Source organism: Phyllobates terribilis, unplaced genomic scaffold (genome assembly GCF_046119375.1).
Source record: "Phyllobates terribilis strain yellow unplaced genomic scaffold, ASM4611937v1 Scaffold_4__5_contigs__length_816908805, whole genome shotgun sequence".
In the NCBI taxonomy this organism is placed as follows: Eukaryota; Metazoa; Chordata; class Amphibia; order Anura; family Dendrobatidae; genus Phyllobates; species Phyllobates terribilis.
This window is the reverse complement of record NW_027362764.1, coordinates 654,278,117-654,422,295: the sequence shown is the minus strand read 5'-3', so window position 1 is coordinate 654,422,295 and position 144,179 is coordinate 654,278,117. Positions and strand designations below refer to the sequence as shown.

The 144,179-nt window shown below is 44.2% G+C and overlaps 1 protein-coding gene across 1 annotated transcript; it reads right to left on the bottom strand.

Annotated features, from left to right (window-relative positions):
- Nucleotides 1-61,473: 61,473 nt before the first annotated feature.
- PI15 (peptidase inhibitor 15) lies at nucleotides 61,474-139,899 on the bottom strand. The gene is made up of 6 exons (XM_073679456.1): nucleotides 139,726-139,899; nucleotides 139,113-139,443; nucleotides 75,313-75,431; nucleotides 71,366-71,498; nucleotides 69,690-69,805; nucleotides 61,474-67,981 (listed from the first exon to the last, which is right to left on the bottom strand). The coding sequence occupies exons 2-6, from the start codon at nucleotides 139,383-139,385 to the stop codon at nucleotides 67,846-67,848; spliced, it is 777 nt and encodes a 258-aa protein (XP_073535557.1). The 5' UTR covers nucleotides 139,386-139,443; nucleotides 139,726-139,899; the 3' UTR covers nucleotides 61,474-67,845.
- Between the last annotated feature and the right edge of the window lie 4,280 nt (nucleotides 139,900-144,179).

Below are 144,179 nucleotides of genomic sequence, written 5' to 3'. Positions count from 1 at the left end.
AAAAATGCAGCCAACGCCACACAGGCCACACTACTAAATTCTCACATTTTACGATTGCTTGCACTCGAAATGTTGCCTTTTAGGCTCGTGGAGACGAAAGCATTCAGCAACCTGATGGCGGCAGCCATCCCATAGTACTCGGTCCCCAGCCGCCACTATTTCTCCCGGTGTGCCGTCCCTGCATTACACAAGCATGTGTCCCAAAACATTAGCCGTGCTCTCAACAAAGCAGTTACCTGTAAAGTCCACCTAACCACGGACACGTGGACAAGTGCTTGTGGGCAGGGACGGTACATCTTGCTGACAGCACACTGGGTTAACATAGTGGAAGCCAGGACCCAGTCGGACCTTGGGACAGAACACGTCCTCCCGACGCCAAGGATTGCGGACCCTAGGTCAGTCAGGGTTGCTCCCACGGTCTATAGCTCCTGCACCTCATCCTCCTCAGCCTCCTCCTCCTCTTCAGCCTCCATCTCCGAAATGACCACATCAGTCACAAGCTGGAAGCACTGCAGCACTGCCTCGGCCAAGCGGCAACAGGCTGTGCTGAAGCTAATATGCTTAGCTGAAAAACCGCACGATGCTGAAGAGTTGTGGACAGCTCTGAAAGAGCAGGCAGGTCTGTGGCTCACACCGCTGAACCTACAGCCAGGCATGGTCGTGTGTGACAATGGCCGCAATGTGGTGGTGGCTTTGAGGTGAGTCGAGCTCACACACTTACCATGCTTGGCCCATGTGCTTAACCTCATAGTTCAGCGGTTTCTCAAATCCTACCCAGAGCTTCTGGATCTGCTTGTTAAAGTACGCCACCTGTGTGCCCATTTTAGAAAGTCAGCTACAGCTTCCGCCACCCTTCCCGTGCTTCAGCAGCGTTTGCAGCTTCCGGCTCACAGACTGATGTGTGATGTCCCCACGCGTTGGAACACTACACTGCAGATGTTGGGAAGGATTTGTGAGCAAAAGAGGGCAGTTGTTGAGTACCAGCATCAACAAGGCCGTCGGTATTCAGTTCAGACTCCACACATAAGACCTCAGGAGTGGACATGGATGTCAGACATATGTACCATCCTCCAAAACATTGAGAACTCCACCAAGATGGTGAGTGGCGATGACACCATAATTAGCATCACCATCCCGCTTCTCTGTCTTCTGAAATGCTCTCTGCTCACAATCAAAGAGGATGCATTGCAGGCGGAGCACGATGAGATGGAGCAAGGAACCATACAGGGTGATTACACACAGCCAAGTCTCATCTCATCCTAACGGGGATTGGGTGACAATGAGGAAGAGGAGGAGGAGGAGGAATGATAGGAGCTAGTTTCACGCACTATAGACGGTACTACCTGCACAGCTGCCATACCGTCTGCTCAGCGTGGATGGGCACAGGACAGAGAGGAGGAGGAGGAGAGCATGGTCAGTCATCCTCTTGGTGAGGACATGGATGTCTTGCCTGTTAGTAGCTTGGCACGCGTGGCTGAGTTTATGTTACGCTGTCTTTCCCATGACCCTCGCGTTCTCAAAATATTGGGTGACAGTCATTACTGGCTGGTGACACTTCTAGAGCCATGCTGCAAGGAGAACTTTATATCTCTTGTTCCTGAGGCGGAAAGGTGTACAAAAATGGGGCACTACCAGAAGGCCCTTGTTGTGGAACTATTAAAAAAATTCCCATCTGAAAACGCTGGCGGCAGAGGGCACACTTCATTGCACAACCAAGGAGTACAGGCGAGAAAGACATAAATTCAATCCAGCAGAGGCAGGGGAACACTGTCAAAGTTCTGGGAGAGTTTTCTCAGACCCTCCCATCGCACAGGCCCTGAGGTGCGTTGTACTCTCACAAGAAGTGCAAAGTTTGGGAAGATGCTGAGGAAGTAGCTTGCCAACCATACCAACGTCCTCCGTGATTCCGCTGTGCCTCATAATTATTGGGTATCCAAGCTGGATGCGTGGAATGAACTGGCTCACTATGACTTGGAGGTCCTGGCCTGCCCTGACGACAGCGTTTTATCAGAGCGGGTTTTTAGTGCCGCTGGTGGAATTATAACTGATAAGCGCATCCGCCTGTCAACTGAAAATGCTGACAGGCTGACTCTTATAAAAATGAAAAAGGGCTAGATTGGGCCAGACTTCTCAACACCACTGAATGATAGCAGTGTAACATAAACTCAAATCCAGTGTCTTTTCTTGGGAGGTGTATTCCCATGCACCTTTTCACACCCACACATGGGTATACGCTTCCTGATTTTGGCTATTTGCTCTTGTCCTCCTCCTTCTCCTCATCCTCCACCACCATATCACAAGGGTGACCATGGTCCGTCATGCAGCACCCACATAATTTTTTTAAAGGGTGTTTATGATGCCCGTAAAAAAAATTTTTTATACAGTATGTTCATGTATACCCCCAGGGGTAAATGTTTGTCAGCCCATACACTTAGTACATGGGCATTACAAGTATAGGAGGCCCGCTCCTTTCTAATGGGAACATTTTTTATGAAGCTCTCCTCCACATCTCTTCTAAGGGTCATTGAAGTGCCTCCAAATTTTTGGAAGCCCTTGCATTAACTGCATAGGCCAACACTATGGGAGACTCTCTCCTTTCTAATGGGAATTTGTCATTACTGTGGTCCTGCTCTGTGTGTCTTTAAATTCTTAGTGGGGTTTTTCCTAAAATTGGTCAGCCGTTAGACTTACTGCATACCCTATAACTGTATAGCAGACCCTCTCCTTTCTAATGGGAAAATGTCGTACCTTATTACTGTGGCCATGCTCCGTGTGTCTTTAAATTCTTAGTGGGGTTTTTCCTAAAATTGGTCAGCCATTGGACTCACTGCATACCCTATAACTGTATAGCAGATTCTCTCCTTTCTAATGGGAACATGTCGTACCTTGTTACTGTGGCCCTTCTCTATGTGTCTTTAAATTCTTAGTGGGGTTTTTCCCCAATTTTGGCAGCCCTTGCAGTCACAGCATGGGCATTACCACTATAGGAGACCCGCTCATTTATAATGGGAACATTTTTTTTACTGAGACCCTCCTCTATATCTCTTCAAAGGGGTATTGGGTTGCGTCCAAATTTTTGGCAGCCCTTGCAGTCACTGGATACGCAATAACAGTATAGGAGACCCACTTGTTAATAATGGGAAGAACAAAGCATAGCCGGCTGATGGCTCTCTAACAATATCTAGGGCCGACTGCTGGCCTTTTAGGAATAGTAAGGGCTGTCTGATGTCCCTATAAAAATAGGCTTTATTTACAGAGTCCCTCCATCATAAATAAAACAGTATGTGTCTGATGATGTGTCTCACACCACATTGCCAGATAAGGTTGTAAAGTGTTAAAATGACATTTCCCGGTGAATGCATTTGTCTTAAAAAATAACGTAAAAAAAAGCAAAGCAATATGATCTTTCTTTAGTATAAAAAACAGCGTCACCAATTTAACCTCAATGTAATCACATTGTTCAGCTCATGCACCTCCTCCTCCATCTCCGAAATGACCACATCAGTCACAAGCTGACAGCACTGCAGCACTGCCTTGGCCAAGCGGCAACAGGCTGTGCTGAAGATAACATGCTTAATGCTTAATTGACAAACCGCCCAGCGCTGCAGAGTTGTTGAAAGCTGTAACACAGCAGCCTGATCTGTGGCTCTCACCGCTGAACATACAGCCAGGCATGGTCATGTGTGACAATGGGCGGAACCTGGTGACGGAGAAATGACAGCCGGGGTAAATATGGTTTCCCTCTATGCCAGTCCTTTCACCGAGCTAAAGAATATGGCTGTGGTGAAATATAACTCCCAATGAGAAGCTGTTTCAGATTGAAAAACATTGTGCCCACCAGAGGATTTGATTCTGAGGGCTAACCTTTCTCACCCGCTCAAGAGCCCCATAGCAGCTGCAAAGTTAGCGCTATCATGAACTCTCCTGAGGTAGAAGCCAAGGCACACCATAGGATTCTTTGGTGGGACCGTCCAACCCTGCCGAGAAGCAGTCTTGGCTAAGAAAAGTGTGTGGGAAGGTTCCTGGACACTCTATGGCTGCTTTTTTACTGAGGAGGAAACACACGCAAACACGGGGAGAACATACAAAGTTCTTGCAGATGTTGTCCTTGCTGGGATTTGAACCCAGGATCCCAGCGCTACAAGGCTTTGGTGCTAACCACTGATCCAATGTGCTGCCGTTCACCCTCTAATATCTAACAGGCTGGAGAAACTTGCACCTACTGCCACTCTGTCTTCAGCTCCTTTGTGAGAAAATGTATTTGGGCAGCCAGTCTACCAAATAAAATTCCTGAGAAGGAAATTGGAGATGGCTTCGCTACTGGTACAGGGGGCAGTGCTAATACCATGGCGTCGTACCATAGTTTGCTGGAAATATTCCAGGCCGGTAGGAGGCAAGCAAATTCCCACAGAAAAGTACCAGCAGTAATGTTCAGGCCACATTTCAAGTGCAAGAAGCTTTAGAGGACTTCCTGGGAGAAATGACACGGAGGGTAGATACGATTTCCCTCTATGCCAGTCCTTTCACCGAGCTAAATACAACGCTCAGCAAAAAAAGCTGTGGACTGGCTCCGTACCATCCCTGGCCACATTCACCTGTCCATGTGTTTGTGGTTAGGCAGTCCTTCCCAGTAAGTGCACTAGGGAGGGCCCCGGTAATGTTGTGGGACCCATGCTTGTTGAAGGTGGAGATGATACCGGGAGAATTAGTGGCGGATGGGGACAGAGTATGGACATGGACACCCGGCCGCTGCCGGCATGAGATTGTGAAAAGCTTCCGCCTCCACGAGCCTAAAAGGCCACATTTCAAGTGCAAGCAGCTGTCAAAAATTTGTCAGTATAGTATTGCAGTTTGTGGGTGGGTGGGTGGTTGGCTGGCTGCATACTTGCGCTTGCATCCAAGGAATGGGGTAGGGACAACTGAACGCTGCACTGGGACAAAGACGTGGACGGTGATTGTTGCAAGTCTGCAGCGACAGGTGCATGGCGGGAGGCATCTTCACATGCGCCTAGGATCCCTTATGATGGGCACACTTTTAGGCAGTGACCTGGGAGTCAGAAATGCTTCCAGAGGTCTTCCCCATGCTGTTCCCATGTCTTTTCAGCACTGTATGCATGTGTCTGATGATGTGTCACACACCACATGGCCAGATAAGTTTGTAAAATCTTAAAATGACGTTTCCCAGTGAATGCATTTGTCTTTGTTGAAAGCAATGCAAAAGTGCAAAAACGCATCAAAAATGCTACGTGTGAACATAGTCCAAGGTGTGGAGGAGTATTTTTGGTTTTGGTTATTTATTTTGCTTTATATACAAGTCATTACCCTGGAAAGGATGTTCCTTAATATATTTCCCAGGAAAATCCATTTTGGTTTTGTTTTTGTATGTTTTATTGTGAGTCCATAAAAGTGTCGTAATACTCTGACAACGTTGTTGACAGCAGTGACCTGGGAGTCAGAAATGCTTCCAGGGGTCTTCCCCATGCTGTTCCCATGTCATTTGAGCACTGTTCCCATCAATTTGGGCAATTTTTAGGCCCTCTGCAGACCGCTGGGGGAGCCGCCTGAAAAATGCTCGAGTTTCCCATAGACTTACATTGGGCTCGTTGCTCGGGTTGAGCACCCGAGTATTCCAATTTGCTCGACCCGAGCATTGAGTACCTGAGCATTTTAGTGCTCGCTCATCACTAGATAGTAATCATTTCCTTAAAATAATTTAAACCAAGCTAAAATCTCTCCAGAGAACATACTAGTCACCCTATATCTTATACACATCCATCAAACACAAGCAGGGCTTGAAACAGTTAAAACTTGATAGAAACGGTACACCTTATCCCAAACTCAATCGCATTTAGCTTGAATTTACTTTATAGCATTCTATTTGATTTTTTTCCTCTGGGTGATGAGTTCAATGTATAGACATGGGGTACAACTGTGGGGCAAATGTGCCCCCTCTCCCTTTCAAACACATATCTATACCAGAAATCTGTACAAACATCATGCCACTTGCTGGTATAGATACATTGAAAACATCTTCTCCATTTGGCACTTACCTTTCCCTCCGTCTACATCAGGGGTAGGAAACCTCAGACGCACAGGCCGTTTATGGCCCTAGATGACCTATCTGGCCCACGGGCAGATTCCTTGTGACCACAGTACTTGTGCCGGCAGCTGTATTTTGACGTCCGTCAGCCCATTCATTTCTTCTTGCTTTGTGAGCATGCGCACACAATGTTCACTACTAAACGCTGAGGCACATGCAATGAAATATTACGTACTGACACCAGTGCCAGTGTCAGGCGGTTCTTTGTGGGTTGAGATAGTGCACCATTTGTACGGCCCTCAAAGGAATAAATATCCAAATGGCCCTTGGCAGAAAAGAAATTCCCTACCCCTAGTCTACATAGAATTTTATCAGTAAAAACTGTCATCTGTCTATGGCCAGAGAGCACTGAGGTGGATCCGCTAATACTCTAGATAGGGGATAACTTTCTGATTGCTTGTGGTCCCAGGGTCAGGGGAAAGGGATGAGTCCCACCCTGGATTAATCTGAGCAGCAGTGACAGGAGGCTGCCCTGTCAAAGATTAGAATCCATGATAAGGTGACCTTGTGCTTGGAGGTCTTTGCTGGTCGGGCTGTGCGTGGCTGAGAAAACTGATTCTGCACCGACCAGCATGGAGCTCCGAACGTAGAAAGTCATTAAATCACACAAATCTCAGACCAGGGCCCGGCTGGGTCAAAAAAGCATCCCTGCCACACAAACCCCACAAGCCCACATACTATAAGGGTATGAGCACACGGTCGGCATTGGCAGCGCTTTGAACGCAGTACACGTTATGCTGTGTCCAAAGCGCTGAATGCAGGTGAATCCGCATGTGTTCATTGAACCATGTGTATTTACCGCATCCTATACATTGAACTGATATAACGTCTCCGCAAGAGAAATTGATATGCTGCGGTCTGGAAAGAAACGCCACATATCTGTGTCCGTAGGTGATCCGCTGGTGCACGGAGACGCATAGTGGACATGGGATTTCTACAAATTCCATCCACTATGCTGTAACATCCGGTCGCTGCGGATTGCATGCAGCACAAGTGCGCTGCGTGCAGGGGTGGATTAAGAGTAGCAAGGGCCCTGGACAGTTTGGAAAGCGCGGGCCCACACCCCCCTCCCAACACACACACACGCACACCTGATGTATCACATGTCACATGATCCCCAGTGATAGATCATATGATAGTTCACGTGAAATTAATTTGGCACAATATTAATATATTAATTATAATAATTTTTTTTAGGCTGTGTGCCCACGATGCGTTTTTTAGGCAATTCCGCTGCAGAAATGCTTAAAAAATGCTTGGTAGAAGCGTTCCCCGGGGGGGTCCATGGCAATCTGGCCATGGACCCCCCGGAGCCCAGGGCCCCCTGGAGTCCCGGGGCCCCGGGCGGTAGCCCAGATTGCCCTCATTATAATCTGCCTATGGCTGCGTGCAATCCGCAGCAATTACTGATCGTGTGCACATACCCTAACACTCATTACCCTCAATCAGTGAATTTTGCTTTACCTTGTCCGGCCCCTCACTGTCCAAAAAGGAGTTATTTGAAGAGCCGCATATGAATGGCGCCACAGTGCGTATGAACGGCCACAGTTCTATTTACATGGTGATCTACAGAGCTCCGATTCTCGTGATCATGGGGGTCCCAACAGTCAGATCTCCAGCAATTGGACAGTTATCCCCTATCCAGATGAGAGGGGATTACTTGGAATAATCAATTTAAACAGGTTTTCCAATATTTATTTTTATTTGCCCATAGTAATATTGAAAATACTAAACCAATATTGACGCCTCTCCGACAACAGGACTGGGGAAGTGGTACTGTGCAGTGTATATACAGGACAGGAGGAGTGGTAACATGCAGTGTATATATACAGGACAGGAGAAGTGGTACTGTGCAGTGTATATATACAGGACAGGAGGAGTGGTACTGTGAGGTGTATATATACAGGACAAGATAAGTGGTACTGTGCAGTGTATATATACAGGACAGGAGAAGTGGTACTGTGCAGTGTATATTTACAGGGCAGGAGAAGTGGCACTGTGCAGTGTATATATACAGGGCAGGAGAAGTGGTACTATGCAGTTTATATACACAGGACAGGAGAAGTGGTACTGTGCAGTGTATATATACAGGGCAGGAGAAGTGGTACTGTATAGTGTATATATACAGGACAGGAGAAGTCATACTGTGCAGTTTATACACAGGATAGGAGTAGTGGTACTGTGCAGTGTATATATACAGGGCAGGAGAAGTGGTAATGTGCAGTGTATATATACAGGACAGGAGAAGTGGTACTGTATAGTGTATATATATACAGGGCAGGAGAAGTGGTACTATGCAGTTTATATACACAGGACAGGAGAAGTGGTACTGTGCAGTGTATATATACAGGGCAGGAGAAGTGGTACTGTATAGTGTATATATACAGGACAGGAGAAGTCATACTGTGCAGTTTATACACAGGATAGGAGGAGTGGTACTGTGCAGTGTATATATACAGGGCAGGAGAAGTGGTAATGTGCAGTGTATATATACAGGACAGGAGAAGTGGTACTGTATAGTGTATATATACAGGACAGGAGAAGTCGTACTGTGCAGTTTATACACAGGATAGGAGGAGTGGTACAGTGCAGTGTATATATACAGGGCAGGAGAAGTGGTAATGTGCAGTGTATATACACAGGACAGGAGAAGTGGTACTGTGCAGTGTATATACACAGGACAGGAGAAGTGGTACTGTGCAGTGTATATATACAGGGCAGGAGAAATGGTACTGTGCAGTGTGTGTATATACAGATACTTAGATTTGCATGGTCTCAGCCCGGCACCTTGTTACTTCTGGAACCCTTGCCACCTTAACATAGCCCAGCACTCATTCATGAACACTGTCATTTTGTAATAACATTAGTATTTTCCCAGTGAATACTGGAGGAATGATACCTGTGTGGATGACTGTTCTGACAATGACAAACTCTTCAGAGCAAACTCTGCAGTCAGAGGCATTAGAAGCTATTAATTAGTGCACAATATAAAAGACCAGCTTTTCAAAGTCAAATCTGTGTCTGGATTGCCCATCCTAAACTCTTAGAACTCTGGGTTGTCCAGTCATTTGTGTATTTACCTACCATAAAGATAAGTAGATAAGCAGATAACCTCAGACTCCACAAAGAATGCATGACTCACTGATACACAATGGTACACTGACAACAGTAGCCAGGCAGCCCATTTTATGACCTAACAGACCAGCCCACCGGGCATCTGCCCGATAAGGCAGATTAGCAGTCTGGCCCTGTCTCAGACTCTGCGACCATTACTGATGTAAAAAAGCTGGCAGGCAGAAGGAAGCATCTTACCTCCATCAGTAGAAGAGTCCTTCGATGAGTGAGCTAGTGAGAACATGCCATTCTGCACAGGCTGAAGGCTGAGAGGAGGCTCTATGGTTACAGGCTGAGGAGAGCAGGAGCTGGGAAGAGGGTCAGCCTGCGTGCATGGACTGAGACGCCAGCGTGTGAGCTCTGCTGAGCTACGCAACATTGCTGTAGCTTTTATTTGAATCAAGTGAACTTTATTTAAAATTGAATTGCACAGCCCAAGAGATCCAGGGCTTTGCACTAATAAATTTGGGGTGTGGGCTAGAATTTGACATGTATGTTCTAGAACATTATTCTTAACTATACCTAATGGCATTTGATTCCTTGTATCTATTACTGTACACACTGTATCTAAAACACATACAGAAATTAATTAAATAAACTCATTAATAAGCATTGCCATACCGAATTCTCCTCCAATTAGCTCTGCGCCTGTTATCAATAGCAGATCACAGAGTACGTTAGACGAAGCTAATGTCATCTGTGCACAGGAGAGCAGGGAGCCTGGAGGAGAAGCAGAGGCTTGTGGGAGATGTAGCCTATGAAGGACCCGCAGTCCAAAATGCGCGTTGGGGCGTGAATCGCACTTCTTCACGTGGATCACTCAGGGACGCATTGAGCAGCTTCTCTGTACTTTGTTATGACATCTTGTATTGGACACATGTGACTGATTGCTAGCATTTTGGGATGAGATATTATCAGATACTCATTAGCCGCACATGTACAGTTGAGCTTCACTGATTGTATTTATGCCTTCAATTATTCAGGATTTATATGTACATTGTGATCTGTATTTGGTATGTGCAGTTTGGGGCTTATGTACATATTAGGGGCGTCAACCAGTGCACATTTGTGTTGATAACTCTCTGGTCCATTGTGTCCAGAGCATCTTTATCCCATGCCATAGTTGTCTTTGATACTCTAATTTAGGTCCACATCTCCAATATTGCTTTTATACAAAATATCTACATCGACTTTATATTTTGTGCGAGCACCCTTGTCTACAGTGCTATGTAACCATTCACTTAATAAAGGTTTTTCATATATTCTAATACATTGTCTTGCCACCATTTGGACCTTAGGTTCGAAATTCCTTTTGTTTCTTCATGTCTAAAAGTTAGTTTTATTCACCAAAAATCATAAAAAACCCTGCAAAAACACAGTACAAAACGCTGTTGTGGTGTTTTTGCAGAATTTTTTCACTTTCTCATTACTTTCTATAGGTGAAAAAAACACTGAAAAATGCTGCAAGAATTGACATGCTGCAGATTTCAAAAAATGTTGCAGTTTTCTTGTTCAGTCGGGAAAAGAACACACAAGCATGAGATTTCTAAAATCTCGTAGCTTTTGCTAATACTGTAAAAAGCAGCTTTTAATTTACATGAAAAAAGCTGGAAAAAAGAATGCTTAAAAAACTTGTGTGAACATAGCCTTAGAATGTTGCCAATGAGTATCTGAAGGCTTGGTTAGGTTACTTCCTGAAGGCTATTTGGCTTCAGGAAGTTTGAAAAACAAAAAAAAATGTTTTTTATGTATAACCTCCTTACATAAAACTCCTTTTAGAATCAATTGTATGTACAATATAAAGTTATATTGTGGTACCGTGTTAGCTAGAAAAATCGATGTAAATACTTCTATGCCCAAAAATGACAAAAGTATTCTCGGAGTGATACCTTTATTGGCTAACCAGAAAAATATATATATATATGCAAGCTTTCAAAGCACAAAGGCCTGTTGTCAAGGAATTGAACATTATTATCAATTTGGGAATTCAAATTGATAAGAATGTTCAATTCCTTGGCATCAGGACTCAATCTAGCACCTAGATTTATGACTCACTATATGGATTCCATTCACACCTCCACCAGACGGTCTGCAGATAATTAAACATTCCCACAGACTTGCCATTAGCAACTAAAAATCCTAAATTTAATCTTTTTGACTTATCATTAGGAGGCATCATCCCTTAAGGCCCCGTCACACATAACGAGATCGCTAGCGAGATCGTTTCGCGATCGCTGGGGAGCTGTCAAACATTCCCAACGATTTTGGCCGCCCCAGCGATCCAACTAACGATCTCGGCGGTCGTTGGGACGATTTCACACAGCAGCTATTTCAACGATCCACACCTTGATGGGGACTGTACTGTGTCACAAAGGCGTGCATAAAATTACTTTTCCGCGCCCCCTCATCTCCTACTGGTGGATGCTACTGCGTTCTGATTGGGCGGCCTTGGTTTAAAAGAAGGCCACGTTGTAGCAATTCTGTCCCTTTGTTCCTGACTGCGTTCTGGTTTCAGCCGGAGAACGCTACAACGATCCGCAAAATCAGGACTCAGTCAAATGAACGGATATCAACAGCCCGGAGAATTCTGCTAGGATCTGCAATCCAGCATGAGGTCAGAAACAAAGGATGGAATCGCTATTCTGTTGCCTTCTTAATGCACGGCGGAAAATGAGAACGCTGTAGCCACCACCAATCGGGGACGAGGGGCGCGGAAAAGTCCAATTTATGCACGCCTACCTGTCTCAGCTCTGAATCGCTAACGAGGTCGTTGATAAGGTGTCAAATACAGCGATGCACACTGCCCAGCGGGAGCGCAACGACCCAGGAATGGTCCAGAAACTTTGTAACGATCAGCGATCTCACAGCAGGGGCCTGATCGTTGCTACCTGTCAGACATAACGAGATCGCTAGCGAGATCGCTATTGCGTCACAAAAACCGTGACGTATCAACGATCTCACTAGCAATCTCGTTATGTGTGATGGGGCCTTTACACCTCATGAACAAATGTCTTCCGGTAACATCTCTTAAATGTTGTGCCTTTTGTCTTATCAATTAATTTGTAATATGCCTGCAGAAGGAGCCTCTGTGCTCTGAAAGCTTGCATATATATATATTTTTTCTGTTTAGCCATTAAAGGTATCATTCCGAGAATACTTTTGACATTTTTGAGCATAAAAGTATTTACACAGAATCAATTGTATAAATAGTAAAACAGATCATATAATGCAGGGACAGTGCAGCATTTCACCAGCAGATGGCAGCAAAGGACAGATATTCAAGGCAATGAGACTACACAATTTCAGATTTATATAAAGCAAAACATCAGCCAGTATTGTAGTAATGCAGTAAAAATGGCAAAATAAAATATAACTTTTAATTTAATCATTAAAAAAGGGTAAGTACACATACAAATATACACAGACAAACGTATATTGCAACGGCCCTGGCCCAATGGGGTAAAATACTACTGTTATTCATACAGTTCAAGGGCAACAATAATATCATAATTTACTTTTCCTAAATCACAAAATACTCCTGTTGAGAGATAATATTGTGCATATATAGAAAACAAAGGCAAAAGTGAAGAAAAAGGAACAATCTCACCGGTCCCGCGGCACGGGTCTCCCTCATTAAAAGATGCCGAAGCTCTCTCGATGGCCATATAAAACTGACCCTATTATGCCCTGATTTCAGGCTGCCCCTAGGACCGCAAGACTCCCACCCTTAAAAGGGCAGTCCACAGCTGACCCTCAATCACTAGTCAGCCCTACAGTAACCCTAAATATGCCTCCCGACGTGTTTCCTCAACATCGGGTGATTCATCAGGGGAATAGCATATATAATCTCAGTTATGTGGGGTATGGTGTCCCTCCATCAGGGTAAAGAAAAAGGCAATGGCACCAGACCTTAGCTGTGCTGCCTTAAATATGTTCACATACAATCAATCAAAACGCCTGCCATGTGTGTAATTCCAGGTGCCTGTGGTCCCATTGGACATTGCCACAGGTGGGAGTGAACGCCGGCCAATCACGGCAAGTATGTAAATCCCCTCTATTTAACCAAAAAATGGTGTAAGAGTGCTATACGAGCAGTAACCCCATCAGTGCTGGTTCCAGCATATGTCAGACACCCCACTCTCCCACCTCCTCCCCGCATGCACAGCGCGATCTGGACGCAAACCGCATCAATTGGTCACAAAATGCCAACCCTCTCCATCGTAGCCCTCCCCCCTAGTATTCCATCCCCATAGTTAGGGAGCGCGCGCCCCCAAAGTGTACAGATCACCAAGTCTCCACCTCCATTAGATCCGATCACCGTGGCTGTGGAACGCACAATGCATTCCACTGACGTCACTTCCAGTCAACTGATCCAGGAGCGGAACGTCATTTCCGGTCTCCGTGGAGCGCAAGCCTGCGCTCCATTCACTGCAGGAGTTTGGCGATAGATTTAACCCCTTATGTCTTGGATGCAGCAGGGACATGAGTATAGGAATAAATAAAGGGTTCCCACATGAAACATTAAGACCAGTGGGATCGGAATATAAGTGGAAGAATTGAGGACAAGATACCGTGATATCCATGATCCTAGTTGTTATGTAAATACTTCTTCATATTATTTATTTTCTAGTTCACAAGGGGGTCCAGTGGGACCTAGCCCTCATCTCCAAAGGTAGAGGGAAGGGGGAAAGAGGGGGGGGGGCAAACGTATCGATGTTTGCGAATTAAGCGTGAACTGTAGTACGATGCTCCCAATTACTCCGTTAATCCAAAACCCTGGGCTGGTGGGAGGAAACAATGGTCTTTGGTTAGGGGTCCACCCAAATGTTGAGAAGATAGACATGTGGGCCCGGTATATAGATGACGTATTTGTCACCTGGAGGGGCACTGTTGAGGAATTTCAAATTTTTGCAAAGGGGCTTAATGATAATCCTATTGGCCTTAAATTTACCTGTGAAGCGGACCCCACATGCCTACCTTTCCTTGACGTTCTGATCCGTAAAGGCAGGGATGGCCTTGTGGAGACAGATACCTACCACAAACCTACGGCGACCAACTCTTTACTCCGTTGGGGAAGTGATCACCCGGTCCCTCTAAAAAAAGGCATCCCTATGGGCCAATATCTGCGGGCTCGCAGAAACTGCTCTACCAGTCAGGCTTTTGAGGAACAGGCCACTGACTTTCGCAATAGGTTCCATGAAAGGGGGTATCCCAAGAAAATAGATCAGGCCTATAAGAAAATTAAATCTAGAAGAAGATCTAGCTTGTTGACACCTTGGGTTAAGAATGGTTATGGAGTTGTGGTGAGATTTATTGCGAACTTTGGAAATGGAGCGAGGGAGGCAAAGGAGATCCTCCGGAAATATTGGCCCATCCTGGAAATGGATGGGGAAATTTCCCCGTTTCTAGGAGGGTACCCTCATATTACCTATAAAAAGGGCCGTTCTCTTCAAGACTGACTGGTACACAGTCATTATTCTGCCCCTAGGCAGGAGTCATGGCTGGGTTCACAGATTGAGGGATGCTATAAGTGTGGCAAGTGTGTTGCATGTGTGGCGCCCCTGAGGGTTCAGTCGCCACAGAGGTACTGCACCTCATCCAGAGGTGTGGTGTCTCCTTCTCTCAGCTAAGGAGGGAGTGCTGCCCTGATCCCCAACACCCGCATTCAACACTACACTACTCCAGGCCGGCTGGAAGGGCAAGATGCATTATGTTTCCTGCTGAGCCCTGTCCCTGGATGGAGTGGGGGGAACCAAAGAGAGGGGGAACCAGTAGTGGGTGTGGGTGGAGGATGTAGAGTAGGGGAGCACCATAATAGGTGGTATAAAAAGGGAAGCCATCTTAGGGTGGCAGCTCAGTTAGTCAGTCAGTGAAAGGAGAGGAGGGGAGCAGAGTCTCTTCAGGAGCTCTGCTCCATAAGTGGGGCCTAGTAATAGAGGCCCAGGAGGGGAGCAGAGGAGAAAGGCTCCGTTTTACAGAAAGTATCCCAAGGGGTATGTTGAGTGCAGGACGGCACCCGTACGCCCCGAATCTGCCAGGTGTCAGAGGGATCAGGCTGCAAGAAGGGAACCGGTCCCTGGCCCAGCCGTGTTACTCCAGGTCTCGGCTGGAAAACTGGAGGCTTCTGCACTTCCATGGTGCAGTTGCCACAGTCTCTCCCTAGTCACCGTGAAGGTCAAGTAGGTCGGGGGACTCCAGGTTGCCCAGAGGGACTTCAGAGCACCCGATGTGGGAAGCGCAGGGCAGGAGGGAGAAGACCCAGCGCGTGAAGTCGGTCTAGTAAGGAACATAAAGAAAGCGGGGTTCCATCAAGCGCTCCTGATATATTTGAGAAAGTGCTGAACCCCTTGGCTGGTAGACGCAGTGCGACGCGAGAGGCTGACACCCGTACAGTGTACCTGAGGAACTTGATCAAGAACTGTGAGTAAAACTCGGATGACTGCACTGCACTGCCTCCATCAGTTATTTCTTCTGAGCCATCTCGCCTGCACTACAAGCCCCAGCATCACCACCATTTGCACCTACACTGCCCCGGGGGCCCGCTCTGCCTGTGGGGAGCAGAAAAATCCCAGCTGCCATCCCATCGCCCCCCCCGGAGGTCTGCAGCAGTGTGGGTAACCATTACCGGAAACCACAGGTGGCGTCACGAGAAAAACTGTATACTAAAACCCCTTTTTAAAGAGAGACCCAGAGTACGGGCCCGGGAGTCGACTGCCGTGACCTCCTAAACAAGGTAAAAGGCCCGGGTACCGAGTCCCTATATTCCCCCTGGGTGACACACATGCTCATCCATCCAATGCGGTAAAACATTCAGGGGCATGAATATCGACAGAGTATTCCGGCTGCTGGACTTAATCAATTGTCGCACACAGGGGGTGGTCTATAAGGGTACATGCCAATGTGGTCTTGAGTACATTGGCAAGACTAAACGAGAGCTCAGACAGAGGGTAGGCGAGCACTTGGCTGATATAGAACATAAAAGAGAGACCCCAATTGCAAGACACATCAATGAAGCTCATGGCGGCGACAAAAAGGCCATTCTTTTTATGGTGATTGAAAAGGTTCCCAGACCCCAGAGGGGAGGTGACTGGGATCGCCTAATCCAACAAAAAGAAGCAAGATGGATATTTCGACTTAAAACAATGGCCCCCAATGGCCTCAATGAACAACTCACATTTGGTTGTTTTATTTAAAGCTTATATATTGTATTCATAAATCCTACCCTGGTAAGACAATTGTTTCATCTCTTATAATTATTTTTCTTTTGTATTTGGTAAGATACAGGCATATGCCCCCTCCTTGATCCTATATACGCCTGCCTAGATACTAATTAAAATGATACGCCGTATATGCATTTCAATCAAGTGAACATGAGTCTGACAAGAACCCTTTAAACATAAATTTATATGTCTATTCCCCTCTACTAAGGGTGTGTTTTCCCCCCTCCCCCACCCTTACCCCTATTCATACTCCATCTTCCTAACCAAAACTAAATGGTATGGATACACAACGATCTTTCCTGATTTAGGACTATCTTGCTTCCCTACTTCTTCCTCTCCCCTCTGTATAGGTAAACCCTCCCCCCCCCCTCCCTGAACCCAACCTATAACTATGGGACTTGGTTTTGGATTAATGGAGTAATTGGGAGCAACGTACTACAGTTCACGCTTAATTCGCAAACATCGATACGTTTGCCCCCCCCCCTCTTTCCCCCTTCCCTCTACCTTTGGAGATGAGGGCTAGGTCCCACTGGACCCCTTTGTGAACTAGAAAATAAATAATATGAAGAAGTATTTACATAACAACTAGGATCATGGATATCACTGTATCTTGTCCTCAATTCTTCCACTTATATTCCGATCCCACTGGTCTTAATGTTTCATGTGGGAACCCTTTATTTATACCTATACTCATGTCCCTGCTGCATCCAAGACATAAGGGGTTAAATCTATCGCCAGACTCCTGCAGTGAATGGAGCGCAGGCTTGCGCTCCACGGAGACCGGAAATGACGTTCCGCTCCTGGATCAGTTGACTGGAAGTGACGTCAGTGGAATGCATTATGCGTTCCACAGCCACGGTGATCGGATCTAATGGAGGTGGAGACTTGGTGATCTGTACACTTTGGGGGCGCGCGCTCCCTAACTATGGTGATGGGATACTAGGGGGGGAGGGCTATGATGGAGAGGGTTGGCACTTTGTGACCAATTGATGCGGTTTGCGTCCGGATCGCGCTGTGCATGCGGGGAGGAGGTGGGAGAGTGGGGTGTCTGACATATGCTGGGACCAGCACTGATGGGGTTACTGCTCGTATAGCACTCTTACACCATTTTTTGGTTAAATAGGGGGATTTACATACTTGCCGTGATTGGCCGGCGTTCACTCCCACCTGTGGCAATGTCCAATGGGACCACAGGCACCTGGAATTACACACAAGGCAGGCGTTTTAATTGATTGTATGTGAACATATTTAAGGCAGCACAGCTAAGGTCTGGTGCCATTGCCTTTTTCTTTACCCTGATGGAGGGACACCATACCCCACATAACTGAGATTATATATGCTATTCCCCTGATGAATCACCCGATGTTGAGGAAACACGTCGGGAGGCATATTTAGGGTTACTGTAGGGCTGACTAGTGATTGAGGGTCAGCTGTGGACTGCCCTTGTAAGGGCGGGAGTCTTGGGGTCTTAGGGGCAGCCTGGAATCAGGGCATAATAGGGTCAGTTTTATATGACCATCGAGAGAGCTTCGGCATCTTTGGATGAGGGAGATCCGTGCTGCGGTACCGGTGAGATTGTTCCTTTTTCTTCACTTTTGCCTTTGTTTTCTATATATGCACAATATTATCTCTCAACAGGAGTATTTTGTGATTTAGGAAGTGAATTATGATATTATTGTTGCCCTTGAACTGTATGATTAACAGTAGTATTTTACCCCATTGGGCCAGGGCCATTGCAATATACGTTTGTCTGTGTATATTTGTATGTGTACTTACCCTTTTTTAATGATTAAATTAAAAGTTATATTTTATTCTGTCATTTTTACTGCATTACTATAATTAACTGGCAGTTTGCTGAGCCTTGGGGCTTCTATTTTGATATCAGAGTGTATCTGTTGCTTTTTTCTCAAAACATCAGCCACCAAAAGGATTCACACGAGGTATATATAACTAGTATATTAATAAATTGTAAGTATTTTTATAAAGTATATATATATTAAATGTAATCACTCGTGGTCAGGTCACCTAAATGACAATAAAAGTGTGGTCATACAAAGAAATAATAGCTAATTCACAAGAAAGGTATAACTACAAGATTGTTTAAGAAAATATATAAATCTTTATTACTTAATAAATATAAAGGATTAAAAAAGCACAATGGATACACACAAGGGGCGACACAAAACAACAAGAGATAGGATATGTAAGCTAGCAGTCATATGATGTGAACAAATTCATATTGTAAATAAAGGACTAAATATAATATACAGTATAACTAGTAACAATGACTGCCAAGATGAACAAAATATATTGTACCAGGGTGGTATATAAAGTTTATAAGTGCACAAACCTTAGTTTATCTCCTCCTGCTGGAATAGCACCAGGTCAACTTCAACTGGGAAGGAAGGAAAAATGTATATTCTGCAACCCTTAGGAATTATTAGTTTTTGGAGATAATTTTGTAGATATGCATCATTCCACCATAATCTAGTCCATTTGTGTAATAGTTGTTTTATACATTTGGAAAGCAATTTAAATGATCTATTGGTCTCCAGTCACTACCAACCTACAAGAAAAACTCTTAGGGCAGGGACACACAGCCGTATAACTCATCTGATAATCGCATCGCACTGAACGGGCTGGCCGGCACCTCTCCTGACCTGAGCATGACAGCATGATGGATTTCTATGCAGCTGTCAAGCTCAAGTCAGGAGAGGTGCCGGCCAGTACGAGGTTTACCATGCGATCCTCGTGTCCCTGCCCTTACCCTCTCCAGCCCTCATCCCAGTTGGGGATGCACACCATGTGGTAATACTGTAGCATGCCCCAACATTGAAAGAGCAACACACTTTACCAATTCAGAGGGTACCAAAACATACACTATCACACATAGCATTTCATGCTCAACTCGTGCAGTAGTCTATTATGCTGTTTGCCCGTGCCCTAAAATATTTGAAGTCCTCGCTTCAAAAGAATTTAAGGTTAGAGTATGGGAACATGCCTGTGATATTACAGAAGCCAAGAACGTAGCTGACATTGAGTCTCTCAAAACTATTCCCAGGCATTTAAAAAGTCATCACCAATGTGACCCCACATTTTTACACATAAAGGTCATTGATCGTATCCTTGTGGGTACTCATGGAGGTAATATTGCAAAAAGGCTTTCTCGGCGTGAATGCAAATGGATTTGGACTCTCAAAACTGTATAGCCAATGGGGTTTGACCCTAGAATGCGTGACGTCTGAAATATACACTTTCACGTAACGCGGGCCTTTTAGGCCCCTGTGCAAATCATATGGCGGAAATCAAATAAATAACTTTTACAATTTTATTTCAAAATTGCAAAGTAAGATATGAAAAATTCCCAACATTGTAATTATAATTGTTTGCAGAAAACACCAAAAAAGTAAGTACATGGGCCTAAAAGGCCCAGGTTACGCATTCTATGTGATTAATCCTTTTTATCGTTTAACGATTTTTTTTTTCAAATTTCAAACAAAGACATGAAAAACACACAAACAAGGGTATATAAATGTTGAAGTAAACTAGCCGTAGCTACATTTCTTTTCCAACTTTTCCTTTTCAATTTTATGGATCTTCCGCACAATTTACACGTTATCTTTTCTGAAGAATGTTCATTACAGATATTTTCTCCACAAATTGTACGGTAACACTCAGTTTTCCTGTCTTTATTTGTTGGACAAACCACGCTTTTGTTTTCTTTCTCCTGGCTCTGAAATTGCCTGAAAATGGAATACACCACACCGTTTCATAGCTTCTCTAGTTTGCTTTGGCAAGCATTTTATGTTGCTTCTCTGCATCATGTGAGGCATTACCAGTTCATGGCAAAGGTCCTTCAAGAATAGGCTTCTCCTGTCCTTCCTCCTAGCATGGAAATCGAGATGAGTTTCAGTATAAATAATGTAGGAATTAAGGGCTGATACATCAAGCATATTTGAAAAAATGACTACAGGCCAATGTTTTGTTTACCTCTTGCATGAATATTCTCTAACCATTTCATCCATCTTGTTCACACCTCCTTTAGTTTTATTATAGTGCAGGATGATTTCTGGTTTCTGTTTCCTGGCAATAATGGAATCATGATGCATGGTGCTGAGTAATATAGCGGATTTTTCCTTCTTCACTTTGTAAGACACCATTGTTGCTTTGTTGCTGAAACCAAAGACACTATCATAAAGTGATCACTGTGGAATGTAATTCATCACCGGAGAAATATCTTGTCAATTTGGCTTCATAGTACCAACAACTGTAAGATCTTTTTCAAGCAAAAAATTGCTTAGTTCAGCATTAGTGAAGTAATTGTCCATTGCAATGTTTCTACCAGAATTGTAAATTGGTACAGCAAGATGTCAGAACCTAAGTCTTTCTGCACTGGAGCGCCAACTTCTTTGCGACAGTAGATAAGCCCATTCATTCCATAATGATTTGCAGAATCACACATCCAGAATATTTTTATTCCATACTTGTCTGGTTTACTTGACATATATTGAATGAACTTGCAACGTGCTCTGTAGGCTACAAGTTTCTCATCCACTGTTACATTAGCACTAGGATTGTAGAGCTTGGTACAATTCTTGAGTAAAATATTCCAGATGTAACTGATAGGTGCTAATTGATCCGTTTCCATCCTCGAAGGACGAGTTCGCTTATCATCAAATCAAAGGCTTCTCCGAATTTCCTCATATCTATCCACTGACATTGTTGCTTTGTAGTGTGGATCAGAAAGTGGGTCCAGAAATAATTCTCTGAAAGGAGCATCACAAGGTTTTTTACACCCTGCCTCAAGTGTTAGTCCAATATAAGCAAATCTTTCCTCTTTTGAGATATTTTGCCATGTTTTTTTTCCAGAAGCAATGTCATGGCCTTAAGACGTTGGGAATGAGGAGTCAGTCACCCTCCCAAGATCACATGGCCATTACATCATCACAGGTCTTTCAACAGACAGGCATGATCCACCTCCCTCCCCAGCAACCCTGACTACAATAACACAGTAACTTGAGACACAAACACTGATTGATGAGTACAAGATAAACATAGTACAGGCCTATAAGGCCCGGCTTCTGTAAATATGGGGTTTCCCCAAAAAAAGCATTCTTATAAAAAAATGCCTATCACATTAAATTATATGAACAACTGGATATTACCAACAATGACATACTTGAGGAATACCTAGAGTTTAAAAATTTTAACTAAAGTAATTTTGCAGAATATAGCAGAAAAGTAAGCATTCTAGGGTTAATCAAGTCTTGAATTTTGAGCGATTCCTATAAACTTCTCCCTTATTATTTTTTCTTATAATTTCCCTGACCGTGACCACCTACTTATTATGTATTATAGACCAGCCTTCTATAATTGCAATTATTTTATTCTTTTAATCTGCTTTTATTTTTTTATGCACTGTCTACTAATGTTCGGAGCATATACTTTGTCCTTACCTATGTACATTTAGCTTTTTTTATTTTTATTTTTTAGTGGTCCTCATTTATGTTTTATGCCATCATGTCTCCTCAACGTACTACCCTCTATGGGCAAACATTTATTTTGTTCAACTCTATGCTATTATTATGTATTGTTTTTTTTGTATTTATTTACCCTCACCCATTCATTCATTTTTCTAATTATCACTCTGTCTTTTTCATATTGCCTTTGTTTATATTGTAAGGTTGCAGCTGGACAGGTTGTGGATGGGAGGTATATGTCCCAGAGGTACGAAGCCTTGGTGATATAGGACCCGGAGAGAAGGCTCCAGCACACATAGTGCTGAGAGGTATTTAATGGGGCCGTTTTTTTCGAGCAGCTGAAAGAGTTGGGTGGGATCGGCTGCTCACTTACCTCTAGTCCAGGTCTTGAAATGTCCTGATTTAAGACAGCTGGGTCTGTCCCAGTGTGGCGGTGTTTTGTGCAAGGTGAGCAAGCCTTGCATGTGCTGCTCAGACTCTGCTGAAGGGAAGGAAAAGCACTTCATTTAAACGGCTGAGGCCTTGCTGTATGGACTTGTTATTTTGAGTTTTGTTCTGTTATACCTTTTTGAGCCTAAAAGAGGCTGTTATATTTTGTTTCCTGACTGGTTTATGGTCACTTAATAAACCACCAGTTTGTTTAAACCTGCGAACTGCATCCCTGTGTGAACCTGCGTCTACCCAAAACTTGATCCTTCACAATATCACATTTTATTCACTTTCATTCTATTCTGGTATAATTTTTATTGCAAATAAAGGACTAAATATAATATATAACTAGTAACAATATGACTGCCAAGATGAACAAAATATATTGTACCAGGGTGGTATATAAAGTTTATAAGTGCACAAACCTTAGTTTATCTCCTCCTGCTGGAATGGCACCAGGTCAACTTTAATTGGGAAGGAAGGTAAAATGTATATTCTGCAACCCTTAGGAATTATCTGTTTTTGGAGATAATTTTGTAGATATGCATCATTCCACCATAATCTGGTCCATTTGTGTAATAGTTGTTTTATACATTTGGAAAGCAATTTAAATGATCTATTGGTCTCCAGTCACTACCAACCTACAAGAAAAACTCTTAGGGCAGGGACACACAGCCGTATAACTCATCTGATAATCGCATCGCACTGAACGGGCTGGCTGGCACCTCTCCTGACCTGAGGGTGGCAGCATGATGGATTTCTGTGCAGCTGTCAAGCTCAAGTCAGGAGAGGTGCCGGCCAGTACGTGGTTTACCATGCGATCCTCGGACAAGAAATACGGCAGTGTGTCCCTGCCCTTACTCTCTCTAACCCTCATCCCAGTTGGGGATGCACACCATGTGGTAATAGTGTAGCATGCCCCAACATTGAAAGAGCAACACACTTTACCAATTCAGAGGGTACCAAAAATACACTATCACACATAGCATTTCATGCTCGACTCGTGCAGTAGTCTATTATGCTGTTTACCCGTGCCCTAAAATATATGAAGCCCTCACTTCAAAAGAATTTAAGGTTAGAGTATGGGAACATGCCTGTGATATTACAGGAGCCAAGAACGTAGCTGACATTGAGTCTCTCAAAACTATTCCCAGGCATTTAAAAAGTCATCACCAATGTGACCCCACATTTTTACACGTAAAGGTCATTGATCGTATCCTTGTGGGTACTCATGGAGGTAATATTGCAAAAAGGCTTTCTCGGCGTGAATGCAAATGGATTTGGACTCTCAAAACTGTATAGCCAATGGGGTTTGACCCTAGAATGCGTGACGTCTGAAATATACACTTTCACGTAACGCGGGCCTTTTAGGCCCCTGTGCAAATCATATGGCGGAAATCAAATAAATAACTTTTACAATTTTATTTCAAAATTGCAAAGTAAGATATGAAAAATTCCCAACATTGTAATTATAATTGTTTGCAGAAAACACCAAAAAAGTAAGTACATGGGCCTAAAAGGCCCAGGTTACGCATTCTATGTGATTAATCCTTTTTATCGTTTAACGATTATTTTTTTCAAATTTCTAAGAAAGACATGAAAAACACACAAACAAGGGTGTATAAATGTTGAAGTAAACTAGCCGTAGCTACATTTCTTTTCCAACTTTTACTTTTCAATTTTATTAATCTTCCGCACAATTTACACGTTATCTTTTCTGAAGAATGTTCATTACAGATATTTTCTCCACAAATGGTACAGTAACGCTCAGTTTTCCTGTCTTTGTTTGTTGGACAAGCCACGCTTTTGTTTTCTTTCTCCTGGCTCTGAAATTGCCTGAAAATGGAATACACCACATTGTTTCATAGCTTCTCTAATTTGTTTTGGCAAGCATTTTATGTTGCTTCTCTGCATCATGTGAGGCATTACCAGTTCATGGCAAAGGTCCTTCAAGAATAGGCTTCTCCTGTCCTTCCTCCTAGCATGGAAATCCTCCTAGCATGGAAATCGAGATGAGTCTCAGTATAAATAATGTAGGAATTAAGGGCTGATACATCAAGCATATTTGAAAAAATGACTACAGGCCAATGTTTTGTTTGCCTCTTGCATGAATATTCTCCAACCATTTCATCCATCTTGTTCACACCTCCTTTAGTTTTATTATAGTGCAGGATGATTTCTGGTTTCTGTTTCCTGGCAATAATGGAATCATGATGCATGGTGCTGAGTAATATAACGGATTTTTTCTTCTTCACTTTGTTAGACACCATTGTTGCTTTGTTGCTGAAACCAAAGACACTATCATAAAGTGATCACTGTGGAATGTGCTTCATCACCGGAGAAATATCTCGCCAATTTGGCTTCATAGTACCAACAACTGTAAGATCTTTTTCAAGCAAAAAATTGCCCAGTTCAACATTAGTGAAGTAATTGTCCATTGTAATGTTTCTACCAGAATTGTAAATTGGTACAGCAAGATGTCAGAACCTAAGTCTTTCTGCACTGGAGCGCCAACTTCTTTGCAACAGTAGATAAGCCCATTCATTCCATAATGATTTGCATAATCACACATACAGAATATTTTTATTCCATACTTGTCTGGTTTACTTGACACATATTGAATGAACTTGCAACGTGCTCTGTAGGCTACAAGTTTCTCATCCACTGTTACATTAGCACTAGGATTGTAGAGCTTGGTACAATTCTTGAGTAAAATATTCCAGATGTAACTGATAGGTGCTAATTGATCCGTTTCCATCCTCGAAGGACGAGTTCGCTTATCATCAAATCAAAGGCTTCTCCGAATTTCCTCATATCTATCCACTGACATTGTTGCTTTGTAGTGTGGATCAGAAAGTGGGTCCAGAAATAATTCTCTGAAAGGAGCATCACAAGGTTTTTTACACCCTGCCTCAAGTGTTAGTCCAATATAAGCAAATCTTTCCTCTTTTGAGATATTTTGCCATGTTTTTTTTCCAGAAGCAATGTCATGGCCTTAAGACGTTGGGAATGAGGAGTCAGTCACCCTCCCAAGATCACATGGCCATTACATCATCACAGGTCTTTCAACAGACAGGCATGATCCACCTCCCTCCCCAGCAACCCTGACTACAATAACACAGTAACTTGAGACACAAACACTGATTGATGAGTACAAGATAAACATAGTACAGGCCTATAAGGCCTGGCTTCTGTAAGTATGGGGTTTCCCCAAAAAAGCATTCTTATAAAAAAATGCCTATCACATTAAATTATATGAACAACTGGATATTACCAACAATGACATACTTGAGGAATACCTAGAGTTTAAAAATTTTAACTAAAGTAATTTTGCAGAATATAGCAGAAAAGTAAGCATTCTAGGGTTAATCAAGTCTTGAATTTTGAGCGATTCCTATAAACTTCTCCCTTATTATTTTTTCTTATAATTTCCCTGACCGTGACCACCTACTTATTATGTATTATAGACCAGCCTTCTATAATTGCAATTATTTTATTCTTTTAATCTGCTTTTATTTTTTTATGCACGGTCTACTAATGTTGGGAGCATATACTTTGTCCTTACCTATGTACATTTAGCTTTTTTTATTTTTATTTTTTAGTGGTCCTCATTTATATTTTATGCCATCATGTCTCCTCAACGTGCTACCCTCTATGGGCAAACATTTATTTTGTTCAACTCTATGCTATTATTATGTATTGTTTTTTTTGTATTTATTTACCCTCACCCATTCATTCATTTTTCTAATTATCACTCTGTCTTTTTCATATTGCCTTTGTTTATATTGTAAGGTTGCAGATGAACAGGTTGTGGATGGGAGGTATATGTCCCAGAGGTACCAAGCCTTGGTGATATAGGACCCGGAGAGAAGGCTCCAGCACACATAGTGCTGAGAGGTATTTAATGGGGCCGTTTTTTTCGAGCAGCTGAAAGAGTTAGGTGGGATCGGCTGCTCACTTACCTCTAGTCCAGGTCTTGAAATGTCCTGATTTAAGACAGCTGGGTCTGTCCCAGTGTTGCGGTGTGTTGTGCAAGGTGAGCAAGCCTTGCATGTGCTGCTCAGACTCTGCTGAAGGGAAGGAAAAGCACTTCATTTAAACGGCTGAGGCCTTGCTGTATAGACTGGTTATTTTGAGTTTTGTTCTGTTATACCTTTTTGAGCCTAAAAGAGGCTGTTATATTTTGTTTCCTGACTGGTTTATGGTCACTTAGTAAACCACCAGTTTGTTTAAACCTGCGAACTGCATCCCTGTGTGAACCTGCGTCTACCCAAAACTTGATCCTTCACAATATCACATTTTATTCACTTTCATTCTATTCTAGTATATTTTTTTCTGTTTTTTTCTGGTAGTTTTTTTCTTCTTGTATTCATCCACTGTTGCATTGTAATCATCTAATCCATTTCACATATTTATTTTATTGTCATCATTATTATAGTGAATATGTGGCTATCCATCTGTGTCAATCTAATTTCTTATATTGATGTGTATCGAGGCTGCGCCACTCTCTTGCCGTTTCCTTTTATTTTCTGTGGACCATCTATTATTTTCCATTATACTATCTTGCCTTTGGACATCTTCTCAACACCTGTGATCCGATTCTCTCGCATGAGAGAATCGGATCACAGTAAAATGACACTCGGCTCATGCTCGCAGCAGAGTCTGAGCCGAGGGTCATTTACAAATGTGGCGCCCCTGAGGGTTCAGTCGCCATAGGGGTACTACAACTGGTAGTGCCTCACTCTCTGGCAAGTAAAGGAGTACAGCCCGGGACCCCAACACCTGCATCCAACACTACACTGCTCCAGGCCGGCTGGAAGAGCAAGATGCGCTGTGTTCTGCTGAGCCCTGTCCTTGGCTGGAGTGGGGGGAACCAGAGTGAGGGGGAACCAAGTAGTGGGTGTGGGTGGAGGAAGCAGTTTAGGGGAGCATTTTGTTAGGAGTATAAAAAGAGGGAACCATCTTAGTTAAGTGAGTAGTAGTGTAGTGAGAAAGAGAAAGCAAGCAAGAAGGAGAGGAGCAGGTGCTCTACAGGAGCTCTGCTCCAGAGCGGGCCTAGTAAATGAGGCCCAGTAGAGGAGAGAAGAGGAGGGGAGCAGAGGAGGAAGGCTCTGGTAACTGAAGGGGTCCCAGAGGTACGGAAGGAGCAGGAAGCCACCTGTACACTCTAATCTGTCAAGTGTCAGATGGACCAGGCCGCAAAAAGGGAACCGGTCCCTGGGCTAGTCGTGTCACTTCAAGTCTCGGCTAGGAAACTGGAGGCTTCTGACTTTTATGGTGCAGTTGACATACTCGCATTCTAGCAGCCAAGAAAGGTAGCCAAGTAGGACCAGGGAACTCCTGGTGTCCCTGAAGGATCCGTGGACGCCATCTTGGGGCTCAGTTTGTGAGGCGCAGGGCAGGTGGGAGAGACCCAGCGCGGAAAGTCGGCTGAGGAAAGGAACATATAGAAAGGGGGTCCCGATAAGTACTCTCGAATTGCCGGAGGGACTTCTGAACCCCTGCTTGGTGAACGCAGCGCGATGCAGGAAGCGGTAACCTGTACAGTGTACCTGAGGAATCTAAAAGGAACTGTGAGTAAAATCGGACGACTGCACTCCACTGTCTCTGTCGGTTATTGCCTCCGCGCCATCTCTCACCTGCATCCCATCCATCAACCCTGCCCTGGGGGGCCCGCTCTGCGTGTGGGGAGCAGAAACATCCCAGCTGTCATCCCATCAGCCCCGGAGGTCTGCAGCAGCGCCGGTAATCATTACCAGAAACCACAGGTGGCATCACGAGACAAACTAAAAACATTAAAAACCCTTTTAAAGAGTGACCACAGAGGATGGGCCCGGGAGCCAACTGCCGTGACACCCCACAGAAGGTCAAGGCCTGGGTACCGAGTCTCCCCCAAATATCCCCCTGGGTGAGTCACAAATAGCATCCAATTCTCTCGTATGAGAGAATCATCGGATGCTATACGCTAGTGTGAGAAAACCCTCAATGGGCGAGTCTCATCTGATTTTTGGAGGAAAATAGTAAATGCTGTGATTTTTTTCAGTGAGTGAAAAAATCGCTCATCTGCTCTGCCCCATTGAATAACATTGGTCTGAGTGCAATCAGCTTTTTTCAACAGATTTCACTCTGCCCAAAAATATGGTCTTGTGCACAAGCGCTTATAGCCATAATTTAAATGAATATAGCTAATATATACATTTAATCACTACTTAAACACTATGCTGTATATTTCAGTTCACCAAGTCCATAGCTGAAAATCCTAAAATACAAAACAAGACAAATACATAAAAGCCTGCATTCACACCAAAGTCAAATTCTAAAAGATTAAAGGGAACCTGTAACCTGAAACATGCTGCCCAAACCAAGGCTATCACATATCAGCCACTGGCTGTGCGATCACAGCCATGTAGGTTTGTCTCTAAAATGCTGCTGCGTTTCAAAGAAAAACATGCCCGGCGGCTTCTCCCTACCCGCTGATAGTGACTGACAAGACTCTGCCTACATGCGCGAATAAGCCAAATATCAGGTAGTATTAAAAATAAAACAGCTATGTTTAAAACATGACATACAAACAAGAGACAGAAAACACGATAAAAACGCATGTAAAAAATATACAATGAAAAACAATGAAAAAATGCAAATCATCTAATTTAATTATAACATCTAATAGGTGAAGAAAATCTGCAATATGGAAAACTCACCAAAACCTGATTGTGGGAACATAGCCTTAGATAAATTTTGTTACTTGCAATTTTTCATTTTGTTTGAATGCATTTTTTAAATGAGTTTTTATCATATTTTTGACGCTGCAGTTTTTGTTTATCTTTGATACGTCATGTTTTCCTTAAAGCAGCTTTGTTTTGATACTTCCTGGTACTTAACATTGTCAAAACTTTATTCATGCGGATTACATGCATTTTTAGTGCGTTTTCACTGTGAAAACGCACTAAAAACACAGGCAATTTTTACCTGCACACTTTCATCTAATCTAATTCTATGGGAAAATCCACACACAAACCTCAGCGTACCTGTAAGAGAAATTAACATGTTGCGGATTTCAAGCACGCACCGCAGGTCACTTTATGCAGCTTAAAAAATGTACAGAGAGCATGAGATTTCTATAAATTCCATCCACTAAGACACAGCAATGTTTGTGCAGTGAAAATACGGTGTCAATTACTCATTGTGGAAACTTAACCTAGAATTTAAAGGATCTTTAATAACAAGTAACTTGCAAAGTTGCTTATTTTTACAAGCAGTTGGTAATTTTAACCACTTCAGCTGATGATAATGATATTCTACACCTCATGCTGACAATCTATCTCCTACTCTAAGAAGCCTCTCAGCATTCAAACGACCAGGGTGGACAGCAGTGTGAGCAGATCTTCTTACTTCAGCACCACTTCTATCTGCAGTATTATATCAGATAGATATGGTGGACAGCAGTGTGAACAGCCTCCTCTTACCTCATCATTACTGGTATCTCCAGTATTAGATCAGATAGTCAGAGTGCACAGCAGTGTGAGCAGTCCCTTCTTACCTCAGAACTCCTGGTTGTAACATCCGTGTCTGAACGTATTGCTGCAACTCTTGCCCAGGTTGTTAGGCAGCACTGCACTTACACTACTGTTACTGCAGCTACTGCAGCAGGTGGGTGTTCAGCTTGTAGATGAGACTTTTTTCTCCCTTTCCTAGATACCTATGTTTTGTAGCAATGAGCTAGTACATAGTTAACTCCTTACTGGGAGACATGGACAGGACTCCCTTCTATATAAACCTCAGCAGACAGTCTCTAGCTGCTAGTTATTAGTTAAATTTGAGCTAGACCTGGTCTCTAACACCTGTGTGATTTTGTGTATCCTGTTGTCTGTAGAGATATTTAGCTGTTATTGTGGCGCCCCTGAGGGTTCGACCGCCACAGGGATGCTGCACCTCTTTAATGGGGTGTAGTGTTCCTCCTTTGAGGTAAGAATAGTGCGATGGTCAGGACCCTACCTCCACATCCAACACCACACTTCTCCCACCAGAGGGGGCTAGTAGGCACTAGGTGCTGCCCCTACTGGAAGTTGGGAGACTGGGGAACCAAGAGATAGGGGAACTAACTAGTGGGTGAGGGCGGAGGATTCACATTTTTGTGACACTTAATATTTCATATTTAATACACTGCCATCTTGGTTCTGGGTCTTTGATCATGACTAGTGTTGAGCATTCCGATACTGAAATATCGGGTATCGGCCGATATTCGCGGTATCGGAATTCCGATACTTAATTCCGATACTTTTGCAATATCGTATACCGGAATCGGAAGTTCCCATAATGGAATGAGCCATTTTCATTTTATTCAGCCAATGAGGATCCTAAGAAGTGTGGGCACATCCTGTTAGGCATGTAGGCATCTTAACTAATGGCATGGCTGTGATTGGCTGCTGAAATGATGTCATGATGCACTATAAAAGCCGCCGCCGCCATTTTGAGCTCACTCTGCTGTGAATTCAGTTAGGGATAGGATGCTGTTGTTCTGAGGGACAGTTTTAGCTACCTATTTGGTCTATTCTGCTTTACCCAAGCTACTTTATAAATTGCTGTGCCTTGCAGTGCTAGTGCACAGTTCTCTGTGCTGTTCACCGCTTTCTGCAAGGTCTCTGTGTGTGAGTGCAGCTCACCCTGTAGTGTGTGCTTCAGCCACGTCTGGTTATAGTGCACTCAGTGTGTGTCACTGCCTCATACATTGTCCTTTTTTGCCAATTCATAATTTTTCCTGATATCTCCTATTAGTGTGGTGGTTCCATCCGTATTCAGCTAAATTTGTTCCAAACACACTATATAGGAGTAGATAGAGATATTTTTTTGGTCTTGCAGCGCTAGTGCACAGTGCTCTGCATCTGTACTGTTCACCGCTGTCTGCAAGGTCTGGTGTGTGAGTGCAGCTCACCCTGTAGTGTGTGCTTCAACCACGTCTGGTTGTAGTGCACTCAGTGTGTGTCACTGCCTCATACATTGTCCTTTTTTGCCAATTCATAATTTTTCCTGATATCTCCTATTAGTGTGGTGGTTCCATCCGTATTCAGCTAAATTGGTTCCAAACACACTATATAGGAGTAGATAGAGAAATTGTTTTGGTCTTGCAGCGCTAGTGCACAGTGCTCTGCATCTGTACTGTTCACCGCTGTCTGCAAAGTCTGGTGTGTGAGTGCAGCTCACCATGTAGTGTGTGCTTCAACCACGTCTGGTTGTAGTGCACTCAGTGTGTGTCACTGCCTCATACATTGTCCTTTTTTGCCAATTCATAATTTTTCCTGATTTCTCCTATTAGTGTGGTGGTTCCATCCGTATTCAGCTAAATTGGTTCCAAACACACTATATAGGAGTAGTTAGAGGAGCCTTTCTGCAGCATTGGGCCCTGCAGCCCCAGCCAGATTAGTATTAGCCTATTTTTTGCAGCCTCATCTATTGCATTGTAGGTTACCTTCCTACATTGTAATAGCTACAAAAAGTTTGTGATACTATCGTTATTACATCTTTAGGCACATCCAGTGTCTTTTTGTGACAAAAAAAAACCTAAATAAAGTTCACCAAGCACTCCACTTTACAGTTGTGTAGGCCACATTAGCTCATATTAAAGTCTAGTCCACACTTTATAAAATTAGTGTTTCTTATACCTGTTAGCAGCTGTTCAGGAATAAGCACACTAAGCCCTTAGTACTTTTCTGCCTATCTTTATCAGTCTACCAAGATGAAGAAGGCAGGGAGTAAGGCATGTGGTCGTGGGCGTGGGCGTGAAGTTTCTGCAGGGAGAGGACGTGAGGATTCTGTGCCTGCAGGGAGAGGACGTCGGGATTCTGAGCCTGCTGCGGGCACCAGTGACTCAGCATCCCCCAGTTTTACCAGGGAACAGTCCTTTATGCGCAGCTTTGTAGGAGCTAGCCGTACCCCACTACTGCGGGAGGACCAAATTGAAGCCGTTGTCGGATGGATGGCAGCTAATTCATCGACTTCAATTAGTTCCAGATCCTCTCAGGTCCTGAGCACTGAAGAGCACCCATCTGTCTCTTCATCACCTGCCAAATTGCCCAGGCAGTCAGAGAGCCCTGGACAGGAGCCATCTCTACTTCTGTTCTCTGAATCTCTTGGCTTGGAAAGAGGGGGCCAGCCAAGCAGAATTCGAGAATTTGAAGAAGAGGTAGTATGCAGTGATGCGCAACCGTTTTGTCTCTCTGAATCTGAAGAGGCGGGTGGGCCAGTGCCTATGGTCAGCAGCACACCTCAGTACGCATCTGATGATGAGACTCAGGTGCCACTTTCTGGTGCGTACTGTGCTGTCGAGACTACCCAGGAGAAGCAGTTGTTTGAAGAGGGTGGTGTAGATGATGAGGTCCTTGACCCATCATGGCGTGAGGGACAGGAAGGTGGTGGGAGCAGCTCTGAGGAAGAGATTCCCCGAACAGCCCAAAAAGGAGGGAGAGGGAGGGGGCAGACTTGGTTGCCTGTAGCCTCCACTTCGGCACCCATTAGGAGCATGGCTCTTCCAAAATCCAAAGCGGGCGCTCCCAAGACTTGCAGTGCCTGGTCCTTTTTTGACACAGTTGCAGATGACATTTGCTTTGTCAAATGCAAGCTGTGTAATCAGAAGGTGAAAAGAGGGAAAAGTGTCAGCAACCTCAATACCACAAATATGTGGAAACATGTGCGGACCAAGCACGTGGTGGAGTTACAAAAACACACTGAAGACCTAGGCCAACCTACAGCGCCACCTACCACCTCTTCAGCTCGTGTTGTAGCCTCTTCCTCCAGCTCACACACAGCTGGTTCGGCTTCCTCACAGGATCGCCATGGAAGAATCTCTGGCACTGTTGTACAGAGACACAGTGTAATTCCACCCACAGCACCACTTTCCCAGTCATCCTCACACTCCCAGGCCAGTCTACAGCCATCGTTAGCACAGGCATGGGAGAAAAGGCGCCCATACTCGGCAAACCACCCCCGAGCACAGGCTCTGAATGCTGGCATTGCTAAACTACTGGCCCTTGAATTGCTATCATTCAGGCTGGTGGAGACTGACACATTCCGTAACTTTATGGCATTGGCAGTCCCACAATACAACGTGCCCAGCCGATTTTATTTCAGCAGGCAAGCCGTCCCTGCCCTGCAACATCATGTGGAGGGAAAAATTAAACATGCGCTACAAAACGCCGTCAGTAGCAAGGTCCACCTGACCACCGATGCGTGGACCAGTAAGCATGGACAGGGACGATACCTTTCCCTCACTGCCCATTGGGTAAATGTTGTTGAGCCGGGTACAGATCTTGAGAGTGGCGCTGTACGTGTTCTGCCAACTCCAAGGATTGCAGGAATCCAGTCTGTACACATTGACTCCTCCTCATACTCCAGTTCCTCTGAATCAGCGCTGCAGGAGCCGTCACGGTCTACCTCCACATCGACCCGTGAACGGTTACCTGTTATGGTGACCAATATGAGCACAGCCGTGGCCAAACGTCAACAGGCCGTATTAAAATTAATTTCTTTGGGGAATCGAAGCCACACAGCGCAGGAGCTCTGGAATGCCATCAAGCAGCAGAGCGACGTGTGGTTTGTGCCAGCGAATCTCCAGCCAGGCATGGTAGTGTTTGACAATGGCCGAAATTTGGTGGCAGCTCTGGGCGTAGGCAACCTCACTCACATCCCATGTCTGGCACATGTGCTCAACTTGGTCGTGCAGAGTTTTTTGAGGGACTATCCGGATCTTGATGCACTGCTTCACAAGGTCCGCATAGAGTGCGCTCACTTGCGGTGTTCCAGCAATGCAAGATCACGCATTGCAGCTCTGCAGCGCCGATTACGTCTTCCGGAACATCGCATCATATGTGACCTACCCACCAGGTGGAATTCAACGTTACATATGTTGGAGAGGTTGTGTGAGCAGCAGGCAGCAGTAATGGAGTACCAGCTGCAGCAGGTGCAAAGAAGTCGCAGTGCGCGCCGTTCACACTTCACCACCACTGAGTGGGCCTCTATGAAGGACATTTGCCACGTTTTGCGTGCCTTCGATTATTCTACGCGGATGGCGAGTGCAGATGATGCACTAGTCAGCATGACTATCCCCCTTATCTGCCTGCTTGAAAAAACACTGCAAGCACTAAGGGATGAGGTTTTGGAAGAGGTGGAGGATGAGGAGTCACAAATGCCATCTGCTTCTCTACAGTCTGCGCAACGTGGTTCCTCACAAAGGCCTAGGCAGGGGACACTTTGTGAGGAGGATGAGGAGGAGTCAATGGGTGAGGAAGACATCTGTCCAGAGGAGGGAGGTACACAATGCTCTAGTAGTCAGTATCTAGAGCGAGGGTGGGGTGATGCAGAGCAGGCAGAGATCACGCCTCAAGCAGGGGACAGCGTTTCTTGGCCAGTTGGCAGTCTGCAGCACATGGTTGATTTCATGCTGCAGTGCCTGAGAAACGACCGCCGCATCGCCCACATTCTCAACACGGCTGATTATTGGATGTCCACCCTCCTAGATCCTCGCTACCGGGACAACTTACAAAGCCTCATAACACCGTTGAACCGGGAGCGTAAAATGCGGGAGAACCAAGATGCACTGGTGCATTCCATCATGTTCTCCATTCCAACCGAGAGCAGTGCTGCTAGTGCTTTACAAAGCAGCTCAGTGCGTCGAGGCAGTGGAGGAAGCTCTGCACAAAGAGGGAGCAGAAGCAGCGCCTCAGCACAAGGCAAGACCAGTATGGCCGAAATGTGGCAAAGTTTTGTGTCCCCGCCGCCACAAATGTCTACACCATCACAGACGGCTCCAGTCAGCAGGAGGCAACGTTTCCGTCAGATGGTGACAGACTACATGTCTTGCCCTCTTAGTGTACTCCCAGACGGCTCTTCTCCCTTCAAGTTTTGGGTCTGTAAGCTAGATACATGGCCAGAGCTAAGTCAGTATGCATTGGAGGTGCTAGCTTGCCCTGCTGCTAGTGTATTATCGGAACGCATCTTTAGTGCCGCAGGTGGTGTACTAACAGACCGTCGCATGCGACTATCCTCCGATAACGTTGACCGGCTTACTTTTCTCAAAATGAACAAGGCCTGGATCTCTCATGAATTTGCCAGTCCTCTTCCAGAATAAATAATTGTTGGCAAAAGTATCCAGGTCTCCTGTTCTGTTCATGTTTCTACCACCTGAACTGTAATCCCTGAGCTCCAACACCGCCAGTTGGCGCTCGGAAGTGCCGTCTGCACAGTCAACACTTGCTGCCGTGTCATTGGGGTTCAGTAACGTCAGCTGTTCCCCGGCTGTGCGGACGGCAATTTCTCCTGCTCTGTCCACATTCTCACTACTACAGATTTTAAAGTTGCTCCAATTACACCTCTGGCTCCTCTGTTTTCAGTATTATCCCTGAGCTCCAACACCGCCAGTTGGCGCTCGGAAGTGCCGTCTGCACAGTCAACACTTGCTGCCATGTTATTGGGGTTCAGTAACGTCAGCTGTTCCCCTGCTGTGCGGACGGCAATTTCTCCTGCTCTGTCCACATCCACTGTACTACTGATTTAAAACCTCCTCCAAATACACCTCTGGCTCCTCTGTTTTCAGTATTATCCCTGAGCTCCAACATCGCCAGTTGGCGCTCGGAAGTGCCGTCTGCACAGTCAACACTTGCTGCCATGTTATTGGGGTTCAGTAACGTCAGCTGTTCCCCTGCTGTGCGGACGGCAATTTCTCCTGCTCTGTCCACATTCTCACTACTACAGATTTTAAAGTTGCTCCAATTACACCTCTGGCTCCTCTGTTTTCAGTATTATCCCTGAGCTCCAACACCGCCAGTTGGCGCTCGGAAGTGCCGTCTGCACAGTCAACACTTGCTGCCGTGTCATTGGGGTTCAGTAACGTCAGCTGTTCCCCTGCTGTGCGGATGGCAATTTCTCCTGCTCTGTCCACATTCTCACTACTACAGATTTTAGAGTTGCTCCAATTACACCTCTGGCTCCTCTGTTTTCAGTATTATCCCTGAGCTCCAACACCGCCAGTTGGCGCTCGGAAGTGCCGTCTGCACAGTCAACACTTGCTGCCGTGTCATTGGAGTTCAGTAACGTCAGCTGTTCCCCTGCTGTGCGGACGGCAATTTGTCCTGCTCTGTCCACATTCTCACTACTACAGATTTTAAAGTTGCTCCAATTACACCTCTGGCTCCTCTGTTTTCAGTATTATCCCTGAGCTCCAACACCGCCAGTTGGCGCTCGGAAGTGCCGTCTGCACAGTCAACACTTGCTGCCGTGTTATTGGGGTTCAGTAACGTCAGCTGTTCCCCTGCTGTGCGGACGGCAATTTCTCCTGCTCTGTCCACATCCACTGTACTACTGATTTAAAACCTCCTCCAAATACACCTCTGGCTCCTCTGTTTTCAGTATTATCCCTGAGCTCCAACACTGCCAGTTGGCGCTCGGAAGTGCCGTCTGCACAGTCAACACTTGCTGCCATGTTATTGGGGTTCGGTAATGTCAGCTGTTCCCCTGCTGTGCGGACGGCAATTTCTCCTGCTCTGTCCACATTCTCACTACTACAGATTTTAAAGTTGCTCCAATTACACCTCTGGCTCCTCTGTTTTCAGTATTATCCCTGAGCTCCAACACCGCCAGTTGGCGCTTGGAAGTGCCGTCTGCACAGTCAACACTTGCTGCCGTGTTATTGGGGTTCGGTAACTTCAGCTGTTCCCCTGCTGTGCGGACGGCAATTTCTCCTGCTTTGTCCACATCCACTGTACTACTGATTTAAAACCTCCTCCAAATACACCTTTGGCTCCTCTGTTTTTAGTATTTACCCTGGGCTCCAATACCGCTAGTTGCTGCTCAGAAGTGCCGTCTGCACAGTCAACGCTTGCTCCAGTGTTATTGGGGTTCAGTAACGTCAGCTGTTCCCCTGCTGTGTGTCCGGCAAATTCTCCTGCTTTGTTCACATCCACTGTACTACTGTTTTAAAACTTGCTCCAATTACACCTCTGGCTCCACTCTGTTTTTAGTATTTACCCTGGGTTCCAGCACCGCCAGCTGGTTCTCGGTAGTTCCATTTGCTCTTGTACCTTCTACTACCCATCCGGGTTCCAGTACCGTCAGCTGGTTCTCGGCAGTGCCTTTGGATTAGGTGCCTCCTTCTCGGTATCCAAGTTCCACCAACGTCTGCTGGTTCTTGGTAGTGCTTTCTGGCACAGGTACCTCCTGCTTAGTAACCGAGTTCCAGTACCGTCAGCTGGTCTTCGGCAGTTCCATTGGCTCTTGTACCTTCTGCTACCCATCCGGGTTCCAGTACTGTCAGCTGGTCCTCGGTAGTTCAATTTGCTCTTGTACCTTCTACTACCCATCCGGGTTCCAGTACCGTCAGATGGTTCTCGGCAGTGACTTTGGCACGGGTACTCCCTCCTGCCCAGCCTGGTTCCTGCACGCCAGCTGTTTCCGGGTAGTGTCAACGTCACTTTGCCTCCAATGCGTTGTCCTGTCGTGTTGCGGTCGGGTTAGCCGACTCTATGGTGCCTTCAGTTTAGGTGACTCCTATGTGGGCTGCGGGATCTGGCAATGAAGGCTGGTTCCATAGTGCCAATAGGACAAGCACCCCCTGTAGGACTGTTGGTTTTGGTAACTGCGGCCGGCTCGCGGCCTTGAACTTTTTTTTACATGGGTACCTTCTGCTACCCATCCGGGTTCCAGTACCGTCAGCTGGTTCTCGGCAGTGCCTTTGGATTAGGTGCCTCCTTCTCAGTATCCAAGTTCCACCAACGTCTGCTGGTCCTTGGTAGTGCTTTCTGGCACAGGTACCTCCTGCTTAGTAACCGAGTTCCAGTACCGTCAGCTGGTCTTCGGCAGTTCCATTGGCTCTTGTACCTTCTACTACCCATCCGGGTTCCAGTACCGTCAGCTGGTTCTCGGCAGTGTCTTTGGCACGGGTACTCCCTCCTGCCCAGCCTGGTTCCAGCACGCCAGCTGTTTCCGGGTAGTGTCAACGTCACTTTGCCTCCAATGCGTTGTCCTGTCGTGTTGCGGTCGGGTTTGCCGACTCTATGGTGCCTGCAGTTTAGGTGACTCCTATGTGGGCTGCGGGATCTGGCAATGAAGGCTGGTTCCATAGTGCCAATAGGACAAGCACCCCCTGTAGGACTGTTGGTTTTGGTAACTGCTGCCGGCTCGCGGCCTTGAACTTTTTTTTACATGGGTACCTTCTGCTACCCATCCAGGTTCCAGTACCGTCAGCTGGTTCTCGGCAGTGCCTTTGGATTAGGTGCCTCCTTCTCGGTATCCAAGTTCCACCAATGTCTGCTGGTCCTTGGTAGTGCTTTCTGGCACAGGTACCTTCTGCTTAGTAACCGAGTTCCAGTACTGTCAGCTGGTCTTCGGCAGTTCCATTGGCTCTTGTACCTTCTGCTACCCATCCGGGTTTCAGTACCGTCAGCTGGTTCTCGGTAGTTCCTCAGCTTTCTTGTACCTTCTGCTACATTTCCAAGTTCAAGCTTTTTGAAATGGTTCTTGGTAATCACTCTGGATCTCCCTGACGAGGACCCTGAAGACGAGGACCCTGAAGACCAACCCTAAGAAGACGAGGACCCCAAAGACAACGACCCTGAAGACGAGGACCCTGAAGACCACCCCGAAGAAGACGAGGACCCTGAAGACCACCCCGAAGAAGACGAGGACCCTGAAGACCACCCCGAAGAAGACGAGGACCCTGAAGACCACCCCGAAGAAGACGAGGACCCCGAAGACGAGGACCCAGAAGACCAACCCGAAGAAGACGAGGACCCCGAAGACGAGGACCCCCGAAGACGACGACCCTGAAGACCACCCCGAAGAAGACCAAGAAGATGACCCTGAAGAAGTTGACCAAGAGGACAAAGAAGAGAAGACAAGCACCAAGATACAGAAGAACAAGAGACAGAAAACCAAGAAGCAGAAATACAAGAAGCTGCAGAACAAAACGCGGAAGAACATTAAGCATAAGACTAAAAATCAGAGCAAAAGATAATATCTAAATTATAAGCAGAAGATGACTAAGCAGTGTATGGGGGTGAGTCCGTTCCTCCTCGTGGTGCCCCTGGAAAAGACCTGCTGCTGCAGGCCAAACTGAACGCGGACAAATCCTGTTGTAAATCTTTTGTGACGGGCAGAACGAAAGGTGTAATGTCCAACCTTTTATAGATAACAACTACAGGAATGCCTGTCACAAATAAGAATATGATGAAGAAGAAGAATATGAAGAAGATGAAAAAGTAGAATATGAAGAATGTAAAAAAAAGAATAATACGAAGAAGGTGAAGAAGAAGAAGATGAAGAAGGTGAAGAAGAAGAGGATAAAAAAGATGCTGAGGATGATGAAGGAGAAAGTGTGGGAGAAGTAAAAAAGAAGGTGAAGAGCATGGAAGTAGTGAAACATAAATATCTGACAAAATATAAAAATACTTAACATAGTCAATATTTCCGTAACTCAGAACGTCTTAAAAAAAATATTAATTCCTGCTATTCCATTTGATTGGGCTAAACCTCTATGCCTTTATTGTCTCCCCCACCTCCCCCAATACATTCTACATTATTCTTAGTTGTTTTCCTTCATGTAGAATTAACCTACAAGGAAAGAAAGGGTTTATTTTCATTCCGATATTTCTGTCCCATTGACTTGCATTGGTTTCCGGTATTGGAATCGGCGATATCCGATACTTTTTCGGTATCGGTCCGATCCAATCCGATCCAATATTTCCCGATATCGGAAGGTATCGCTCAACACTAATCATGACCTTCCTCCCTGAGTGTGGATCCTGTGTGGACATGCAGAGGATGGAGGCACGGCCCTCGTACCCTGGCCTTGGGTCGAGGGGCAGGTTGCAGATAATGGATGTCTCAGCCCGGTTAGGGACCATGACCAAGAAGGCCCGGAGCTTAGGAGTGTAGCTCCACCACAAATGGATCCCGGGGGGGATGCAGACGGAGCGGTATACGCCACCTGTCCTTGCCAACCTGATCTATTCAGATGGATTCCGGCTGCACCGACACCTGACCTTGCTACTCTATGTCCTGGTCAGGGAAGTCCGGTAGGCCCTGAGGATCCCACCGGGTAACGGAAGGAGCAGAGCTGCCACCCGTACCCTTTTTCTGAGTGAAGTTCAGAGGGAGACCCGGCCTATCCACACACACACAGACAGGAAAGGACCCGGTCTGAAGTCTAGGAACACTCTGGTGCGGGGTCCTGATTGAGCACTTGACTTACTCGGAGGTTGTCGGACCCCCGTTCCTGGTGATCGCAGAACTCCGCGAGGAGCAGGGAGAAGCCTTGCAGCTGTACTCTTCACCGTGAGTAAAAACCCTGGAAGTCAACCCCTATGGCCTCCGGACTCTTTATTTCTGCACTGCACCGCACCACGTCGCACCAGACCTCCTACACTACGACTCCCTCCATCCTTGTCTCTGCCCTGAGGCCCTGCTCCGCCTGTGGCGAGTAGAATCAACGATGGCTGCTACAAATCCCGCCTCAGAGGACTGCAGCAGCTCTGGTGGTCTTCACCAGGTACCACAGGTGGCGTAGTCGATAGCAACCACTCAACCCTGATAGCCCATTACATCCTTTTTAATGTGACGGCCCTGGGCACGGAACGGGTCCAGGCCACGACTGCTTCCCCCAACATCTGACCCGGCTCCGAGTTCCCCCATCTCCCAGGGAGGGCTGTGAGCGTCACATTATCACAGGAGCTCAGCTGTCAGCTGAGCCGAGCTCCCAGTGGTGATTGTGTGGGGAAGTGCTGATATTTCCACACTTTCCGTTGATCACCTGCTGTGATCAGTTAGTCATACTGGCAAATTTTGAATTATCACTTAGCAACATCCATTGTTGCTCTTTTCTGGAAAACACCCATGGAGTCAAAATCATCACTACACCTGTATATAAATTCCCAGAGAGGTGTAATTTCCAAAATGGGATCATTTGAGGGGGGAGATTATGCTCTTGTGGCATTTATGGGCTCTGTATAAGGACTCCGCAAACTATTCTACGAATATTTGTTCTCCAAAAGTCAAAGAGTGCTCCTTCCCTCCCAAGTTTCACCATGTGGCCAAACAGTACTATACAGCAACAAATTATGTGTTCATGCTTATCTATTTTCACGTATGAAAGCTAAAACAACATTATAGTGGTAAAAATGTTTTTTTTTTCTTCCCTGCTCAATGGTATAACATTTTGTGAAACAAACGGGGTGTCAATATGCTCACTGCACCTCTAGATTTCATTCAGAGGTGTAGTTTGTAAAATGGGGTCACTTACGGGGAGTATTGCTGTCCTGACAGCTCAAAAGCTCTGCCAATGTGACTTGGTACCAACAAACCATTCCAGACAAATCTGCACTCGTTACCATCTGAGCTTTCCACTGTAACAAAAAAGTAATTTTTGACCATATATGGGGCATTTCCGTACTCAGGAGACATTGCAAAACAAAGTTTGTGGTCCATTTCCTCCTATTATCCCTTTTGAAAATTAAAAACTTGGGGTTAAAACAAAATTTTATTGGAAAAAAATTACTTTTTGATTTTCACAGCCCAATGTTATACAATTCTGTGAAATACCTGTGGGTTTAAAATGCTCTCCACACCCCATAGAGAAATTATTTGGGAGATGTACTTTCCAAAATGGAGTCACTTATGTGGATTTCTGCTGTTCTGGAGCCTTGGCGGCCTTCCAAATGCAACATGGCATCCACAATCTATTCCAGACAATTTTGCACTCCATACATTAAATGGCGCTCCTTCCCTTCCAAGCCGTGCCATTTTCCAAAACAAGAGATTCTGAGCACATATGGGGTATCCCTGTATTCAGAAGAAATTGCACAACAAATTATGTGGTCCAGGTTCTCCTTTTACCTTTGTGAAAATTAAAAATGTGAGGCTAAACAACATTTTTGGGGATAAAATGTCATTTTTTATTTTCACAGTCCATTGTTTTAAAATTCTGTGAAGCACCTGTGGTTTCAACATGTTCACCACACCTCTAGATTAAATTCCATGTGGGGTGTAGTTTCAAAAATGAGGTCACTTGTGGGGGTTTCTACTGTCTAGGCGCATAAGAGACTCTGCAAACGCGACATGGCATCCACTATCTATTTTAGACAATTTTGCACTCCAAAAGTCAAATGGTGCTCTTTCCCTTCCTAGCCCTGCCGTGTGCCCAACTAGAATCTTTCCTCCACATATGGGGTACTGGAGTACTTAAGAGAAATTTTACAACAAATTGTACAGTCTATTAACCTTGTAGAAATGAAAAAAATTAAGCCAAAGCAACATTTTTAAAATGTTACATTTTTCCTTCCATATTGCTTTAATTCCAGTGAAGCACCTGAAGGGTTAATAAACTTCTAGAATGTGGTTTTGAGCACGTTCAGGGTGCACTTTTTAATATAGTGTTATTTTGGGGTATTTTCTGTCATATAGGCCCCTCAAACTCTCTTAAAATGTGATGTGGTCCCTAAAAAATTGGTTTTGTAAATTTTGTTTGAAAAATTAGAAATTGCTGATAAATCTTAACCCTCATAACTTCGTAACAAAAACATTTTGTTTAAAAAATCATGCTGATGTAAAGTAGATATGTGTTTAAATGTTATTAATTAACTATTTTGTGTGATTTAACTAACTGGTTTAACCCCTTCACACCAAAGCCTGTTTTTACCTTTCTGACCAGGCCAATTTTTTAAATTCTTACCAGTGTCACTTTATGAGATAATAATTTTGAATCGCTTCAACAGATCCCAGTGATTCTGTGAATTTTTTTTCGTGACATATTGTACTTCATAATAGTCGTAAAATTTCTTTGATATGACTTGTGCTTATTTGTGAAAAAATTGGAAATTTGGCAAAAATTTGGAAAATGTTGCAATTTTCAAATTTTAATTTTTATTCCCTTAAATCAGAGCGTTATGTCACACAAAATAATTAATAAATAACTTTTCCCACTTACCTACTTTACATCAGCACAATTTTTGAAACATAATTTTTGTTTTAGGAAGTTAGAATGGTTAAAATTGACCAGCGATTTCTCATTTTTACAACAAAATTTACAAAAACATTTTTTAGGGATCACATCACATTTGAAGTGACTTTGAGGGGTCTATTTGAAATATACTTAAAAGTGACACCATTCTAAAAACTGCACCCCTCAAGGTGCTGATAACCACATTCAAGAAGTCTATTAACCCTTCCCCTTCAGGTGCTTCACAGAAATTAGTAGAATGTGGAAAGAAAAAATAAACATTTAACTTTTTTCAAGAAAAATTTCCTTTAAACTCTGTTTTTTCTTTACTTTCACAAGAGTAACAGGAGAAAATGAACCCCAAAATTTGTTTTGCAATTTCTCCTGAGCACACCGATACATAATATGTGGGGGAAAACCACTATTTAGGCATACAGCAGGGCTCGGAAGGGAAGGTGTGCCATTTGACTTTTTGAATGTAAAATTTACTGGCATAATTAGCGGACACTATATCACGTTTTGAGAGCCCCTGATGTGCCTAAACAGAGGAAAGCCCACACAAGTGACCCTATTCTGGAAACTAGACCCGTCAGGGAACATATCTAGATATGTGGTGAGCATCTTGAACCCCCAGATACTTCACAGAAGTTTAGAACATTGAATCGTGAAAATAAAAAAATCACATTTTTCCCACAAAAATGTTTTTTGAGCCCCAAATTTTGCATTTTCATAAGGGTAACAGGAGAAATTTCACCATACAATTTGTTGTGCAATTTCTCCTGAGTACACTTATGCCTAATATGTGGAGGAAAACTACTGTTTGGAAGGGAAGGAACATCAATTGACTGTTTGAATGCAAAATTTACTAGAATAATTAGTGGATGCCATGTCGCATTTGGAGAGCCCCTGATGTGCCTACACAGTGGAAACTCCACACAAACAGAGAGATATGTCACACAAAATAGTTAATAAATAACATTTCCTACATGTCTACTTTACATCAGCACAATTTTGGAACCAACATTTTTTTTTGTTAGGAAGTTCTAAGGGTTAAAAGTTGACCAGCAATTTCTCATTTTTCCAACAAAATTTACCAAAATATTTTTTAGGGACCACATCACATTTGAAGTGACTTTGAGGGGCCTTTATGACAGAAAATACCCAAAAGTGACACCAGTCTAAAAACTGCACCCCTCAAGGTGCTCAAAACCACATTCCAGAAGTTTACTAACCCTTCAGGTGCTTCACGGGAATTTTTGGAATGTGGAAGAAAACAATGAACATTTAACTTATTTTCACAAAAATATTACTTTAGACCCAATTTTTTTATTTTCACAATGGTAACAGGAAAAAATGGACTACACAATTTTTAGTGCAATTTCTCCTGAGCACGCTGATACCCCATATGTGGGGGAAAACCACTGTTTGGGCGCACTGCAGGGTTCGGAAGAGAAGGAGTGCCATTAGACTTTTTGAATGTAAAATTTGTTTGAATAATTAGCAGACGCCATGTCGCATTTGGGGAGCTCCTGATGTGCCTAAACAGTGTAAACCCCCCACAAGTAGCACCATTTTGGAAACTAGACCCCTTAGGGAACTTGTCTAGATGTGTGGTGAGCACCTTGCACCCACAGGTGCTTCACGGAAGTTTATAATAAAAGGCTTAAAAATAAAATTTTCACATTTTTCCCACAAAAATGTTTTTCATCCCCTAATTTTGCATTATCATAAGGGTAACAGGAGAAATTGCCCCATGAAATTTGTTGTGCAATTTCTCATGAGTACGCCGATACTCCATATGTGGGAGAAAACCACTGCTTTGGTGTACGGCAGGGTTCGGAAGAGAAAGGAGCGCTATGTTGGCTGGGATAGGTTGCAGACACCATATCACATTTGAAGAGTCGAAACAGCAGAAGCCCCCACAACTGACCCCATTTTGTAAACTACACCTCTCAAGGAATTCATCTAGGGAAGTAGTGAGTATTTTTTAATTTTTAAATTTATACCATTGGGCAGTGAAGAAAACATAATTATATTTTTACCACGAAAAAAATGTTTTACCCTTAGATTTTACATTTTCACACAGGACAATGAGTAAAAATGGTGCCGAAATGTGTCACACAATTTCTTTTAAACGTGGAAATACCCTATATGTGGCTGTACCGTACTGCTTAGCCATACAGCGAGATCCGGGAGGGACAGAGCGCTATTTGACTCTTGGAGTACAAATTATTGTTGAATAGTTTGCGGACTCCATATAAACAGCCCCTATGTGCTAGAAGAGCAGAATCCCCACTCAAGTGACCCCATTTTGGAAATTATACCCCTTTGGGAATTTACCTACAGGTGTAGTGATGATTTTGACTCCATGGGTCTTTTCCAGAAACAAGCAGCAGTGGATGTTGCTGAGTGAAAATTTCAAACTGCCGTTGAAGTGACCAGTACTGTCTCAGAGTCACTGAGATGTAAAGAAGCGTTCCAAAGTTATTACCACAAAAATTGATGCTGGCCAGAATTATAAAATGAGGCTTGGTCATTAACGTACATAACGTACAAAGTGGCTTGGCCCTTAAGGGGTTACATTTTCCATCTAGACTAAGGGTCTCAAACACGTGACCCAGGGGCTGCATTTTGCCCTTGGCATCTGCTGTCTACAGGGCACTGGAGCTTCCTAGACATCCTTGAAACAGCAGAGAGCAGGCCAAAGGAATAGTGTGCTGGCACCCTTCAATGAGATGATGCAATGTGCCAGAGTGAAGGCGTCTCTTTCCCACGCTGCTGGATCACTGATGGTAGATGAATATGGAGAGGTGTATTTTTTTTAACCTCTTCCCAACATCCGCTGTACATGTTCGGTGCAATGATGGCGTCGACATGCAAGCAGTACCGGCACCCATTATCAGCAGGTGTCAGCGGTATATCATCCCTTTGACCCTGTTGCAACAGCCACGATTTGTATTAAAACAGATGGTGACCGTTTAACCACTTGACAGTGGTATTTAGATGATTATTTGAACAAAGGGGTTATTTTTTAAGTCTGTTAGCAATCCTGTGGTGTCAGTAGGTGCTATGGCAACCTGAGGCCAAGTAATGACGTTCGTGTCGGCTAGCTACAATGGGCTGTAAAACTGTATCATAACCAATATGCTGAGCACTGTAAAAAAATAAAAAAAACATTCGAAAAAGGTAGCTTTTTCATTATACTGACAACACAAAAAAATGAAACAAAAGTAATCAAAAAGTCACAAAGAGAAAAATAAAACAGTATCACTGAAAACATCATCTCGTTCCTCAATGAATGCAGCCAGTCAACTTAAATTTACTCCTATTGTGTAGCCCATTTACCCTGCTTATTTTAAGACCCAAGATTTAGATAATAAATAATATCATCTAGAATCATCTGAAATATCCAATTCTGGGCTATTGTAGATATACAGTATATATATATATATATATATAAATATATATATATATATATACAGTACAGACCAAAAGTTTGGACACACCTTCTCATTTAAAGATTTTTCTGTATTTTCATGACTATGAAAATCGTTCATTCACACTGAAGGCATCAAAACTATGAATTAACACATGTGGAATTATATACTTAACAAAAAAGTGTGAAACAACTGAAAATATGTCTTATATTCTAGGTTCTTCAAAGTAGCCACCTTTTGCTTTGATGACTGCTTTGCACACTCTTGGCATTCTCTTGATGAGCTTCAAGAGCTAGTCACCGGAAATGGTTTTCACTTCACAGGAGTGCCCTGTCAGGTGTAATAAGTGGGATTTCTTGCCTTATAAATGGGGTTGGGATCATCAGTTGTGTTGTGCAGAAGTCTGGTGGATACACAGCTGATAGTCCTACTGAATAGTCTGTTAGAATTTGTATTATGGCAAGAAAAAAGCAGCTAAGTAAAGAAAAACGAGTGGCCATCATTACTTTAAGAAATGAAGGTCAGTTAGTCTGAAAAATTGGGTAAACTTTGAAAGTGTCCCCAAGTGCAGTTGCAAAAACCATCAAGCGCTACAAAGAAACTAGCTCACATGAGGACCGCCCCAGGAAAGGAAGACCAAGAGTCACCTCTGCTTCTGAGGATAAGTTTATCCGAGTCACCAGCCTCAGAAATCGCAGGTTAACAGCAGCTCAGATTGGAGACCAGGTCAATGCCACACAGAGTTCTAGCAGCAGACGCATCTCTTCAACAGCTTTTAGGAGGAGACTTTGTGCAGCAGGCCTTCATGGTAAAATATCTGCTAGGAAACCACTGCTAAGGACAGGCAACAAGCAGAAGAGACTTGTTTGGGCTAAAGAACACAAGGAATGGACATTAGACCAGTGGAAATCTGTGCTTTGGTCTGATTCCAAATTTGAGATCTTTGGTTCCAACCACCGTATCTTTGTGCGGCGCAGAAAAGGTGAACGGATGGACTCTACATGCCTGGTTCCCACCGTGAAGCATGGAGGAGGAGGTGTGATGGTGTGGGGGTGCTTTGCTGATGACACTGTTGGGGATTTATTCAAAATTGAAGGCATACTGAACCAGCATGGCTACCACAGCATCTTGCAGCGGCATGCTATTCCATCCGGTTTGCGTTTAGTTGGACCATCACTTATTTTTCAACAGGACAATGACCCCAAACACACCTCCAGGCTGTGTAAGGGCTATTTGACCAAGAACGAGAGTGATGGGGTGCTACGCCAGATGACCTGGCCTCCACAGTCACCAGACCTGAACCCAATCGAGATGGTTTGGGGTGAGCTGGACCGCAGAGTGAAGGCAAAAGGGCCAACAAGTGCTAAGCATCTCTGGGAACTCCTTCAAGATTGTTGGAAGATCATTTCTGGTGACTACCTCTTGAAGCTCATGAAGAGAATGCCAAGAGTGTGCAAAGCAGTCATCAAAGCAAAAGGTGGCTACTTTGAAGAACCTAGAATATAAGACATATTTTCAGTTGTTTCACACTTTTTTGTTAAGTATATAATTCCACATGTGTTAATTAATAGTTTTGATGCCTTCAGTGTAAATGTACAATTTTCATAGTCATGAAAATACAGAAAAATCTTTAAATGAGAAGGTGTGTCCAAACTTTTGGTCTGTACTGTATATATATATATATATATATATATATATATATATATATATATATTAAGTATCTTATGACACTGTTTTCTTGACATTATATGGTAATATAAGCATATCAAAATGCATTGTAATGTAGTATTGTGCTAGATTTGTGTATTATATTTGAAAAAAAAAAGTTCCTGGGATAACGATGCATTGTATTACCAAGCATATTGCAGATCTGTTAAAGAATACATCAAACTCAACTAAAGAACACCAAATCAAGTGTAAATTTCATTAAATTAGACCAGAAAATTGATATTGTTTCTTTGACGCAAGACAATAACTCACTAAAATTGAGTACATATCTACCAATCATTAACTTAACACGTAACCAATTATGAGATTAAACATTTTCAATGGCTTTTACTGTGTTAAAGAAGCACTGCTCTCATCAAGGTATTTATCCTCTTAATATATTGCAGTCATCATATTATATGGCACTGTGTACTTACAATTGCTCATTTTGCCTTTCTACCCAGCCAACTCTTCTCTATGTAGAAACAGGAAGTCACTTTTCCTGCATTTATCACTCCCCTCTTCAACTCCTGACCCAGTTGCACTCTCCTCCCCTCTGCCTGAGACTTTTGCAGTGACTTATGACTCATGCAGGGAAAATTGACCTCCTGTTTCTACATAGCGCTTAGAAGGATTAAGCTAGTCTTAGCTACTTTTTAATCATGTGATGTCATAGACCTAATGTAAGATGAAGAATTATCGGGGTAGAAAAGGGCAAAATGAGCAATTGTAATTACACAGTGCTATGTAATATGATGATTGCAATGTATTAAGAGGATAAAAATTTTGATGGGAGGAGGAGTGCTTCTTTAAATGTCTGGCATAATTAAAAACATTACTTGGTCTATGGACAGGATAAAATGAAAATAACAAAATTGTTTATATATTTTATATATACCTCTGTGGATAGAGCATAGGCTGCGTAAGTAATAATGCCATTATTCTGCTTTCACAGGACCACGGTAATTGTCTGCTTCCGTCAGGTGACTAGACCAGTATGTCTAGATAGTTTTCTGATGATGCACGTTTCTAATTACCTAGCTTTGGCAGCCAATCACTGGCTTTAAAGATCCAGTGACAGAGAAACAGTGACCCCAACGCTATCGGCTCTGGAGTAGCTCTCGTGGCTTGTGCTAGAGTCACAGGCGTGACAACAGGTGAGTATGTCAGATTTTGTTATTTTCACATGATTCAGTCACCCAGTGTAACTTTTAGTTTGGTCAAACAAGCGCTTTAAGGTTTGTTGCATCATAGTATTTACTAGCATTATAGCTGGCACATAGTGGGGGCCCTATTAGAGATTCTGCATTGGGACCCAATAGAGACAAGTTACGTATCTGGTTGCTGCTATTTGCTAACATCATTTAGACTAGTTACATATTACAGTCTGTGCTGGAAACATCTGAATAAGAGGATCGTCTTGTACAATCAGTAGACTGGATGTGCTCTTCATTCTGATTATAAATGTAACTAGTCCAGAACACTATATTCTTAAACTACATACTATCAAAACTGATGTCAAACTATTGCACTTCTCTAAACACCATATAATTGAGATGGCTCTGCTGCAATATTCAGTAGACTGTTTGACTTGTCCTTCATTGGAAATCTAATTTAGGAGCTGATAAATGACTTTATTGGGAATGCAAGGTACAAGAATGGAATATGGTGGAAGGCACAAAGTACATTACCCTGTAGTTGTTAATGCAAATCATTGGTGACATTGTGTATGGCACAGTTTCCAAGACCCATAAACAGAACATTTTGTACAGTTGCTGGTTTACTCTGTTAAGAAGCCATAATATAAATCATTGTGATATGTTTGCTAAACTTGTAAAAATTAGCATTTTCAAAATCCATTTTTCATATTTAATCTTTAAAATATCAGTTGGTCATTTGTTCAACGAGGATTCTAACTACTATGATAGAACAATATTTTTTTAGCAGAAGAGACTCTAAGGAAAGGAATAATGAATTGCAAAATTGAGTCAGTGTCCATGCTAGAATTTTGCTATTTCTTATCCAGTTTGGTCCTGTATTCCATGCCAATTCATTTCCTAATATACATTAATAGCACCAAGAGCTCCATATTTCTATTCTAGTTCCCCTACATAGACATTAAGTTGAAAGATACGACTCGTTCTAGCTACAAATGCCACTAAGTATCTGACAGATAAGTCCTTTGTTACCTTTTGTCCTTTCTCGACATATTCCAAGATGAGTGGATTTAAAATAAAATGTAATTTTGGGAGCTGTTTATGCTACAACCCCTGGCAAAAATTATGGAATCACATGGCTCGGAAGATGTTCATTCAGTTGTTTAATGTTGTTGAAAAAAAGCAGATCACAGACATGGCACAAAACTAAAGTTATTTCAAATGGCAACTTTAGGGCTTTAAGAAGCACTAAAAGAAATCAAGATAAAAAATGTGGTACTCAGTAAGGGTCATTTTTTTCAGACCAGCAGAGGGAATAAATTATGGAATCACTCAATTCTGAGGAAAAAATTATGGAATCATGAAAAACAAATACACAAAAGAACACTCCAATACATCACTAGTATTTTGTTGCACTACCTCTGGCTTTAATAACAACTTGCAGTCTCTGAAGCATGGACTTAATGAGTGACAAACAGTACTCTTCATCAATCTGGCTCCAACTTTCTCTGATTGCTGATACCAGATCAGCTTTGCAGGTTGGAGCCTTGTCAAGGACCATTTTCTTCAACTTGCACCAAAGATTTTCAATTGGATTGAGATCTGGACTATTTGCAGGCCATGACATTGACCTTAAGTGTCTTCTTTCAAGGAATGTTTTCACAGTTCTTGCTCTATGGCAGGATGCATTATCATCTTGAAAAATGATTTCATCATCCCCAAATATCCTTTCAATTGATGGGATAAAAAACTGTCCAAAATATCAATGTAAACTTGGTCATTTATTGAAGATGTAATGACAGCCATCTCCCCAGTGCCTTTACCTGACGTAGCCCCATATCATCAATGACTGTGGAAATTTGCATGTTCTCTTCATGCAGTCATCTTTATAAATCTCATTGGAACGGCACCAAACAAAGTTCCAGCATCATCACCTTGCCCAATGCAGATTCGCGATTCATCACTGAATATGACTTTCATCCAGTCATCCACAGTCCACGATTGCTTTTCCTTAGCCCATTGTAACCTTGTTTTTTTCTGTTTAGGTGTTAATGATGGCTTATGTTTAGCTTTTCTGTATGTAAATCCCATTTCCTTTAAGCGGTTTCTTACAGTTCGGTCACAGATATTGACTCCAGTTTCCTCCCATTCGTTCCTCATTTGTTTTGTTGTGCATTTCCTGTTTTGGAGACATATTGCTTTAAGTTTCCGGTCTTGACGCTTTGATGTCTTCCTTGGTCTACCAGTATGTTTGTCTTTAACAACCTTTCCATGTTGTTTGTATTTGGTCCAGATTTTAGACACAGCTGACTGTGAACAACTGTTACGGATCCGGGTGGTGGAACCTCTGTGCTGCGGTGCAAGGAGGGACCAGAGGGGCGTGACTAAGTACCTACTTGGCCTGACCAAGGTCGCACGGTGGCTCAATCGACTCCGTGAACCAGGGAGGGACCGAGCAGGGGGACCAGGTGCCACTCTGGGATCGACCTTCTATGAGAGTAGGTGACTCCCACGGGTCAGATGGCAGGAATTGACCGGTACAGCGGATGAGCACGGCAGGCAGGCTGACGGGTGGTCCGGGTAGACGAGCAGGCTGATTCGGCTGATAGCCAGACGGGTGCTCCGGGTAGACAGGCTGGCGAGCACAACGGGTAACTGGCAGGTGCTTCCAGGTAAGCAGGCTGGCGGGCACGGCAGGTATCAGACAGGTGCTTCCAGGTAAGCAGGCTGGTGGGAACGGCAGGTAGCAGGCAGGTGCTTCCAGGTAAGCAGGCTGGCGGGCACGGCAGGTAGCAGGCAGGTGCTTCCAAAATTTACAGGGTGATTCCATAATTTTTTCCTTAGAATTGAGTGTTTCCATAATTTTTTCCCTCTGCTTGGTCTGAAAAAAATTACCCTTACTGAGTACCACATTTTTAATCTTGATTTCTTTTAGTGTTTCTTAAAGCCCTAAAGTTGCCATTTGAATTGACTTTAGTTTTGTGCCATGTCTGTGATCTGCTTTTTTTCAACAACAATAAACAACTGAATGAACATCCTCCAAGCCCAGTGATTCCATCATTTTTGCCAGGGGTTGTATATGTCTTTATTAGTGATGAGCGAGCATGCTCGCCACTATTCGGTACTCGCCCGAGCATCACAGTGCTTGAGATGCTCGGTGCTTGGTGGGTAATTTTGAAATGCTCGGACGGGAGGGAGCTTGAGTCCTGACCCCGCTTGTTTGGCGATGTTTAGACAGCGAATTAAAATGCGGGGATTGCCTTCCAGTCACTGTAATGCCGTAGCCATGTTGGTTGTGGCATTACAGTGATTGGCTGGCCGCATAGCATCATCAGGTCTATATATGACCCGGGACCCTATGCTCGTCACAGTCTACCGGTCAAGCAGGCAGAGTAGGGAGAGGTGCTGCTGAGTGACGGAGAGAATTGACGGTTGTTTTAGTGAAGTATTCCACAGCATTACAAATCTACACCAACAGTCCTTCTAAGGACTAATTCTGATGCATATCAATCCTGGTGATAGCAGGAGTTAGGCAGGCAGAGTTTGTGGAGAGCGTATACAACAGAATAGGATCCATTGTACATTTTTTCTGCTGCTGTTACTCATATCCATAGCCTTAGATATCAGGCTAATAATCTTTTTGCTCTTAATCCTGATTATTTTGTTGTAAAGCAACATAATACACAATTTTTACTGCTCCATTTGCTTGTTAGCAGCATACAGCCAGATTTGGTTTATTTTAATGGCATTGCAGTATTGTGGAAGCAGAGAAACTTGTCCATTGTCAGACATGATTCTATATTACTGCCTTAATAATCCTGACATTTTTGGAAACGTGACAGATATTATACTCTATTTAAAGTCTGCCAGTTGTGTGTTGAAAGCTATTCACACTTGGTCGCTGACCAATACCATATCTATTAGGCCACTGCCCAAAACTGTGGTCATCAGACTTGATCCTATATTACTGGGGTAATAATCCTGACATTTTTGGAAACGGGACAAATACTATACTCCATTTAAAGTCTGCCAGTTGTGTGTTGAACCCTATTCACATTTGGTCGCTGACCAATACCATATCTATTAGAACACTGCCTAAAACCATGGTCATCAGATGTGATCCTATATTACTGCGGTAATAATCCTGACTTTTTTGGGAACATGACAAATATTATACTCCATTTAAAATGGGCAAGGTGAGTGGCAAGGGACGGGAAAGTGGACGTGATGGTGATGGTGCACGCCGAGGCCAAGGCTGTGGGCAAGCTGAAATTGTGCCTGCTGAGGGAGCACAGCAAGCACCCACATCATGTCGCCCTACCTTCCTCTCCAACTTTCTAGGGGGCCGTGGAACACCACTCTTGAAGTCAGAGCAGTGTGAAAAGTTTGTTGGTTGGATAGCAGATAATGCTTCCAGTCAGTTTTCCACCACCACCACCACCCTGTCTTCCACACGGTCCAGTCTCAGTAGCCATGAGTCTGAACCAGATATTCCTCACCCTGATTCCCATTCCTCCCACTATGCCGAGTGCCTGCAGACAACTGATCCCACACTTAGACACTCTGAAGAGCTGTTCACTTTTCCATTTATAGATTAGGGCCTCTCGTCAAGCTCGCTTGAAGCGGGGCATGAGAAGATCGCATTTAGCAATTCAACAGGCGGGCAACTGTTCCCCAGAACACCAACACGAGGGAAGTTGCCAGTCCCACTGTTAGGTCTTCCAGAGTCTGGCTCTTTTTTAAAGACTGTCCAGTTAACCCCAAAATGGCCATTTGAAACATCTGCCATGTCAGCATCAGCAGGGGCAGCAAAACTACCAGTCTGTCCACCACCAGCATGCTCAGGCACATCACAGCAAAGCACCCGACTAGTTGGGCCAAACGCCAGGGTCCAGAAACTGTGTCTGTGGGTTACACCACTGCCTGTTATGCTGTTGTGCGTGCACGCCAATTCCCTGTCCATGGTGCAGGTGAAGATGCCTCCCACCCTGCACCTGTCCTTGCACACTTGCAACCACCACCATCAGCAACCACGTCCATGTTCTTGTCCCAGCACATATGTCAGTTGTCCCTACCCCAGTCCTTTGAACACAAGTGCAAATATGCAGCCAACCACCTACAGTCCACAATACTAAACGGACACATTTCTTGACTGCTTACACTACCTTTTAGGCTCATGGAGATGGAAGCTTTCGGCAACCTCGAGGCTACGGCCGTCCCTTGGTACTCTGTTCCCAGCCGCCACTATTTCTCCCGGTGTACCGTCCCCGCCTTACATAAGCTTGTGTTCTAGAACATTAGCCGTGCCCTCACCAACGCAGTTACTGGGAACGTCCACATAACCAAGGGTAAGTGGACAAGTGTTTGTGGCCAGGGGCAGTACACCTCACTGTCGGCACACTGGGATAATATTGTGGCAGCCAGGACCCAGTCGGACCCTGTGACAGAACACGTCCTCCCGATTTCGAGGATTGTGGGCCCTGGGTCAATCAGGGTTTCCCCCACATTCTACAGCTCCTGCACCTTGTAATCTTCCTCCTCTTCAGCCTCCATCTCCGAAATGGCCACATCAGTCGGAAGCTGGAAACACTGCAGCACTGCCTCGGCCAGGTGGCAACAGGCTCTGCAGAAGCTAATATGCTTAGGTGACAAGTTGCACACTGCCGTTTTGTTGAAAGCTGTAACAGAGCAGGTAGATCTGTGGCTGTCACTGCCATAATTAGCATCACCATCACGCTTCTCTGTTTACTGAAACCCTCGTTGCTGACTGAATATTCATGCTCTTTAATGAGCGGGTACAGGAGATAGCCGGCAGCAGCAGCAGCTGCAGCGTGGCTCCACTGTGTGCCGGCTATGAAGGAGAGTGAAGTCACTGCTCCCCGCGCACACAGTCCCGGCGTGGGGAGCAGTGACTTCCGGCAGCTGATCTCTCCTTGTGAGCTGCGCATGGCAGTGACGTCATGCGCGGCTCACATGGAGAGATCAGTGCAGGCAGACAGGACGCAGGGCTGGAGGAGAGAAGAAAGGTGAGTAGGAGTGTTTATTTTTTTTTAAAGAGGAGGCATTTCAGGTGGAGCACGATGAGACGGAGCAAGGAACTATACAGGGTGATGCTACACAGCCCAGCTTCATCTCATCTCAATACGGATTGGCTGATAATGAGGAGGAGGAGGAACAGGAACTGGCTTCCTGCACTACAGATGGTACTACCCACACAACATTCATAGTGTCTGCTCAGCGTGGATGGCCTGAGGAGAGGGAGAACGAGGAGGAGGACCAGGAGGAGGATGAGGAGGAGAGCATGGACAGTCGTCCTCTTAGTCAGGACAGGGAAGTCTTGGCTGTTGGCAGTCTAGCACACATCGCTGACTTTATGTTCCGCTGCCTTTCCCTTGACACTTCTAGACCCACGCTATAAGGAGAACTTTCTATCTCTCCTTCCCGTGGCAGAGAAGTCTATTGAAATGTTCCTGTACCAGAAGGCCCTTGTTGAAGAATTATTATATAAATTCCCATCTGAAAATGCTGGCAGCAGAGGTCACAGTTTGTGGGACAACCAAGGAGTACAGGCAAGGGAGACACAAATACGATGCAGCAGAGGCAGAGGAACACTGTCAAAGGTCTGGGACAGTTTTCTCAGACCCTCCCAGCAACCATGTCCTGATGCGTGGGGTACTCTGACAAGGAGGGAAAAGTTTTGGAAGATGCTGAAGGAGTACCTTGCTGACCGTACCAGCGTCCTCCGTGATTTCTCTGTGCAGTATAACTATTGGGTATGCAAGCTGGACACGTGGTATGAACTGGCTATCTACGCCTTGGAGGTCCTGACCTGCCCTGCCGCTAGCGTTTTATCATAGCGGGTTTTGTGTGGTGCCAGGATAATTGTAACTGATAAGAGTCAGCCTGTTAACAGGCGGATGTGCCTATCAAAATGAACAAGGGCTGGATTGAGCCAGACTTCTCAACACCATCAGGTGATAGTAGCGGAACATAAAGTCAAATCCAGTGTTTTTTTGGGGGGGGTCTATTCCCATGCACCTCTTTACACCCAGACATGGGTATATGCTTCCTAATTTTGTCTATTTTATGTCACCCTCCTCCATTTCCTTCTCCTCATCCTCAACCACCATAGCAACAGGGTGACCATCATGTAAAACCACATAATTTTTTTAAGAGTGTTTATGATTCCCGTAGGAAATATTTTTAGAGGCCTACCTCTAACATTCTGTATGTTATACAGTATGTTCATCTATACCCCCAGGGGTAAATGTTTTTCAGCCCATGCACTTAGTGCATGGGCATTACCAGTATAGAAGACCCACTCCTTTATAATGGGAACATTTTTTTTAATGAGGCCCTCCACTATATCTCTTCAAAGAAGTACTGGAGCGCGTCCTAATTTTTGGCATCCCTTGAACTTGCAGCATACGCATTAGCAGTATAGTAGACCCACTCCTTAATAATTGAAAATACATTTTTAACTGAGGCCCTACACTATGTCTCTTCAAATTGGTATGGGAGCACATCCTAATTTTTGGCAGCCTTTGAACTTGCTGCATATAACAGTATAGGAGACCCACTCCATAAGAAGGGAAAAAAAAGTACTGAGGCCCTTCACTACGTCTATTCAAAGTGGTATTGGAGTGCGTCCTTATTTCGAGCAGCCCTTGAACTTGCTGCAAATGCAATAACAGTATAGGAGACCCACTCCTTTATAATGGGAAGGCTAATGCAAATCGATTCTATGTTCTACAATATTACCCCTCTTATATGAAATTCATTTACAGGTGAGCTATCACAGTATGGATAGAGTATTTCACAAATTCAGCCAGGTATTATTGCCTTCTACTACGTACTACTACTGCAAAAAATATAGTAAAAATCTATTCTATTCCCTATTGATACCGCTGTTAGCTGCATTTACAATGAGGACAGGTGCAAGGTATCATCAGCTGGAGATGAGTGTTGTTAATTGTCGTCGAATACATCTCTTTCACAGTGCATTACTTGATTGATATTTTCCATGTGCTCGTTGACCGATTCATAATTTGTATCGCTGTTCTTTACTCACAAATTCATGAAAGCAGGCAGGGTTGCATGCATCCCTTCACAGTTTGTTGCTTCCACGTCCAAAAAAAACTTTTTGGGGCTGGTTAAAATCTATTTTTATTGTACAATATTACCTCTCGTATCTGAGATTCGTGTACGGGTGACCTATAGCAGTATGGATAGTGTCTTACAGGCATCTAGACAAGGATTATTGTATCATACTCAGTGCTGAAAGAAAAATCTATTCCCTATTAAGTAAAAGTGGCATAATACTCTGATGACATTGCTCACAGCCGTGACCTGGGAGTCAGAAATGCTTCCAGGGGTCTTCCCTATGCTGTTCCCATATTATTTGAGCACTGTTTCTATTGATTTGACCAATTTTTAGGCCCTTTCCAGAACTCCGGGGGGGGGGGGGGGGCGCCGAAAAAATTCTCGAGTTTCCCATTGACTTACATTGGGCTCGTTACTCGGATTGCGCACCCGAGCATTACGATTTGCTCGACCCGAGCATTTTAGTGATCGCTCATCACTACTCTTTATATATGGCCACCCGGTGGAGGATACATCTGTAAATGCTGCCATGTACATTCTGCCTTATTGACTTCTGATTTTGAGCTGTTTCCAGTAAGCTTGTGAGTTTCATCTACTGATGGTTGTAGGCACCAAAGGTTTTGTCTTAAAAATGTAATACTTATTCAGGGGATATGGCAGCATGTATTAGAAAAAAAATAGAGCTCCAACTAGTTCAATATAAAGATACATTAGACTTAATATAATATTAATAGGTATACCTCCACATTAAATCAGAAAGCAGTCTCATTTCTGGTGAAATATTTAACCAAAATTGCCATAATTCATAGAATTCGGGACATTGTAAGCTTTTAGCTATGAGGTAGCTGTCGTAAAGCATGAGGAATAATGATTCATTATAGTTAGACTTTGATCATTATTGGTTAATCAACCTTATGGACTATTCTAAAAGATCTCAACATGTCTTGGACCAATGTAATGCCTCTCCCCTTGCATATATACATTGGCCAAAGGCCATAATATGTTTAGATTGTAGTTTCCATTGATGAAATTATTTTTTTGCATTGGCAGCCATATTTCTAAGTAGTTAAGATGAGCAAAAATATTTGCCCCACCATGGCCCTGTCAATACGTGCTGAGATCTTTAGTATACTCCATTAGTTGATTAACCAATAATGACCAAAGTTTAACTTTGATGAACCATTATTCATGATTGATTATCGCTACCTCATGATTGAAAGCAGAGTCCTGCAAAATTCCTCAGCCAGCACCTGAATCCTGGGTGATTATAAGGTTGTGAAAATCTTTTTGCTCATCTCTAATAAGTAGATAAGGTAAAATGTATGTAAAATTATAAGTTGCTCTTCCTTTGATAGGACATTAAAGGGATATTCCCGGAATTAAAAGTTTGGATAATATGTGGTTCTTCTGCGCTGCTGAAAAAGATCCAATTGAAAATTCCAGGAGACACAATATGACTTGATGCGATTTTATCATCAACGGGTTTCCAAGTCATCTGACTTCATCAGGATATAACCATAGTCAGCTATATCTTGACGAAGAAATCAGATAACGTCGAAACGTGTTGATAGTAAAAACATCAAGTCTTATATTGTCTGATGGAATTTTCCTTTTAGATCTTCTTCAGCAGAGCAACTGCATATTATCCATACTTCTGTCCCTTTATAGTTTGTTTACCTGTGAATCTGCAGCAGCTGATTTACCCAAGCTCCTTTCTTGTTGTGTGGCACACAACTGTACCACGTGAGCAATTTCCCAGCTTTTACACCTTTTTTATCGGATAAGACCCTAATGCACTTTTTGTCCCCCATCTATCTCCTGCAGAATTAAAATTAAGCACCCTGTCCATATAGATCTCAAGAACAGGGTCCTGAATCTCAAAAACACAATGGGCTGTCTCCGGCAGTCTCATAAACGTTTAATGGTGTAAAGCGAGCATTTGTAAACTGGCCCCCAGTGGTAGCCATGTGAGTGAGCCAACATTTCCATGTCAGGGCCAGCTACAGAGAATTTTGTGTTGCTGGCGGCTGTATGCGACATTGTACCTGGATCTGCTGCTTCCATCATCTGTCCCATTGCATTTGGTGCAGTCCTGCTCCCGTTAACAATTTCATTCAATAAGCCAGACTAGTCATTATAAACAATGTTCACTTTAAGTAAGGGCAATTTGGTGCACAGGGGATTACAGGTTAAACATTCTCCTTCTCCATCTTCCATACAATACGCCGGCTCCATTCTCAAAGTTACAGTTTGCATTTTGTTCCTGGTAACAGGTACCTCAGGGGGCATGGGGAGATGTTGGATTAGCCTGTGCTTTCTTAAGAGTAGGGTCATACAGGTCCTTTTGTATCGCTATGATCCCAACACCCAGAGTCTTTAGCTATGTCAGTCCCAGGGGCCGCTCGTTGAGACAATGCTCCCCTGTTTAGTACTCACAGGAGGGCGCAACCTTTTCCTAAGGTCATCCATTTCTGCTGGACCGTACATTTTCCGGATCTGTAAGCTTTTCCTCACTGCAGGGGTCCCCACATAACTGAGATGTCCTGCCACCTCTGTAACTAGCTTTTTTCTGATAATCCTGATAATCCTGTCTTCCTTGTTTCACCTCCTTTGCAACACAGTCTACTCAATACTCTACACTCACTAACTACCTCCTATATCCCTATAGCCTTCCCACTGCTACGCCCCTCCTACACTCCCTGGGTACGGCCTTGCAGTTTAACTCTACAGGAAGCTGACAGACACAGACCGGTCATAGGGAGAAAATACTTTATAATATGCAGAAACTTTAACCACACAACGTAACAATTTTAGCACACTTGCCACGACGTCTTCTTGAGGGGGACAGGACTCATGTCCATACTCTCACACATGCACAACTCTGTTGTATTCAAGATGCAGAGCCCATTCTAGGGGATCCTTCAATGGATAGGGAATAACTTTCATTTCCGGGAATACACCTTAGATTTTAATTCAGTGTTAACATTTTTTAAGGCAGATACCAGTTATAACATTTATGATGTATCTGTATGAAGCGTTATACATTTATAGGAGATTATTGGACATGCTTGACCTATATCTCCGTCTTATCTACCCTCTTTTGGCCACTAATGGCCACTTTGAATTGTCAAATGAGTTATTCTCTGAAGGAATAAAAGGTGCTCCATTCTTTTTTGTTATTTATAGTGTATTTTACAGATGCTTTATAAATAGCTATGGTCGGAATTCCCCTGTAATCATTGACTTTATCCGGTTTCTATTTGTTTCCCTGCTAACTCTTTACTAAGATATACAATGATCATTTCCAGTGGCAGAAACTTACAGTTTAACAAAAAAATAAGGGTCTGTTTACAACAACCGATTAGCGGCACCATATGATCACCGTTCAGTAAACCTTTACCGATCGGCTGTTGTTTAATAGCCTGTTTACACAGGCAGATCAAAGTAAATGATGCGCCCTGAGCGATTTATAATAGATCACTCAGTTAGCATAGACTACAATCACTCTCAACAGTGCGACTCCTATCTACACAGGACGTTGCACTGCCGAGAGCGATGATCTGTTGCTCTGCGCAAAAGAACATTTCACCCGATGGACAAGAGTTCATTCCGTGATTGAAAGTCTTTTCACTGCAAGATAATTGTGAACCGAGCGTTTTTATGATAGTTTACGATTATCTTTCAGTATAAATGCATTTTTAGTGCAAACATAAGATCAGAGATAGTCCAAAGTGGCAAATCAAAAGAAATTATTTTGCCATTTGTTTTATTGAATTTAGCAAATTACAATTTATATAAGCATGACAATAGACTTATAGTTTGTATTTTTTATATTCAGTTTATTTTGATACATTAAAATCACAGTTGTCAGAACTGAAAAGTGCTTTCACTATAATGGTGGGTTATATTCTTGTGTAGTCTATCTATTGTCTACATATGACATGGAAAGATTACAATGCTAATAAGTACAGTAGGTTTATATGGTTTTTATGTCTTTACCTGAAGCATAGTACGATATAAGTAGAAAAAAAATCAATTTAAAAAATACAATTTGTAATTTAAAAAAACATTACAGAAACAAATATACAAGTATTTTATGTTTAACGTATGCCTCCGGTTACAAATAACCTCTACAAATGTTATGGGCTGTGGAGCTTACTAAGAAAAAGTCTCATTGCAATACACAGCGTTAGAGGTCCATGCCTCCATTCCTATTGAGCAGCACCAGAAATACCTGTGTATACCCCTCCGTCTCTGCAAATATCCTTATCCGAGTAAATGCCACAACACAGTTTAAGCTGGCAGTAATTGAAAGTACAAATTTAATATACACCCAACTATGTAATATAAAGCCTAAGGGAAACATACCTAATTCTAATAAATATCTGCAACATTTTATATAAAACACCACATGGTTATCACATAAATACATTTTGCAGCATTAAAATTTCAATTAGTTTTATATCTTTGAGTCCCTACATTTTAAGACTTTATTTTATGCACCTTTCTACAGCAGCTCAGAGAGATTCTAGAGTGTTCTGGTCTTCATTGATAAAGGGGCAGATATATCAAAACTGAATCTAATAATGTTTTTTTGTTGCCATTACTAATCATATATTAGCTTTCATTTTACCTGAGCCATTAAAGTCTACTGTATCCATAATTTAACTTTCTATTAAAATGGGAAGGGTGAGGGTCGGGACCCTAACAAGCATTTGATAGACTTATCATAAGTGCACTGTTCAAAAGGCAAAAGTACTCAGCTCTTTTCTGAGCATGTACGGAAAGTGTATGAGCCTGTACACTACTCTGTACATACACTTAGGTTAGGATTTCTTTTTCCCTTAATAATAAGACCTTCATTTAGAAACTGCATTCTGTATTTACTTGTGTTCTCTTTGTCTAATATTTAAATTTGTTTTGTGATCTGAAACATTTACATGTGACAAACATGCAAAAGAATAAGAAATCAGGAAGGGAGCAAAGACTTTCACACAACTGTATGTTATGACTAAGAACCTTGGAGTTGGGGGGTTGAAATGTAAAACTTCTCCAGAAAGCTTGTTTTTTGCCTTAACTTGAATTACAGTATGTACTAAAGAATTATTTTTACGTTTCTTGAATAAATTATTTTTTTTACGTGGATAGTCTGTTAAGTGCTGGATAATCCCTTCTCTCCACATTTTTTAATGGCATCCAACTTTCTTGCCCTGCCCTCATGCACCGCCAGCTAAACACAGCATGGACAGTACAATACCTGAGAAGGTAAATTAAACTACCGTATTTTCTCTTATTTGTATGCTTTTATTTTAGATAGTTTTTATAACTCTGCCCCATTGAGTTTTCAGAAAACATTTGGTTTTTCTGGTCCACAAGGAAATGAACATCTTGCCCAAGCAGTACAAAAAGTCCGCTCTGGCGATATTTGGTACCTTTGGGGTACAGAATTTCTCCTTTCTTCCTTTACCACAATTTATTTCGGTATACTAGACTGCCAGAGCCTGATACCTCCATAAACAGCTATTATAATTTACAATCAGCTTTGTTACAGTAGAATCTACAGTATAGTATCTGGTCTCTGCTAACACTACTCCAGAAAGAAGTGAATAAATAAAGTGTACAGACATTTTGCACATTTGTAATACAATGACTTTATCCCTCTGTTACAGTATATAGAGGTATTCATGCACCAAGTTTTCTATTAAATGAATTGTAGAACAGAAGTTGTGCTTAACCAAAAATTGGACCCATATAACGTTATACATCAAAAAGAGGTTTGAACAATAAAAGTGCTTACGATTGTGTATATAAAGAAAAACACTGCTTACAATAAGACAATCATAATACGATAATAAAGATTACATCATAATATAAAATTAGTATTGGCCAAAAAAATAGTCAAGATACCTTGTGTGACTTTTGCTAAACTACCTTTCTGCAACTCATCAACCCAGCACTGATCAATTTTGGACAGACATGTTGAAAATGACATTCTTAAATTGGTTGTCTGGGCATCTAATATTGACAACTGATCAGCTATTAATTGTGTGGGTGGCAGCCAACAGTGAACGGAGCTGGTCAGCACAGCTCCATATAATATGTAGAGGCCGCTGCTGGGTCCTGCAGTTCAGCTCCTATTATCTTGAATAGAAGCTCAAGTGCAGTTCTCCTGTGGCCACCCTTCTTAAATAACTGGTGTCTATGAACTGCAATAATACAATACACTACATTCAGTAGTTGGAGCATTCTAATGAAAAAAAAATAAGCATAAAGAAAGCGTAGTGAAAAAATTAAAAACAATATTTCTATCTAAGCTGTTATGTTTTGAAGGCTGAAGTATAGATGTTAGCATTCATGCTTGTATTATACCAATATATAATCATGCTAGCTTTCCTTAAAAAAAATCTAAATTCTATTCTAATTTCTAAACAATCAATTGCAATCACTAAGAATATAAATAAGTGAATAATGCCCACAATGCATTTGTAAACATGAATTGAGTTTACCAGATTTCCATTTCAATTATTTCTGGAACTGGAGTATGAAAATCATCTCTAACTATCAATTAAACTCTATTTTCTCAACCCTACGACTGAGATGAATAGATACAATCCCAATTTTTGGGTGTTGTAACTGGTAGACAGAAAATTATTTTTTACAGTAGATGGGTAGATTTTCTGCCTAAAATGATCAATATTATAGCAAGTCGCTCATTCAGCTCCATTTACGGGAGCAATCATCTGCACTGTGCAAACTGTATGTGGACAGCTGATCATTACTACAATTGTCCATTCCCATACAGTTTACACTGTTCATACAAGGGAATGTGCTGCCAAAAAGGGATCATTTTTATGTCTACATAAAAAGTGTGATTAGCTGACAAATATTTGCTATTCTGTCAGCTAATCGCTGCGCAGGTTTACAGGAACAATGAACAGAAATGAGGATTCCTATGAACTTTCATTTAGTCAGTCACTGACCTGTGTAAGAGGGCCTTTAGGCTCTGTTCACCCTGGAGGCTTACACTTAGTATGCCCAGTTTCACCAAATGTATGTCCCAGATTTATACAATTGTACGCCTTTGAATTTGCAAACGTGTGAAATATTCAACTGTGTTTTGAAAGAAACTCTCAATTAATTAATTGCTTAGTGAGTGCTTCATTAATGAATAACTTCTATGGAGTTAATACTTTCTAAGCAACATTCAAATACACTATATGCAAAAAAGTATTGAGACACATGTCTTAATCATTGCATTCAGGTCTTTTGGTCCCATTGTTGCAGGTATATAAAATCTAGCCCCTCGCTACACAGACCTTACGAACTTTTATGAAGGAATAGTTTATTCTAAAGAGCTCAATGAATTCAAGTAAACTAACTTGCTCTGGCTACAGCACTTAAGTTCCTGAAGAGTCATCAATGCTCCATTCAGTCAATAACTGCAGAATCTAAACTTCCTCTGGCATTAACATGAGCACAGAAACAGTACGTCGGGGGGTTCATGGCATTGATTTCCGTGGTCCAGCAGCTAAATGCAAGCATTAGCACAATGCCAAGCATCAGATGGAGTGGTGTAAAGCTGCCACTGGTTTCTGGGGTAGTGGAAACATGTTCTGTGACTGACAAATGACACTTTTCTGTCTGACAGTCGAATGAATGAATCTGGGTTTTGGGAATGCTGGGAGAACGTTACCTGCCTGACTGTGCCAATTGTAAATTTTGGTGGAACAAGGTCAATGCTATAAGGTTGTTATTTAGGGATCAGCCTTAGCCTTTTAGTTACAGTGGAGGGAAATCATAATGCTTCAGTATACCATATCATTTTGGCAACTTTGTGGTAACAGTTTGGGGAAGGTCCTTTTCTGCTCCAGCATGACTGAGCCCCAGTGCACAAAGCAAGTTCCATAAAGGCCTGGTTTGGCCATTAGGTGGAAGAACTTCACTAGCCACAAAGAGCCCTGATCTCACCCTCATCAAACACTTTTGGAATGAACTAGAAGGGAGATAATGACCCTGGCCTTCTACCCCAACTTCAGTATCTGACCTCACTCATGCTCTTCTGAATGAATTGGCAAAAATTCCCTCAGACACCTGAAAAATCTTGTAAGAATCTTTTCCAGAAGAGTGGACCAGCTGCAAAGAGAACAACTCCATATTAATGTCTATGGATTTAGAAGCGAAAGTCATAAAAGTTCCAGTTCGTGTAATGTGTAGGTGTCCCAATACTTCTGTCCATCTAGTATATGTTCACATGGTACACAAAACCCTGCACAAACTCATTGCCTCTGTTCAGACTCTGTGCTGCCTTTGGTGACAGATAAATACCACCGCCTCTTTTAACTCGACATATCACATCGAGAAGGGATCTGCCAGTTCTCAGTGTTGGTGTTTAATTTTTTATCTACCATTTTTTATTTTGCAGTAGTTTATTACAAGACTTTTTACTTTAATTTTAGATAATCAGCAAGCTTCTTTATTTGATCTACAGGCTGAAGTGTTCCAGCCATCAAAAATGCAAGGACTCATAATTCAAGGCAAAACAATGGACATGTGAACAGAGCCTAATTCCCTAAAGAGCTAAGAAAATTGTACAAAATTAGTAAACTGCACTTTTACTAATTTAAGCACTTTTAGCAACATATTTTTAAATGGACAACCCCTTTAAAGCATGAAAGGTTTATTCTAAATCACTCACGTCAGCTTTTGTGCATTTAGATTAAACATATAACATTTCTGATCCAACAGAATTCTGCACTTAGCACCAAAAGGATCATTGAGCACCTATTGTAGCTGAATTGTATCAAATTAAAAACAAAGTGAGTAGAAGAGGTTGTACTGTATGTAACATAACACTTTAAATAATAAAAAAAATCTAGACATATGTAAAACCTACATATTGGAAAATGTTATAAGAATTAATTTAGTAAAGCACCATAGGTCCCCTAATTGTAATCGTCAACACTTTCAATTGATAGATTTATTGAGAACCAAATTAATCATTTCTATTCAACTACAGATTTTTACGAAAGAAAGGAAAAGATAATTGACTAAAATTCTTTGGACGTAATACAGTATATCTTCTGGGGAAAGTTGTTTTATCCAGGGCTGATATTTGGTGAATTTGCATGTTCTGACCGGAGACATTGAATGATCATCATAAAGCTAAACAGTTGTATAGCTGTTTTATTTTTGTTGCAATAGTATGGAAGTGTTATTCTGACAAAATAACATTCATGAGAGGTAAAGTTTCTCATTGGGAAAAGTGCCATATTGGCACAGGGAAAGGACTTATGGGCCTTGCACTGCACCACTGGGGATTTAAACGGCAAGGTCCTTTAAAGGGTTGCTATTAACTTTTAGGATTGCTATTTCCAATAAACAGCGCTACAGTTATGGTCCTCTCCCTTTCTGAAGAGGCTATTTGCATCTGCCAAAATATGCCACTATTGTTTGGTACCATATGGAATGACACTCAGTATTAGGCACTGTATGGTATATTTATTTGTGCATGGTATAGCTGTACTATATAGGTGACGGAGAGCACCAACAGAATGTAATGCACAGGAAATGTAAGGCCAGCCCTGTTTTTCTATGGTCATGCTAAAAACAAAATGTTATAAAGATGTAGAAAATATTTTTTTTTTATTTGGCCTCTAGGATCGCACCTCTTAATGGAAAACTTACAATGAGTTTTTCATGGAGGGTTGCATGGAGTATTTGATGCAACTCATGACCATAATATCGCTGTGTGTGGGAATAAATGGAACTAGTGCATAGATGAATGCAATAGATTTTGAGGCTTACATTGTGATAAAGCTGTTCTATTAGCTGCTTTCTAATGGTGGCAAGGCAGCAAACATTTGTCTGTTCTATAAGAGCCATGCTACATTTAAATTAGGTCTCATAGATGACTTCATATCTACCAATAATGCACTGGCTTTTAATATAATACATTAGTGTCAATGTTGCTATCGATAAATGTATCTGAATAAGCTTGTTTGCTGATGTTGTGCTCTACAACTAGTCATCGCACTACAATTCCCATATCTCACTGTAAAAATGTACAACATTGTCAAAAGAATATTGTATTCTTAGGAAACAATATCCTACATGAAATCACCTCACTTAAACCAATACAAGTAGTTTGATGTTACTCCTGGAAAGCACTGATTATCTGTACAAGAGCCTCCGTAACTAGGTGGACATGCAGAACATGGGACCCCAACTTTATAAGGTGCTTCTCCGATCCAGTTTCCCCTATAACAAAATATATATAATAATTACACATATGTAGAAAATATATACATATTCATAAGGGTAGATTGATAGATATAGTTGAAACCAGAAGTTTACATACACTATATAAAAAGACACATATGCATGTTTTTCTCAATATCTGACATGGAATCAGAATAAGCCTTTCCCGTTTTAGGTAAATTAGGATTACCATCATTTTTAATATATGCTAAATGCCAGAATAATGAGAGAGAGAATGTTTTATGGCATTTTTTATTAATTACTGCAAGGACAAAGTTTACATACATTTCATTAGTATTTGGTACCATTGCCCTTAAACTCAATGACTTGGGTCAAACGTTTGGGATATCCTTCCACAAGCTTCTCACAATAATTGGTTGGAATTTGGGCCCATTCCTCCTGACAAAACGGGTTTAACTGATCCAGGCTTGTAGGTCGCCTTGCTCGCACCTGCCTTTTCAACTTCGCCCATACATTTTCAATAGGATTGAGATCAGGGCTTTGTGATGGCCACTCCAAAACATTGACTTTGTTATCCTTAAGGCACTTTGTTACCATTTTGGCAGTATTCTTTGAGTCATTCTCCATTTGGAAGACCCATTTCCACCCAAGCTTTAACTTCCTGGCTGATGTCTTGAGATGTTGTTTCAGTATTGCCACATAATCTTCTTTTCTCATGATGCCATCTATTTTGTGAAGTGCACCAGTCCCTCCTGCTGCAAAACAACCCCACAGCATGATGCTTCCACCCCCATGTTTCACAGTAGGAATGGTGTTCTTAGGCTTCCAAGCTTCTCCCTTTTTCTTCCAAATGTAACGATGGTTATTATGCCCAAAATGTTAAATTTTAGTTTTAGCAGACCACAGGACATGTCTCCAAAAATGAAGGTCTTTGTTCCTGTGTGCATTTGCACACAAAGTTTTGGAGTAATGGCTTCTTTCTGGCATTGTGGCATTTCATCCCATGTTGATACAGTACTCGTTTCACTGTGGATATTTACACAATTTTACCAGCTTCCCTCATCATCTTCACAAGGCCTTTTGCTTTTGTCCTTGGGTTGATATGCACATGTCGGACCAAAGCAAGTTCATCTCTGGGACACAGAACCCGTCTCCTTCCTGAGCAGTATAATGGCTGGACATTCCCATCTTGTTTGTACTTATGCGTATAATTGTTTGTACAGATGAATGAGGCACCTTCAGGTATCTTGAAATTGTACCAAAGGATGAACCAGGCTTGTGTAAGTCCAGAATTCTCTTCCTAATATCTTGGCTTATTTCTTTAGACTTTCCCATAATGCTACACAAAGAAGCAGTGTGTCTCAGGTGTGCATTAAAATACAGCCACAGGTGTGTCTCTAATTAACTCAGATGTTGCAAAAAAAAACTATCCGAAGCTCCCAAATACATGACATCACCATATGGGCAGCCCAGAATTGTTTAAAGGCATAGTAATCTTAGTGTATGTAAACTTTTGACTTTGCAGTAAGTAATAAAAATGCCTTAAATCATTCTCTCTCTCATTATTCTGGCATTTGGCAAATATTAAAAGTTATTGTAATCCTAATTGACCTAAAACGGGAAAGGTTTATTCTGATTTCATGTCAGATATTGAGAAAAACATCCATATGTGTCTTTTTATATAGTGTATGTAAACTTTTGGTTTCAACTGTAGATAGATAGAAAGATAGATAGATAGATAACTTACTTGGGTGAATAGTTGCAGACTAAGTAAACAGCTCTTCTCCATACAGAGCCCCATACATTCATGTTGTGACAAGTATTGATTGCACAGCCCACTCTGTTAGTTGTTGCCCAAACCATCTATGAAAAACATAAAATAGTTTGTCATAGATGCAAAGGAAAAATGAAGCCAAAATCCATAGAACCATCTCTTAAGAGAGGACATATCACCCTCATATTGAAGCATGACTTTAATCATCATAAACTGAAGGAAACAAGAGCTAGCACTCAGAAAAGACTCCATATGACCCCTATTCAACTGGAACCTCCCTAACTCTTCTGGTCTTCATTGGAATTTTATATCAGACCCTATGGTACCATAGACCAGTTATGAACTGCGCATCAGTCTCAAATTAATATCAGACAGATGGATAACAATATATAGGTCATGTTTCCTGTCTATGAAAAGCTAAAATCATGGTAGGAAATATGGCATTAATATCTCCTGCCTGGGACATCCAGGTGAGTAAATATCATGAAAATTAGGGATCTCATACAATTTTGGGACTTAACTAGTGATGAGCGAGTATGTTTTGTTAACCCTTTCGCCGAGTATACTCGGCCGAGCACCGAGTATACTTGGCCGAGCACCGAGTATTTATAGCGTGCTCGGGCTTTAAGTTTTCGTCACTCCGGGAACATGATTTGCGACTGTTTGACAGATTTAATACATGTGAGGAATGCCTGTTTTTCCAGCATTCCTCAGATGTACTAAATCTGTCAAACAGTTGCAAATCATGTTCCCCGAGCGACGAAAACTTAAAGCCCGAGCACGCTATAAATACTCGGTGCTCGGCCGAGTATACTCAGCGAAAGGGTTAACAAAACATACTCTCTCATCACTAGACTTAACCACATCCCATTGACCAGCCCCCACGTGAGCACACCAAGGGGAGGTATGTGGGAGTGACTGTCTGTTATCTAATAAATACAGATTCTGAATTATAACCAATGTCAGACCTGGAAGACACAGTTCGCTGTAGTTCTGTACCATTTTCAAAGGAGAGCTTCACTCCATAAAGATCAGAGACATTCCTGGGACCACAGGTTTAGTAATTTTCTTTTATTATGCCTATTTTATGTAATTGTATATACTGTATTGTTTTGTTCCCTTTTGTAACATCTCTTGTATGTTTTTATAAACACTGCCTAAACTAAAATGTATAAAATTTAATTGCTTCATTCCTCTTGTACTATAAACCGGAACCCTGAAGATATACGCTACCAGTAATAGGTGTCCAATTCGTCAGTATAAACAATTGGTGATATCAGCTAGTTTTCTTAGGTTATTGCGGAGCTTGGTAGTGACCATACTGGAGTATATTATGGATATATGTATATATTCCATGCATAGGAATAGAATGTATATATAGTATACGTGCACTGTGAGTTCCGCAATAACTGGCCTAGTAGTGAGAGCAGCCATGGCCTCATCCATCAATCGTCAGTCAACTGTATAATTGTCCTGATAATTGGAGGCAGCGGAGTGCTGGTTCGTGACAAATTGGTGTCAGCGGAGGGATATCTGCGAGATTCCCTGGCTGGCTGTTGACATGGTTTAATATCAAAACACCAGCTGACATGGTTTAATATCAAAACACCAAAATATCGTAAAATTGTTAATATAAGAAATCATATTACCTGTGTATAATGTGTGCACATTGGACCAAAGCATCTTAAAGGACATCTGGGATTGCAGTCTTGAGGATATGGAAATGCATAGTCCTTCACTTCATCATACCATGGTTTCACTAGTTGTAATATCGATTGATATCTAAAACAAAAGTTTATACCAAGATGAATATTTAGAGGTGCATCAGATAACAGTGAAAATTATTGTCCATTCTACTCAGGCAAGTTCCATTCTGTATATATTTATGTACTCAAAAAGGAGAACAACCCAAACATGCGGTCCATAGGACAGTATATAGCGACAAGAAATAACTGAAATTGGTAATGGTTAAAATGCCTTTATTATTGTCAGGACAGTGGTCCGAAATGCGCGTCGGGGTGTACACTGCGCAGTGGGTGATCACTACACAGGTATGTGTTATCTTGCATCTAGAGTTATGATCTGGCAGCACTTGCCCCTCCCCCTTTTTCCTCCCCTATCCTAGGTATGTCTGCCTCAGCACAGACAGACTCGGTGTGACATGATATAATGCACTCAATAGATGGTCATAATTGACAACGCTGATATAGACCAGTATTTACATTGGATATACGTGTATATATATATATTATATATATATATATATATGTATATATATATATATATATATATACATACATACAGTACAGACCAAAAGTTTGGACACACCTTCTCATTTAACGTTTTTTCATGACTATGAAAATTGTACATTCACACTGAAGGCATCAAAATTATAAATTAACACATGTGGAATTATATACTTAACAAAAAAGTGTGAAACAACTGAAAATATGTCTTATATTCTAGGTTCTTCAAAGTAGCCACCTTTTGCTTTGATGACTGCTTTGCACACTCTTGGCATTCTCTTGATGAGCTTCAAGAGGTAGTCACCGGAAATGGTCTTCCAACAATCTTGAAGGAGTTCCCAAAGATGCTTAGCACTTGTTGGCCCTTTTCTTTCACTCTGCGGTCCAGCTCACCCCAAACCATCTCGATTGGGTTCAGGTCTGGTGACTGTGGAGGCCAGGTCATCTGGCGTAGCACCCCATCACTCTCCCTCTTGGTCATATAGCCCTTACACAGCCTGGAGGTGTGTTTGGGGTCATTGTCCTGTTGAAAAATAAATGATGGTCCAACTAAACGCAAACCGGATGGAATAGCATGCAGCTGCAAGATGCTGTGGAAGCCATGCTGGTTCAGTATGCCCTCAATTTTGAATAAATCCCCAACAGTGTCACCAGCAAAGCACCCCCACACCATCACACCTCCTCTTCCATGCTTCACGGTGGGAACCGGGCATGTAGAGTCCATCCGTTCACCTTTTCTGCGTCGCACAAAGACACGGTGGTTGGAACCAAAGATCTCAAATTTGGAGTCATCAAACCAAATCACAGATTTCCACTAGTCTAATGTCCATTCCTTGTGTTCTTTAGCCCAAACAAGTCTCTTCTGCTTGTTGCCTGTCCTTAGCAGTGGTTTCCTAGCAGCTATTTTACCAGGAAGGCCTGCTTTCAAAGTTTTCCCAATTTTTCGTACTGACTGACCTTCATTTCTTAAAGTAATGATGGCCACTCGTTTTTCTTTACTTAGCTGCTTTTTTTCTTGCCATAATACAAATTCTAACAGTCTATTCAGTAGGACTATCAGCTGTGTTTTCACCAGACTTCTGCACAACACAACTGATGGTTCCAACCCCATTTATAAGGCAATAAATCCCACTTATTAAACCTGACAGGGCACACCTGTGAAGTGACAACCATTTCCGGTGACTACCTCTTGAAGCTTATCGAGAGAATGCCAAGAGTGTGCAAAGCAGTCATCAAAGCAAAAGGTGGCTACTTTGAAGAACCTAGAATATAAGACATATTTTCAGTTGTTTCACACTTTTTTGTTAAGTATATAATTCCACATGTGTTAATTCATAGTTTTGATGCCTTCAGTGTGAATGTACAATTTCCATAGTCATAAAAATACAGAAAAAATTTTAAATGAGAAGGTGTGTCCAAACTTTTGGTCTGTACTGTAACATATATATATATATATATATAACACTATCAAGCTATATGTTTATGTTGATGGGCTATACCCATCCCCCAGCAATGTGTTGAGTGTTAGATGAGGTTTTTTCTTGAGTATTGATATACGGGTTCCAGGTTGGTTATATGTATTTACATCTATTCTCATCAATATTTTCTATATATTATATCCACGTATTGATGAACTATTGGATCTGGATGACAATGGGGTTGTAGGATTATTCCATGATAGCACAGATTGTTCTATTCTAGTTTGTCCTCCTGTGTAACAACATCATGCAACAACAATAAGTCTAGTATTGAGTACATGATTCGTGCTGCCCACATACTTTTCCTTTTGTATGTAGTACCATTTTTACCTAATGTTTAATAAAGGTATTTTAACCATTACCAATTTCAGTTATTTCTCGTCGCTATATACTGTCCTATGGACCGCATGTTCTGGTTGTTCTCCTTTTTGTATGCATCTTTACCGAATGGTCTGCCATTCTATGATCCTTGTGCTGACTTCCATATATTGGATTTCATGCCAGAGACTGGATTCCAATACATCTCAGTGTTCATATAGTTTTCCAGTGGTTACACTTTCTATATATTTATGTACTGAATATGACTGTTATACACCATGTAGGTTGTCAGCTACTCTCACTATGCTCCCTATTCACTAAGTCGGATGAAGGGTTACTTGCCACCTAATCTGAGAGGGGCAAAATGTAGAAACAAAGACCCTGATTCCAGCAATATATCACTTATTGGGTTACATAGTGTAGTTTTGCTAAAATCAGTGTTTTATCAGCATGAGATTCTCACTAGAGGACTAGTAAACCTGCTGCCAAATAGTCAAGCATACTAATGAGCTTTATATAACTACATCACTGATTGGCAGCTTTGTGCCTATGCACAGCGTACACAAAAAGCTGTCAATCAGTGGTGTCGGTGGCATTATACAGAACTCAGCATTCAGAGAACTGCTAGATCTGCAGCAGAGAAAACAATGATTTTATCAAAATGACAGCAAGCAGCCCAGTAAATGACACATCACTTGAATCAGGGTCTCTGTCTCTACATTATGCTGGTCTCAGATGTGGTAGCAAAAACCTGGTGGCAGATTCCCATTAATTATATGCACAATCATTCATGATGCAATATCAATTGTTGATAAAGCACAGGGTTGCCAACTGGATTTTTTTCTGCACAGGTTTTAAAAAAGTCATAAACAGCCCAACTTTTTTTTTATGGAGCCATTATAAAACTATAATAAATCATTACGAATTTAAAGGTACAGTATGTGGCTGCAGTTCATAATTCTGATATGAAGACTTTAGCTGCATTTTTTTTATAGGACAGAGCAAAAAAGCGTCCGATTTTTACTGACTAATAGACAGAAATTTGGCACTCCAGATAGGTGCAATGATGAAGTTTATAATAAAGAGCAATCCAGAATGGGAGAGCGCTCTCCTGCATTTTACTAGAGGTGGACCTCACAGCGTTGAGCTCCTAGCAGCCTCAACATAGCAATCTGTACTGACGAAAGTCGATTGTTGACCGAAATGTTTATTACCATTCTGGATTGCTCTTTATAATAAACCTCACCTTGGCACGTATCTGGAGTGCCGAATTTATGTCTATTTATCTACTGGACAGGATCCTCTTTTTTCACCCATCCACTGAAGTACCGTGGCTACCTTCTATTTTTACTGACTGTCTAGGAATTTCTAGATGGTTGTCGACTCTGGAAGAGCTCTTCTGTTCTTCTATATTTACATACTATCAGTGGGAAAGTTGTCATCCCTCTTGAGGAAGTGCTCCTAGATACACTAAGTCTGAACCAGACTTTTGTTGTGTATGTCATGTTCTAAATCTGCAGAAATATATTGTAAAAATATAACTTGCTTTCATACCTTCCTGTCCTCACTGAGAGGTTTTGACCAAGGAATCTCATTAAGTAGGGTGGTCCATGGTCCCAAATACATGCGGCAGCCCAGGCTTCAGCTGACTTTGCCAAGTTCTCATCCCACACCTGTTACAAAAAAGATTTGCAAATTGTAGTTAACTTGATACAAAGTTTGCCAGTTTATGCTCACATGTAAAATGATGAATAGTAATAAATATATTTTTAAATGATTAACCCCTTTACCCCTGAGGGTGGTTTGCACGTTAATGACCAGGCCAATTTTTACAATTCTGACCACTGTCACTTTATGTGGTATTTACTCTGGAACGCTTCAACGGATCCCGCTGATTCTGAGACTGTTTTTTCGTGACATATTGTACTTCATGATAGTGGTAAAATTTATTCGATATCACTTGCGTTTATTTGTGAAAAAAATCGGAAATTAGGCAAAAATTTTGAAAATTTCGCAATTTTCAACATTTTAATTTTTATGCCCTTAAATCAGAGAGATATGTTACACAAAATAGTTTATAAATAACATTTCCCACATGTCTACTTTACATCAGTACAATTTTAGAACCAAATTTTTTTTTAGTAGGGAGCTATAAGGGTTAAAAGTTTACCAGCGATTTCTCATTTTTACAACACCATTTTTTTAGGGACCACATCACATTTGAAGTCACTTTGAGGGGCCTTTATGACAGAAAATACCCAAAAGTGACACCATTCTAAAAACTGCACCCCTCAAGGTGATCAAAACCACATTCAAGAAGTCTATTAACCCTTCAGGTTCTTCACAGGAATTTTTGGAATGTGGAAGAAAAAAATGAACATTTAACTTTTTTCACAAAAATGTTACTTTAAACCCAAATTTTTTTATTTTCGCAGGGGTAACAGGAAAAAATGGACCCCAAAATTTGTTGTACAATTTCTCCTGAGCATGCAGATACCCCATACATCAGGAAAAAGCACTGCTTGGGCGCACGGCAGGGCTCGGAAGGGAAGGAGCGCCATTTGACTTTTTGAATGTAAAATTTGCTTGAATAATTAGCAGACACCATGATGCGTTTGGGGAGACCCTAATGTGCCTAAACAGTGGAAACCCCACACAAGTGACACCATTTTGGAAACTAGACCCCTCAGGGAACTTATCTAGATGTGTGATGAGCACCTTGAACCCCCAGGTGCTTCACAGAAGTTTATAACATTGAGCCATAAAAATAAAATTTTCACATTTTTCCAACAAAAATGTTTTTTTAGCCCCCAATTTTGCATTTTCACAAAGGTAACAGGAGAAATTGCACCATGCAATTTGTTGTGCAATTTCTCCTGAGTAAGCCGAAACCCCATATGTGTGGGAGAACCACTGTTTGGTCGCACGGCAGGGTTCGGAAGGGAAGGAGCGCCATTTGACCTTTTAAATGTAAAATTTGCTTGAATAATTAGCGCTATTTTGCGTTTGGGGAGTCACTGATGTGCCTAAATAGTGGAAACCACACCTCCTCCTCCCAGTGACTCAATTTTGGAACTAGACCCCTCAAGGATTTTATCAAGGGGTATAGTGAACATTTTGAACCTAGAGGTACGACACAGAATTTAATAACATTAGGTCATCATATTGAATAAGTTGTCATTAGTCTTGAGTGCAAGTGCTCGCTATTTGAGTTTGCATCGGGTGCTCGGGTATTCACCAAGTATCGTGGGTACTCAAGTGATATGCTCGAGTCCCTGCCCCGCATGTTTCACGGTTATTAGACACCCAAAAAAAAACATGCGGGGATCGCTCGTGCATGGCAGGCAATCCCCACAAGGTTTTTTTGGCTGTATAACAGCTGCAAAACATTTGGGGCGGAGACTCGAGCATGTCACTCGGTGCATACCCGAGCACCCGATGCAAACTCAAGTAGCAAGCACTTGCGCTCAACATTAGTCGCCATATCATCGTCATTTTTTTCCTTTACTTCTGAAAAAATCCCAACCCCAACCCTAGGCCTAGCCCAACCCTAACTCTAGCCCAACCCTAGCCCATCTGTGACACCCCAGGGGTCTGGTTGCCACAGTGATAGAGATATTACGTCTGAGAGCAGGTGGGAGGTCTCTTGGTCAGGGATCCTATGCATGCCACACCTCCTGCCCAGTCCTGGGAGGGGAAGAACTTCCCCTATAAAAACCTAGGGCTGAGGCAGGGTTAGTGAGTAGAGAAGAAGTAGAGACAGAGAAGAGAAGCAGATATAGGAAAAGAACATCAGGAGCTCTGTGGGAGCAGTGCTATAAAGAGTCAGGGGCTGGCAGCTGCAGAGCTCGCCCTGACTGAGAAGCTATCACCGGACCCGGAGTCCGAGGCTGTGGGGACTAATCTTTACCCAGCAGCAGAAACCGCCCGGCAGGGGATTTCAGGTCCTCTGGCCAAGAAACCCGAAGGCACGGTCACACGCGTGGGACCAGCACCGCCGTCGTGGAGCGGACGCCACTAGAAGGCCCCGAGTCACCGGCCATACGGGTGAGCACCACACGGTACACTCAGGGACGTGGGCTACTTTTACCCGCCTCTAGCAAGGTAGCCAGAAGAGTACAATTAGTTGGGGAGGCCTACAACTCCGCCTGGCCAGGGGAAATCCCATCTGCTCAAAGACTGACCAGGCCCCGATCGCTAGCCAGTACTCCGGGAGGGTCTATCTTTATCACCAGTAAAGACCCTGAACTACACCGCATCGTCTCTGAGTGATTCCTGCTTCCCCCATCATCCACGTCGGCTGCCCTGAGGCCATACCCCTCCCGTTGGGGGTGATACTATCACGCTGCACAATCCTACCACCGGCCTCAGCGGTCTGCCCTGCAGCGGCAGCTCCTTCGCTGCATTCAACGGGTGGCACATCTACCGCTAATACAACGCCACTTAGTCTGACTCCCTGGGCACGGACCGGGTCACCGCCACGAGACTACAACCCTCAACAGATCCGGCTCCGGGTAAGCTCCTGCATGCGCAACGCTGTGCGACACAGGCCCAGGGGTGCGTCAACTTTTGGCGTAGTCGGCAGGATTTCGTGCCCGCAACCACCGGGTACTGCGTGCCTGAAAAAGACTGTTCAAACTTACCAGTGGTGAAGATTCCCGCCATCCGTGGAGGTTTCCCGCCATCCGGCGCCATCTTCTGCCTTCTTCCCGCCATCCGTGGAGTTTTCCCGCCGTTGGACGCCATCTTGAAGACGCCGCGCGGGAAGAAGAGGGGCGTGGACTCCGAAAGCGCGCGAGAACTGAAGCCCCGCCTCACGTCCGGACGTTGCGTAAGGTCCTGGAAGGAGCCCAGCAGACGCCGACGTCACAGGAGCGCGACGGAAGGTCCTCAACCCTGACGATCCACTGCGGAGCCGTGGCCTACGGAAGAGGATCATCGCAAGGTAGGCCACGGTCCACTAGGGGGGAGGAAGATGTCGGATACGGAGGAGAGCTTCACTGCCTCAACCCCCGCCAGCGCCAGCGCTGCTGCAGTCATGCCTTTCACCATGCCCTATATCCCGGGAGCGGCCTGGCTACCCCAGTACTCAGGGGAGTCACATACCCTGCATGACTTTAGAGAAAAGCTGGATAGCCTCTTCCAGGTGTATCCCCTCACAGAAGAGCAAAAAGTGAGCATCCTGGTTGGCCCAATTAACCGGGGCAGCCCAAAGGGAGGTAAAGTCCTGGCCACCTGGGGGGAGGACTGTTGCAGGGATACTAACCCGGCTGAGGGACACCTTTGATACCCGCACCTCAGCCGAGATCAAGCTTAGATTCTACGGGTGCAAGCAGCGAGCACAAGAGAGTATAAGGGACTATGCCCTGAACCTACAAGAGGCCCTGAGAGCCATTAAGCAGACCGACCCTGACGGCGTGGGAGACGAGGACAGGCTGTTGACTGAACAATTTATAGAGGGTTTATATTGCAATGCCCACCGAACCCAGTTGCGGGCAATGGCCTTACAGGACCCTCATCTGGGATTTGCACAGTTCAAGGACAGAGCCATCCGGGTGCTCCGAGAACCGGCACCAGGTGGCGTTGTGACCCACAGACGCCCCACTACCACTTACCACCAGGAGGCGGCACCCTTGTCGGCAGGGCCTGTGGGAGCTGATGCGCAGGCTTTGAACAATGACCCGGCTCCAGACCTGCACCATCAGGTCCAAGAGCTAGCTAAAAGCGTTGCCGTGCTAACCCGAACTGTGCAGTCTTTACAGGTTTCCACTCCAGGGAAGATCCAGCTGGCATCCGGACCGGAGGACATCCCGTGGCGTCGACCAAGGAGGACCCCACCGGCCAGAGGAAGACCCAGCGACCGATACAACGAGGACGGACAACCCATCTGCCGCCGCTGCAATCAACCCGGACATATGGCAAGGTACTGTCCTTTAAACTGGCACAACCTGGGGTAGAGGGCCAAACCCCAGGAAAAAGATCATCAGGCCCATCGAACTGGCGCGACAAATATGTGGGAGGACGTCCAGTCTTGCCTGTGGTACTGGATGGCATCCCCATGAGTGCCCTACTGGACACCGGGTCACAGGTTACCACTATCCCGTACGTGCTCTTCAAGCAGTACTGGAATGACTCGGATATCACCCGCTACCCTGACGACGACTTGAGTATCATCGCCAGCAATGGTCAGCCCGTGCCACAGATTGGATTTAAAGAGGTGACCATTAAAATCGGTATAGTCGAATTGGCGGCACAGGGACTGATCATTGTAGACATTGACAAGCACGAGAGTCACCCAAAGATAACTCTAGGAACTAATGTAATTGAAAATTGTCTTGCAGAGGTGATTTTCCTTTTACAGCAGGTTGCCAAGAACGCCAGCTCCGGCCAGCAGCGAGTGCTCCAGAAAAAGATCCGGGCACTGATGCGACGGCAACAGATAGAACTCTCCGGTGGTGAGATTGGTAGCGTAAGAATGTGTGACCCTTTTCCTATTGCCATGCCCCCAAAAAGTGAAATGATGATTTGGTGCCGGGCAGCTATTGGTCTGAGAGGTAGAGATTACCAGGCAATGGTAGAACCAGTTTACTCAGACAGTAGGCCCACCATTTTGACAGCACGGGGGGTGGTCAATGTACGCCATGGGAGGGTGCCCATTCGCATAATAAATATCGGGAAGAGGGAAGTGTACCTGCCCCGGTATGCCACGCTAGCCAAATTGTATACCATCAATCAAAATTCCATACAGTCCGTAGAACCCTTGCCTCCATCTTCCCCGGAGGAAGGTAACGGCTCTAAGGAAACAATGGAGGACTGGTGTCAGCAACTACATTTGGGTACTGACTCCACTCCCTCACACCAGAGACAGGGAGTCTATCGGGTGGTTCAAGAGTAAGAGAGAGTGTTTAGTAAAGACCCGTTAGACTTCGGGCGAGTCAAGGGGGTAGAACACCACATCCCCACGGGAGACCATCTTCCCATAAAAGAGAGGTATCGACCCGTACCCCCTGCACACTACCAACACGCCAAGGGGATGCTTAGGGACATGAAGGAGGCTGGGGTGATCAGGGATAGCTGTAGCCCCTGGGCAGCTCCACTAGTCTTAGTCAAAAAGAAAGACAACACCATGAGGATGTGTGTAGATTACCGGAAAATCAACCGTATCACACACAAGGATGCGTACCCCTTACCAAGGATAGAGGAGTCTTTGGCTGCTTTAAGATCTGCTAACTTCTTCTCTACCTTGGATCTCACTAGCGGGTACTGGCATGTTCCTGTAGCAGAGGCGGACCGGGAGAAGACCGCATTCACCACCCCGATGGGACTTAGCGAGTTTACCTGCATGCCGTTCGGACTCTGTAACGCACCAGGAACCTTTCAATGTTTAATGGAGTGCTGTCTGGGCCACAGAAACTTCGAGACGGTCCTGTTGTACCTGGACGATGTCATCGTATATTCCAAGACTTATGAGGACCACCTGAAACACCTGGCGGAAGTGTTCGAAGCTCTGGCAAACTACGGCCTAAAGGTAAAACCCTCCAAGTGTCACCTCCTAAAACCAAAGGTGCAGTACCTGGGACACGTGGTGAGCGCTGACGGAGTGGCTCCCGACCCTGATAAGATCACCGCAATTAAGGAATGGCCAAGTCCCTCCAGTGTAAAGGAAGTGCGGCAGTTCCTCGGGTTGGTAGGCTATTACCGCAGATTCATCCCCGGTTTCACCAAAAAGGCAGCTCCTATGCAGGACCTCCTGATAGGCCAGTCCCGGAAGGCCAAGAACCAGAAGCCGCCCTTCAAATGGGAGAAGTTAGAAGAAGAGTACTTCCGCCAGCTGAAGATGGCCCTCACGGGGGATGAAATCCTGGCGTACCCTGATTACAGCCAGCCCTTTATCCTCTACACCGACGCAAGTAACATCGGGCTAGGAGCCGTACTGTCCCAGATCCAGCAGGGGAAAGAACGAGTAATCGCTTACGCCAGTCGAAAACTGCGACCCACCGAAAGAAACCCTGAGAATTACAGCTCATTTAAGCTAGAGTTCCTGGCAGTGGTGTGGGCAGTCACCGAACGCTTTAAGCACTACCTCGCTTCTTCCCGGTTCACCGTGTACACGGATAACAACCCGTTGACACACCTGGACACGGCAAGACTCGGTGTCCTAGAGCAGAGATGGATGGCCCGTCTGTCCAACTACGAGTTCACAATCAAATACCGGGCAGGACGCTCCAATACCAACGCGGACGCCCTGTCCAGGATGCCAAACCTACCGGACGTAGGAGAAGATCCAGAGGGACTGGAAGAAGTCGAACTCCCCGTGTTCCACCGTCATGGGACTATCCAGTATTCCCATCGGGTAAGGAGTAAGCAAGCCGCTACGGTTAACCCCTTGCCTCACTACAACTTTGAGGAAACGCAAGACAGTGACCCTGCCGTCCGACTGGTGAAGGAGATGCTGACTCGGCCAGAGGCTCGCCTTGACCCAGACGCTCTGGAAGAAGCCAAACAACTGTGGGCTGAGAAGAGTCGACTGTTCCTTTACAAGGGGAAGTTGTGCCGCAGAATGGTTAACTCCCGGACGCATGAACTAATCTGGCAAGTAGTGGTGCCACGAAGAGACGCAGCCATGGTGATGGAGGCATACCACGACGGGGCTGGACACTTCGGATGGAAGAAGCTGGAGTTCCTGCTGCGCGGGCGGTTCCACTGGGTAGGCATGAGGGGAACCATCGAGAGGTGGTGCAGAGACTGTGGCCCGTGCAACCTAAGAAGGAAGGACCGTGCCAGCCAGAAGACCCCCCTTCAGTCCATCGTCACCAAGCAGCGTTGGAACTGGTAGCCTTGGATCATGTAAAACTGACCCCAAGCAGAAGTGGCTACGTCTACGCGCTAACCATTGTGGATCATTACTCCCGGTTCTTGGTTGTCGTCCCCGTTAAGGACTTAACAGCTCAAACAGCAGCTAGAGCCTTCCAGCAGCACTTCTGCCGTCCACACGGGTACCCGGACCAAGTGCTGATGGACCAGGGACCTGCCTTTGAAGCGGAGGTCTTCCAGGAATTCTGCAATCTGTATGGCTGCCGGAAGATAAGGACGACACCCTATCATCCGCAAACTAATGGACTCTGTGAGAAAATGAACCAGGTGGTAATGGATCTTCTGAAAACGTTGCCCCTGGAAGAACGCAGTCTGTGGCCTGAGAAGCTGCCCGACCTGGTGGACCTGTACAACTACATCCCTGTAGGTTCCACCAACTGTACCCCGGCTTACCTAATGAGGGCAAGGCCTGGTAAGCTACCTGTTGACCTGGAGATGGGAGTCCTGACACCTGAGGACACTTCACCGGAAGCAGACTGGGACACAGAGAGGCAGCAGCAGTACCGGAAAGTACAGGAGAGCGTGGAGCGAAGTCTCTGTCTCGCTAGGGAAAGACAAGAGAAAACTTACAACCAGCATGCTCCCGCTGTTCCCCTGGTACTAGAGATGAGCGTTGTTCTACTCGAACTGTTCGCCAATCTCAAATTCGAGCTGTTTTGGGCGGTGTTCGAGCCGTTCGGCGAACACGAACAATTTGAGAAAAATTCGGCTGTTCGAGGTTATGTTCGATAACTGTTCGTGCACCAAAATCATAACTGGATTTTTTCTCAGTAATGATGAAAATTAATGTTAATACGCAGTTTGAGTGTACAGCGGGGTGGGGGGAGGGGCAGGGGATGGATCTCTGCAGGAACAATGAAGATCTCCATTTTTTTTTCTCTTTCCCGCATTTACAGTGGGGAGGTGCAATCTGTCAGCCTATCAGCAGCGCACACACGGAGCGAAGTGCTTTTTTTCACACAAGCAAGGGCATGTGTCATTGGCAGTGTATGTCACATGTCCTTGCCCTATAAGACCAAGTCATTTTCCCCGTCGCCACCATTTTCTCACTGCTGCAGCTGCGTGTTAGACGGCACCGCTGTTGCTGTGTGCGCTATACCTTGTTAATTTCAAGCCAATTTTCGCACAAATATACAGATAGCTTGGGAGTAGGGAATAGTTGTGATTGCAGTCCTTTTAAGGACTAGGTTACAGCATTTCCTACGACTTTTATCAGGGAGGTCTGTGCTCTTAAATAGATCGGTTGTGGGAGTAAAGACTAATTGTAATTGCAGTCCTTTTCAGGACTAGGTTACATGAGTTCCTATCAGTTTTTGCCAGGCAGGTCTGTGCCAGTGCTGTGCAAGTTTTTTTCACAGCATTTGGCTGAATCTAGCAAAGCTAATCCTTTTTGGCCTATTGCAGAGTGTGTTAGTCAGTGGAGTAGCCTATCTGTGTTGCAAGATATACCACCTGTGTATAGAATACCAATTTTTTTACTGCACCTAGTGAAGTAAAATCTTTTGGGCATAGCATCATTCTATTAGTCCATCTATACTGACCTCCATCAGGTTGCAAATTAAAACTAATTTTTATCTGCATCTACAGTACCTCTGAAAAAATATTTGGGCTTCTAGCAGTGTGTGGGACTTGTTCTATTAGTCCATCTATACTGACCTCCATCAGGTTGCAAACTGAATATATTTTTTTCTGCATCTACCTCTGAAAAAATATTGGGCTTCTAGCTGTGTGTGGGTCTTGTTCTATTAATCCATCTATACTGACCTCCATCAGGTTGCAAACTGAATATATTTTTTTCTGCATCTACCTCTGAAAAAATATTTGGCCTTCTAGTAGTGTGTCGGACTTTCTCTATTAGTCCATCTATACTGACCTCCATCAGGTTGCAAATTAAAACTAATTTTTATCTGCATCTACAGTACCTCTGAAAAAATATTTGGGCTTCTAGCAGTGTGTGGGACTTGTTCTATTAGTCCATCTATACTGATCTCCATCAGGTTGCAAACTGAATATATTTTTTTCTGCATCTACCTCTGAAAAAATATTGGGCTTCTAGCTGTGTGTGGGTCTTGTTCTATTAATCCATCTATACTGACCACCATCAGGTTGCAAACTGAATATATTTTTTTCTGCATCTACCTCTGAAAAAATATTTGGCCTTCTAGTAGTGTGTCGGACTTTCTCTATTAGTCCATCTATACTGACCTCCATCAGGTTGCAAATTAAAACTAATTTTTATCTGCATCTACAGTACCTCTGAAAAAATATTTGGGCTTCTAGCAGTGTGTGGGACTTGTTCTATTAGTCCATCTATACTGACCTCCATCAGGTTGCAAACTGAATATAGTTTTTTCTGCATCTACCTCTGAAAAAATATTGGGCTTCTAGCTGTGTGTGGGTCTTGTTCTATTAATCCATCTATACTGACCTCCATCAGGTTGCAAACTGAATATATTTTTTTCTGCATCTACCTCTGAAAAAATATTTGGCCTTCTAGTAGTGTGTCGGACTTTCTCTATTAGTCCATCTATACTGACCTCCATCAGGTTGCAAATTAAAACTAATTTTTATCTGCATCTACAGTACCTCTGAAAAAATATTTGGGCTTCTAGCAGTGTGTGGGACTTGTTCTATTAGTCCATCTATACTGACCTCCATTAGGTTGCAAACTGAATATATTTTTTTCTGCATCTACCTCTGAAAAAATATTGGGCTTCTAGCTGTGTGTGGGTCTTGTTCTATTAATCCATCTATACTGACCTCCATCAGGTTGCAAACTGAATATATTTTTTTCTGCATCTACCTCTGAAAAAATATTTGGCCTTCTAGTAGTGTGTCGGACTTTCTCTATTAGTCCATCTATACTGACCTCCATCAGGTTGCAAATTAAAACTAATTTTTATCTGCATCTACAGTACCTCTGAAAAAAATATTTGGGCTTCTAGCTGTGTGTGGGACTTGTTGTATTAGTCCATCTATACTGACCTCCATCAGGTTGCAAACTGAATATATTTTTTTCTGCATCTACCTCTGAAAAAATATTTGGCCTTCTAGTAGTGTGTCGGACTTTCTCTATTAGTCCATCTATACTGACCTCCATCAGGTTGCAAATTAAAAATAATTTTTATCTGCATCTACAGTACCTCTGAAAAAATATTTGGGCTTCTAGCTGTGTGCGGGACTTGTTGTATTAGTCCATCTATACTGACCTCCATCAGGTTGCAAACTGAATATATTTTTTTCTGCATCTACCTCTGAAAAAATATTTGGCCTTCTAGTAGTGTGTCGGACTTTCTCTATTAGTCCATCTATACTGACCTCCATCAGGTTGCATATTAAAACTAATTTTTATCTGCATCTACAGTACCTCTGAAAAATTATTTGGGCTTCTAGCAGTGTGTGGGACTTGTTCTATTAGTCCATATATACTGACCTCCATCAGGTTGCAAACTGAATATATTTTTTTCTGCATCTACCTCTGATAAAATATTGGGCTTCTAGCTGTGTGTGGGTCTTGTTCTATTAATCCATCTATACTGACCTCCATCAGGTTGCAAACTGAATATAATTTTTTTCTGCATCTAGCTCTGAAAAAATATTTGGCCTTCTAGTAGTGTGTCGGACTTTCTCTATTAGTCCATCTATACTGACCTCCATCAGGTTGCAAATTCAAAATAATTTTTTTCTGCATCTAACCCAGCCAATAGTTTTGGCCTAATACCACAGTTTGGCCACTCAGCTCTGCTCGGTTACCATCCATTGTTTTTTTGTGCAAACAACTCCAGAGTTGTGAATTAGTTAACCACCAAAATGAGTGGAAAAAGGCCTGCTGCTGGTGGAAAGGGGAATAGGCGTGTTGGGAAGGGGAAAAAAGGTTGTGTCCGTGGGGTAGGTGTTAAAGCAACAGTAACATCTGCAGAAGAAAGACCATCTTCCAGCCAAACTAAAATGTCTACTTCTTTTAGCGGACAATGTGATAAGATCCCTTTCTTACGGCCACGCCAATCGCTACAAATTCCAGATGAGGCACAAGAACAGCAGGTGCTTCAACGGATATCAAGTGCTCCTTTAAGTGGGCTCTCCTCCACATCAACTTCAACATCACAAATACTCCAGTCCTCAAAGGTGTCACCCAAATCGCACTTGCTTCCTCACAGCTCCCAAATCTCCAGATGCCCGTCTGAGTATGAGGTAGAACAGATGGTTGAGTCTGCAGAGCTGTTTACTCATACTATAGCCTGGGAATCAGAGGTCGACTCCAGCGCTTCTGTGAATCCAGACGAGGAAATGATCTGCACTGATGCCCAGAATCTTTATGAGTCGGATCCAGGACCAGACGCAGAAGGTTCTGACCATAATGTAGACCCTCATTCCCAAACTGTAACTCCTGTTGGTGGAGACAATGAGGAAGACGATGATAAGACTCAAATACCTGATTGGAGCGACAACTTTAGTTTTTTGTCAGGGCAGGAACAGGTTGGCTCTGAGGACGACGGGAGTGATAACGCACAGGGTGATGATGATGAGGTCGGAGATCCCACTTACTATCAACCCACTGTCAGCCAAGAGATGAGGTCAGCAGAGGAGGTGGAGGAAGATGCTAGTGACGACGAGGTCAGGTTGCGCCTTCCTGGACAGAGACGTAGTACTGGAAGCACGTCAACAACTGCATCCTCAAACACAACTCTGCCTCTCACCACAAGTCGTGGTGGCTCTTCAGGTCGCATGGGTGCTAAGCCTTGCATAGCCTGGGCATTTTTTCAGATCGATAAAGATGACCCAACTCGTGTTATCTGTAACATTTGTCAGCAAAAGCTAAGTAGAGGCCAAAAAATACATAGTTTGAGTACTTCATGCATGAACCGGCACATGGACATGAAGCATAAGTTGCAGTGGGAAGCTCAGTGTGCTACAATGCGGCCTAGCCGGCCGGGCCAACCACCGTCTGCCATATCTTGTGCATCCGCGGGCCTCTTCATCCTCTGTGACTGGGGGGACAGCAGTCACACCTGTTTTGGGGCGCAGACCTGCCACCTCTTTACCCACAACAGCCAGCGTGATAGGCAGGTCATCATTTTCTTTGGAGGTGGTAACACCAGCTGGTGTTGAGCGCTGTCCGACATCGATAGCACCACCTTTGGATGAAGGCAACCTAACATGTCCGCCTGCATCTTCCTCACAGACCGGCAGTTTGCCGGGGACACCCTTATCAACCCCGTCTAAGCACAATAGCCAGCCCTCGGTCCCTCAGATGTGGACAAGTAAAAGACCATTTCCTCCTAGCCATGAGAAAGCTAAGAGGTTGAATTTCACCATCTGCAAGCTCTTGGCTACAGAAATGCTGCCTTTCCGCCTGGTGGACACAGAGGATTTTCGAGACCTTATGTCCGTCGCAGTGCCCCAGTACCAGATGCCCAGTCGGCACTACTTCTCAAAGAAAGGTGTGTCTGCGCTCCACCAGCATGTCGCACACAACATCACCGCTTCTTTGAGAAACTCTGTGTGTGACAGGGTGCATTTCACCACAGACACTTGGACGAGTAGGCATGGACAGGGGCGTTACATGTCGCTGACTGGGCACTGGGTAACTATGGTGACAGCAGGACAAGGGGCTGCTGTCCAAGTCTTGCCGTCCCCACGAGTTGTGCGTCAATCCTCTTTATGTCAAAGTTCCTCCACTGCTTCTGCCTCCTCAACCTCCTCTCGGTCTTCCACCTGCACCCAAAGCCTGTCTGGTCATGCCACAAGCTTTCTAACTGCGCAGAAGGGATCCTGCACACCTCCTTACTATGCTGGCAGTAGGGCTCAACGTCATCAGGCGGTTTTTACATTGAAATGTCTGGGAAATGTGAGTCACACAGCTGAGGAGTTGTGGTCAGCTCTGGAGAACCAATTTCATGAATGGTTGTCTCCACTGGACCTGAAACCAGGGAAGGCCATGTGCGACAATGCTGCAAACCTGGGTGCGGCCCTTCGCCGGGGCAATGTCACACACGTGCCTTGTATGGCTCACGTGTTGAACCTGGTTGTCCAGCAATTTTTAGCCCACTATCCCAGACTAGATGGCCTTCTGCAGAGGGCACGGTCGCTGTGTGCTCACTTCCGCCATTCGCATCCCGCAGCTCAGCGACTTACATCTCTACAGAAGTCGTTGGGCCTGCCATTTCACCGGCTAAAATGCGATGTGCCTACCCGGTGGAATTCAACTCTGCACATGTTGCAGCGACTGTGGCAGCACCGACAAGCCCTGGTGCAATACGTTCTGACGTATAGCCTGGGCCAACGAGATTCAGAGGTGGGGCAAATCACGCTGGAGGAGTGGTCTCAGATCAGGGACCTATGCACCCTTCGCACAGTTTTGAAATGGCGACGAAGATGTTTAGTGCTGACGATGCCATTATCAGCATGACTATTCCGGTGATTTACATGCTGGAGCACATGTTAAACAGAATTCGGAGTCAGGTGGTGGCACAAGAGGAGGTGGAGGAAGTAGAGGAGGAGGAGTTGTATGCGGAAGGGCTAACATCTGCAAGGTCCAGAAGGTCGGCAGCACCAAGGCGGCAGGCATGTGAGGGTGGGGGAGATGGTTTTACCAGGGCGCATGGTAGCAGCCAAACTAGTGAGGAAGGTGCAGGAGCCCAGGAAGAAGTGGAGGACGAACTGATGGAAGACTCATCAGATGAGGGAGACCTTGATCACATTTCTGTTGTGCGAGGTTGGGGGGAGAGGACAGAGGAAGGAAGCATGATTGTTACCTCGCCACCAACACAACAGGGACTTGGTGCTCCTGGATGCGCAACACACATGAGTGCCTTCTTGCTTCACTACCTGCAACATGACCCTCGAATTGTGAGAATTAGAAATAATCCTGACTACTGGGTTGCCACACTGTTAGATCCCCGGTACAAAAGTAAATTTGCAGAAATTATTCCTGCCATAGAAAGGGATGCACGCATGCAGGAGTATCAGCAGAGACTGTTGCAGAATCTTACATGTGCTTTTCCACAAAATACCAGTGGTGCACGTAGTGAATCTCACAGTTCCAACTTGCCAACCGTGGGACCGTCAAGTGTTCAGCACTCAAACCGTAACAGAACCACAGTATCTGCTGGTAACATCAATTTTGCGGAATCATTTCACCACTTTTTTAGCCCATCCTTTGCAAGGCCACAGGAGACAAGAAGTCTGACACATAGTCAACGCCTAGAGACGATGGTACAGGAGTATCTCCAAGTAAACATTGAAGCCACGACTGTGTCACTGGACCCTTGCTCTTTTTGGGCTTCCAATCTGGATAAATGGCCGGAGCTAGCCACTTACGCCTTGGAGATCTTGTCATGCCCCGCAGCCAGCGTTCTGTCTGAACGTGTGTTCAGCGCTGCTGGTGGTGTGCTGACAGATAAGCGCACGCGGCTCTCCACTGATAATGTAGACAGACTCACGTTCATAAAGATGAACAAATCATGGATCCGAAACGACTTTTCTACCCCTGTGTCATCCTGGGGAGAGTAAATGCTTGATGATTGGTTAAAATCACCCTACCAAACGTTTTAAGCTTTCAAATTACTAATCATGTTTATCTGTATCTTGACTGGAAAATAATTTGGGCTTTGTAGCAGTGTGCAGCACTGATCCTATTAGGCCATCTATAATAAGCTCCACCAGATTTAAAATTAAAAATAATTTTTAGCTGCATCTAGCCCGGAAAATAATTTTGGGGCTCCGAGATGCGCAAGACACATAAGTGCCTTCTTGCTGCACTACCTGCAGCATGACCCTCATATTGTCAGAATTCGAAGTAATCATGACTACTGGGTTGCCACACTCTTAGATCCCCCAAACATTTCGATCAACCTTTTCATTTTAATAAAGACCAAAAAAATGGTCATTTTTGAAATTATAAGCATTAGCAGGTTGTTAGAAACTGAAATCAAACAGTTTTCAACTCAAAACTTTATTCTAGGTGATGTTACATTTTCACATAGGACCCCTTGTTCGAAAGGAGCTTCTGAACTCTCTCGTCCATTGAATTTGTCAGGTTTTGGATGGTTTCTGCTTCAATTGTTTTGCATGAGGACAGAATACCCTCCCAGAGCTGTTGCTTAGATGTGAACTGCCTCCCGCCATCATAGACACTCCTTTTAATGATGCTCCAAAGGTTCTGAATGGGGTAGAGGTCAGGGGAGCATGGGGGTCACACCATAAGTTTGTCCCCTTTTATGCCCATATCAGCCAGAGATGCAGATGTTTTATGTGCAGCATGAGATGGTGCATTATCATGCAGAAAAATGATCTTGCTGTGAAATACACGGTTCTTCTTCTTGAACCATGGCAGGAAGTGCTGTTTGAGAAAATCCACATACATTATGGAGTTCATCTTTAGCGCCTTCAGGGATCCTAAAGGGGCCGACAATCTCTCTCCCCATGATTCCAGCCCAAAACATTACTCCACCTCCTCCTTGTTGGCGCTGTAGCCGTGTTTGCGTGGGGTGTCCATCAACCAGCCATCCTCCACTCCATCCATCTGGACCATCGAGCGCTGCACGGCACTCATCCGTGAACAAAACAGTTTTGAAATCAGTCTTCATGTAATGTTTGGCCCACTGGAGCCGTTTCTGCTTGTGTGAAGTGGATAGAGGAGGTCGACAGGATGGCGTATGCACAGCTGCAAACCTCTGAAGGACCCTGCATCTTGTTGTTCGGGGGACGTTGGAGGCACAAGCAGCTTCAAAAACTTGTCTGCTGCTATGACAAGGCTTTTTTGCCGCTGCTCTTTCAACCTGACGTAATTGCCTGTAGGAAAGAGTCCTCAATTTGCCCTTATCAGCACGCACACGTGTGTACTGTGAATCAGCTACATACTTCTTGATTGCCAAGACACTTCATCCTGATCATCGCACAATGTTGATTGTAGTCATGCCTTGACCTAAACACTCCACAATCTGTTGCTTCTCAGCAGCCGACACATCCTTTTTCTTTCCCATTTTGGCAGAAAATGTAGGCTGCTTAATAATGTGAGAGAGCCTTCTTAAGTAGTCTTGCCTTTCATTGGACACACCTGCCAAACTAATTAGCACAGGTGTCTGCAATTGCTTACAGTGATATAAAGAGCCCTGACACACATCACCATCAATGAGTTTAACTGACAAACAAACAAATTCTTCCCTTATCACTCCTAAAACTTTTTGCATAATAATTTGGAACGCGGTGTACATGTGCTTTTCCACAAAACACCAGCGGTTCACGTAGTGAATCTTACAGTTCTAACTTGCCAACCGTGGTCTGTATGGAATTGTTCAATAAAGGGCCCAAAATTAAGATAACATAGATGGGAGAGGTCTCTATGAATAGGAATTCCTAAGTATTTGATACCCTGTGAGGGCCAGGCAAAGGGAAAGTTGGACTGGATGGAATCCTATATGGATTTGGGGAGGGAGACATCGAGGGCCTCAGACTTCGCTGCATTGATTTTAAAATTTTACCATGTAACAAAGTGATCTATTTCAGCCATAACAGCAGGGATGGATATATGTGATTGAGTGATATATACTAGGACATCATCAGCAAATAGAGAGCACTTGTACTCGGTGCCTCCCACCTCAATCCACCTAATATTGGGGTTATGGCGAATTGATGAGAGCAGGTGCTCCGTCACTAGGATGTATAAGAGAGGGGACAGAGGACATCCCTGCCTTGTCCCATTGGTGATTGTGAAAGGTGATGAAAATGTTCTGACGCACCCCCTGGGCCTTGGGACACCCGGAGCCGGACCCCTTTTGGTGGATGCTGGTGGTTGTAGTCTTCGTGGCGGCGACCCGGTTCCGTGGCTCAGGGCGGTCAAACCAGTGGCGGAACTATTTATGTGGTTTTGATGTTTAAATGTCCGACTACGCCACCCGTGGATTGCGGTCAGAGTGAACCGCCGCTACAGGGCAGACCGCTGAGGCTGGTGTTGTGGGTGCAGCAGAGCGTAGCATAACTCCCCACGGGAGGAGTATAGCCTCAGGGCAGTGTATGCGGAGGATGGGGGTGATGGTGCAGGGCAGCAGCAGTAACGACACGGAGTCAGTGATGCAGTCCAGGGCCTTTACTCACAGTTCTTATTATCCAGACCACGTCTGCAGGTAACGGCTGCCCACGTCGTACTGTGCTCACCAGGTGAGGGGCTCAGACAACTCCCAGATAACTTTGGAGCACTTCACAGGACCCCCTTTGTGTGTCCTTTGTCTGGCCTTTCTTACCAACACTTCTGTCCGGCTGCCTTGGGCCTCCTCTTGGTAAACTTGGCGCCAGTTTCCCTGACCCTATGTGGTGCCTTCCTAGCGGGTGTAGTGAGGGGCTGCGCCACATAAAATGTCAGAGCCTCCGGTTTCTAGCTGAGGGTCATTTCCTGCCTCCACTAGTTCGGGGACCGGTCTCCCCCTTTGGCCTGACCCCTCCACGCAGGTGGATTCGGGCGTGCGGTGGCGACTCGCCCGTCCGCACCCCTGGGATCCCTTCATTCCTCGTTCCTGGAGCCTTCTCCACTCCTCTTCCTTCCTTCTCCCTCTTCCAGGCCTGGGCCTCTGTTACTAGGCCCGCCTCCGGAGCAGAGCTCATGCAGAGCCCCTGCTCCCTGCCACTTCTGCTCAGACTTCTCTGCACTGAACTAAGATGGTGCCCACCTTTTATACTCCCTTCTCAATGCACCCAGGAACTGCTTCCTCCCTGCTCCTGCACTACAGGGTTCCCCTTCCTCAGTGTTCCCTCCCCCCACTCCAGCCAGGGACAGGGACTGTCGTGCCCATCTCAGGGGCATATTGGTCGCCCTGCCCCACGGCAATGTGGTGTAATGCATGCAGGTGTCGGGTCCTGATCCACACTCCATCCTTACCTGAGAGTGAGATATCACACCTCTGGGTGAGGTGCAATACGTCTGTAGCAACCGAGCCCTCAGGGTGCTACAGTTCCATTTATCTTCAGCCTAGGTGACGTATTGCGATACAGGGCCATGATTTTGGCTATAAAAGGGTCCCCTAGACCCCTACCCCAAGCTTTTTAAGAGAATCATATATGGCGTGCCAGGAGACTCTATGGAATGCTTTCTCAGCATCCAACGAGAGTATCTAATTACAAATTTTTAACTGCATCTAGCCCAGGAAATACTTTGTGCCTAGTAGCAGTGTCTGCTAGTCAGCGGATTATCCCGGCTGTTAAGCAAGCTACACCACCTGTAGTTTAGACACTTAATTTTTTCAAAGGAAATGCTTTGGGACCATGGGATACTCAGTGAAGAGCATCAGGAGGCACCCCAAGGCATAGGGGCTGGGACTGGCAGTAGGATGCCTTGCGGTGGACAGCCGAGCTCGATCCTTATAAAAGCTTTTTAACTGCAGCAGCTTTAGTGGACGCTATTGGAGCTGGAATTACGCGGCTGCTGGCATGAGACTTGCCCTCCAATAGATCCTTGTAAATGGATTTAAAGTGTATTCATTCAAATTAGAGAGACAATTTAAATTAAAAAGCTTAGAGCTGCCTCCACCACAGGGGGGCTCGCTCGACCCACCAGCGGACAGGCACCAGTATTGGGAGAGGGGGGCTGGCCATCAGGGTTCACCGCGGCTCTGGCACAAACCCGGCGACACGGAGGTGGCACGGGCAGGAGCGGACTGGCCGTGTCGGCTTCTCACTTTTTGGATTTTAGAAGGGCATGACATGCCTATATCTGTGTCTCCCCCTCATTTTACTCCTCCACCTCTTTTATTTTCGCATGACTATATGTACTTGTCACTTTTCCATGTGTTAGTTGTGTCTTCTGAGCAGTTTGTCAGCTTTTGGACACCTTTGAAGGTGTTTTCTATGTGTTTCTATGTGTTTTTGTTTGCCTGCCATTGGTTTTAACGGTGTTCGAAGGTGTTCGACGAACAGTTCGACGAACAGTTCGGCGAACACACGGGTGTTCGACGAACCAAACCGAACTCGAACACTACGGGGGTGGCTCAACACTACCTGGTACCCGGAGAGCAGGTCTTGAAGAGGAAGAGACGGCTCCACAAGTTGGACGACCAGTGGGAGAAGGACCCGTACACCGTACTGCCCTCAAGCCACGACAACCCAAAGGTTTGTACCATCAGTAAAGACGGAGGGGAAACCACAGCCATTGTATCCCGGGATCACCTGAAGAAGTGTCCCGAACAGCTACGGAACCCAGAAGGAGAGCAAGAAGACCCTCGACCCGTAGAGGAAAGGGAAGATATGGTTAGTACTGTGCTCGGAGACTTCCCTCGGTCCTGGACTCAAGTCAATGGTGCAGTTGTGGTACCCGTCCTCACGTTCCTCCAACCAGCATCCCAAGTGCCTACGGAGCAACAGGTAGAGCTGGAAGAGCAGCCGGTCCAGGAGGCAGCAGACTCCACACAAGCAGAACAGGAGGATCAACCCTCTGCTCATAGTGAGCCTGCCGTACCCCTAGTGAGCCAAGGAGCCCGTAGACAGCTGCCCAGTTTACCCTTGACAGCTCCTACACCCTGTAGTTCAGGGCCAGACAGTCAGCTCCGTAGGTCCACTAGGGCCACTAGAGGCCAGTTGCCCATACGGTGGAGGATCTAAATGTTCAAGCTATTTTTATTAATGTTTACCTGTTTATTGTTGCTTGTGTATAATTTTGTGTTTCTAGTTGTTTGTAGGAGTCTTTGGTGGATTTACCGGGAATCCTTTGTACATATGTTGGAGCGTAACCCAGGAATGGACTAAAGACTGATAAGGACTCGGGGCAGGACAGACCCCTACCTGGTTACGTCTCCCTGTTTTGGTGAAATGGACACCCTTGTTTTCTTGAAAAACTGCACCCGGTTGCGGACACGCCGTGACCATCCTAATGTTTTTCTTTATTGCGTTGTTTCTGTTTGTAATTTGTTATGTTAAAAAAAAAATATGTTTAGTCCCGGAGTACTAAATTTCACTAGGGGGGAATGTGACACCCCAGGGGTCTGGTTGCCACAGTGATAGAGATATTACGTCTGAGAGCAGGTGGGAGGTCTCTTGGTCAGGGATCCTATGCATGCCACACCTCCTGCCCAGTCCTGGGAGGGGAAGAACTTCCCCTATAAAAACCTAGGGCTGAGGCAGGGTTAGTGAGTAGAGAAGAAGTAGAGACAGAGAAGAGAAGCAGATATAGGAAAAGAACATCAGGAGCGCTGTGGGAGCAGTGCTATAAAGAGTCAGGGGCTGGCAGCTGCAGAGCTCGCCCTGACTGAGAAGCTATCACCGGACCCGGAGTCCGAGGCTGTGGGGACTAATCTTTACCCAGCAGCAGAAACCGCCCGGCAGGGGATTTCAGGTCCTCTGGCCAAGAAACCCGAAGGCACGGTCACATGCGTGGGACCAGCACCGCCGTCGTGGAGCGGACGCCACTAGAAGGCCCCGAGTCACCGGCCATACGGGTGAGCACCACACGGTACACTCAGGGACGTGGGCTACTTTTACCCGCCTCTAGCAAGGTAGCCAGAAGAGTACAATTAGTTGGGGAGGCCTACAACTCCGCCTGGCCAGGGGAAATCCCATCTGCTCAAAGACTGACCAGGCCCCGATCGCTAGCCAGTACTCCGGGAGGGTCTATCTTTATCACCAGTAAAGACCCTGAACTACACCGCATCGTCTCTGAGTGATTCCTGCTTCCCCCATCATCCACGTCGGCTGCCCTGAGGCCATACCCCTCCCGTTGGGGGTGATACTATCACGCTGCACAATCCTACCACCGGCCTCAGCGGTCTGCCCTGCAGCGGCAGCTCCTTCGCTGCATTCAACGGGTGGCGTAGTCGTCCAACATCTACCGCTAATACAACGCCACTTAGTCTGACTCCCTGGGCACGGACCGGGTCACCGCCACGAGACTACAACCCTCAACAGATCCGGCTCCGGGTAAGCTCCTGCATGCGCAACGCTGTGCGACACAGGCCCAGGGGTGCGTCACATCCCTAACCCTAGCCCATCCCTAGACCAACCCCAACCCTAACCCTAGCCCAACCCTAACCCTAGCCCAACCCTAACCCTAGCCCCACCCTAACCCAACACTAGACCAACCCCAACCCTAACCATAGCCCAATCCTAACCCTAGCCCAACCCTAGCCCAACCCTAACCCTAGCCCATCTCTAACCCTAGCCCATCCATAGACCAACCCTAACCCTAGCCCAACCCTAACCCTAGCCCAACCCTAACACTAGCCCAACCCTAGACCAACCCCAACCCTAACCCCAGTACAACCCTAGACCAACCCCAACCCTAACCCCAGCACAACCCTAACCCCAGCACAACCCTAACCCCAGCACAACCCTAACCCTAGCACAACCCTAACCCTAACCCTAGCACAACCCTAACCCTAACACAACCCTAACCCTAACACAACCCTAACCCTACCACAACCCTAACCCTACCACAACCCTAACCCTAAAGTTTATTTTTTACGCCGTTCCTTTTGCGGTATAAGTGATTAGACATTTTCATTCTTCGGGTTGGTGCAGTTACAGCGATGCCAGATTCATATCGGGTTTTTATGATTGACAGCTGTCACACACTAAAATACGCATTTTTTTGCAAAGACTAGTTTTTACATCGCCATATTTTGAGAGCTATAATTTTTCCATATTTCGGCCGACAGAGTCATGTGATGGCTTGTTTTTTGCGGGACAAGTAGACGTTTTTATTGGTACCATTTTCGGGCCTGTGACATTTTTTGATCGCTTTCTATTCTGATTTTTAGAAGGCAGAATAAACAAAAACCAACAATTCAGGAATTGTTTTTTTTTTTTTTTATGCCATTCTGCGTGTGGTAAAATTGATAAGGCAGCTTTATTCTTTGGGTCAGTACGTTTACAGTGGTACTACATTTATATACTTTTTTTATATTTTGGCGCTTTTACACAAAAACTATTTAATAGAAAAAAGAATTTTTTTTGCATCGCTTTATTCTGAGAGCTATAACTTTTTTATTTTTAGGCCGGTGGAGCCGTATGGCAGCTTATTTTTTGCGGGACAAGATTACATTTTCAGTGGTACCATTTTAATTCACATTCGTCTTTTTGATCGCGTATTATTCCATTTTTTGTTTGGCGGTATGATGATAAAACATCGTTTTATGTGTTTTTGGTTTTTGTTTTATTTTACTGTGTTCACTAAAGGGGTTAACTAGTGGGACAGTTTTATAGGTCAGGTCGTTCCGGGTGTGTGATACCAAATATGTGTACTTTTATTAGTTTATTTTATTTTTTTCATAAGATTATTTATTTATGGGTACAATATATATATATATATTTTTTTATCATTTTCATTTTTTTTTTATATTTTTACAATTTTTTTTTATATTTTTTTCACTTTCTGACACTTTTATTTCTTTTTCACATTGTCCTACTATGGGACTTTCACTTTTTGCAGCCTGATCGGATGCATGGCATAGAGAGTAGCAGCTCCCTATGCAATGCAGCCTGTCAGCGCTGCACAGGGAGAAGTTACTTTGGTCGTGCACTGCGCATGACCAAAGCAACTTCCTGCCTCCTGGTGTCCTGGATGTTGTCTTGATGACATCGGGTCACCATGGCAACATCCGGGACGGACTCAGACGCCGCGAGAATCCGGCAGAGAAGGTAAGTATATCGCTTACCCCCTCTTGCCACCGGAATGCTGCGATCGATTTCGATCGCAGCATTTCGGGGGTTAATGTGCCGGGAGCAGTGCGGGACAACTCCCTGCACATAGCACCGGGTGTCAGCTGTAACAATCAGCTGACACCCGGCGGCGATCTCGCTCGCACAGCTTGTGTGCGTGCGAAATCGCCAGGGCGTACTAATACGTATCAGGCACATAAGTCCCAGGGCACAGATACGTATTAATACGCCCTGGGCCAGTAAGGGGTTAAAATTTTATTATTTTTGTCTACGCTACATTTTTATTTTTTATTATTATTTTATACAGTTAGGTCCAGAAATATTTGGACAGTGACTGAATCCTCGTGATTTGGGCTCTGCCTGCCAATATTTTGGATATAAAATAAAACAACTGAAATGCAACTGAAGTGTAGACTTTCAGTCTTAATTAAAGGGGTTGAACAAAAATATTCTGTGAATCGTTTTAGGAACTCCAACTATTTTTCTACAAAGCCTCCTCATTTCAGGGGCTCAAAAGTAATTGGAGAAATTAACTTTACCACAAATAAAAGGTTCATTTTTAATACTTTGTAGAGAATCCTTTGCAGGAAATGACTGACTGAAGTCTGGAAGCCATGGACGTCACCAAACTCTGGGTCTCCTCCTTTGTGATGCTTTGCCAGGCCTTTTCTGCAGCCAACTTCAGTTATTGCTTGTTCCTGGGTCTTTCTGCCTTAAGTCTTGACTTAAGCATGCTCAATGTGGTTTAGATCTGGTGATTGACTCTGCCATTGCTGAATATTCCAATTCTTTGCCTTAAAAAAACTCTTGGGATTCTTTTTCAGTATGTTTTGGGACATTGTACTGTGAAGTGCTGACCAGGGATGTACATAGAAATCATGGACCCCCATGAGCAGAAGTTCTAATTGCCCCCCCCCCCAAAAAAAAAAAAAATATTCGGTGGGGTCACAGAAGAGCAACATGAGCACAATGTTTTAGGGATGAAATCCTGCTGAAAGATTCCCTTTAGGCAGGTTCACAAGTTGCAATAGCAGTAGGAGCTGAATTCAGATGATGCAGGTCACATTAGAGATTTGATTAAGCCAAATTATATATAAGATAGTAATAAATAAAAATATAAAGTACAAAGGATGTATATATACAGTGGAGAAAATAAGTATTTGATACACTGACGTATTTTGCTGGTTTTCCCGCCTACAAAGAATGGAGAAGTCTGTAATTTTTATCATAGGTACACTTGAACTGTGAGAGACAGAATCTATAACCAAAATTCAAAAAATCACATTGTATGATTTTTACATGATTAATTTGCATTTTATTGTATGAAATACTTATTTGATACAATAGAAAAAAATAACTTAATATTGGGAAAAGAAACCTTTGTTTGCAATTACAGAGGTCAGACTTTCCTCTAGTTCTTGACCAAGTTTGCACACACCGCACCAGGGATTTGGGCCCACTCCTTAATACAGATCTTTTCCAGATCTTTCAGCATTTGGGTCTGTCGCTGGGCAACATTGAGTTTCAGCTCCCTCCAAAGATTTTCTATTGGGTTCAGGTCTGGAGACTGGCTAGGCCACTCCAGGACCTTGAAATGCTTCTTACAGAGCCACTCCTTAGTTGCCCTGGCTGTGTATTTTGGGTCATTGTCATGCAGGAAGACCGAGCCATGGCCCATCTTCAATGTTCTTACTGAAGAAAGGAGGTTGTTGGCCAAAATCTCATGATACATGACCCCATCCATCCTCCCTTCAATACTCCCTTCAATACTGTGCAGTCGTCCTGTCCCCTTTGCAGAAAAGCACCCCCAAAGTATGATGTTTCCCCCACCATGCTTCATGGTTGGGGCTGTGTTCTTGGGGTTGTACTCATCCTTCTTCCTGCAGGATTTTAATCCATGATGGCGCAGTGTGTTACTAACGGTAATGTTTGAAAGTGTGGTCCCAGCTTTCTTCAAGTCATTTACCAGGTCCTCCCATGTAGTTCTGGGCTGATTCCTGACCTCTCTCAGAATCATCCTTACCCCTTGAGTCGAGATCCTGCATGGAGCCCCAGACCGAGGAAGATTGACAGTCATCTTGTGTTTCTTACATTTTCTAATAATTGTGGCAGTGGCAACAGTTGTTGCCTTCTCACTAAGCTGCTCGCCTATTGTCCTGTAGCTCATCCCAGTCTTGTGCAGGTCTACAATTTCGTCCCTTGTGTCCTTAGACAGCTCTTTTGTCTGGGCCATGGTGGAGAGGTTGGAGTGTAATTGATTGTGTGTGTGGACAGGTGTCATTTATACAGGTAACGAGTTCAAACAGGTGCAGATAATACAGGTAATGAGTGCAGAGTAGGAGGATTTCTTAAAGAAAAATTAACAGGTCTGTGAGAGACAGAATTCTTGCTGATTGGTAGGTGATCAAATACTTATTTTATGTAATAAAATGCAATTTAATTATTTAAAAACCATACAATGTGATTTTCTGTTTTTTATCTTTAGATTCTGTCTCTCACAGTTGACGCGTAACTAGGAAAAAAATTACAGATCTCTCCATTTTTTGTAGGTGGGAAAACTTGCAAAATCAGTGTATCAAATACTTATTTTCCACACACACACACACATATTATATAGATATATATAATATATTTATAATATATTATATATATTTTATAAATAGTTTGGGATGTGAAATCCTGCTGACAGAATTCCTTGTATTTTCATTAGACAAACATGTTATGACACAATGGGTAGATTAGGAAAAATGCATCTGAGGAATCATGGTGGACTTCCTTTTCGTCTTTGAGGAGGTAATCCATTTAATACACTTTTAGGAAGTTCTAGATTAATACAGGAGGTTACCTATTCAATTTCCTAATCTTTTTGTTGACTATCATCTGTGATACATTTGGCACATTAGATTTGATTTCTAGACTTTTAATATTTTACAGTATTATTTAAACTGATATGCTACCATTGACAAAGATTTGAAAAATCTTAAAACTGCATTTAAAAAAGAAAAAAAAGAAAGAAAACCCACAAAAAACCCCTGCTGAGACACGAAAGGTTTCCAAAATTCCATGAATTTGGAGACTTCAGGCTTGCACACAGCAATTTATTATCTTAATGCTAGATATACAGACTTATTCTTCAAGAGTCCAAAACCAACTTTCAGTGTGCCAGTTTATCTGTTCTCTATGCAGAAATTATCAGATTCCCTTTGTTGTATAAAATTGAACTTGGATGTGTTTTCAAGACATGGTTGACCTAATTGTAGTCATTGTCTGACTCTGCAGCTTCTTGTATACCTAAAATCCACTTTGTATAAAAATAATCCAAAAGTGGTTTATTTGGAACCTCAACGCAAGATTTTCTTTCCTTTAACAGAATCTCTGTACTACACTTTTTTTCTCATTATTTGAAATGTCTCATATCATTGAGGAACATATAACTGTTGCTCATGATGAACTATAATAACAGCTGACTTTTTCTATTAGAGGATAATTTTTAGAACAATGATACAAATTGTGAACATTTACTGAAGATCAGCTGTATTAAGGATTCTCTGGATGCAACTGTCGTCTGCCTGGATTCACATACTTTAATCTCAAAGAAAAAAGTCCAGAAATAATTTCATAAGGCTATGTTCATACATAATGGGTTTTTTTGCGTCACAAATCTGCAGCAAAGCCTGATCTCTCAAGGGACGTTTGCTGCAGATTTTTCTTACAGCTTTGGTGCTTTTTTGATGCGTTTTTGGTGCATTTTTTCACTGTCCTTCTGTCTCTTTTTATGCATGTACATAAAGTTCTGTGAAAAAAAAGAACCTCATTCTATTTTGCCATCAAAAACGCTGAAAAAAAATGGTACTTGCGTTCTTGGTGCGTTTTTTTCACCAACCATTACTTCCTATGGGTGAAAAATTGCTGGAAGTGACATGCTCTATTTTCGAAAAAAAAACAACCAAGGCACAAAATACTGAACAAAAAAAAACCATGATGTGTGAACAGAGAATTCTGGTTTCTCATAGACTTTGCTGGTACTGCAAAACGCAGCTAAAAATTTGCATAAAAATCTGCAACAAAAAACGCTGAAAAAACCATGATGTGTGAACATAGCCTAAGACTTAACTTTTATTCCATCATGGTTAAAATACGGTATCAAAAAATGTAGGGGCCCATGAACTGACCTACAAGTTTTGGCAGGTTATGCCTTATTCATGGCCAACAGTATATTGTTGATATTTTCTGATGTTTAATGTATAAGTGATATCTTGTCCAGATCTGTGCTGAATTAAATATATTAATACAATAAGACAATTTTTTCTTGTTTAGAATCCCATATCTAATTTGTGTATTTAAAGTTTTTTGCTTACTCTGCTTATCTCTATAGATATTTGAATAGGAAAAATCTAACTACTATCTTGATACCAGAACAGAACTAAACTTTAGAGTAGAGCAGTCTTTGATGAGGGCATATAGACATCTCTTACCAGTGCTTGCTCTTGCTCAATGTACAAATCTCAATGCAAACAATAGGAAGCAAAATGTGTATATAAAGAGTAACCACATGCTGTTCATTTAGGCTAAGTGCCCACGATGCAGAAATGCTCCGGATTTTTCCTGAGCGTTTCTGCATCTCCCTGGCAGAAAAAACTTATGCAGATTGTACATGTGTTTTTCCTGCCAGGTACAAGCGGAAGTAAAGAGTTTTTGCATGCATTTCCGCATGCAGGTTGTCAAACGCTTTCCAAGCGATTTTAGCATCACTTGGAAAGTGCTTGACAACTTGGTCACACTATATAAATCCATGCAGCCGGCATGGATTTATATAGTGTGACCGTAAAAGAATGGTAAAAAATAAAAAATAAATATTATTCTTACCTTCTGATGGCCCCCGGTCTCCTTATCTGATGCGTCTTGGCTTGCCGGCAGCTCGCGGTGGCTTAAAAGGACCTGCCATGACGTCATTTAGTCATGTAATGGGTCACGCGACCACCGTCGTCAGTGGTCACGTGACCCATCACATGACTAAATGACGTCATGGCAGGTCCTTTTTAGACTATCGCAAGCTGTCGGCAAGCCAGGACGCATCGCTAAGGACACCGGGGGCCATCAGAAGGTAAGCATAATGTATATTTTTTATTTTATTCTTTTTTTTACATGTATTATGTAGAGATGAGCGTTGTTCGACTCGAAGTGTTCGCCAATCTCAAATTCGAGCTGTTTTGGGCGGTGTTCGAGCTGTTCGGCGAACACGAACAATTTGAAAAAAATTTGGCTGTTCGAGGTTATGTTCGATAACTGTTCGTGCACCAAAATCATAACTGGATTTTTTCTCAGTAATGCTGAAAATTAATGTTAATACGCAGTTTGAGTGTTCAGCGGGGCGGGGGGAGGGGCAGGGGATGGATCTCTGCAGGAATAATGAAGATCTCCATTTTTTTTTCTCTTTCCCGCATTTACAGTGGGGAGGTGCAATCTGTCAGCCTATCAGCAGAGCACACACGGAGCGAACTGCTTTTTTTCACACAAGCAAGGGCATGTGTCATTGGCAGTGTATGTCACATGTCCTTGCCCTATAAGACCCAGCCATTTTCCCCGTCGCCACCATTTTCTCACTGCTGCAGCTGCGTGTTAGACGGCACCGCTGTTGCTGTGTGCGCTATACCTTGTTAATTTAAAGCCAATTTTCGCACAAATCTACAGATAGCTTGGGAGTAGGGAAGAGTTGTGATTGCAGTCCTTTTAAGGACTAGGTTACAGCATTTCCTACGACTTTTATCAGGCAGGTTTGTGCTCTTAAATAGATAGGTTGGGAGTAAAGACTAATTGTAATTGCAGTCCTTTTCAGGACTAAGTTACATCAGTTCCTATCAGTTTTTGCCAGGCAGGTCTGTGCCAGTGCTGTGCAAGTTTTTTTCACAGCATTTGGCTAAATCTAGCAAAGCTAATCCTTTTTGGCCTATTTTTTGAGCTCAGGTGACCAGCACCCAATGAGCTCCTAGCATTACCCAGACTGCTCCCCCTATCTGCCCCTACACTACTGGGATGTTCCACCCCCCCTCCCACTCCAGCCAGGGACAGACACTGTCGTACCTGCACATTTCTCTAGTGGGAGTACCATTGGTCTGTCCCCCGGAAATGGGATGTGTGTAGTGCATGCAGCCTACTGAGCTCAGTTCCACACTCCATCCTTACCCGGGAGTGGAATACCACACCTCTGGCTGAGGTGCAATACCCCTGTAGCAGCCGAATCCTCAGGGTGCTACATTCCCCCATGGTAAATCACAGCACGTCCTCGGGCTGTAAGATATAAAAAACATCCAAAACATACAATTTTTTTTTTTTTTCCATAAACATAAACATATAAAACATCACATATATTATCAGCAATAAAACTTTTCATATAAAACTTTTCATAAATAACATCCTTGTAAACACTCTTGCTCCTCCGGCCACGGTGCAACTTGTGACCGGGAAAAGTGCGACAGTCTCCTTTAGAAACACGGTTTTCCTATAAAACCAGTAGAGGGCGCCTTAGAAAGCGCAACTATATACAGGGGGAATATGGCCGCTCTCAGTCCTCGGCCAGGTAATGGGAATAGGGACACACGGGTTAACAGTTCACTCTTGTCCCAACGGGGACATATTTAAAGCAGCAACAGTTCACTGTACCCCGATGGGTAACTATTTACAGTCTCTTTACCGTACTTTAACGACGGCGTCCTCCTGCTCCTTCTTTATCTTCAGACCCGTCCGGGTCCTCTTGCTCCTCCTCACACCGCAGCTCCTCCTCCGTCAGGCGATGTACATGGAGGGCGTAGGGTCCTTTGGCACACTTGTGCCGGGTGAAGGTGACCTCGTCCCCTACATACAGGTCACGACCTCTGTGTCCCTCCGGCAGATGGCTTTCTACGTCTCTGCGGGTGACAAAGACGTCGCCGGGGGTATGATGGTCTCTTATGAAGCCCCACCCATGCTGCAGGTTGAATTTAATCACAGTCCCGGTGGTACGGGGACCATGAGCTGCACGGGGATCTCTCCTGGTCCGGCTCTTCTGCTCCGCGCTCCTTATCTGTGCTTGCTGTTCCCGGACCCGCCTCTCTCTCCACTCCTTCTCAAAGACCTCGAGCTGCTGGCGGCAGCACTCTGCACGCTCCGCTGCGGCCGCCCGAGTCTCCTGAGTGAACCCCATGAGGTCTCCTCCGGTGGGGTCCCACTCAAACTGTGCCTCCTCTAGTGGGGGCTGGGTCCTCCTGACGGGCTTCGGAGCCGGAATCAGGGGCTCACACAGGGGCCTCGCCCTTTGGAGTTCCAGTTGGTAGTACTCCTGGGGCCATATGAAGGGCTGCCCATCCGGGCACGTATGCTGGGCGAACAGGTCCTCACCCAGGTGCGGTACTTTAGGTGTTATGGGCGCTGTGGTGGTAGCGGCGCCCGGGTTGACCAGGCCTTGCGACCAGGCTTGGGGCACGCTAAAGGAAAAGGGCACCGTAAGAACGGCGGCGCCCGTGGTTACTCGGCCCTGCGACCAGGCTGGTGGCTCCGCGGAGGTAGGGGGCGCTGTTGGAATGGCGGCGCCCGGGTGTACTAGGCCTTGCGACCAGGCCGATGGTATTTCCTGCTTTGCCGCGCTCAGGGTCGAAGCGCGTGACGTCACAGGGGTCGCGGCCGCGGTTTCCGGTTGAGGCCTAGTCCGGCACGGTGACGATGCAGCGACGGGCACGGCAGGGGGAATTTCGGGCTCTGCGACGGGGAGCTGGGGCAGGCACGCGGTTTCCCGGCTCGGGGTAGAGACGTCCCCTTTACCTGCCTCCATTCGTTCAGCTCCCTTCTCGGCGCCGTCTCCGGCCTTGAGTCCTCCTGCACCATCCTCAGAGGCAGTCTGTCTCCTCGTCTCGGGTGGCGTGCTCCGCTGACAGGTTTCGGTCCGCTGGGCCATCTCTCGGCTCCACTCCGCCAACGTCTCTCGCTGCACCCGGGCCATCCTCCGTGCGAGGCCCTCCAGCGCAGTCTGTGCACACTCCCGGTCTCGGGGGAGCTGTGCCAGGACCTCCACTAGGCCTAGTGGCGTTGTGGCTTGTAGCAGGCTCCTGACCACTGGGTCGGTGCTGCCTGTCTCTCCCTCCATCTCCGGGTAGGCTTTCTCTGGACTCCTCTCCAGACTTCTTGTCTCCGGGTGCGCTCTCTCCAGACTCCTCCAGGCTGCACCCATCTTCGCTCTCCTGTTCTGTCTCCGCCCACATTGAAGGTGGTCCCGGGGCAACTTTGTGATTCAGTTCCAGGGGCAGTTCTCTCACGCTGATGGACACTTCCAGCATCACAGTCTCTGTTGGTGGGCGCGGTTTCCGCTTTTGGCGCCATTCTTCGACCTGGCCCACGATGGGAGGTGGCCTCTTGCCACCCTCTGGCACGCCCATAATGGCGTCCGCTCTTCCAAGGCGGGAAATCTTTGGAAATGGCGGGAAAAAGCTGCAAATGGCGGACAACCGGCGGGAAACGACCTGTGATGGAGTCCGTTGGCGGGGACCCTCCGGAACCGGCGGGAGACTTCTTTTTGAGGTAACGGTGAACTTTTCTTCAGGCACGCAGTACCCGGTTGTTACGGGCACGTTATCCTGCCGACTACGCCAAAGTTGACGCGCCCCCTGGGCCAGTGTTGTTAGGGGGATACCCGGAGCCGGATCAGATGGGGGTTGTAGTCTTCGAGTGGCGGTGACCCGGTCCGTGCCCAGGGTGTCAAGCTCAGTGTGTGGCAGTCCTACAGATGTTACTGGATGTTCTTTAGTGTCGACTACGCCACCCGTTGATTTGCGGTCACTACGGCCGCCGCTGCAGCAGGGTCCGCTGAGGCTGGTGGTGTGTGTGCAGCTCAGGTAGTATAACCCCCAACGGGAGGGGTATAGCCTCAGGGGGTCAGTTGCAGAGGATGGTGGTTGTGGAGGTGCAGTGAGGATGGTAATGAAACTCAGAGTCGGGCTGTGCAGTTCAGGGTTTTTACTTACTGCTTTTGTGTTGGTCACTCCGGCCTTGAGTGACCACCCGAGCCGTGCTGCGTCCACCAGGTCCTGGACTCGGCCAACCCCCAGGTGATTCTGGAGCGTGTTCCTGAGCTCCCTTTCTGACTTGTCCTTCTCTCTGGCCTTCCCCACCAGGGATCCACCTAAGTCCGGCTCCCTCGGGCCTCTTGTTGGTAAAACCCTTGTCTCTGGGTTCCCTGACCCTATTCTTGGTTTGCCTTCCGGGTGGATTTAGTGGGTGGTCGTGGCAGATCCTGCCCACGACCTCCGGTCTCTGGCTAAGGATTAGTGCCCTCCACCAGCTTGGGATCCGGTACCCTTGTGCCAACTCTTCACCTTCTGGTCTAATTTTGGGTTCTTGGAGTTCCCTCTTCTCCCCCTCTGGGTCCTTCTTTTCTCCTCTCTCTCACTCTCTTGGCCTTGGAGCTGGCTGAGCTGCTCTGCTTGTCTGACCAAACCTCTACAAAAGACCCTGTTCTAAGATGGTTCCCACCTTATATACTCCCTCTATGTGTGAGCTCAGGTGACCAGCACCCAATGAGCTCCTAGCATTACCCAGACTGCTCCCCCTATCTGCCCCTACACTACTGGGATGTTCCACCCCCCCTCCCACTCCAGCCAGGGACAGACACTGTCGTACCTGCACATTTCTCTAGTGGGAGTACCATTGGTCTGTCCCCCGGAAATGGGATGTGTGTAGTGCATGCAGCCTACTGAGCTCAGTTCCACACTCCATCCTTACCCGGGAGTGGAATACCACACCTCTGGCTGAGGTGCAATACCCCTGTAGCAGCCGAATCCTCAGGGTGCTACATTTACTCATACTATAGTCTGGAAATCAGAGGTCGGCTCCAGCGCTTCTGTGAATCCAGACGAGGAAATGATCTGCACTGATGCCCAGAATCTTTATGAGTCAGATCCAGGACCAGACGCTGAAGGTTCTGACCATAATGTAGACCCTCATTCCCAAACTGTAACTCCTGTTGGTGGAGACAATGAGGAAGACGATGATGAGACTCAAATACCTGATTGGAGCGACAACTTTAGTTTTTGTCAGGGCAGGAACAGGTTGGCTCTGAGGACGACGGGTGTGATAACGCACAGGCTGATGATGATGAGGTTGGAGATCCCACTTACTGTCAACCCACAGTCAGCCAAGAGATGAGGTCAGCAGAGGAGGTGGAGGAGGATGCTAGTGACGACGAGGTCAGGTTGCGCCTTCCTGGACAGAGACGTAGTACTGGAAACACGTCAACAACGGCATCATCAAACACAACTCTGCCTCTCACCACAAGTCGTGGTGGCTCTTCAGGTCGCATGGGTGCTAAGCCTTGCATAGCCTGGGCATTTTTTCAGATCGATAAAGATGACCCAACTCGTGTTATCTGTAACATTTGTCAGCAAAAGCTAAGTAGAGGCCAAAAAATACATAGTTTGAGTAATTCATGCATGAACCGGCACATGGACATGAAGCATAAGTTGCAGTGGGAAGCTCACTGTGCTACAATGCGGCCTAGCCGGCCGGGCCAACCACCGTCTGCCATATCTTGTGCATCCGCGGCCTCTTCATCCTCTGTGACGGGGGGGACAGCAGTCACACCTGTTTTGGAACGCAGACCTGCCACCTCTTTACCCGCAACAGCCAGCGTGATTGGCAGGTCATCATTTTCTTTGGAGGTGGTAACACCAGCTGGTGTTGAGCGCTGTCCGACATCGATAGCACCACCTTTGGATCAAGGCAACCTAACATGTCCGCCTGCATCTTCCTCACAGACCGGCAGTTTGCCGGGGACACCCTTATCAACCCCGTCTAAGCACAATAGCCAGCCCTCGGTCCCTCAGATGTGGACAAGTAAAAGACCATTTCCTCCTAGCCATGAGAAAGCTAAGAGGTTGAATTTCACCATCTGCAAGCTCTTGGCTACAGAAATGCTGCCTTTCCGCCTGGTGGACACAGAGGATTTTCGAGACCTTATGTCCGTCGCAGTGCCCCAGTACCAGATGCCCAGTCGGCACTACTTCTCAAAGAAAGGTGTGCCTGCGCTCCACCAGCATGTCGCACACAACATCACCGCTTCTTTGAGAAACTCTGTGTGTGACAGGGTGCATTTCACCACAGACACTTGGACGAGTAGGCATGGACAGGGGCGTTACATGTCGCTGACTGGGCACTGGGTAACTATGGTGACAGCAGGACAAGGGGCTGCTGTCCAAGTCTTGCCGTCCCCACGAGTTGTGCGTCAATCCTCTTTATCTCAAAGTTCCTCCACTGCTTCTGCCTCCTCAACCTCCTCTCGGTCCTCCACCTGCACCCAAAGCCTGTCTGGTCATGCCACAAGCTTTCTAACTGCGCAGAAGGGATCCTGCACACCTCCTTACTATGCTGGCAGTAGGGCTCAACGTCATCAGGCGGTTTTTACTTTGAAATGTCTGGGAAATGTGAGTCACACAGCTGAGGAGTTGTGGTCAGCTCTGGAGAAACAATTTCATGAATGGCTGTCTCCACTGGACCTGAAACCAGGGAAGGCCGTGTGCGACAATGCTGCAAACCTGGGTGCGGCCCTCCGCCGGGGCAATGTCACACACGTGCCTTGTATGGCTCACGTGTTGAACCTGGTTGTCCAGCGATTTTTAGCCCACTATCCCAGACTAGATGGCCTTCTGCAGAGGACACGGTCGCTGTGTGCTCACTTCCGCCGTTCGCATCCCGCAACTCAGCGACTTACATCTCTACAGAAGTCGTTGGGCCTGCCACTTCACCGGCTAAAATGCGATGTGCCTACCCGGTGGAATTCAACTCTGCACATGTTGCAGCGACTGTGGCAGCACCGACAAGCTCTGGTGCAATACGTTCTGACGTATAGCCTGGGCCAACGAGATCCAGACGTGGGGCAAATCACGCTGGAGGAGTGGTCTCAGATCAGGGACCTATGCACCCTTCTGCACAGTTTTGAAATGGCGACGAAGATGTTTAGTGCTGACGATGCCATTATCAGCATGACTATTCCGGTGATTTACATGCTGGAGCACATGTTAAACAGAATTCGGAGTCAGGTGGTGGCACAAGAGGAGGTGGAGGAAGTAGAGGAGGAGGAGTTGTATGCGGAAGGGCTAACATCTGCAAGGTCCAGAAGGTCGGCAGCACCAAGGCGGCAGGCATGTGAGGGTGGGGGAGATGGTTTTACCAGGGCGCATGGTAGCAGCCAAACTAGTGAGGAAGGTGCAGGAGCCCAGGAAGAAGTGGAGGACGAACTGATGGAAGACTCATCAGATGAGGGAGACCTTGATCACATTTCTGTTGTGCGAGGTTGGGGGAGAGGACAGAGGAAGGAAGCATGATTGTTACCTCGCCACCAACACAACAGGGACTTGGTGCTCCTGGATGCGCAAGACACATGAGTAGTGTTGAGCCACCCCCGTAGTGTTCGGGTTCGGTTCGGTTCGTCGAACACCGGGATGTTCGAGGAACTGTTCGTCGAACTGTTCGTCGAACACCTTAGAACACCGTCGAACACCGTTAAAACCAATGGCAGGCAAATAAAAACACATGGAAACACATAGAAAACACCTTCAAAGGTGTCCAAAAGCTGACAAACTGCTCAGAAGACGCTTTCTTTAAAAATCCGGCCGGCAATTCAGCAGCGGCATACACCGGTACCCGACAATTTAGACAAAAAGGAATAGAGCATCACACATAGATTAGATAGATAGAAACATGTCAGTCACATATATATGAAGTACAGTGACAGTGTTGCTTACTGTACTTGTCATTTAGTGTAAAGGATTTATTAAAAAATATAATAGTGTTTTCATGCACTGTCTCTTTAAAAAAGCCGGCCGGCAATTCAGCAGCGGTATCCGACAATTTATAACAGACAGAATAGAGCTTCACACATAGATTAGATAGATAGAAACATGTCAGTCACATATATATGAAGTACAGTGACAATGTTGCTTACTGTACTTGTCATTTAGTGTAAAGGATTTATTAAAAAAAATAATAGTGTTTTCATGCACCGTCTCTTTAAAAAAGCCGGCCGGCAATTCAGCATCTGTACCCGACAATTTATAACAGACAGAATAGAGCTTCACACATAGATTAGATAGATAGAAACATGTCAGTCACATATATATGAAGTACAGTGATAGTGTTGGTTACTGTACTTGTCATTTAGTATTAAAATAAAGGATTTATTATTAAAAAAAATTGGCGTGGGGTTCCCCTTAATTTTAGTCTCTAGCGGAGGTTAAGCAGACAGCTGGGGCAGATGTTTGAAGCCTGGGAAGGGGGTAATACCCACGGAGCTTCCCAGGCTACTAATATGAGCCCCCAGCTGAATACATAGCCTTTACTAGCTATTAAAATGGGGGACTCCCCCAAAAAAATGACGTGGGGTCCCCCCTAATTTAATAGCTAGCAAAGGCTAGGCAGACAGCTGGGGGCTGATATTAATAGCCCAGGAAGGGTGCCATGAATATTGGCCCCCTCCCAGGCTAGAAACACCAGCCGTCAGCCGCCCCAGAAATGGCGCATTCATAGGATGCGCCAATTCTGGCACTTAGCCTCGCTCTTCCACGCTGCCCTGTAGCGGTGGCAGGGGGTAATAGGGCTGGGGTTGATGTCAGCTTATAATGCCAGCTGACATCAAGCCCAGGTTAGTAATGGAGAGGCGTCTATAAGACACCCCCATTACTAACCCCATAGTCAAAGTTAAAAGAAAACACAAACACCCAGAATAAAGTCCTTTCATTGAAATAAAGACACAATCCTTTATTGTTCTAAATTAAACCATACTTACCATCACGCCCATTCCAGCTGAAGCCAACGATCTCCTGCAATAAAAGAAAAATAATAAAGCAACATCATCCTTACCTTTCCATGGTTCCCACGACAGCTTCAGCTCTGCTATATCGAGATGACAGGCTGGACCGCAGCAGAACGCCGCCATCCAGCCTGTCATCCCGCAGACACTGAGAAGCGCAGGCTTGCTTGCGCTCTGCAGTGTCTGGCTGTGACGGCATAAAGATGAGACGAGTTCATGTCCAATGAACTCGGCGCACCTCATTCACGTCACTGACAGCGTGGGAAAATTCTCACGCTGAAGCGCTGAGTGCAGGAGAATTCTCCCACGCTGTCAGTGATGTGCATAAGGTGAGCTCATGTCCAATGAACTCAGCTCACCTCCTGCACGTCACTGACAGCGTGGGAGAATTCTCCTGCACTCAGCGCTTCAGCGTGAGAATTCTCCCACGCTGAAGCGCTGAGTGCAGGAGAATTTTCCCACGCTGTCAGTGACGTGCATAAGGTGAGCTCATGTCCAATGAACTCAGCTCACCTCCTGCACGTCACTGACAGCGTGGGAGAATTCTCCTGCACTCAGCGATTCAGCGTGAGAATTCTCCCACGCTGAAGCGCTGAGTGCAGGAGAATTTTCCCACGCTGTCAGTGACGTGCATAAGGTGAGCTCATGTCCAATGAACTCAGCTCACCTCCTGCACTTCACTGACAGCGTGGGAGAATTCTCCTGCACTCAGCGCTTCAGTGTGAGAATTCTCCCACGCTGAAGCGCTGACTGCAGGAGAATTTTCCCACGCTGTCAGTGACGTGCATGAGGTGAGCCGAGTTCATTGGACATGAACTCGGCTCATCTGGATGCCCTCACAGAGAGACACTGTGGAGCGCAAGCAAGCCTGCGCTTCTCAGTGTCTGCGGGATGACAGGCTGGATGGCAGCGTTCTGCTGCGGTCCAGCCTGTCATCTCGATGTAGCAGAGCTGAAGCTGTCATGGGAACCACGGAAAGGTAAGGATGATGTTGCTTTATTATTTTTCTTTTATTTCAGGAGATCGTTGGCTTCAGCTGGAATGGGTGTGATGGTAAGTATGGTTTAATTTAGAACAATAAAGAATTGTGTGTTTATTTCAATTAAAGGACTTTTTTCTGGGTGTTGTGTTTTTTTTAAATACTTTACTAGAAATTCATGGTGGTCATGTCTAATATTGGCGTGACCCCATGAATTTTGGGCTTAGGGCCAGCTGATAATGCCAAGCTGGCCCTAACCCCTTTATTACCCAGTGAGCCACCGCATCAGGGCCCTGGATGAGTTGGGTACAGCGCCAGAAGATGGCGCTTCTATGAACGCGCCATTTTCCGGGGTGGCTGCGGACTGCAATTTGCAGCGGGGGTGGCCCAGAAAGCTTGGGCCTCCCTGCGCTGCGGATTCCAGCCCCCAGCTGCATAGTTGTACCTGGCTGGACACAAAAACAGGGCGAAGCCCCACGTCAATTTTCTTTAAATTATTTCATAAAATAATTAAGAAAAAAAGGGCTTCCCTATATTGTTGTGTCCGGCCAGGTACAAATAGGCAGCTGGTGGTTGGGGGCAGCCCGTTCCTGCCTGCTGTACCTGACTGGACACAAATATAGTGCGAAGCCCCACGTCAATTTTTTTTAAATTATTTCATGAATTTCCTGAAATAATTTAAAAAAATTGAAGTGGGGCTTCGCACTATATTTGTGTCCAGCCAGGTACAGCAGGCAGTAATGGGCTGCCCCCAACCACCAGCTGCCTATTTGTACCTGGCCGGACACAACAATATAGGGAAGGCCTTTTTTTCTTAATTATTTCATGAATTTCATGAAATAATTAAAAAAAATTGAAGTGGGGCTTCGCACTATATTTGTGTCCAGCCAGGTACAGCAGGCAGGAACGGGCTGCCCCCAACCACCAGCTGACTATTTGTACCAGGCCGGACACAACAATATAGGGAAGGCCTTTTTTTCTTAATTATTTCATGAATTTCATGAAATAATTAAAAAAAAAATACGTGGGGCTTCGCCCTATTTTTGTGTCCAGCCAGGTACAACTAGGCAGCTGGGGGCTGGAATCTGCAGCGCAGGGAGGCCCAAGCTTTCTGGGCCCCCCCCCCCCGCTGCAAATTGCAGTCCGCAGCCACCCCGGAAAATGGCGCGTTCATAGAAGCGCCATCTTCTGGCGCTGTACCCAACTCATCCAGGGCCCTGGTGCGGTGGCTCACTGGGTAATAAAGGGGTTAGGGCCAGCTTGGTATTATCAGCTGGCCCCAAGCCCAAAATTCATGGGGTCACGCCAGTATTAGACATGACCGCCATGAATTTCTAGTAAAGTATTTAAAAAAAACACAACACCCAGAATAAAGTCCTTTAATTGAAATAAACACACAATTCTTTATTGTTCTAAATTAAACTATACTTACCATCACGCCCATTCCAGCTGAAGCCAACGATCTCCTGCAATAAAAGAAAAATAATAAACCAACCTCATCCTTACCTTTCCATGGTTCCCACGACAGCTTCAGCTCTGCTACATCGAGATGACAGGCTGGACCGCAGCAGAACGCTGCCATCCAGCCTGTCATGCTGCAGACACTGAGAAGAGCAGGCATGCTTGCGCTCCTCAGTGTCTCGCTGTGACGGCATCCAGATGAGCCGAGTTCATGTCCAATGAACTCAGCTCACCTCATGCACGTCACTGACAGCGAGGGAAAATTCTCACGCTGAAGCGCTGAGTGCAGGAGAATTGTCCCACGCTGTCAGTGACGTGCATGAGGTGAGCTCATGTCCAATGAACTCAGCTCACCTCATGCACCTCACTGACAGCGTGGGAAAATTCTCCTGCACTCAGCGCTTCAGCGTGAGAATTCTCCCACGCTGTAACTGACGTGCATGAGGTGAGCCGAGTTCATTGGACATGATCTCGGCTCATCTTTATGCCGTCACAGAGAGACAATGTGGAGCGCAAGCAAGCCTGCTCTTCTCAGTGTCTGCGGGATGACAGGCTGGATGGCGGCGTTCTGCTGCGGTCCAGCCTGTCATCTCGATGTAGCAGAGCTGAAGCTGTCGTGGGAACCATGGAAAGGTAAGGATGAGGTTGGTTTATTATTTTTCTTTTATTGCAGGAGATCGTTGGCTTCAGCTGGAATGGGCGTGATGGTAAGTATGGTTTAATTTAGAACAATAAAGAATTGTGTCTTTATTTCAATTAAAGGATTTTATTCTGGGTGTTTGTGTTTTTTTTAACTTTGACTATGGGGTTAGTAATGGGGGTGTCTTATAGACGCCTCTCCATTACTAACCTGGGCTTGATGTCAGCTTTCATTATAAGCTGACATCAACCCCAGCCCTATTACCCCCTGCCACCGCTACAGGGCAGCGTGGAAGAGCGAGGCTAAGTGCCAGAATTGGCGCATCCTATGAATGCGCCATTTCTGGGGCGGCTGACGGCTGGTGTTTCTAGCCTGGGAGGGGGCCAATATTCATGGCTCCCTTCCTGGGCTATTAATATCAGTCCCCAGCTGTCTGCCTAGCCTTTGCTAGCTATTAAATTACGGGGGACCCCACGTCATTTTTTTGGGGGGGTCCCCCATTTTAATAGCTAGTAAAGGCTATGTATTCAGCTGGGGGCTGATATTAGTAGCCTGGGAAGCTCCGTGGGTATTACCCCCTTCCCAGGCTTCAAACATCTGCCCCAGCTGTCTGCTTAACCTACGCTAGAGCCTAAAATTAAGGGGAACCCCACGCCAATTTTTTTAATAATAAATCCTTTATTTTAATACTAAATGACAAGTACAGTAACCAACACTATCACTGTACTTCATATATATGTGACTGACATGTTTCTATCTATCTAATCTATGTGTGATTCTCTATTCTTTCTGTTATAAATTGTCGGGTACAGATGCTGAATTGCCGGCCGGCTTTCTTAAAGAGACGGTGCATGAAAACACTATTATTTTTTTTAATAAATCCTTTACACTAAATGACAAGTACAGTAAGCAACACTGTCACTGTACTTCATATATATGTGACTGACATGTTTCTATCTATCTAATCTATGTGTGATTCTCTATTCCTTCTATTCTAAATTGTTGGGTACAGATGCTGAATTGCCGGCTGGCTTTTTTAAAGAGACGGTGCATGAAAACACTATTATTTTTTTTGATAAATCCTTTACACTAAATGACAAGTACAGTAATCAACACTGTCACTGTACTTCATATATATGTGACTGACATGTTTCTATCTATCTAATCTATGTGTGATTCTCTATTCCTTCTATTCTAAATTGTCGGGTACCGCTGCTGAATTGCCGGCCGGCTTTCTTAAAGAGACGGTGCATGAAAACACTATTATTTTTTTTAATAAATCCTTTACACTAAATGACAAGTACAGTAAGCAACACTGTCACTGTACTTCATATATATGTGACTGACATGTTTCTATCTATCTAATCTATGTGTGATTCTCTATTCCTTCTATTCTAAATTGTTGGGTACAGATGCTGAATTGCCGGCTGGCTTTTTTAAAGAGACGGTGCATGAAAACACTATTATTTTTCTTGATAAATCCTTTACACTAAATGACAAGTACAGTAATCAACACTGTCACTGTACTTCATATATATGTGACTGACATGTTTCTATCTATCTAATCTATGTGTGATTCTCTATTCCTTCTATTCTAAATTGTCGGGTACCGCTGCTGAATTGCCGGCCGGCTTTTTTAAAGAGACGGTGCATGAAAACACTATTATTTTTTTTGATAAATCCTTTACGCTAAATGACAAGTACAGTAAGCAGCACTTTCACTGTACTTCGTATATATGTGGCTGACATGTTTCTATCTATCTAATCTATGTGTGATGCTCTATTCTTTCGGTTCTAAATTGTCGGGTACCGGTGTATGCCGCTGCTGAATTGCCGGCTTTTCATGTTTCACTGTTGGCACTGTTCCCATCGATTTGGGCAATCACTGTAATGCCACAACCACCATGGCTGTGGCATTACAGTGAGTGGCAGACAATCCCTGCATGATTGGTGCTCTAAATAGCACCAGACATGCAGGACACGCTTTTGGTGCACGAACAGTTATCGAACATAACCTCGAACAGCCGAATTTTTTGCAAATCGTTCGGGTTTGTCGAACAACTCGAACACCGCCCAAAACAGCTCGAATTTGAGATTGGCGAACAGTTCTAGTCGAACACCGCTCATCTCTACACATGAGTGCCTTCTTGCTGCACTACCTGCAACATGACCCTCGAATTGTGAGAATTAGAAATAATCGTGACTACTGGGCTGCCACACTGTTAGATCCCCGGTACAAAAGTAAATTTGCAGAAATTATTCCTGCCATAGAAAGGGATGCAAGCATGCAGGAGTATCAGCAGAGACTGTTGCAGAATCTTACATGTGCTTTTCCACAAAACACCAGTGGTGCACGTAGTGAATCTCACAGTTCCAACTTGCCAACCGTGGGACCGTCGAGTGTTCAGCACTCAAACCGTAACAGAAACACAGTATCTGCTGGTAACATCAATTTTGCGGAATCATTTCACCACTTTTTTAGCCCATCCTTTGCAAGGCCACAGGAGACAAGAAGTCTGACACATAGTCAACGCCTAGAGACGATGGTACAGGAGTATCTCCAAGTAAACATTGAAGCCATGACTGTGTCACTGGACCCTTGCTCTTTTTGGGCTTCCAATCTGGATAAATGGCCGGAGCTAGCCACTTACGCCTTGGAGATCTTGTCATGCCCCGCAGCCAGCGTTCTGTCTGAACGTGTGTTCAGCGCTGCTGGTGGTGTGCTGACAGATAAGCGCACGCGGCTCTCCACTGATAATGTAGACAGACTCACGTTCATAAAGATGAACAAATCATGGATCCGAAATGACTTTTCTACCCCTGTGTCATCCTGGGGAGAGTAAAAGCTTGATGATTGGTTAAAATCACCTCACCAACCGCTTTAAGCTTTCAAATTACTAATCATGTTTATCTGTATCTTGGCTGGAAAATAATTTGGGCTTTGTAGCAGTGTGCAGCACTGATTCTAATAGGCCATCTATACTAAGCTCCACCAGATTTAAAATTACTAATCATGTTTATCTGTATCTTGGCTGGAAAATAATTTGGGCTTTGTAGCAGTATGCAGTACTGATTCTATTAGGCCATCTATACTAAGCTCCACCAGATTTAAAATTAACAATAATTTTTAGCTGCATCTAGCCCGGAAAATAATTTTGGGACTCCAAGATGCGCAAGACACATAAGTGCCTTCTTGCTGCGCTACCTGCAACATGACCCTCAGATTGTCAGAATTCGAAGTAATCCTGACTACTGGGTTGCCACACTCTTAGATCCCCCACACTCTTCGATCAACCTTTTCATTTTAATAAAGACCAAAAAAATGGTCATTTTTGAAATTATAAGCATTACCAGGTTATTAGAAACTAAAATCAAACAGTTTTCAACTCAAAACTTTATTCTAGGTGATGTTACATTTGCACATAGGACCCCTTGTTCGAAAGGAGCTTCTGAACTCTCTCGTCCATTGAATTTGTCAGGTTTTGGATGGTTTCTCCTTCAATTGTTTTGCATGAGGACAGAATACCCTCGCAGAGCTGTTGCTTAGATGTGAACTGCCTCCCGCCATCATAGACACTCCTTTTGTTGATGCTCCAGAGGTTCTGAATGGGGTAGAGGTCAGGGGAGCATGGGGGTCACACCATAAGTTTGTCCCCTTTTATGCCCATATCAGCCAGAGATGCAGATGTGTTATGTGCAGCATGAGACGGTGCATTATCATGCATAAAAATGATCTTGCTGTGGAATACACGGTTCTTCTTCTTGAACCATGGCAGGAAGTGCTGTTTGAGAAACTCCACATACATTATGGAGTTCATCTTTACCCCTTCAGGGATCCTAAAGAGGCCGACAATCTCTCTCCCCATGATTCCAGCCCAAAACATTACTCCACCTCCTCCTTGTTGGCCCTGTAGCCGTGTTTGCGTGGTGTGTCCATCAACCAGCCATCCTCCACTCCATCCATCTGGACCATCGAGCGTTGCATGGCACTCATCCGTGAACAAAACAGTTTTCAAATCAGTCTTCATGTAATGTTTGGCCCACTGGAGCCGTTTCTGCTTGTGTGAAGTGGATAGAGGAGGTCGACAGGATGGCGTACGCACAGCTGCAAACCTCTGAAGGACCCTGCATCTTGTTGTTCGGGGGACGTTGGAGGCACCAGCAGCTTCAAAAACTTGTCTGCTGCTATGACAAGGCTTTTTTGCCGCTGATCTTTTAACCTGACGTAATTGCCTGTAGGAAAGAGTCCTCAATTTGCCCTTATCAGCACGCACACGTGTGTACTGTGAATCAGCTACATACTTATTGATTGCCAAGACACTTCATCCTGATCATCGCACAATGTTGATTGTAGTCATGCCTTGACCTAAACACTCCACAATTTGTTGCTTCTCAGCAGCCGACACGTCCTTTTTCTTTCCCATTTTCTCATGTAGGCTGCTTAATAATGTGGGACAGCCTTCTTAAGTAGTCTTGCCTTTCATTGGACACACCTGCCAAACTAATTAGCACAGGTTTCTGCAATTGCTTACAGTGATATAAAGAGCCCTGACACACATCACCATCAATGAGTTTAACTGACAAACAAACAAATTCTTCCCTTATCACTCCTAAACACTTTTTGCATAATAATTTGGAACACAGTGTACATGTGCTTTTCCACAAAACACCAGTGGTTCACGTAGTGAATCTTACAGTTCTAACTTTCCAACCGTGGTCTGTATGGAGTTGTTCAATAAAGGGCCCAAAATTAAGATAACATAGACGGGAGAGGTCTCTATGAATAGGAATTGCTAAGTATTTGATACCCTGTGAGGGCCAGGCAAAGGGAAAGTTGGACTGGATGGAATCCTGTATGGATTTTGGGAGGGAGACATCGAGGGCCTCAGACTTCGCTGCATTGATTTTAAAATTTGACCATGTAACAAAGTGATCTATTTCAGCCATAACAGCAGGGATGGATATATGTGATTGAGTGATATATACTAGGACATCATCAGCAAATAGAGAGCACTTGTACTCGGTGCCTCCCACCTCAATCCACCTAATATTGGGGTTATGGCAAATTGATGAGAGCAGGTGCTCCGTCACTAGGATGTATAAGAGAGGGGATAGAGGACATCCCTGCCTTGTCCCATTGATTATGAAAGGTGATGAAAACGTTCTGACGCGCCCCCTGGGCCTTGGGACACCCGGACCCGGACCCTTTTTGGTGGATGCTGGTGGTTGTAGTCTCTGTGGCGGCGACCCGGTTCCGTGGCTCAGGGCAGTCAAACCAGTGGCGGAACTATTTATGTGGTTTTGATGTTTAAATGTCCGACTACGCCACCCGTGGATTGCGGTCAGAGTGAACCGCCGCTGCAGGGCAGACCGCTGAGGCTGGTGTTGTGGGTGCAGCAGAGCGTAGCATAACTCCCCACGGGAGGAGTATAGCCTCAGGGCAGTGTATGCGGAGGATGGGGGTGAAGGTGCAGGGCAGCAGCAGTAACGACACGGAGTCAGTGATGCAGTGCAAGGCCTTTACTCACAGTTCTTATTATCCAGACCACTTCTGCAGGTAACGGCTGCCCACGTCGTACTGTGCTTACCAGGTGAGGGGCTCAGACAACTCCCAGATTACTTTGGAGCGCTTCACAGGACCCCCTTTGTGTGTCCTTTGTCTGGCCTTTCTTACCAACGCTTCTGTCCGGCTGCCTCGGGCCTCCTCTTGGTAAACTTGGCGCCAGTTTCCCTGACCCTATGTGGTGCCTTCCTAGCGGGTGTAGCGAGGGGCTGCGCCACATAAAATGTCACAGCCTCCGGTTTCTAGCTGAGGGTCATTTCCCGCCTCCACTAGTTTCGGGGACCGGTCTCCCCCTTTGGCCTGACCCCTCCACGCAGGTGGATTCGGGCGTGCGGTGGCGACTCGCCCGTCTGCACCCCTGGGATCCCTTCGTTCCTCGTTCCTGGAGCCTTCTCTGCTCCTCTTCCTTCCTTCTCCCTCTTCCAGGCCTGGGCCTCTGTTACTAGGCCCACCTCCGGAGCAGAGCTCATGCAGAGCCCCTGCTCCCTGTCACTTCTGCTCAGACTTCTCTGCACTGAACTAAGATGGTGCCCACCTTTTATACTTCCTTCTCAATGCACCCAGGAACTGCTTCCTCCCTGCTCCTGCACTACAGGGTTCCCCTTCCTCAGTGTTCCCTCCCCCCACTCCAGCCAGGGACAGGGACTGTCGTGCCCATCTCAGAGGAATATTGGTCGCCCTGCCCCACGGCAATGTGGTGTAATGCATGCTGGTGTCGGGGTCCTGATCCACACTCCATCCTTACCTGAGAGTGAGATATTACACCTCTGGGTGAGGTGCAATACCTCTGTAGCAACCAAACCCTCGGGGTGCTATAGTTCCATTTATCTTCAGCCTAGGTGACGTATTGCGATACAGGGCCATGATTTTGGCTATAAAAGGGTCCCCTAGACCCCTACTCCAAGCTTTTTAAGAGAATAATATATGGCGTGCCAGGAGACTCTATGGAATGCTTTCTCAGCATCCAACGAGAGTATCTAATTACAAATTTTTAACTGCATCTAGCCCAGGAAATACTTTGTGCCTAGTACCAGTGTCTGCTAGTCAGCAGATTATCCCAGCTGTTAAGCAAGCTACACCACCTGTAGTTTGGACACTTAATTTTTTCAAAGGAAATGCTTCGGGACCCCGGGATACTCAGTGAAGAGCATCAGGAGGCACCCCAAGGCATAGGGGCTGGGACTGGCGGTAGGACGCCTTGCGGTGGACCGCTGAGCTCGATCCTTATAAAAGCTTTTTAACTGCAGCAGCTTTAGTGGATGCTACTGGAGCTGGAATTACGCGGCTGCTGGCATGAGACTTGCCCTCCAATAGATCCTTGTAAAAGGATTTAAAGTGTATTCATTCAAATTAGAGAGACAATTTAAATTAAAAAGCTTAGACCTGCCTCCACCACAGGGGGCTCGCTCGACCCACCAGCGGACAGGCACCAGTATTGGGAGAGGGGGGCTGGCCGTCAGGGTCCACCGCGGCTCTGGCACAAACCCGGCGACACGGAGGTGGCGCGGGCAGGAACGGACTGGCCGTGTCGGCTTCTCACTTTTTGGATTTTAGAAGGGCATGACATGCCTATATCTGTGTCTCCCCCTCCTTTTACTCCTCCACCTCTTTTCTTTTCGCATGACTATATGTACTTGTCACTTTTCCATGTGTTAGTTATGTCTTCTGAGCAGTTTGTCAGCTTTTGGACACCTTTGAAGGTGTTTTCTATGTGTTTCTATGTGTTTTTGTTTGCCTGCCATTGGTTTTAACGGTGTTCGAAGGTGTTCGACGAACAGTTCGACGAACAGTTCGGCGAACACAAGGGTGTTCGACCAACCGAACCGAACTCGAACGCTACGGGGGTGGCTCGACACTAGTACTATGGTACCCGGGTCCGGAGGAGAGTCTCCTCTTCTCCAGACCCGGGTACCATCCGCACATTGAAACGCATGGTATCCGCATCTGCAGATGCAGTGATGCGGATGTCATGCGTTCCAATGCAAGTCAATGGCGGCGAAAACGCCACGATTCCGCAAAATAATTGGTAGTGCTGCAGCTTTTTCCGCAATGATAATCCGCAGCGGAAATTTCTGCAGCATGTGCACAGCACATGCAGATTATCATTGGGGAACATGGCAGACCTTCTACCAAGCGTTTTTTAAGCATTTCTGCAGCGGAATTGCAGCTGCGGAAACGCTTAAAAAACGCATGGTGGGCACACAGCCTTACAGTTTCTTTCAATGGACAGTTTGGTTATCTAAGAGAATGTTCAGTCTTTTGTTTGCTCCTGCTTGGAAATGTATAATATTAATGTCATGTGTAGAGATGAGGACTGTCTTGCCCGGTTCCTGCCCCTGAAGACAACAGACATGTCATGTGAATACTGTTGTGTGGTTTTATAAGTAAAAGTGATGTGCGTCTTGTGTAATGTATTATGGTAATGTACAGCATGTGAAGTGTTAATTCTTAATTTGAGTAGAGTATAGTACGTGATAAGCTTAGGTTAGCATAAATACGGCTCATATAGTAAGCGGTTTTGTAACAGCATATAAGATAAGGAAATAATTCATGATATTACTAGCCCAGTGCGTGGGCACTAGTGATAATAAAAAGGGGGTCACTTCCTGATAAAGTGAGTTCAAAGGGAATTAGTGAAGTTGATTGTGAAGGTCAAGTTCAGGTGCAGTGGACTGATAGGGGCAGCATGTGTCACTTGTTCCAGGCAGTGGGAGGCATTACTGGGATCCCGACCAATCACTCCTGTCACGTCTGGACTTGGAGCTTAAGGTCTGGAATAGGGGCTGCCTGATTGATTTTGTTCTCTTGTGTACAGTGGAAAATGACCCGCATAGACGGAAGGCGATGGCCGGTTCCGGGTGCACTGACGAGGTGTATGAGAAATCCCTGAGACTGACAGAAACAGTGGGCTTGGGGATAGTCCAGGACGAGATAGCAACAGGACTGAACAGGATTTGTGCTAAGGAGGAGGAAAATGTGAATTGCTGTGCCCTATCCCACGTGTGCCCACAAGATGAACTTGGACTGTTTAGTAAATGTTTGACTGTTGAAAAGAATTTGGTGTCCCATGCATTGCGTCATATATGTCAAATGCTGTGAAGGGGTTAACTACTTACGTGATGCTCAAGTCATATAAACTAGATTTTAGTCTGCAGGTACACCTATGGATTGTTGTCTTTAGAGACAGGAGCAATAATGTGATTATACATTTTTCAATACATCATTTACAATCTAATCTTTTAACCCCTTTCTGACATTGGATGCATCCATACGTCCATGTGGCTTGTTACTTACCGACATGGGATGTATGGATACGTCCAGGTGATTTTGCGCGCACAGAAGTTGTGCACTCACGATCGCTGCCAGGTGTCAGCTGATTCAGACAGCTGACACCCGGCACTCAGTGCCTGAACAGCTCCTGTCACTTTAGCCCCCTAAATGCTGCGATTGCTGCGATCACAGCATTTAGCAAGCGAACAGAAGGACAGAAGTCCACACGGGGTCCCAATCGTTGGCAGGTGTCTCGATGTGATCATTTCGCCATCCAGGTCACCAGGCACTAGCAAGTTAGTTAGATCATGCTCAGTGCGGAACTGACAGTTATGAAGTATATTACGTTATACAGTGATCTTGCACTTCTATAACTTATAACTGTGATCAGACTGTTAAAAGTGAAAGTCCCATAGTGGGACTAAGGTAAAAAAAAAAAAATTTTTAAAAAATCTGAAAATAATAAAAATAAAAAATATATCGTACCCATAAATAAATATTATTATGAAAAAAAATATGCAATAAAAGTATAAATATTTGGTATCGCCGCATCTGGAATGACCTAACCTATAAAACTGTCCCACTAGTTAACCCCTTTAGTGAACACCATAAAGAAAAAAAAAAAAAAGAGGAAAAAAAAACTATGCTTTATTATCATGAACAAAACGCAATCAAAAAGATGAATGTAAATAAAAATGTTACCTCTGATCGCAGCATCTTGTCCCACAAAAAATAAAAACTCCCATACAGCTCCATAAGCGGAAAAATAAAAAAGTTATAGCTCTTAGAATAAAGCGATGCAAAAATATTTTTTTCTACAAAATAGTTTTTATTTTGTAAAAGCGCCTAAACATAAAAAAATATATCAATGTGGTATCGCTGTAATCATACAGACCAGAAGAACAAAGAATATGGCGCTCCTTCCCTTCTGAGCATTCCCATGTGCCTCAAAAATAGTTTTACCGCATATGGGGTGTCCGTATACTCAGGAAAAATTGCACAACAAATTTTGGGGTCCATTTTCTCCGGCTATCTTTGTAAAATTAAAAAAATTGGAGGCTAAAGCAACATATTTGTGGGAAAAATATATTTTGTTTCATTTTCACAGTTCTATGTTGTAAAATTCTGGTACTGACCACACATCTAGATAAGTTCCCTGAGGGGTCTAGTTTCTAAAATGGTGTCACTTGTGGGGGGCCTCCACTGTTTAGGCACATCAAGGCTCTCCAAACGCAACATGGCTCCTGCTAATTATTCCAGCAAATTTTGCATTCAAAAAGTCAAATGGCACTCCTCCCATGCCCTGTCATGAGCCCAAACAGTGGTTTTCCCCCACGTATGGGCTATCGGCATGCTCAGGAGAAATTGCACAACAAATTTTGGGTCCATTTTTTCCTTGTACCCTTGCAAAACGATAAAAAATTTTGGCTCTAAAGTAAAATTTTTGTGAAAAAAAGTTAAATATTAATTTTTTTCTTCCACATTCCAAAAATTCCTGTGAAGCACCTAAAGGCTTAATGAACCTAATGGTGTCACTTTTGGTTATTTTCTGTCATAAAGGCCCCTCAAAGTTAATTAAAATATGATGTCGTTACAAAAATGGTTTTGTAAATTTTGCTGGAAAAATGAGAAATCGCTGGTCAACTTTTAAAACTTCCTACCAAAAATAAATTGCTTCAAAAATGATGCTGATGTAAAGTAGACATGTGGGAAATGTTATTTATTAATTATTTTGTGACATATCTCTCTAATTTAAGGGTATAAGAATTCAAAGTTTGAAAGTTGCAAAATTATCAAAATATTCGCCATATTTCCATTTTTTTCACAAATAGTGAAGTCATATCGAAGAAATTTTACCATTGCCATGAGGTACAAAATGTCATGAAAAAACATTCTCAGAATTAGTGGACGGTTAAGCATTCCAGAGTTATAACCACATAAAGTGACATCAATCAGAATTGTAAAAATTGGTCTGGTCATTAAGGTGCAAACAGCCTTTGGGGGTAAAGGGGTTAAATTACCCTGCAAAATAAAGTACAAAAAAACTAACCTAACTTTACTACTTACATGTTCTGCAACAGTACATGCCCAAAAATATAATGGGAAGTACTCATTACACAATAGACTTGAATATACAGTATGTAGTTGCTAACAAGTGATTAGCTTGAACATATTAGCTTCAACACAGCCTGTTGCCGCTTGGCCAAGTCAGTGCTGCAGTGCTGTCAGCTTGTGACTGATGTGATCATTTCGGGGATAGAGGAGGAGGTGCAGGAGCTGAACAATGTGATTACATTGAGGTTATATTGGTGACACTGTTTTTTATACTAAAGAAAAATCCTATTGTTTTGGGGGTTTTTTACGTTATTTTTTAAGACAAATGCATTCACCGGGAAATGTCATTTTAACATTTTATAACCTTATCTGGCAATGTAGTGTGTGACACATCAGACACATCCTGTTTTATTTATGATGGAGGGACTCTGAAAGTCATAAAGCCTATTTTTATAGGGCCATCAGACGGCCCTTACTATTGTTAGAGAGCCATCAGTCGGCTATGCTTTGTTGTTCCCATTATTAAAAAGTGGGTCTCCTATACTGTTATTGTGTATCCAGTGACTGCAAGGGCTGCCAAAAATTTGGACACAACCCAATACCCCTTTGAAGACATACAGAGGAGGGTCTCAGTAAAAAAAATGTTCCCATTATAAAGGAGCGGGTCTCCTATAGTGGTAATGCCCATGCTGTGACTGCAAGGGCTGCCAAAATTTGGGAAAGACACAGAGCAGGGCAACAGTAACGACAAATTCCCATTAGAAAGGAGAGAGTCTCCCATAGTGTTGGCATATGCAGTGAATGCAAGGGCTGCCAAAAATTTGGAGGCACTTCAATGCCCCTTGGAAGAGACGTGGAGGAGGGCCTCATAAAAAAAATGTTCCCATTCAAAAGGAGCTGGCCTCCTATACTTGTAATGCACATGCACTAAGTGTATGGGCTGACAAACATTTATCCCTGGGGGGTATACATGAACATACTTTATAAAAATTAATTTTTTACAGGCATCATAAACACACTTTATAAAAAATTATGTGGGTGTTGCATCACGGACCATGGTCACCCTTGTGATATGGTGGTGGAGGATGAGGAGATGGAGGAGGACAAGAGCAAATAGCCAAAATCAGGAAGCGTATACCCATGTGTGGGTGTGAAAAGGTGCATGGGAATGCACCTCCCAAGAAAAGACACTGGATTTGAGTTTATGTTGCGCTGCTATCATTCGGTGGTGTTGAGAAGTCTGGCCCAATCCAGCCCTTGATCATTTTTATAAGAGTCAGCCTGTCAGCATTTTCAGGTGACAGGCGGATGCGCTTATCAGTTATAATTCCACCAGCGGCACTAAAAATCCGCTCTGATAAAACTCTGGCGGCAGGGCAGGTCAGGACCTCCAAGGCATAGAGAGACAGTTCATTCCACGTATCCAGCTTGGATACCCAATAATTATAAGGCACAGAGGAATCACGGAGGACGTTGGTACGACCGGCGAGGTACTCCCTCAGCATCTTCCCAAACTTTGCACTCCTTGTGAGAGTACCCCGCGCCTCAGGGCCTGTGCGATGGGAGGGTCTGAGAAAACTCTCTCAGAACTTTGACAGTGTTCCCCTGCCTATGCTGGATTGAAGTTGTATCTCTCTCGCCTGTACTCCTTTGTTGTCCAACGAAGTGTGCCCTCTGCCGCCAGCATTTTCAGATGGGAATTTTTTTAATAGTTCCGCAACAAGGGCCTTCTGGTACAGCCCCATTTTAGTAGACCTGTCCGCCTCAGGAATAAGAGATATAAAGTTCTCCTTGTAGCGTGGAAGAAGGACTGACACATAATAGTATCATAGTACTCACACTATTCCCCAAAGTTGATTGTCCTCAAGGTAATGCCCAACGTAAAGGACATAACCACATAGATAGCAATCATTGTAGAAACTATTCTATTCTATAGAGCCAACGAAATGTAGTAGCCTTGCATTAGTGACAGTCCCACTATCACACTGTAGTATCAGAAGTGCAGTGCCAGCCAACATATACTTATACAGTGTTGCTAGTCACATAGAGCTGCCTCCAATAGTGCCATCCACGAACTGGCTTAATCATTCCCACAAGTCTACAACCATTGTAATAAAATCAAAAACCTACAAACCATTGTAAGATCTATTGTATTGACTCTTTTCATTTCATTTCCCAATGTGGAAATCTGATAAGATTTTAATATCTGATCCTTTCAGCTAGGGTTTCCGTTATTTTATGCATTCAGCTAATTTTATATTAAAGGCCTAAGAAGCACACATTTGGCTGACTGATGGTCCATGTCAATTTAACAGTTGATCATATTTGACATTCCACTCCGCAGTCCAGGATTCCTACACTTCCATAGGGAGACATGCTATGATATCTTTACTATGCTATGCTATAGACAGGGTTGACCCTTGCTATGCTTCTGATTGCTATGCTACATAATTTACACATGGCATGTGCTGATTTGTATTCTATAGAAATGTTTGACTACTTAATTCTAAGTGTATGACAAATGCTATAAATTATAATCACATTCATATCTATGTATGATATTAATAGGACATGATTTGTTTTGGAGCACTGCCCACAAAGGAATATTATGCTACTGCAAACATGTCATATATTATGATAATCAGTGTCAATTAGTGGAGTTCGACGTAAAACATCTGTTTTATGTTATATCCAATCAATGTAAAGCAAATATCTGAAATTCACTGAATGGTCGTACTCAGCAACAATATACAGAGCACTGTCATTTAATAAGGACACTGGCAAAAAAGAAAAGACAAAATTGAAAGCAAAACACAACTATAGCAATTTTAAAGGGTTTACCTGTGTCTTATAATAATCTACACCTGTTTATTAATTTGTGCCAATATACGGTAAACCATTTTTGCACATATCACCCCCCCCCCAAAAAAAATGCCCCTCGAGACTATTTACCCTTCAGCAGTGCTCCTAGTTGATAATGTGCAGTGCAGCTTCTCTTAGATTGTCAGCGATGGTGGGATAGCAGAGCTATGCTGGCAGGAAGCAGAGTGTATGCTACATTTAGAATACACTCTATACCTCTGTGCCCTGTATGCTCCTGTACAGTACTCTGCTATCCAAATTTTGTCTCCTGCCATCTGCATCAGTATAGCTGCATGTGTGGTTTGATATAATAGTTTGCTAGTTCCTAGCAGAGGTCAGCTCTCCTGCAATTCTACACAACAAACTTGAAATAACTAGGGATGCGGAGCTTAAAAACAAAATTGAGCTGTGTTTGTTGCCTGCTGTTGACACATCAGTAATGTGAAACTGTAAATGCTGCTTTATTGATGCATATGGCAAAAGATAATCATCTGCCATATGTATCAACAAATCAGCATTTGCATTTTCCCTATTTATCTGTCAGAAGCAGGCAACAAACTCATCTCTGCACTTAACACTCTACATACAATCTCTATTGTGGAGGACTGTTGGGGAGCTAAGTTCTGCTAAAAAACAGCTAATAATGATGTACACCACACAAGCAGCTATACTGATGTAAATGGCAGAAGATAAAATTGGTCATGCAAGGTACTGTACAGGAGCAGAGAGTGTACAAAAGTAGAAGGTGATTGAAGTAATGACTCTTTAAGGCTATGGCTCTTGAGAATTTCATCATTTAACTATCACAGTAGAATCATGTGTTAAATTTCCAACTCTAAAGCTTCAATGCTTGTGTAGATGAAAACATCGCAGAGAACTTCACTTAGCACCAGAAATAAATCATGGTTTTGCTGCCCTTTTCTGCTTATAAAAATTTTCACATGCCATTATAGTATGCTCATATACTGTCCTGATTCTCAAACTCTGTCATTTGCTTTCTACTGAGTGGATGGTTTAGCTTCATTAGCATTCTGATAGTACTATAGTTGCTGGAACTCCCATTCATTTGTTTCACAGCATACATTTTTCTTCTCTTTAGCAAATGTTTTGCCTACATATAACTAAAAGCCCACCTCTCGTTTATGCCTGTGTGCAAAAGAACAGGATCAAGAAGAGGAAAACCAAACCCTACTTTCTGTAAGCCATTGTGGTGCGTCTGCTGCTAGAGATGAATTACACTTAGAAACAGGTAGTGAACAGTTAGACAGTAGTGTTGAGCGAGTATGTTCTATTAACCCTTTCGCCGAGTATGCTCAGGCCGAGCTCCGAGTATTTACAGCTGCTCGGTGATAAGGTTAAATCGCTCCCATGTGCATGATTTGCAACTGTTTGACAGTTTTATTACATGGGAGGAATGTATATTTCTTACACATTCCTCACATGTAATAAAGCTGTCAAACAGTTGCAAATCATGCACATGGGAGCGATTTAACCTTATCACCAAGCAGCTGTAAATACTCGGAGCTCGGCCCAAGCATACTCGGACAGAACATACTCGCTCAACCCTATTAGACAGAAGGAACACACCTAGTGTCCAGAACTTTAGATTTATTTTTCAGGTTAAATGTTATCATTTGGAGTAATTAAAGTACTTTGCAATTTTGTTAGTCTTGCCAGTGACTACCTATTCCTCGTCATTCTAGTTATCAAGCAATTCACAGGTTATCTGGCCTGCTGCCTGTGCTTCAGTCACCTTGAATGAAATGGAGCCAAAGATGCCTCTGGGGTATATAATCCAAGACATTTTTCAGAAAACACTTACCATAGACCTAAAGATACCTGGAGCCTACAACCCAAAATACAGAATAAAAAGAGGACTTAATAAGAGATTGCAGGATTCAGTTCTAGATGCCACGTCAGTAGTCAGTGGTGGTCAGACCATAACACTGCAAACTTCTTACCATCTACTACATCCACAGCATCTCTTCTGATTAGTATGCTCCATGATTTTATTATGCTGCAACGCTACAAATGCATGGTGTCATTGGTTCTTACTAATCAGAAGAGGTAACGGGTTGCCACAGATAGTGGGAGTTTTGCAGGACTTTGGTCTGATGACCTCAGACTATTGACATCACCTCAGGAGCAGGGTCCTTCAAATCTTTTTCCTCCTTTCTATTAAGAACCGATGAATTGAAGCGAGGACACAAGTGAAATGTAGCCTGTTACATACTGTATGTTGATAGATAGATGCACTTACTAAACAGATTATCACTCTTTGTGTGCAAATGTTCATATTTTGCAGACTATTGATTACCACTGCATTATACCAGTAAAAATGTATGTAAACTTACAAACATTTTTTATATATTGCATGACCTTAAGGCTACGTTCCAACAATGCGCTTTTGGTAGGTTTTTGACTCACTCTGCGTATTTTTTTCTGCGTCAAAAGCGCAGGATCTTATAGTTCCAGCAAAGTGGATTGGATGGGATTTATAGAAATCTCATGCCCACTCTGCTTTTATTTTACTCCGCGTAAACTGACCTGCGGTGCATGTTTCAAATCCACAACATGCCAATTTCTCTTGCGGGTATGCTGAATTATCTGGGCAGATTTTCCCCATATATTTGCAATAGATGAGGAAAATCCGCAGGTAAAAAACATGCATGCGTTTTTAATGCATTTCCACGTTAGAAACGCATCAAAAACACATGTAAACCGTACTAGCCAGAAATTTTTGACAAAGCCAAATATCAGGAAGTTTCAAAAACAAAGCAGGTTTATTTAAAGCATGGCAGACCAACAAGAGACAAAAAACGCAGCGTCAAAAATGTATATTAAGAAAAACTCAAAGAAAACGCAAGATTTACATAATAGGTGCAGAAATTCCTCAGTATCAAAAAAAAAAAATCAACAAAAGCTCATCATGGGAACATAGCCAAAGTATACAGAAGACAGGGAGAGGTCCAGGTCTTGAAGCCACCACTGAATGCAGAAGTTTATCCCCAAAGAAAGAGACACTCTGAAAAGATGTTCTCCTGGGATGTTCCACATTCTCTTACCTTAAACATACTTGCTAGAAGCTCTTAAATATCCCCCTAGACCTGTACAAAGCTTGCAGTAAGAGTGGCAGTTCTAGTGCCAGTTATTAGAAAACATGTTCCTACAGTTACAGACCACCCACAGGCCCTATACAAAGAAGAAGGTACTTAATTGGTGATGACATTCGCCGTCTTCCTCTACATTGCTTGATAGACTTCGATGTATCATTGCATAGCAAGGACACAGTACCTGTACCAGCACATGCACAGCGCATTGTGTGAGCTCAATAGAAAGTCTAGGAGCCCGTGCACCGCTCTGTGCACATGCTCAAGCAGGTACTGTGTCCTGTGCAATGCAGGAAACAATAGTATCCAGAGAATGTCATCATCAACTAAGTATCATCCTCATTATATAGGGCCTGTTGGTGGTCTGCAGCTTCAGAAACATGTTATCCAGCTGTTGTCACTAGAACCGCTACTGCAAGCATTGTAAAGATGTAGGGGGGAATTTTTAAGAGTTTCTAGCAAGTCTAAGTGCTTCAGGTGAGAATATGAGACATCTCAGCAGAACATGTTTTCAGAGTGCTTCTTTCCATGGGGCTACAAACAACATTTCATGTAGTCCAGGAAACGAGTCATGTTTGGAAAGTTTATGCCAAGAAAAGCAATAAGTCATAGTAAACAGGGTCGTCCGAGAAGGACCAAATCATTAAAAGTAGAATCAGTCACTGAATTACTGGAAGTCTGTGTATTTACGTATACAGAGAGAGAGAAAGCGAGAGAAAATCTACATCTTCAGTATATTGCCGCTGTCACCTGCAACACTGGAGAATTCTGACAGTGTGCAGCGCGCATGCTGAAAGGATTCAAATGTCTGCAGTCACATAGAGTCAGAGCATACTGTAGCATCGGCGTCTCTGCACCCTAACAGGCAGAGACGCCGTTCCCCTTACCGCCGCGCTCCTGACACGGCGTCCTCCGGCCCTCCTGCTGCTGCTGCCGGCGCACCATCCTAAGGAGTCCCCGGCCAATGGCCGGAGGACCTCTCATATAAAAGGCACCTCCTCCAAAATGGAGGTGCCCGTGCAAGGTTGTAGCTCTGTGTTCTAAACTCTGCTTCAGCCCTCAGGTCCCGCTGCTAGTCTGACTACCAGTGCAGTCCACCAGCCTGACTACCAGGTCCAGTCCGCCAGCCTGACTACCAGGTCCAGTCCGCCAGCCTGACTACCAGGTCCAGTCTGCCAGCCTGTCTACCTGTCTCCGCAAGCCAAGTACACTCTCCAGCCCGACGGTCTGCCTATGGTCCAAACCCGCCAGTCTGTCTATGGGCCAGGCTTGCCTGCCTTACCCGGAGAACGTACCAGTTACCTGCCGTGCCTACCAGCCAGCCTACCTGGAGGCTCCTGCCAGTTACCTGTGGTGTCTGCAAGTCCATCTTCACGGATCACCCGTCAGCCTGCCTGCTGTGCTCATCTGCTGTACCGGTCAGTCCCTGCCTTCTGACCCGTGGGAGTCACCTGCTCTCATACAAGGACTGGTCCAGAGTAGCACCTGGTCCCTCTGCCCGGTCCTTCCCTGGTTCACGGAGTCGATTAAGCCGCCGTGCGACCTTGGTCACTCCGAGTTGATACCTAGTTACGCACCTCTGGTCCCTCCTTGCACCGCAGCACAGAGGTTCCACCACCCCGATCTGTAACACATACTTTCATGGGAAGAGAGGACAACTTTAAAGAAAAAGTATAAATGCTGCTTCCTAGGTTGAAAAATAAGAGCACATACTACATAGCCAATAAATAAGTAAATATCTATTAAAATATTTTTTACATTGGTATGAATATAGAAAAATTGTAGGATTGGAGCGCGTATCCGTTGGCAAGTAATAGGTCCGTGGTAAGTTAAAAATCCATTTATTGAGACAGAAAAAGTATCAAATGCAACCAGATTTTATAAAATCTCTATACAGTATATTTGCTATAATATATATATATATATATATATATATACACACACATACACACACATACAGTGCGGAAAAAAGGATTTAGTCAACCACCAACTGTGCAAGTTCTCCCACTTAAAAAGATGAGAGAGGCCTATAATTGACATCATAGGTAGACCTCAACTAGGAGAGACAAAATGAGAAAACAAATCCTGAAAATCACATTGTCTGATTTGGAAAGAATTTTTTTCAAATTTTAGTGGAAAATAAGTATTTAGTCAATTACAAAAGTTCATCTCAATACTTTGTTATATATCCTTTGTTGGCAAGAGGTCAAACGTTTTCTGTAAGTCTTCACAAGGTTGGCACACACTGTTGCTGGTATGTTGACCCATTCCTCCATGCAGATCTCCTCTAGAGCAGTGATGTTTTTGGGCTGTCGCTGGGCAACACGGACTTTCAACTCCCTCCAAAGGTTTTCTATAGGGTTTAGATCTGGAGACTGGCTAGGCCACTCCAGGACCTTGAAATGCTTCTTACAAAGCCACTTCTTCATTGCCCTGGCGGTGTGCTTGGGATCATTGTCATGCTGAAAGACCACGTTTCATATTCAATGCCCTTGCTGATGGAAGTAGGTTTGCACTCAAAATCTCACAATACATGGCCCCATTCAGTCTTTCATGTACACGGATCAGTGATCCTAGTCCCTTGGCAGAGAAACAGCCCAAAATCATGATGTTGCCACCCCCCATGCTTCACAGTAGGTATGGTTTTCTTTGGATGCAACTCAGCATTCTTTCTCCTCCAAACACGACGAGTTGTGTTTCTACCAAACAGTTCAACTTTGGTTTCATCTGACCATATGACATTCTCTCAATACTCTTCTGGATCATCCAAATGCTCTCTAGCAAACGTCAGACGAGCCCGGACATGTAATGGCTTAAGTAGGAGGACACGTCTGGCACTGCAGGATCTGAGTCCCTGGCGGCGTAGTGTTACTGATGTTAGCCTGTGTAACGTTGGTCCCAGCTCTCTGCAGGTCATTCACTAGGTCCCCCCGTGTGGTTCTAGAATTTTTCCTCACTGCTCTTGAGATCATTTTGACCCCAGAGGGTGAGATCTTGAGTGGAGCCCCAGATCGAGGGAGATTATCAGTGGTCTTGTAGGTCTTCCATTTTCTGATTATTGCTCCCACAGTTGATTTCTTCACACCAAGCTGCTTGCCTATTGCAGATTCAATCTTCCCAGTCTGGTGCAGGGCTACAATTTTGTTTCTGGTGTCCTTCGACAGCTCTTTGGTCTTCACCATAGTGGAGTTTGGAGTGTGACTGCTTGAGGTTGCGGACAGGTGTCTTTTATACTGATAACAAGTTCAAACTGGTGCGAGAACTACAGGTAATGAGTGGAGGACAGAGGAGCCTCTTAAAGAAGAAGTTACAGGTCTGTGAGAGTCAGAAATCTTGCTTGTTTGTAATTGACTAAATACTTATTTTCCACCAAAATTTGAAAAAAATTTCTTTCTAAATCAGACAATGTGATTTTCAGGATTTGTTTTCTCATTTTGTCTCTCCTAGTTGAGGTCTACATATGATGTCAATTACAGGCCTCTCTCATCTTTTTAAGTGGGAGAACTTGCACAATTGGTGGCTGACTAAATACTCCCCCCCCCCCTACTGTGAGATATATATTATATAATATATATATATATATATATTGTGGTGCAGCGGCATTGCTATAGTGATCTAGTATGTCTGTTTAAGCTATTTTCTTCCCCCTCAGGTGACTGGTCACATGACTGTGACATAGATCAGGTCCTGTGCGCACCAAATGTCTGTTTGGTCACATGACTGTGACATCAGCAAGGTCCTGTCTGTGTGTGTGTGTGTGCTACAGGATATATATAAACCCTGGGTGATTTGAGACAGGTGTGTTCCTGTGTTAGGAGTTCCTGGGTGTTGGGACTTCCTGTGTTAGGTGTTCCCGTGTGGACACCGTGTGGGAGGCATGAGGCTGTTCCCTGTGTGTGGGGGGAACACCACTCGTGTGAGGCCTGGTGAGGCCTGGGGAAGCCTGGTGGACTCCTGGAGGGTGAAGCCTGGATCGCTGAGAGTGTGAACGTGATGCCAGTAAGCCTTGGAGTGCCAGAGGCTGGAATGTAAAGGTCCTGAAGGACAGAGCCTGGATCTGTGTGTGAGAGATGCCAGTGGTCTTGGATGGGATAAGGTCTGGAGACCACGTGTGGTAAGCCTTAAGGCCACAGTGGTGGAAAACCTAATGGACTGAGACAGCTAAACCCGGCAAAGGTAATACACAACGTTATATGGACATTGCTATGGACATTGCTGTACGATTACCTTGCTGAAGGCTGTACCTGGAGCAAGTGGGCCTGTGTGCCACTTGGCTCATGAACATTATATGTGTGTCGGCGGGCCACGGAGTGGAACCCGGTAATATGCGGTTTATGATGAGATAATAAACCCATAAATTGAGAAATACCAGAAAGACATTGCAGGTGTGCATTGATTGTCGCAGCGAAGCGAGTATCCCCCAGGATGATGACAAGCGCTGCCTTACAATATATAAAATAGATATATCCACACTGTTACATCGTTTGTTTAGCTCAACATGAAATTTTTTTTTGAAAATTCCTGTTTAAGGAGCTTTTGGAATGTATCTCTCCTGACAGCCTTTACTTTCCAGCAAGTCCAATCATTCATCATTTTAGTATTCAGAGAACCTGGTTGTTTTTCAGTCTAAACCAATTATTGTGCAATATTTTATTTTCAAGTTTAATATGTCCAAAGTGTAAATTATTTTTGAACTGAACCCCGTTCTTATCCTGTCTACTATAATGAAGTTTGTGAATTTAGTCTTTAACTTGGAGAGAGTCCTGAGCTGGTTATTGTAAGAGAAACTCCATGCAGAACAACATTTAACATATTTGAAGTCCCTATAGGATACACATGATGAATGGTTTGTCAACATTGTAGAAAATCACCATTTTTTCTAATTAGATCACATGACGCATAGCTTCCAATTACAGTATTTTAATTTTTTTTCATGCACTAGATCAGCCCCTACCGCAGGACGACCATCTGCACGTGTCAGCTGAAGCCGGTTGAGCAGAAGGTAATTATAACTGAAACATTCACTTACTTACAGGGTGGCAATATAGTTTGCTTTCTAAGAAACCTCTATTAGAAGATTGGATATTTTTCCCACGAAACATTGCCAACAAGATGTCATACACAGCTGGTCCCTTAAGGAGAGCCAGTCCCCTGCAAGCTACGCAAGCAAAGGAAAATGTGTCATGGAGATAAAAGATGCTATCAGCTACAATATAGAAAACAAATTGTAAGGTCTCGTGCACACTGAATCTGGGATCATAAAAACCTCCAACTAATACTGTGCCACTTTATGACACCAATTTCCTATAGAGGCGCACAGTGTTCTCTTTCTGGCAGACTCTGTATGAGATTAACAGAAATAAAACCATGGTATACTTGCGTAGACACATTGCTTACCTTGGTGTTTTACATTGGCGTCATACCGTGACACATGGAGTGTCTTTGGATCAGTAGGTTGAAGCCATAATGACTCCACGTGTCTCTGTACAGGCCATACATATTACATGGCTGAACACACAACGCATAGTTGGAGAATACAAGCACTACGAAATGGAAAAAAAAAAAATTCTGCCTATACATTTTTCTAAGGCTTTGTTCACACTTTGCTTTTTTTCTGCTTTTCTTTTTTTAAATGTAAATAAAAAGCTGCTTTTTTCCAGTACCAGCAAAAGCTACCAGATTTCAGAAACCTCCTCCACACACTTTTTTTCTTTCCTGACTGAACTGGAAAACTGCAGCACGTCAATTCTTTCTGCAATTTTTCACCCATAGAAAGCAATGAGAAAGTGAAAAAAAAAATGACTGCAAAAAATGCAACGACAGCACATTTTTGAAGAATTTTTGATAAATAAAACTTTTTTACACGCTTACTGTAGACAAAGCACACGTAATCCACACGCACAAAACAGTGCAAAAAATCTGTCAAAAACGCCACAATTATGCTGCGAAATCACTAAAAAAATGGCCGTTTTCAACTAGGCATTTCTACTACCAAGAAAGCAGGTTTTGACTGCAGAAAAAATGCAGCAAAAATGCTGAGTGTAAACATAGCCTAATGTATGTCAATTTTGTAGCCATTAAATGTCTACTGAGATCCAGATTGAAATAAATTCTGGTTACAATGTAGCATATCTACTAAGTTTCCTGAGTTTTTTTTATTTTTTTATTACTAAGTCAATCAGACAGGTACTGTTACATAATGACGGAGTGACCACTCATCCTCGGAATCAATTGAGATACAAACAATAGACATGAGCGAACCCGAGTTGTAAAGAGAGACTGACTCTGCTTCCTTTGGCAGCCCCAAATGCCTTACTCCGACAGTTTACAGCACCAAAGTTTGGATCCCCATTGACTTATATAGGGTTCGGGTTCTAGTACAAGTTCGGGTAGAGTTCGGGTACCTGAACCGAACTTTGGACTAAAGTTTAGTCGAACGCAAACAACAAACAGATCTGCTCAACCCTAACAAATAGACAACCAGTTTGGAATGGAACGGATTGGGCAAAATGGCAAGGTGAGAATTGTCCAACCTATCAGATCCCATTTTTACCAAATAAGAATCACTCATCAGCAAATATTAATATTTTTCAAAATATTTTACATTTTCAATTAATGGTTGAAATCTACCATTTCGGGTGACTTTTACCTTACAGCTGTAGACATGAGAAACTTCCAGGTTGAAGGATATTTCAGGTGATAACTATCACCATTGATTTTCCTATTAACATGCATGTTTTAGATAGTCAGAAAAGTGCATAATTATATGTCTGGAGTAACAAAATGTTGGATGCGCTCACAGTAGGCATTAGATTCAAAGAGGAAAAAGCCAACCAGATCCATTCATTGTCAAACATTATCTGTACACAATAAACTATCAAAGAATCTCCCTAAAATATGGTTGACAGAGTCTTGCCTCTAACACAGAGATGAGTAACCTAATTTGGAGCGCCTATAGCCAAACACTTTATATGCAACAGATTAATTTGGGAAAGTGCAAAAACTTTTTAGAATGTTCATGATAACATGGATTTAACATTTTGAATGTAGAGAAGTTTTTTGGGGTCACTCACCATATACTCCATGTTTGCTGCAGGTGGAAAAACCTTACTTCTGACTTGGTTATGGTAGTCTAGGATAGCGATCATGTCATTTTGGGAAATGTAACGCTTTCTTCTGGCCTTTGTGATGTTGGCTGAATCCAGCTGAGCGCTGAGATCAGAGTTTATGATGGTGGAATGACCGGCTGATGATGCCAACTCTGTGGAATTAGGTAATACTAAACCACATGTTTCACAAAGGAGTGAAACCATAAAAGCAGCAACCGCACAACAGATTTCTATCATGTTGGATATTCGAAGTACAGGCTTTTTGCCTTTTAAAGTAGATGATTTTCTTGGAAATCTGTAAAAACAAATATTGAAAAAAAATATAGATAAAAAGCTGAAGAAATATGATGCCAAATAATTCTAAGAAAAAGAATAAAACGGATCAGAACATGATTTATACACGACGAGCTTTGAAATGATACAAATGATATTACACCGCTGAGTTCTTAAGTTTAGCTGTTACCATTTATGTAGAAAAGTAAGATAAACTTGGCAGGCACAGAGTTTAGCAAGAATAAAAAATAAATCACTTTAGTCTTGGATCCTTTAAAGAAAACACTTGAGATCACAGTCTTACCTCTCAACAGAATGTCAATCTTGCAGAAGTCAGCTGTCTGAGCTGAGCAGTGAGGTATGGAGCCTGGTAAGGGGGATGGATCCTCCTGTCATAAATTCAGTGAAAGCAAATCTCTGCTTGCTAGGAACTTCTGGCTGCAGGATTTTCTAAGTGATAACAGCTTTTATATGTTACAGCCTGGACTCTAAAGCCAGAGCCTGTTGCAAGTAAGGTTTTCAGAGGAGGAGTCCACAGAAGAGTCCAGTGATTGGGTGGCATTATACCATAGGGGTGGTAAAAACAATGGCACGTCCAAATAATGTAACAAACTGGAATTGAATGCAAAATACCTGGCCATGATCTTTTTGTTTTTTCATTTGTGGTCCTGTAGTTTGTTGGAATAGAACTCTGAAATGTCAATGCTAGTTGGACAAAGAGGTTCCCTGCAATTAAATATACACAAGCTGATGAATAAAAAAATACTTTAGGACAACCGGTCTAAGCAGTTTTATTAATGTTTGCAACATTTTTTAATTTTTGCATTCAACTTCAGACATCATCATTTCAGAATCACACTCCTAAAGCTGCAACCACTAGGTGGCGCATGCATCCGTATTAATTTGTAGACAGCAAAAGAATTAGAGCAGTCCATCTTTCTATTTTCTTGGCTTCCGATCTTAGAGGGAACTGAATTAAAAGGGGTTGTTCAGTGTTTTAATATGGATGGCCTTTCCCTAGGGTTGGTCATCAATATCAGATCTGTGGGGGGTGCAACACCCAGCACCACTGGTGAGCAGCTGTTCCAGATGCTGGTGCTCACTTGTGGAGTGAAAAAGCACACCTCCATCAACGGCATGGTGGCTACAGCTAGATATGGCACTTCCCCCCTACTCAAATGAATAAGGATCTGCAATACCCTGCTGTGGTCATTATGCAGTTGATGGAACTGTGTTTTTCCACTCCACAGCTGAGTACATTAGAAGCAGAAAGAAGAGGGCTCCTGTGCAAGAACAATATATGGGTCCTTTGCAGCCCAATAGTTTATCATGATGCACAATTTCACCTGTTTTGGAAGTGGTAGAGGCCCCCTTACGTATTGGGCCCCTGTCTGGATGCACTGGTTGCACCGATGCTATGCCTGCCCCTGTAGCACATCCAGCCACAGCTGGCATCGGGAGAGCAGATTGGCGGCATGGGTGCTTCCACCCATCTGGATACGGATAGAAGAAATGTCGAGTTGTCGCTGTGCTACCCGGTCAAGATAACTCATAATTCTCTGAGTTTAGTACCTTTTTACAGGGTAGCACACTGACATCTCACCGTTTCTTCTATCAGTTTTAACCCGCTCCTTCCCTGTGCAAGTTCTCTCCTGGTGCTGTCCTCTGTCCCAGAGGTGCAGTTAAAGGGGTGTTCCCATCTCCAAGATCCTATCCCAATATGTAGTAGGTGCAATAATAATAATATTATAAAATATATCCAATTAGAAATGTAGTATAGTTTTTCTGATTCAATATGTCTCTTTCCTCATGTGCAGGGCATTGCATGACCTTAGGTATCCATGGTTACTACTACTAGCAGCTAGCTAACTAACTGTCACTATATCAGTGGTCGTAACCATGGATACCTAAGGTCCTGCAATGCCTGCACATGAGGAAAGAGACATAGCAAATCAGAAAAACTATACTACATTTGTAATTGGAGGTATATGCTAATATTATTATTATTACACCTACTACATATTGGGATGGAATCTTGGAGATGGGAATACTCCTTTAACTCTTCACCCATCACCTTCTATTCTACCACCTGAGCGCCACCTAATCTACCTGATTTGCCATGCTGTCACGCAAATGACATCTCATCTCGCTCAACACTAGTCATCACCTCTGGGGCTGGTGCAGACCACATAGTGGCCTGTGCTGGATCCAGCAGGTGTATATGATTTACTTTGTTATTTTTACAGAAGCCATAAACCAGGTAACGAGCACCTTTTTAATTGTGTTTTTTTGCTAAAAAGTATATTTGCGATTGGGTTTCATTAACAATTTGTGACCACTTGACTTGTGCAGCCTCTGTGTATTACGGTACATAGTGGTTTCCAAAAGGAGTTAACAGTTAATAACAAATATTTATTAAATTTCTGCTGGCTTTTTACATATGCAGTGCAGCACGATGGCTCAGTGGTTAGCACTGCAGCCTTGCAGCGCTGGGATCCTGGGTTCAAATCCCACCAAGGACAGCACCTGCAAGGAGTTCGTATGTTCTCCCCATATTTGCGAAGGTTTCCTCTGGGTTCTCCAGTTTCCTCCCACACGCCAAAGACATACTGATAGGGAATTTAGATTGTGAGCCCCAATGGGGACAGTGTGCATAATGTCTGTAAAGTGCTGTGGAATTAATGGTGCTATACAAGTGAGTAAAATAAATAAATAAAAAAATAAATATGCAGCTTCTATACTGACTTATGTGTTTCCATGGTAACAGACTAAACGTGTGTAGTCTGCTCCTGTAGGTTAGCAAAAAGTAGGGGAAAGAGGAGAAATCGTATGATAGTATAACTGTAGGCTCAGGCAATAGGGGGTTTACTGTTTGTATGGAGATACATAGATCAGCTTTATTTCAAAGCTACTTAGTTTATTAAATTGGGCAATATAAATGGTGGCAAAGGTGGACATAGCCCTAAACTTTATTGTGAAAATGCTTGTTTCCCTACTCAGCTTAGCTATGTTTTTTGCCATTCTAAAATTGCTTACTGGGCTTCTTGTAGTTTTGTCAAAACCTTGTTTTATCTGCTGCTTTTCTGATAATCTTCTCAATAATGAGCTTATGCTCTGTTATTGGTATTTATTAGTCCCAGCTACACCCACTCAGCCGTGATTGACAGCTTTCTGCATGGGCGATTAGCACGAGCAGAAAGCTGTCAATCAACAAGGGGGCAGGGCTAGCCAATGCTCACGAATACCAAGCACTATACAGCTCTGTTTCTTGCTGACGGAAACAGAAAAGTGGCCACATATACACTCATGGCCAAAAGTGTTGGCACCCTTGAAATTGTTCCAGAAAGTGAAGTATTTCTCCCAGAATATTATTGTAGTTACACATGTTCTTTATACACATGTTTATTTCCTTTGTGTGTATTGGAACAACACAAAAACAAACAGATAAAAAAAGCAAATTGGACATAATTTCAACTCCAAAAATTGTCTCACAAAACTGTTGCCACCTCTCCAAAATTGAGGGTAAACAACTTTGTTTCAAGCATGTGATGCTCATTTAAACTCACCTGTGGCAAGTAACTGGTGTGGGCAATATGAAAATCTTGTCTGAGGACTTGAGAACCAAAATTGTTGAAAAATATCAGCAATATCAAGGTTACAACTCCATCTCCAGAGATCTGGATGTTCCTTTGTCCATGGGGCGCAACCTAATCAAGAAGTTTACAACCCATGGCACTGTAGCTAATCTCCTTGGATGTGGACGGCATAGAACAATTGATGAAAGGTTGCAATGCAGGATAGTCCGCATGGTGGATAAGCAGCCCCAATCAAGTTTCAAAGAAATTCAAGCTGACTTACAGGCTCAGGGTACATCAGCGTCAGTGCAAACTATCTGTGGACATTTGAATGAAATGAAACGCTATGGCAGGAGACCCAGGAGGACCCCACTGCTAACACAAACATAAAAAGCTACAGTTTGTCAAAATGTACGTCAGTAAGCCAAAATCCATCTGGCAAAGCGTCTTGTGGACAGATGAGGCCAAGATAGAGCTTTTTAAATGTGGAGAAATACTTCGTTTTATGGAACAATTTCAAGGGTGCCACGACTTTCAGCCATAACTGTATGCGCCTTGTGCTGTCCAGACATCTGCAGCCATTACAGAGTCATAGCCATATTATTCATTTGTAATGTCATGATGGTTGAACAGTGTTTTGTTGTCCTTTGCTTCCATATACTGACCATTGTTAGTAAATGTTATTATGTATTGCTTATATAATCTCCCATCATGCCTCTCTCTCTGTAACTCCTCCTGTTTTCTTCTTCACATCCTTTCTTTCTGGTCAGTGCCATCTTGACAGAAGCATGTACCAGAGCTGGAGAGAGGATTCTTCGGTTACCTCTATTCTCTAACCTCCATCTTCTACCTCATCCTCATCCCTTCATCTCCTCTGACATCTCAACCTAATCATTTGTCAAGGTACTGTGAATAAACTACTTAAAAGTTCATCCAATGCACCCTCCTTCCTGGATCATCGTGCAGCTGGTCAGGCAAGAGAGAGGCAGGGGATAGCGAGTAACACTATCTGCCATTGTTTGTACAGAGTTCCGTGGTCACATCCCTCAGACACATCTCACCTACATACATCGGTGGCAGAATACGCCGCTCTCCTTTTACTTCTATGGCATCTGAAAATAGTCAAGCAATCATGTTATATCTAATATTCAGAACAGCCCTTTGATTACATGACGAGAGCTGC

Coding starts and splice junctions, on each gene's coding strand:
- PI15 (XM_073679456.1), bottom strand. CDS start 139,385: ATGATAGAAATCTGTTGTGCGGTTGCTGCTTTTATGGTTTCACTCCTT. Junction 69,806..71,365: donor TGTGCACACATTATACACAG/GTAATATGATTT, acceptor TGTTTTTCATAG/ATGGTTTGGGCAACAACTAA. Junction 67,982..69,689: donor GTCTGCAACTATTCACCCAA/GTAAGTTATCTA, acceptor ATTTTGTTATAG/GGGAAACTGGATCGGAGAAG.